Source organism: Papio anubis, chromosome 16 (assembly GCF_008728515.1).
Source record: "Papio anubis isolate 15944 chromosome 16, Panubis1.0, whole genome shotgun sequence".
Taxonomy (NCBI): Eukaryota; Metazoa; Chordata; class Mammalia; order Primates; family Cercopithecidae; genus Papio; species Papio anubis.
In genome coordinates this window covers 79,695,244-79,836,383 of record NC_044991.1, presented here as the reverse complement: position 1 = coordinate 79,836,383, position 141,140 = coordinate 79,695,244, and the positions used below count along the sequence as shown (strand labels likewise).

Here is a 141,140-nt window from a genome sequence, read left to right as displayed (position 1 = left end):
ATAATTTCAGATTGTGTTATTTATTTATTTTCTTCCTCTCACCTCAATTAAGCACATTCTGGGAGGTTAGGCCATTCCCCTCTCATAATTTCAAAGCCTAAAACAGATGATGGCATTTAGTAGGTTCTCAGTCAATATTTGTCAAGTGAATGAATGCACATCTCATTCTCTATCCTTTGAGGAGGGACTCATATGTTCAACACACTTACAGGTAACCCATCATAGATAGTCCAAAACGGCAGCCTTAAACCTTGAGTCTATGAAGTGAAGTTTGAGCTTCACTCCAGTTAATTAATCCAGTCTCAGTATCACTCTAAATTTGGAGGAAGAAACTGTCTTTTATAGTCAGTCTTGGCTGGGTGGCCATTCCTTGTTCAAGCAGCTGACATCAGAGATCAGGCTTCAAGGCTAAAGCTCTTAAGCCATAAATAGGGCAGATTCTCTAAGAAAAAGGAATAGAATGGGCTAAGATGCTCAAATATTAGGTATTGGGTATTTTAACCTCATCCTCCCCTCCCCTGTCAATACCCTAAGACTTTCCTGACTGCTAATTTTCAGGGAGCCAGGAAATAAAACCCCTTCACAGAGTGAAAACTCAAGAGTTATGTTGTCAAGAAAAAATGGCTAAGGTAATACATAAGCCAGAAACCATGGCAAGCAGATGCTAACCCCAACCTATAATTTGCTCATAACTAAGAGTTTTAATCTTGAGATCAAAGTCAAATGCCAAGATCAAAGTCAAAGGAATCCGACTGAGGAGAAGAATGTAAAGTAATCTCAAAGACCATGAAGGCAAGAAGAAAGTATGCCCCAATTAGAAATCAGATGCAGCCCAAGTTGCAGTATGGTTGGGTATACACATGGGAACGTGTATTAGGGGAGAGAAGGGAACATTGACACTCAAAAGATTTAAGACAGGCAGGAAGAAATAAGCATGTGGGCTCTATGCTTGGAATATGTCCCTCCTTCAGGCACTGTGGCTCATGCCTATAATCCCAGCACTTTGGGAGGCCAAGGTGGGCATACCACTTGAGATCAGGAGTTCAGGACCAGCCTGGCCAACATGGTGAAACCCCGTCTCTACTAAAAAAGTACAAAAACTAACTGGGCATGGTGGCACGTGCCTGTAATCCCAGCTACTTAGGAGGCTGAGGCACAAGAATTGCTTGAACCCAGGAGGCAGAGGTTGCAGTGAGCTGAGATCACGTCACTGCACTCCAACCTGGGTGACAAGAGCAAGACTCCATCTAAAAAATAAAAAGAAAAAGAATATGTCCCTCAAAGTTCATGTGCTGGAAATTTAATTCCTTATGTGATAGTTTTGAGAGGTGGGTTGGTTTTAAGAGCTGATTAGGTCATGAAGGCTCTTCCTTCATGAAGGGATTAATGTTATTTTCATGGGAGTGGGTTTAGAATCACAAGAGTGAGCTCGTTATAAAAGGAAGTTTGACCCCTTTTCCTCCCTCAAATGCTCTCTCTCACCCTTGTGGATACTTTCAACCATGTTATGATAGGGCAAGAAGGCTCTCATCAAATGCCAGCACCATGCTCTTGGACTTCAAAACCTCAACAACCATGAGCCACATCAATGTCTGTTCATTATAGATTATCCAGCTTGTGGTATTCTGTTATAGTAGCACAGAACAGACTAAGACATGGATTGAGCATGAGGAAATAGGTAAGAAATTGAATTCTTACCTACTATTTGATAAGAAAGTCTTTCACAAGAGGATAGACAGAGCAGTACCCTTTAGCAGCAGATCAACTAGGATGAGCTCTGATTGCTGGAAAGGATGTCCACATACTGCCTTAGGATTATAGGCCTTTCTGGTGTGAGATGTGTGCTCTGTACCGAACAAAAGGCTGAGCTCAGCAGCAGGCAGTGATTGCAATTGGGCGCTAGGCTCAGGAGATTTCTCATGGTCTTAATAACCAGCTTCCATCATGAGCCAATCCATCATGTACACTATTTCCATGTTAATGTTGTTAAAATGACACTAACAGCATGTCACTCCTTTGTTCAGAAGCCATCAGTGACTCATTGATGCCTAGTGGATGAAGTACAAATGTCTCAATCCTGCACTTACAACTTTCCATAATTTACACTAAAGAGTTCATTGTACAAGAACCAAAGAATGCAGGACTGGGCATGATGGGTTAAATTGTGTCCTCCAAAAAAAGATATGCTGAATTTCTAACCCCCAGAATCTCAGAATGTGACCTTATTTGGAAATAGGGTCTTCACAATTCATCTAAGTTGAGATGAGGTTATTAGAATGGGTTCCAATCCAATACTACTGGTGTCCTGATAAAAAAGGGGGAAATTTGGACATAGACAGCACAGAGAGAAGATTATGTGAAGACACATATAATCTTCATAGAGAGAAAATGGCTACGTGACAATGGAGGCAAAGAGGGGAGTGATGCATCTACCAAGCCAAGGAACACCAAGGGCTGCTGGCCTTGGTCTCAGAAGCTAGAAGACTCAAGGAAGGATTCTCTCCTAGAGCTGTCAGAGGGAACGTGATGCTGCTGATGCCTTGACTTCAGACTTCTAGCTTCCAGAACTGTGACAGAATTAATTGTTGTTGTTTTAAGCCATCTGGTTTATAATATTTTGTTAAAGCAGCCCTAGAAAACTAACATATCAAAAAAGGGCATACCAGGATCTTCTATTTAATTTCACATGGGAGTACAGTGACCAACGTCTCAGTTTGCCTGGGTTTTCTCAGGAGTTTTCAGCGGTAAAAGTGGGAAAGTCCCAAGCACACTGGGACAAGTTGGTCACCTTGTGTGGCAGCCTCCCCCCTTACTAGGCAGAGTTCCAGAGAGGAAGTAAAGTAGCTTTCACAAAGTTCCTCTTTCAAGAGTCAAGTTAGGGAAAACTGTTAGGTAGGATATGGCAGCCTTAACCACAGGGGCAAGGAAATGTCAAGAGAGCTAAATATAAATTTAACATGAAGGGCCTAGAAATTGATTGGTGAACTAGTCCCCACAGGACCTAAATCAGGAGAGAGATAAAACAAAGGGTAATTTCATCTTAGGGAGATGATGAGAAATAAAAATAGTTCATATTTGGCCCTCCTGGAGCAGATTCACCAAATCTTCCCCAGCACTGGTATTTTTTAAAATTTGTATTTGTTTATAGAATAGGTAGAAAGACACCTTTTTAGTATGAATTTATATCTTGTTAGGGTTGAGCACTTTCAAATATTTACTAACCACTTATATTTCCTCCTGTGTGAATGGAGTATTTGCCCATGTTTCTCCCATAGGTTTTAGTTATGAAAAATTGGTTCACATGAGTTCTTCAATAGTAAATATATTTACAATGCATGTGCCACATATATTGCACATATCTATCCATGTTTATAGTATGCCTTTTTTTTTTTTTTTTTTTTTTTTTGAGATGGAGTCTCGCTCTGCTGCCCAAACTGGAGTGCATTGACACAATCACGGCTCACCGCAAGCTCCATCTCCTGGGTTCACGCCATTCTCCTGCCTCAGCCTCCCGAGTAGCTGGGACTACAGGTGCCCACCACCACGCCCAGCTAATTTTTTGTATTTTTAGTAGAGACGGGGTTTCACCGTGTTAACCAGGATGTTCTCAATCTCCTGACCTCGTGATCTGCCCACCTCGGCCTCCCAAAGTCCTGGGATTACAGGTGTGAGCCACCGCGCCCGGCCTATATAGTATGCTTTTTAATGTGGTCTATGTTGCTTTCAAAGTATAGAAAATTTATTTAAATTGTTGATGCTTCCTTTGTGATTTTAAACCATTTATTTTTAATTTTGCTCTTAGGCAGTCCTTACCCACAATTTAAACTTGTTTTTAATTTTTAATAGATAATGGTAATATTTTATCCTTGGAAAGAGAGGAGCATAAGGTTAAAACACTCATCATTCCATTTCATTATAAAAAGTCATGTCATCTTTACTTACTGTGCTAAATGGCTCTTGTTCTTCCTTCCTATGGCTGGCACAGCATAAACCAGTGCCTGGACTAGGGTGAGGGGAATAAGGTGCGAGGGCACCAAATGGAAGGATTAAATACTAATTAGCTAATTAGTATGTTTGTAAATGTAAATACAACACTAAAAATCCAAAGAGTGACAGAGGGTAACAGGGGAAACAATGTTAGAAAAATAAGGAGGAGAGTAAGAAGAGAATGAAACAACTTTAAAAATTGGTATCAGACAAAATCAATGTGCAAAAATCACAAGCATTCTTATACACCAATAACAGACAAACAGAGAGCCCAACCATGTGAACTCCCATTCACAATTGCTTCAAAGAGAATAAAACACCTACGAATCCAACTTACAAGGGATGTAAAGAACTTCTTCAAGGAGAACTACAAACCACTACTCAACAAAATAAAAGAGGACACAAACAAATGGAAGAATCAATGTTGTGAAAATGGCCATACTGCCCAAGGTAACTTATAGATTCCATGCCATCCCCATCAAGCTACCAATGACTTTCTTCACAGAATTGGAAAAAAACTACTTTAAAGTTCATATGGAACCAAAAAAGAGCCCGCATTGCCAAGACACTCCTAGGCCAAAAGAACAAAGCTGGAGGCATCATGCTACCTGACTTCAAACTATACTACAAGTCTGCAGTAACCAAAACAGCATAGTACTGGTACCAAAACAGAGATATATACTAATGGAACAGAACAGAGCCCTCAAAAATAATACCACACATCTACAACCATCTGATCTTTGACAAACCTGACAAAAACAAGAAATGGGGAAAGGATTCCCTATTTAATAAATGGTGCTGGGAAAACTGGCTAGCGATATGAAGAAAGCTGAGACTGGATCCCTTCCTTATACCTTATACAAAAATTAATTCAAGATGGATCAAAGACTTAAACGTTAGACCTAAAACCATAAAAACCCTAGAAGAAAACCTAGGCAATACCATTCAGGACATAGGCATGAGCAAGGACTTCATGTCTAAAACACCAAAAGCAATGGCAACAAAAGCCAAAATTGACAAATGGGATCTCATTAAACTAAAGAGCTTCTGCACAGCAAAAGAAACTACCATCAGAGTGAACAGGCAACCTACAGAATGGGAGAAAAATTTTGCAATTTTCTCATCTGACAAAGGGCTAATACCAGAATCTACAAAGAACTCAAACAAATTTACAAGAAAAAAACAAACAACCCCATCAAAAAGTGGGCAAAGGATATGAACAGACACTTCTCAAAAGAAGACATTTATGCAGCCAACAGACACATGAAAAAATGCTCATCAACACTGGCCATCAGAGAAATGCAAATCAAAACCACAATGAGATACCATCTCACACCAGTTAGAATGGCAATCATTAAAAAGTCAGGAAACAACAGGTGCTGGAGAGGATGTGGAGAAATAGGAACACTTTTACACTGTTGGTGGGACTGTAAACTACTTCAATCATTGCGGAAGACAGTGTGGTGATTCCTCAAGGATCTAGAACTAGAAATACCATTTGACTCAGCCATCCCATTACTGGGTATATACCCAAAGGAGTATAAATCATGCTGCTATAAAGACACATGCACATGTATGTTTGTTGTGGCACTATTCACAATAGCAAAGACTTGGAACCAACACAAACGTCCATCAATGATAGACTGGATTAAGAAAATGTGGCACATATACACCATGGAATACTATGCAGCCATAAAAATGGATGCATTCATGTCCACTGTAGGGACATGGATGAAGCTGGAAACCATAATTCTCAGCAAACTATTGCAAGGACAGAAAACCAAACACCACATGTTCTCACTCATAGGTGGGAACTGAACAATAAGAACACTTGGACACAGGAAGGGGAACATGACACACTGAGGCCTGTCGTGGGGTGGGGGGAGGGGGGAGGGCTAGCATTAGGAGATATACCTAATGTAAATGACGAGTTAATGGGTGCAGCACACCAACATGGCATATGTATACATATGTAACAAACCTGCACATTGTGCACATGTACCCTAGAACTTAAAGTATAATAAAAAATAAAAATAAAAGTGGTATCAGGAACAAAATAGAGAGGAAATTTCATTGAGGTGGGGTTGTGAGGATGAATTGAAAATTATTTCCTCATTAATGAATGCAATAGATACTGGAGAACCATATTAATTATTGCTCATTTTTATGTTATTTTGTACTTATAGAACTTACCTGCCCGATCCCTATTTCACAGGTTTGCTATGTGATATCTTTGGCTGGAAGAAGTGAAAGAATGGTGCCTTGAAAAACTAAAAGTCAAGAGTCTTAATGGAATACAGTCCATATTCTATTCCTTCCTTATGCACTTGAAGAATTATCATTCTCAGTCCTCTGACAGACTGCAACTGCTCTCTGTCCTTCTGCACCTAGCATCCCAAATGTCAACATGGACTTGAGGGAACTGGCTGTGAGCTTGCCTTCCACTCTCTGTACCACTGGGGTACCACAGAAAGACAGTTGGTCTTTGTCCTGTCTTCTGACACATATTTCTTAAGTTCCTTGTAATTTCTTGTGTGATAAGGGTGACAGGAGCATCTTTTGCTCAAATGAGGTGACTCTTGGTGGGTCCCTAGATAGCTTCAGGATGGGACATAGTTGCCAGAAAGACCAAGCCTTGATTAAAAGCATGGAACTTTTAACTCCCAACCACAACCTCCAGGGAGGGGAAAAGGGCTAGAGATTGAGTCAGTCATCAATGGCCAATGATTTAATCAATCATGTCTACTTAATTAGACCTGCACTGCAAACTCAAAATGACCAGGTTCAGAGAGCTTTCCGGCTGACAACCACATCCATGTGCCAGGAGGGTGGGGCACCTGAACTCCATGAAGAGAGATGCTCCTGCACTCAGGACTCCTCTCAACTTTGCCCTATGTACCACTTTATCTGGCTACTCATCTTTATCCTTTATAATAAACCAGCAGAAGTAAGTTAAGTGGCTTCCTGAGTTCTGTGAGCCATCCTAGCAAACTGTCAAACCTGAGGAGAGAGCTGTGGGAACCCCCAGTCTATACAGCTGGTTGGTCAGAAGTATAGGTGACCTGGGATTTGCAACTGGTGTCTGAAGTCGGGGCAGTCTTGTGGGGCTGGGCCCTTTAACTTGTTGAATCTGTTGCTAATTCCAGGTAGATGGTGTCAGAGATCAATTGAATTATTGGACACCCAGCTGGTGTTCAGAGAATTGGATCATTTGTTAATGTGAAAAGAAACCTCTGATTTGGTGTCAGAAGCATTGTTAAGTAAAAACAGTTCACCTGCATAACTTCCCCCTTTTTGGGAATTCCGTTGCATAATTTCTGCCTTTGATAGCAGAGCTTAGTGGCTCTTTTGATCTCATCATCCAGAAGTACAAAGTTCACCTTTTAAAGGAGAATTAATTATATAAAATATTGTATTTTTAAATTATTTATGTAATTTCTCTTAAGTAAGATTTAACATGCATAGGGCAATATTAATTAATTTAATGTGGCTCATCTTTTGTTTTAAATTAAATTTCCCTAAAAATAATTTTTATGTATAATTTTTATGTATAAATTCCTTATAAGGTGTGTTTTCTCTTTATGTGCTCTCAACATTTATCGAAGACTAAATAATTCCCATTGACAAATGGTGTTTTTACTTTAAGCTGCACTTTCCTATAATGTGATTTCAACATATAGGAAAAACCAAATCATTCCATATATATTTTTCTATACACATAACCTTGATGTGTATAGAATCTAGGTGCTTGGAATTTAGGTTAACAAGAGGGACGTGGCCTTTTACATCAGGATGTTTAGTATAGAGAGTGTGTTAGGGAATGACTTCCCTCTTCTGGCCTAGAAGTTCTGCTTCTCTGTACTGCAGCACTTAGTTGGTGGACAGGAATGGTCCACAGGCTCTTGGAAAATTTGTTGGTGTGTAGCAAACAAGCTCACTTCTATTGGTTCCTGGCAGGAAGGAAGGATGCAGCAGCAACTCTGCAATTGTGAGCAATAATTTCCAAGACAGATGTAAGACTGTGCTAATATTGTCAACACCTTGTTGATTAACTTTCTTTGGAAGAGCATGTGTAGCAACTAATCAATAACAAGTCCAAGTCTTCTCTTCTCCTACTACTCACTCTTTGGTTGATGGAAGTTAAAAAAAAAAAAAAAGAAAAAACTTATGTTTATGTAATTTTTAACAACTACCGGAACAAATCCTGAGTCAATGTTTGACAATCTAAATCCCTTTAAAGTCCTCCTAGGGATTGCAAGTTGTTTATTGATCAAATCCTTGTGTTTAGAAAATGAATTCCTCTATGAAATTGGGGGAAGAAATTCCAGTCATATGAATGAGTTGGTCTTTTCTTCCAAGGCCAATAGTGAAATAATTTATAGAGAAGAATTACAAGCAAATTAGCAATTGAGACACTGGGACTTATCTTCAGAGGAGAAAATCTAAATATTTGTCCAGTTGAAAATAGTCACACTTCTGTCTGTTAAAGAAAAAAGTAAACAAGAGACACAGTATTTAAGTCCTAAGAAGAGTGGCTAGAAAATGAGGATTTAAAATTTTATCCAAGATAAAGAATGAAATAAGCACATTTTTACCTATTTCTCCTTTAAACTAGTTACATCTGTTGAAATTACACATTTATGGACATTAACAATTTGGATAGTTGAGCAATCCTTTATTGCATTTGGTTCCTTAACTATTACTTTTAGGCAGGAGTGATACTAAAAAAATCAGCAACATACATAGCACTGGCACAGCACTAACCAATCAGAACAGACATTCCCTTGTGCAGGCTTTTTTCTTTACTCTTTATTCTTTATTCTATAGCTGCTTGATCAATAAGGAGTCTTAGTGTAGGACCTTAGGTGACCAGGATGAGGTAGGAGATCTTCAGAGGAAACCAGAGAAGGAGCAACATATAAACTAGTAAGGCAATACCAATCATCCTTGCTGAATATAAACTCTTGCTTTAAGTCCAAAGTCAAACTCCATTATAAAAGACATCACAGTACCATCCCAGTATTTTTTTTTCTGGGATACTATTTTGTCTTAAGCAATTGTGTTATTAGCATAATCCCAATTATACGTTCTTGAGTTAAAGCTGAAAGAAAAAACCTGAGGCGTAGTCTTCAGGTTAAACGTCAACAAGGAAATGCAAGGTTCTTAACAAAATAGAAAGTTTTAATGTTATGTGCTTGTCATTCCAACCTCTTCTTTTTTCATGCTCTTAAATGTTTTGGTATGTTACATTTAGTTTGGATGGTGTATTAATCAAGGTACACCAGAGGAAAAAAAAAAAAAAAAGACCAATGAGGTGAGGAGAGAGAGAAATAAGATTTTTTTTAATTTGCTCATGCAATTGTGGGGACTGGCAAGTTCAACATCTGTAGGGCAGCAAGTTCAACATCTGTAGGGCAGACAGGCAGACTGGAAATTCAAGTACGAGTTGATGTTGCAGTCTAGTATCTGAATCTGCAGGGTAGGCCAGCAGGTAGAAAACTCAGGCAGGGTTTCCATGTTTCAGTCTTGAGACATAATGGTGTCTTCATCTGGAGACCTCAGTCTTTGCTCTTCAACGAATAGAATAAGTACCATCCACATTATGAAGAGAGCAATCTGCTATACTTAAAGGCAATTGCTTTGAATGCTAATCACATTCACAAATACCTTCACAGTAACATCTAGACCACTGTTTGACCAAATAATTGGGCATCATAGACTTGCCAAATTGATACATTAAATTAGCCATCACTGATAAGTATTTTTGAAACTTAGTAATAGGAAGGATGATGGAACTGCTAAGGTATGGCAAAATAAAATACCCATGACTAATCCAGTACCTTTAAATATGTACTTTATGCTGGGCCCACTGCCAAGTGCCTCTCTCTTCTACACCTTACAATAGCTTGAAGGGGTAAAGATTGTTATTATTCCACTTTGTACATGACCAAACAACGATTAGGAAAGATTGCATCACTGTGCTGTATTAATTTCCTATTGTTGCTATAACAAGTTAGCACACATGTTGTGGCTTTAAAACAACACAAATTCATAATCTTACAGTTCTGGAGGTCAACAGTCAAAACTGGGTCACACTGGGCTAAACTTAAGGTGTCAGCAGGGCTGTGTTCCTTCTGGAGGCTCTAGGTCTAGAGGAGAGTCCATTTTCTTACTTTTTCCAGCATTTAAAAGCTTCTTATATTCTTTGGCTTGTCATCTCTTCTTCCATTTTCAAAGTCAACAGTCTAGCAGTTTCTAACCTCTCTGATTCTGACCTCCTTTTTGGGATGACATTCGTTCCACTCAGATGATTCAGGATAATCTCCCACTTCAAGATTCTTAACATAATCATATCTGCAAAGTCCCTTTTGCCAGAAAAGGCAACATATTCACAGGTTTCAAGCACTGAGACACTAGCGTCTTCAGGGAGCCATTACTCTGCCTGTCACACTTGCTTAGTCTCACACAGCTGATAGTAGTGAAGCCAGGATTCAAACCCAGTCCCATCTAACCTAGAGTCAATGATCTTGACCATGGTGGCTTTTCACCTCCCACAAATACCATGCAAAAGGAATTTAAGTCATTAGGGTGACTATGTATTTGAGCATGAGCAGCGATCATCAAAAGCATTGGTCATAGAGAAGCAAGCAGGTTCACAAAGCACTGCTTAATAAATTATCCACTGGCACATGGAAATGCTTTGTTACAAAGAATGCTTAAACCTCTGGGATTTTACTTCCATGACCAACTGAAACAGTGAATTATTCAGGCTTCCAACACTAAAATAATGCTTCTCTGATCACATAGATTAGTAACAGCCAAATTTGGAGAAGACTGAATTTTTAAAGAGTATCTTGGAAGAAGAAAGAAAGGAGACAAACAAGGACACTTTAATGCCAAAGTTAGGGCTACTGTCCTCACACAGAACACCCCAAAATCTCAAGGATCAGTTCGCCGACTTGACCAGCTCCAAGAAGCCACATGGATAAAATAGGGTTGGAAGGATTCAGAAAATAAAGCTTGGAAACCCCCAGCTTGAGAGAGAAGGAAGAAGGATGTATTTACCTGGATAAAGAGAGTTCAAAACAAAACTCCAAAAAAATCACAAATAAAATCGCCCAAGGAAAATGAAAAATAATAAAACAGACAATCCCGTGTGAACACACTGTCTATTCTCCTTGAACGGTCTTTTTGCTAATTTCTCAGTTCGTCAAGTTGCAAGACAACATTTAAAAAATGACCATGGAAACAGCCTGTTTGAAGGGCTTGTAGCAGAGCACAGTGGGCAAGCATGCCCAGTTTACAAGGCAGATGCACACACACACACACACACACACACACACAAACTTACCTTGATTTTTCAGTAACTTGATTTCTACTTCCATTTTCTCCACCCTGGGAGATATTTGGCTGTTGATTTAGAGATATTATCAGCTCTGAAATACTACTATTCTCCTTATGTTTATAAGAAGGAAGATTAAACGAAAAGAAAAGAAATTTCCATCTGCCTTCTATAACACTTCCCTAGGAAAAACTGATTGCTTTATAATAGGCAGCAGTGGTTCTCAACTGGGGCTTTTTGTGCCCCAGTGGGCATTTGGCAATGTCTGGAGACATTTTTGCTTGTCAGAACAGGAGGTGGGGAGGCAGGTACTACTGGCTTCTAGTGGTAGAGGGGATGCTGCCAAGCATCCTACGATGCACAGGACAGCCCCCATAACAAAGAATGATTCAGCACAGAGTGGCAATAGTAATAAAGGTTGAGAAAGCCTGACCTATAGCCCAGTAGATAAGAACAGGGCTCTGGAAGTAGATAGCCTGTATTCAAATCCTGGCTTCACTACAGATTAGTCTAACACCTTAATGTTTCCATATCTCCACTTCCTTATCTCTAAAAGAGATAACAAATACACCCACTTTAGAGGGTTCTTGTGGGCATCAAATAAGTTAGTCAAGGTAAATGCTTAGAGTACAGCCTGACAAATAACATGCATATCACAAATGATGCACATATTGTTAAATATATCTCCACAGACTACTAACCTCACAGGCTAAAAATTGCTTACCTGTTTAGCTTCCTCGACTCACTCACTGAAGTGTGAGCATCCTAAGGACAACACTGAATCTTTATTGTTTGCTTCACCTCAGCACCAAGCACAGAGATTAAGGAGACTTAGAAGAAATGAGATGCCGAAGATTCAATCCACAGATGGTAGCTATTGTCATTGGCATTGCCCACATCCACTCAGCCCTTGGCACTCCAGGCCCCGTGGCTTGATGTTCTCTATGATCGAGGACTTTCTCTGACCTGAAGTGCCAGGGACTCAATACCACCAGTAAGCAGCCCTCAATCAATAACAGATGGAATTGGTGTATTAATACCCCAGTTCCCCCGGCCCTCACGAGCGTCACTGTGAGGCACATGTTCCCCACTATCTCAGGCTTCCCCAGCAGGTGTAAGCTCCAACTGCCCAGAACAGTGCCTTGCTTCATGACATGCCCTTTCCTGATTGCCTTCGCATCCTTGTCTTATTTTCCCCTTCTTCTGCCAGTGTTTTGTGGCTTAACCTCCCACATAAGCGACTGTACTCTGACCCTGGTCTTCGAGCTGGCACCGGAGCAACTACAACTAACACAGCACTCCAGGAGCAGGATGGACCAATTTCTCCAGGAAGATGATCTCCCTGACTAAATATTCCTGCACATTCGTGGGAGATAAAAAATCACAGTGCTTGGACTCAGGCTTCACTCCTGTCCATTTCTCATCTCTTGGGAAGCACGTCCCTTTCCACAAGACGGCAGGTACGGAAACGGGAAGTAGAAGGGAAAAAAATCCATTTTCATAGTGATGAACTAAGTAATTTGCCTCCAGGTCTGAGACGGGTATGAAATGAAACTTGAGGTAATCTTCCGAGCAGAGCTTGGGGGCACCTGTGACTTTTAAATGGAGTTACTCTGTTTCTAGGGAAATACATACTTTTAAAAATTATGCTTGAGGCTAAAAGCTTCCAACAATAAATCTCCCGGAGGCGCACTCCTCTAGGGACAAATATACCGGGAAATCTTCAAAGAGGGTGCTCGGTTTATCACTTGGTGTCTCTTTCCCACTGAGGAAGGAAATCCCTTTGTTTCCACTGAGAAATCAAGTCCACTGGGACCTCTTCGAAGGATCAAGAATTCTTCAGCTCCTCCCATCCCCACCACTTAAAGACCACAGATCATTTCATTCTGAAAATAATCCTTTGGGGGTTGAAAGCAGACAGCATATTAGCAATCGATGCTGTTCCTCTTGACCTGAAGAAAAAAAAAGAAAATCAAACATATGAATAACAACAAGTACCCATCCTGCTGTGAAATAAAAATATAATCTCACATCTGTTCTTTCATCTTTCATGGAAAACCGGGTGATACTATTACTAAGAATTTGTTGAGCACTTACTATGTGTCTTAGTCTGTTTTCTATTGCCTATAAACAGAATACATGAAACTGAGTAATTTATAAAGAAATTTATTTTTCACAGTTATGGAGGTTGAGAAATCCAAGGTCAGGGGTGTGCAGCTAGTGACAGTCTTCTTGCTGATGGGGACTACAGAGTCCTGAAATGGCCCAGGGCATAGCATGGGAAGGGGGCTGAATGTGTTAGCTCAGGTGTCTCTTGCTGTTCTTATAAAACCACCAGTCTCACTCCTATGTTAACCCATTATCCATTAATCTATGAATGGATTAATTCATTCATAAAGTCAGAGCCCTCATGACACAATCACCTCTCAAAGGACCCACCTCTCAGTACTGTCATACTGGAGATTAAGCTCCAACGATAGTTTCAGAGGAGACAAACACTTAAACTGTAGCACTCTGTATAAGGCACTTAAATTTATCTCACCTAAAAACTCCACAAGATAAGTAACAGTATGTCCATTTTACAGATAGAGAGTCTGAGAGGCAAAGCTTTAAAAAATTGATGAAGGTTATGCCATTAGCTCATAAACAGCAAAGCTGGGATTTTTTTTTTAACCCAGGAGAGCCTGACTTTAGAATTTTACACTCAGTGATTGCCTTACGTGAAACTTAAGTCAATTTAACTAATAAACATCATCTGAGGAAAGCTGATTAATTATCCCGCTAGATATCAGGCAAGAAAACAGGGAGGATATAAAAACTGACAGTCGTCAGAGGGAAAAGCCCAATGAATGGGGAATAATTGCTGCCGATGGCTAGTGAAGTCTTCCATCTGAGATTCCATAATCATCATAAACTTTATTTCTCATATGTACATGAAACGTGTGCAACTACAGTACAGTTGTTGAAGAATCTAATTTGCAGGAAAATGCAATTAAATCTAGGAGTAACAGAATTAATAGAAAAATGAGAGTTGGAGATGAATCTATCCTCACTAAGGAAAATGAGGAAAAGAGACCCACGTTCTACTGCACTGAGACCAACACTGTGACTGGAAAACCTCACAGTCTCCTGCGAAGTGAATGTGCTCAACTCTCTTCACATTCCCCATCTGTCTCACACTCAGAGGCGTGTGTCAGACTGCCCTAGCCCAATTCTGAGCTCCAACACTCACTAGCTATAGGGGCTTGAGAAGTTCCCTCATCTTTTGTGAGCCTCTGCTTCTCACTAAAATGCAGCCAGGGCTAACACCTTCATGAAAGGATTGTTGTGAAGATGAAATGAGAAATGCGTGCAAAGGCATGACTCCATGATCAGCAAGTAATAAGCACTCAGTAAATATTCCTGGGTCTCCTTAGGCCCTCACCTGAATCCTGAGAGTGCCAGGCAGTGCACACAGACACCACTGGCCCCAAGCTCTATCCAGTGGCCTTTGAGCTTGGCTTCCTTTGCAGACCAAAGGAAGGGGAGGGCCCTCTTTCATTCCCAGCCCCCTGGGATAAGATCTTACAGGGATGAGCCTAGAAGAAAATCCAGCTGTAAGTGCATGGATTCTCATGGTGCTTTGGTATGCACTGAGCAGAAAGAAAATGCTTATAACCAGGGGTAGATGCATAAACAGGTGGGTGTTAGGAAGACTGATGAGTGGCCCAGAATATGACCTCTTTCTTCAGAGGTTCATAAAAATAGCCCTTATTGACTGAAATTACTTTAAAGAAATTATTCCTAGTCCTCATCATATATCAATAAAATTGCCCCATTATCTCCAGTTTACAGGTTGGATTGATCTCAAAGTTCAAGTATTTTACCATAAAGCCCCAGCTGGGAAGAGGCTGATTTGGAATACAGACTCAGACATCCTGGTTCTGCACCCTGTAATCTTTTCACTCTCCCTTCTGTGTCCCTCTTGAGTGATTAGTGTTCCTACAGATACCTGGAAACAGTGGGCTGTAGACAGAGAGATGAGCTGCTCAGCTCAGACCTCCCTTCAGGAAAGGCCTTACCATCTAGCTGAGGGGTGTGGGTCAGCAGACTGTACTCCCCCCTTGCTATCTGTTCTTGAATGCAGGGACTGCCACAGCTGCAAAGTGCCAACTGAACCCAAGTCATGCTTTCAGAGCAGCTCCCATAGTGATAGAGCACGGTGGAGGCATAAAGGCCCAGTCATTTCTGTCCAAGGCAGGACACTCTGATGGGCAATACCAGCCCCAGAGCTCCCTAAAGGGTTGGCAGGGATCAGAGTTTCATGTCAGTTCAACATCTGCCTCTGCCCAATCTTGCTTTCTCCCCTTCTTTTTATAGGTGTTAATCCCAATAAATACCTTAAACTCCCAATTTTGCCTCCAAAGAACCCAACCTGCAGTACAAAATGAAGTACACAGTGTGGTCTACAGAGCCACCCTGATCCTAAAATCACAATCATTCCCATTCAGAGGGCCCAGGGAACTCAAGTCTTTTAAGCCACGGAAAGGTAGGCTCAGGTAGGGAAAAACAGAAGTTGAGTTTTGGAGTCAAAAGACCTCTATTGGACCCTTAGCTCATCCACTTTCTATCTCTGTGTTAAGCAATCCAAGTGACCTCACTCAACCTTATAGGAAAATTAGAACTAATATTACTTCATGGGATCAATCAAGACAATGCAAATAAAAATCATAGTGCATTTTATAATGCTTATCACTGTCATCCTGACATATCCCCCTCTTTCCGTTATAGATGAATGGGCATAGTTATTTGTGGCATGGGAGAAATGCTTCTCTCTTTCCCAATAACTCAATTCCCCTCTCACTGAAGGAGAGTAAATTCCATTCTTTTCCAAAAGTCTCCAAAATCAGCAGGCCCAGCAGCAAGAAAGCGAGGAACATTGTTATTCTTGTACAGCAAAGCTGTAGCATATAATTAAATCATTAAGAGGCAAATTAACTCCTCTAGCAATACTCTTCTAAGTATTTGTGGGCAAACCCATTAGCATTGTGCCAGTAAACTCTGAAATTTCTTTGCTTGCAGACTGAGTAACTACAGCCTCAAAGGCAAGGGGTGGGGTGGGTAGTGTGGTGTATGGTGATTTGACCTACCATGGAGATACAAGGGAGTGTTAGGTTGGGAAATAGATAGGATGCTAACGGTGTATTGTGACTGTATTTCATAAGCCCTTGAAAATATAGCTGCCAAATTTCTTCTACATAGAGCCAACAATAAATCTATTTGTTTCCCAGGAAAATCATTCAAGAGTTTTTGGTTTCCCATTCACTTAGTCTTCATCAGCTGCCCCCAATTTTGCTGAATTCACTCAGCTTGGATTATTTGGTTCTGGAGAGGACATAGCTAGGCAGGGTTACTGAGTCAGTAGAATGGGCATCTTCCAGTGGGACATTCTGGAGCTGTTTATTTAGCAGGGTTTTCAGAATAATGAATATAAAGTTGGCTTTGACTCTGTAGCCAAATATATATTTATGCTATTGACTCCAATTCAAGCTGACCAATCTGGTTGGCTGTCTGCAGCCTTCAATTCTTCAAGGCTTGAGTGTTTCAGTCAATATGTTGATCATTTATATGATGACCCTACTTAAACCATTTAATAAAATGTAAACAACATGAAAGTGTATTGGAAGTCAACATAGCTCATTATTGCTGCCTATACACTCATCGAAATCTTGAGCAGGGCGTCTGACTGGATTGGAGGTTTCCTCCAGAGTCATGCAAAAATTTCAGCTGTGAAAAAACATTTTTATGGCATGTAAGATTAGCCCACACTAATGCAAGGTCAAAAATAATAGAATCAATAGGCAAACTCAATACTGTTAACATTTTGAGAAAATTACTACCAGAAAACAATGTCAACAACAGATTGAAATGGGTCTCCAAAGTCGTCCCATTGATTTCCTTTCACTTTGGTGACAATCTAACTCTTTCTTTTATGCAATATGGAATGTTTTAGCCTTCTTTTCCCCCAGCTCTGCTTTAAACATGGAATATTTCTGTTGTACTCTTTTTGACTGATGTCAAACATTACATGTGTCAGAAAAACTTATATTGTTGTCCGTATCTAAGACAACTGAATATGAAAATTTATTCCATCATGTAGAGCCTTTCATGGGTCTTTAATTTAGGGCTCAGTTGATAAATTCAAGAGTTATTTTAATTATAGCAAGGCATCCAAATGCAAATGTAAACAGTGTCATTAATAAATTATCAACTAAGTAAAAACCTAATACAGGAAACAGACGGACTTGAACATAGTTTTATATCAACTATATCGCAAGCATTGTCATCACCCTTGATGTCTGAAGGAGAGCTTACTGTTTGGCAGATCCAGGTTCTTTAGTATTGAGAGATCAGACAGTAGCCATGCATTAGCAAAGGAGTTAGCAACCCCCACTCCACCCAAGACTTTTCTGTCCCAGTCTTTCCATTTTAGTCAAAGGCTCTATCATCCCCAACTCCAACCACTGATTTATTCAAACTAAAACCTTAGGAATTATCATTACTTTCTCTTCTCATAGTCAATCCTCTTTCTCATAGCCAATCCATCAGCAAGTTGTGGCAATTTTAACTCCAAATTATATTCTGAATCCATTTACTGAACTCCATCTCTGGTTATGCACTGCAGTAGCCTCTTTCTTGGTCTCCTTCTTCCGATTTTCTATTGAACAGGGCATTACAATCACTTAGAAACACAAATCAAGTCCTTAAAACTCTTTCATGGTGTCATTGCCCTTAGTATAAAACCCAGACCTCCATATCATTACCTACCGGGCCCTATATAACCTGTCCTTGTCCACTCTCCTTCCTCATCCTTGGTCACTCCATTCCCAACTTCCTGAGCTCCAGCCCCACTGTTCTTTCGTGACTCAGAACATGCCAAACTCAATAATATTTCAAGGCCTTTGCCTGGGCTGTTTCTTCTTCCTGGCACATTTTTCTCCCAACTTTATTCGTCACTGGTTTCTTCTCTTTGGCTAGGTCTCAGTTCTCCTGGAAGAACCTTCTCTGAACATGTCATCAAAGGGTGTCCTTAACCTCACCCTCATGCCACTTAGTTACTTTTATCATCTTCATCATTTCTAGTTAATATGAGATTCCTTAAAGAACGAAAAGTAGAACTACCATTTGATCCAATAATCCCACTAGTGGGTATCTACCCAGAGGAAAAGAAGTCATTACACGAAAAAGATACTTGCACATGCATGTTTATAGCAGCACAATTCACAATTGCAAAAATGTGGAACCAGCCCAAATGCCCATCAATCAATGAGTGGATAAAGAAACTGTGGTGTATATATATACGATAGAATACTACTCAGCCATAAAAAGGAATTAATTAATGGCATTTGCAGAGACCTGGATGAGATTGAAGACTATTATTCTAAGTGAAATAACTCAGGAATGGAAAACCGAACATTGTACGTTCTCACTCATAAGTAGGAGCTAAGCTATAAGGATGCAAAGGCATAAGAATAGCACAATGGACTTTGGAGACTCAGGGGGAAAGGGTGGGAAGGAGGTGAGGGATAAAAGACCACAAATTGAGTGCAGCATATACTGCTCAGGTGATGGGTGCACCAAAATCTCACAAATCACCACTAAAGGACTTACTCATATAACCAAACACCACATGTTCCCCAGTAACCTATGGAAATAAAAAAATTAATAACAAACAAATAAATGAAATAATAAAATACGGGGTCTTTTGTGACTTTTTTCACTTAGCACAATGTTTTCAGGTATCACCCATGTTATAACACATATCAATAATTCATTTTAAAAAAAGGTTAACATTTATAATTCTGACTGCAGTGTATAAAAGAAAAGGGAGGGGGAGAGCTGAATCATTTTCTCTAGCATAAATCCCTTTGTTCTCAAGCTTGATTCACACAGACAGCCAAAATCTCTTCATTTATCCATTAAGGGCATTAGTACTCATCTTGCTAAATTTTCTTTGGAGTAATTTTTCAACCTTTCAGAGTTTCTCCCTAATTTCAGGGTTCTTGTCTACTTCCCATAATGCACCTGGGTATCAGGGAAAGGTCGATTCCTCATGGTGCCAGGAAGGTACTTCTGGCCTGTGAGCTCCCCTTTCATGACGGTTCCTTCTGTTCATGGTCTTCCGGCATTGCCCTCCACACTTACTGCAATGACTGTTACAAAGTGTGGCCTCCTTGCTCAATGGGTATTCAAGATTGGTGTTCACCAAGATGCAATTGAGACCCACCAGTCCTTTGGGCTCTGTGTTGGCCTCTGGTGTTAATGAACCTGGATCTCACCATTGCTTCTGGGCATGAAGCCCAAGTCCTAAACTTCCTCTACCTGAACCCAGTCTTCTTCCAGGCAAAGAGTTCATACAACATTTCCATATCCCCATGAGTACAAATGGCTACTCCTTTGCACACCATGTCGGGGTATGTGTGGTCCTGTGATGCCGCCCAGGCCAGCCAATGTTACTCTCCTTTTTCCTACCTCAGCCTCCCGAGTAGCTGGGACTACAGGCACGAGTCACCACACCCGGCTAATTTTTTGTGTTTTCAGTAGAGATGGAGTTTCACTGTGTTAGCCAGGATGGTCTCGATGTCCTGACCTCATGATCCACCCACCTCAGCCTCCCAAAGTGCTGGGATTACAGGCGTGAGCCACCGCGCCTGGCCATCACTCTCTTATTTGAAACTATGTAAGAGGTGTCCTTGTAACTAACATGATGCTTCTCTATGAGGCCATTTGCCTCAGTCTTCAGACTAAAAATTGTGTTCCAGAGTTAAATTCAAGATGACCTGAAACCTAGAATCACCAGGATACTCCTCTGAGGATTTCCTGCCTCCTCTCTCCTCACTACATTTCTGGGCTCCTCCTTCTGGCCTCTAAAAACTTCTCCTGCACCTTGTGCACAGGTACCCTAGAACTTAAAGTATAATAAAAAAGAAAAAAAAAGCTATTTATCAACATACTCTTTTTCAGTATATAAAAAAACTTTTCCCTTTTTATGTGATCAGAAATATATTTTAATACATAACCTCACCTTCGCCACTCTAAGTTTCCTTCTGTGGTCCGCCTACCCAGCCTTGATGTGGGATGTAAAAACCCAGTTTGGAGAATACTCAGAATAATAGTACTTTCTTGTACTGGCTTATAAAACTCGTACAAGGCTTATAAAACTATCTTCTTACTACATCTCTATTTTGAAACTCAAAGCTAAGAGTTATAATTAAGATAATTATATTTCCGTAAGTGTTGCTTGAGGATTTTTAAATATTTTTTTAAATTCGAAGTCATCTTAAAATTGCAGAAAAGTTTCAAGTATAGAAAAATAAACATTTTTCCCCTGCACTGTAAGAGTAAGTTGCTAACCTGATGTCCGAACACCTTAGTGTGTATTTTCTATAGATAAGGACATTCTTTTACACAAGCAACCATCAAAATCAGACTAACATGAATCACAGGATATATTCCTATTGTCCCACTCATGTTTCTCTGATTGTCCTAGAATTGTCCTTCGTAGTCAAAGGAGCAAGTTCAAAATCAACTGTTGCTTCTATCCTCTTCAATCTGGAACACTACCTTGGTCTTCCCTTGACTTTCATAACCCGACACTTTAGAAGATCATAAGCCAGTCATTTCGTATATGTTCTCTGGCATTTCTGTGGCTGCCCACCCTTAGTGATTGTGAGATAACTGTAGCATAATCTGAAGCCATGGTTAAGAAGACAGATTCTAAAACATCCGGGGGTCACATTCTGTCTCTACCACTCCTTCATCTCTTTTGCTGCAAAAATGTGATTTCCTTGTCAGTCGAATGAAAGGAATGAAAGTGATCATTGTGTTTATTTCCTGGGGCTATTATGAGAATAGTCTTCTTCCCGCACACTCAGAGCCTGGGTTATGTGGAAATTGATGACCTCTGGCTGCAGCCCTTACAAATGACCGGCAGGTGCAAGAAATATAAATATCCCTTACTCCTAATTGGGACAATTTGATGATGGCTTACACTCGGAAGTTCCCCATGGGATAGAGGGCTAGAACCCAAGTTACCTTCCCTAGAACTTGTAGATACTGTATACTTGCTTGGCCTCCTTCTTCTCCTGGCTTTATTTCCTCATTTCCATTCTGGTATTTTCCGTAGATACTTCCTAATAAATTACTTCCACACAGATCCTTCTTTCAAGATCTGCTTCTGGGGAACACAACTTAGGACAATTTCCATCTTTTTAGAAAGCAGTTTGCCTGCCATATAGAGGACAGATAGAAAATAGATCGGTTCAGAAGCTGCTAGGGTCTATATATTTTTTTAAAAAGTAAATCATTCTACCCAAAAGTCAGATGTTTATCACAGCACTATTCACAAAAACAAAGACATAGAATCAACCCAGGTGGCCATCAATGGTGGATTGAATAAAGAAAAGGTGGTACATACAGACCATACTATGCAGCCATAAAAAAGAACAAAATCATTTTTTTGCAGCAACATGGAAGCAACTGGAGGCCATTATCCTACATGAATTAATGCAGGGACAGAAAAACAAATATTGCATGTTCTTACTTATAAGTGGGAACTAAACCCTGGGTACTTATGAACATGATGATGGCAACAATAGACACCAGGAACTACTAGAGGTGTGATGGAGAGATGGGGGCAAAAGCTGAAAAATTAAAAATCACGTACTATGCTCAGTATCTGGGTGATGGAATCAATGGTACCCCAAACCTCAGCGTCATGCAATATACCCACGTAAAAACCAGTCCATGTACCCCCTGAATCTAAAATTAAATTTGAAATTATTTTAAAAGATGGCTTAATTTTATTGTAATTGGAGAGATGTAAAATTGAAATGAAAAACCATTTTATATCCTACACATGAGCAATAATTTTTAAAAGTCTAAATACTATCAATAGGCAAGGATGTAACAGAGGAAAATTCTTATGTAACACAGGAAAATTATGATATACTGCCAGGAGCAGTGTAAATTGGTAGAATTACTTTGGAGATCAGCTTAGCACTATCTAGTAAAGTTGATGTGAATATCCACAACCATGTAACAAACCCATGCAACAAAACTGCACGTGTACCCCTGCACATGATTCTAAAATAAAGGTTGAAGTTATATTTTTTAAAGAATAGAAGCTGCCAGAGTTGCCCAGATGTGAACCATGTGGGCAGAGAAATGAACATACACAGAATATTTTTGGAGATGGAGTCTACAGGACTGGCTTCTAAATGGCACACAGGGAATAAGGAGGGAAAGAGGCATATCAAGGGCGAATCTGAGATATATGCAAATTGTTTCACATGAGGAACTGAACAGCACTCCAGCTATGGAGAGCTGATATTCTTAGAATCTCAGTTAATAATACTAAACATCGTTGGTAACAAGGACTGTAGACACACAATAGAATTTAATCGCTGGTACCACAGTCTCACAATGGGAAATTACAATGCCCTGAATTTAATAGGTTTCATTTTTCAAAGTGAATATTTCGCTTTTACAATCTCTCACTGCCAGCGATGCTCTTGGATTAGAACTCATTAGAGAGTTTTCTTTTATGTAGAAACAGGGCCCTTGGCTATTCATACAGACTGGTTAGCTTTGTCTGATGGCAACAAAGGCCACTTGCCTTCCTCTTCCTCCTTTGTGTTCCCATGTTTTTGATTACCGCAGACAGGCCTTCAATTGTTTCTTCCATTTTAGCACAGCAATGACAGCATAAGGAGAAAAAAGAAAAAAGGGGGGGGTCAGAAGACCTGAGTTCCAGTCCACCAACCCCAGCACTGGGACGAGTCATGCATCATCTGATCCCCAGGTTCCTCAGCCGAGTTAATCATTCCATTCTGCACATGTTTATTGAGTAGCTAGTGCTTCAGGCTCTGTTGTGTATTAGGGATATGGTGATAAAATCGTCCTTATCCTTGACCTCACAGAGTTGACAGGATTCCCCATCCCCACCCACAAACAAAATGTTTTGTTAAATTAATGGAACAGACAAATGTACACTTACTACAATTTTTGTAATTTTTTTACAGTCTTTTAAACGGCTCCACCTACCTTCTAATATGATCAATTATGTTTCAAATGCCTGTTTTGCAGATTCTGAAGAAACGATCACGTACAGTTGTGGAGGTCTATAATCCCCCATCTGGAATTTTCAGGCCAAATATATTTCAAAATTCAAGTTTTACTTAGATTTTAGGTTAATAGGTTCAGAAATATTAAATCATAATCTCAAAGGAAACTGAGGCAGATCCCTATAATCAAATCAAATATTTCTGCAGTGCAACCTAGCCTCAAAAGTCACTATATATGTGTGTATATATATACACATACACATATATATAGTCTTTATTCATCTTGCTGTGTGGGGATATCCCATATCCCTTAGTTCAATTTTGGCCATCAAATGAATCATGAAACAAATTTAAAATAACCAGCTTTGGTCTTCAGGTGGGTTTTTTTTTTTTTTTTTTTTTTTTGGATTTCAGAATTGCATGTAAGAAATTGCAGGCCTACAGCTCATAATTTTGAAATAAGCAGGACATGGGTTGAGGCTTAAAAACCAAATTTATCAAAGATATTCATTACAATTGCATTTGCTATAATGGTATTTGACCTACAGATGACCCAGCTTTATAAATAAACTTAAAGCACCTCCAGGTCCATTAATATTTCATTGATCCATAAAATACTTTCAAGTACTTATATTTATCTGCCTCATAGAAAGACCGTATCTGATGTAGAAACCACATGCACAAAGAAAAGCGGCCTCGCTTTGGTGTCCGGGATCATAATTCACATGAGCGTTAGGAGTCAGCTATAATATAATTTTTAAGGCCCCAGGAGGGACTAATGAAAGTTGGCATGACAGAATTGGACCATGCCATATGGTGGGTCAGCTTTTCCCATGCTCAAGATAGCAATATTAGAGTGATCTCTTTAAAATGCACATTGGAGCCAATGTCTTCCGCTTAAAACCCTCCAGTGGCTTCCCACAGCACCTGGAAGAAAGGCCAAATTCCTTAACTTGATCTGGCACCATATGACCTCATCTTTCTCCATCTCTCCTGATGTTCCAACCACCTGGCCTTCTAATTTACAAAGCTCCCACCCACCTCAACACCTTTGCCCAGCTATTCCTCCTGCCTAGAAGCACTTGAACTGGCCACATCCTTATTCCTAATGGCTTCTCTCCATCACTGAGGTTTCAACTTAAAGGTCACCCACATAAAAAGATCCCTGACCACAACTTTATCTGAAGGAAGGCACCCAGCACAGCCTTCATCAGGTTTTCTGCAGGAAAGTTGAGGCAGGACAGGTGAACAGCTTAGAACTGTCTAGTTTAAATAATTCTAGTGGGCTCTGAGACTTAAAGCTGTTCCTAGTTGACTGGTACCTGGCCCCAGGTTGATTTAGGGTAGGAGACATATTGGGCTGGTGTGTGAGAGTAAGCTACAGGAGAGGGCTCAGAGTATGAAATATGGAACACAGAATAAATGGAAACAACTTTGGTCATTAATTTGGCCTTGTGATTAATGGATGTCAAATAGCTATGGAAACTTCAAAAGCTATGGAAACACAGACTGGTGGCACACAACAGTAAACCAGATATAAGACTGTTTTAAATAAGATAGAAGTGTATTTCTTTCATGCATAAAAGAAGTCCAAAAGTAACAAATCTAAGGCCAACATGGTCGCCCAGTGGTGTCATCAGGGAACATACATCCTTGTCTTTCCACTTCCCCAACCCAGCACAAGAGTCCCTTCTCAAGATCACTTTGCACTCATTTCCCTTTGCTGTTGTAACAAATGATCACGAATTTAGTGGCTTAAAGCAACATACATTTAGTATTGTACCATTCTGAAAGTCATGATCCAAAATGAGTCTTACAGTGCTAAGAAAAAGATGTCTAGCAAGACTATGGTCCTTCTCAGGGCTTGAGGAAAAAATCAATTCCTCACCTTTTCCAGCTCCTATGGGCTGCCCACATTCCTTGACTCATGGCCTGTCCCTCCATCTTCAAGGTGCATCACTCCAACCTCTGCTTCCAAAGTCTTTGACCCACTTGCTTCCTTCATCTAAGAACCCTTCTGATGACAGTGGGCCCACCTGGATAATCACCCCTCTCAAGATCCTTGACTTAATCACATCTGTAATGTTCCTTTTGCCATCTAAGGTGAGGTACTCACAGGTTTTGAGAATCAGGACACGCATATCTTTGGGAGACCATTATTCTGTCTACCATGCACCGAATTCTCCAGGGTGGCAGCTAGAGCTCCAGGCATCAAATACACATTCCAGGCAGCAGAAAAAGAAAGGAGTGGAAACTGTCATTATCTTCACCTGCTTTAAGGAGCCTTCTCTGAAGTCCTCATAGCACTGTCTCTTATGTCTCTTTAGCTACATTTAGTCATAATGTATATGTTCCAAAGAGATGCAAGAGAGGCAAAGAAACGCAGACTTTTATGCCAGGGGTTGTGTCCAGTTCAAAATGAAGGTTTGCTACTAAGGAAGAGGTGGAAATAAATATATGGAAGCCCCTAGCAGTCAATACTACAATCTTCAACAGCAATATAGGTGCCATGATTGCAGAAACCTCTGTCTTCTGGCTATTCTCTCCCACAGAGCTTGCACAGCCATCTGGGACCCAGCTGGTCCAGCCATAGACTGTGGAAATGTGACATGAAGCCATTCCTGCTGGAAAATCTGAGTCCTTTGAAGACAGGGCCTTGTCTTTCATGCTCACTTATTATTCTCAGTGCCTAAAACAGTGCCTGGTGCCCAACGGGCTTGCAGTAACTGTTGGTTGCAGAATGAGTCTAATCTCTTTCATATCTAGTATAGAGGTTCTCCACTGGAGGTAACCGTGGCTCCCAGGGGACATTTGCCAATGTCTGGAGACATTTTTGGTTGTCACACTGAGATGAGAGGGTGACTGACGTCTAGTGGGTAGAAGCCAGCGATGCTGCTAAACACCCCATAATGCCCAGAACAGCCCTCGACAACAGATGATTACCCCTAGCCTCAAATGTCAATACTGCCAAGATCGAGAAACTCCACTGTATGATAGGGTGTCCAAATTCTTAGACCCAAAAATTCCAAATTTGTTTTAAAATGCCCACCATGAACGGCTGCTAGGACTCCGGGTGGAAACAGCCCCATTGTCCTATGACAGGGCCCCATTGCCCTCCTGTTCAAAGGTAAATTCCATGGGTGAAGGGTAAAGTGCCTCATGACTCCACCCACACTCGCCCATCCTGTGTCATACCTTGGGGAACCTCCACAGCCATTCGTGCTAGAGCAACAGCCCCCTCCTCGCAGGTCACCAAACACATTTCCATATCCACAAGCACCTTTGCTCAAGACACTCCTCTCTCCCTTTTCACCCGTTCAATGTTTATATGTCGTCCAAGTACCCGTGCAAGAGCCATTTTCCTTTCGAAAACTTTTTCTGAAATCTTTTTCATCTTCCCATCAGGTTGTGTCATGTTCTTGCCTAAACTCCCATAATACCCTCATCATGGCAGATCACTTTTCATTTTTATTGATGTGTGCGTTTTTTTGTTTTTGTTTTTGTTGTTTTTGTTTCAGACAGAGTCTCGCACCGTCACCCGGGCTGGAGTGCAATGGCACGATCTCGGCTCACTGCAACCTCTGCCTCCCGAGTAGCTGGGATTACAGGCACACAGCACCACACCCAGCTAATTTTTTGTATTTTTAGTAGAGACAGGGTATCACTATGTTGGCCAGACTGGTCTTGAACTCCTGACCTCATAATCTGCCTGCCTCAGCCTCCCAAAGTGCTGGGATTATAGGCATGAGCCACCATGCCCTGCTGATGTGTTAATTTCTTTTTTTTTTTTTTTTTTTTTTTGAGACAGAGTCTCGCTCTGTTGCCCAGACTGGAGTGCAGTAAGCCATCTATGCTCACTGCAAGCTCCGCCTCTCAGAGTTCCGCCATTCTCCTGCCTCAGCCTCCCTGAGTAGCTGGGACTACAGTGCCAACCACCACGCCTGGCTAATTTTTTGTATTTTTAGTAGAGATGGGATTTCACCGTGTTAGCCAGGATGGCCTCAATCTTCTGACCTCGTGATCCACCCGCCTCGGCCTCTCAAAGTGCTGGGATTACAGGCATGAGCCACCGTGTCCGGCCCTGATGTGTTAATTTCTTAGGGCTACTATTGCAAAGGACCACAAACTGGGTGGCTTAAAAGCACAGAAACAGCTGGGCGCAGTGACTCATGCGTGTAATCCCAACCCTTTAGGAGGCCCAGGCGGGTGGATCACCTGAGGTCGGGAGTTCAAGACCAGCCTGGCCAACATGGTGAAACCCCGTCTCTACTAAAAATACAAAAAGTAGCCAGGCATGGTAGCAGGTGCCTGTAATCCCAGCTACTCAGGAGGCAGGAGAATCGCTTGAACCCAGGAGGTGGAAGTTGCAGTAAGCCAAGATCGCGCTATTGCACTCCAGCCTGGGCAACAAGAGCGAAACTCCTTCTAAACAAACAAACAAACAAACAAAACAAAACAAAACAAAACAAATAGAAACATTGCCTCAGCTCTGGAGGCTAAAAGCCCCAAATTGAGTTGCCATCCAGGTAATGCCTCCTCTGAAGGCTCTAGGGGAGGATCCTTCCTCACGTCTTGTAGCTTTTGGTAGCTCCAGGGGTTCCTCGGCTTGTGGCAACATAACTTCAGTCTCTGCCTCTACTTCACGTGGTCATCTTATCCCTGGGTCTTTCTTCTTATAAGAACACCAGTCATGTGGCATTAAGGGCCTACCTTAATTAGTTACCTCATCTTCACTAATTACATCTACAATTATCCTACTTCCAAATAAATTTACATTCTAAGTTATTGGGTGTTAGGACTTCAGCATATCTTTTTGGGGGACAAAATTCAACCCATAACAACTAGCATAATAATAACTAAATATGTTGGCCTTTGAAAAGGATATGAGAAAAAGTCAAACAAATAGGTTTAAGTTAAAGAGGAGAAAGTATTGGACATACCGAGGAGGTAAATGTAGCTTCAGGCATAGCTGGATCCAGGAACTCAAATACCAATCAAAGGGCTTGATATCTGCCAGTCTCTAAATTCCACTTTGCACTGTGCTCAGCTTCATGTTCAGTAAGATTTCTCCACCTGGTAACTCCCAGAAATTGTGGGTTTACATACTCTTACACTTAGAGTCCCTATCAAGTGCAAGTACAGCAGATAAGAACTTTTCTCCTGGTTTTTGCCAAGTGTAGGATTGAATATTATAGCAATACTTGGGGTCAGGTAGCTTGCTGAACCTATTGCTGTGCTAATTGGCTCAGCCTGGTCCCATGTCCACACCTGGGGTTGGGAATAGACATAGGGTCAGCCCTCTCTGTAACTCAAAGCCTGGGAACAAGGAAGAATTATACGAGGAAAATCAGAGAGAGGAATGGCTATATGGCTGGAAAATCAGCAAATACTTAACACAGACAGTTTTTTGTCCCCTTTTTCCTGGGAGATGCAAGCAGGCTAATGTCAAAAGTGACATCCATCTTGTTTGATCCTGTGAGAAATAACACCAGACAGAGTATTTGGCACATAGCAGTTGGTCAATAAATGTTTCTCAAATTGAACTGGGATTTTCTTTTATCTGATATTTTTCTGGCCCTCTCTGGGCATCTCTTCCTTTCTTTTGATCTAAGTGTCATGCATTTCTCCTCAAGTGCCTCCCTTTTGTCTCATCAGTGAAAGTTGTAAACTATTCTAAATATAACTTGTCTTTTCTCCTTCTTTCCCAAAAGTATGATCTTACCATTGGTGGACAAAGAATTACTATGTAAAGCTACATGACTGTTATGACTGTGATGACAATGTGTTTGAATGCCACCTTTCTCCCCAGGTTCCCACCAGAGTCCTCAGAAGATGTGTGATTTATAAGAAAGAATATTATGCACAGAAAAATCCCAACCATTCATTTTCTGCCATTCTCATGTCATGCGGTGAACAGATGTTGGTCAAAGAATAAGTCAACAGCAGTTGGGTTCACCAGCTTTCACCAACGGATCATAAAAGAGTTCATGATTTTAATCAAAGTTTGTCATCCACCCAGAACTTAATAAATGAATTTCCACCAAAAGGAAATTTAAGCTTCTGAAAGTTACCCAGCCCAAGAGTAACAGGGTGAACTGTGGGTCCAGGAAGAAAATAAAAATCAATCATGACAATTATCCTACTAAATTATCTTAAACTGCAGTGTATCAAAAAGGCTCAGGTAAATGTCGACTGTCATACCAACAAGCAGTGCTGTTCCCATCACTAACCTTTTTCTTGTTAAAATGCATGTCAATATGCAAAATAGAAGTGTTCCATATCAGAACTGAATGCACTATCCATTTCGAGAATTTCTCAAAATAATCTGCAGGAAATGGAATTCAAGAGACAATTCGGTTTATCTAAAGACATGTACAAACAACCTTTAAAAATTGTCTTGCCTGAAGAGTCACATCTTCAGTTTGTCAGCTCCTGTTTCAATGGATTCAGACCTGAGCTTGCTTCAAAATAAGATGCAGTGGAGTGGGATGTCCTGATGGCAAAACATCCTGAAATATCTCATTTATACACAGGTCATTTCTCTGCCAACTTCCATCATCTAGAATATACCTGAAAACCCAGTGAAAAGCAAGAGAAATGGTCCTTTGAACAGCCCATATAGATGTGGTCAAACTCAAGCACTGCTAATGAAAGAGCTACAGTCAGAACCTATGGACTCTGAACTCTTCTTAAAAATCTAACGATCTCGGTGTAACAGTGAAGGGCCTATCAGAAATCACATGGCTCATTTAGACTGGGATAATTCAAAGGCAGTTCAGTAAAGGCACTATTTACAGAGGGGTTTGGTGTATAAAATTCGAAGGAGCTGTTACCATCCTGAGGTCTGAAGGGAAAGAGGAGGGTGTTGTTCCCAGAATGAGGAACAAGGAAGAGCTCTGTGAAAAAAAGGCTACCTGAAGAGGAATGATGACCATGGAGGAAACGACCAGCCAAGGCAACCCCAGAAAAAGTGAGTCTAGAAAACATATATCCCAGCATCCTCTCTTCCCTCTTATTTCTTGCCAGCTTGCCCAGCTGAAAGGCAGTGAGCTAGGGAGCCAGTTGATGCAGCCCCTAAAGTTCAGCTTTGCAGCCAGAGAGCAGGGTAGGACAGGGTGGCAAGTGGCCCTGCTGGGGCAAATAGACCATGACATATATACTTGGTTGATCGCTGTGGGTTTTTCAGCTCACAGTACATGTGGGGAAACTAGAAGCAACTGTTGCTAAACACGGTACGTGGTCATGCCCAGAAGGGAACATCTAACAATAGCAAAGAAGAAATCAATGTTTCCTGCAGATACTGATATTCTAATATGTGAACAGGAACTTTTGAAAGTTTCATTCAAAGATACAGATTCTCTCCCCAAAGGAATTCAAATAGAAATCATACGGAATGGGACGATTTAGGATCGGGCCCCAATTCTCCATGGTGCCAGAGGACATCCCTGTAGTACAGATACCTTAGTAATTTAATAGCAAGTAGTCCAGAAAAGCTTTTAAAAATCCTTAAACTTATCTTAAGCAGGTAGAGACATTTGGGGATTTTTTTATAGGCTTTTTCCCCATAGTAGTTAAGATTTATTTGCTAATTTATGAAACACACAGTAATAATAACTAACATGTTATTGAGTTCTTACTATGTACTAGGCACTTTACACACAAAGGTCATCTCATCCTCACCCCAGCCTTATGAGCAAGCATGATTATCTCATTCCTATTTTACACATGGCAGTTAAGAAATTTGCCCAGGGTCCCACAGCTGGTAAGACACAGTGCCAGGATTAAATCCAGGCAGTCTGGCTCCAGAGTCTGTCCTCCTTACTGGACACACAGCCTCTCTAGCTCACATTTACAGCATCTGCTATGTGGGCACAATAAACCAAAAAGAAGAAAGAAGAAGGAAACCAAAGAAAAGAAAAGAAAGAGAAAAAGAAAAAAAGAAAAAAAAAAAGAAAGAAAGAAAGAAAGAAAGAAAGAAAGAAAGAAAGAAAGAAAGAAAGAAAGAAAGAAAGAAAGAAAGAAAGAAAGAGGAAAGGAAAGGAAAGGAAAGGAAAGGAAAGGAAAGGAAAGGAAAGGAAAGGAAGGAAAGGAAAGGGAAGGAAAGGAAGGAGGAAGGAAAGGAAAGAAAGGAATGAATGGATGGAATTGCCATGTAACAAATTACCACCAATTTAGCATCCTAACATAATGAGCTCTTCCCATTCATGAGCTCTCAGTTCAGTTGATCAGAAGCCCAAGCATAGCATGCCTGGGTTCCCTTCTCAGGATCTAACAAGACTGAAATCAAGGTGTCAGTTAAGCAGCATTCATATCTGGAGGGTCTGGGGAAGGATCCATTTCCAAGCTCATAGAAGTTATCAACAGAATTCAGTTGCTTACAGTTGTAGGACTGAAGTCCCCATTTTCTTGCTGGCTCACAACTCACAGAGGCCACCCACACTCCTTGCCATGTGACCCCATCCATCTTTACAGCCAGCATTGGAGAATCTCCCTCATGCCAAACCCCACTCATTCTTTGACTCTCTCTACAGGAAGAGCATGATCTCCTGCAAGGGCTCACCTGATTAGGCCAGGTCCACCCAGAATAATCCCCTTATCCCAATGTCAACTAATTATGCATCATGATTACAATGGCAAAATCTCTTTTTCCATGGGCCTGATATCTCGTCATAGTCACAGGTTCCTCCCACACTTAAGGGAAGGGGATTACACAAGGGTGAGGGTCAGTGAAAGTCATCTTAGAATTCTGCCTCCAACACCTGGCAATGGTCGCATGAGGCATTGATGTGAGATGGTCACAGAGCAGTGTGGAGCTGACCCAAATGACCTTCTAATAAATTATATATATATAACATATTATAGTGATATGTAATTATAATAATACATATTACATATTATATGACATTTATATTATACTATATAATAATATTTATATAATATATAAAAAATTTATATGTATATATTATATATAATATATACTTATGTGTTGTATTAGTCCATTCTCATGCTGCTATAAGGACATACCTGAGACTGGGTAATTTATAAAGAAAAAGAGGTTTAATGGACTCACAGTCTCACATGGCTGGGGAGGCCTCACAATCATGGCAGAAGGTGAAGAAGGTGCAAAGTCACGTCTTACATGGTGGCAGGAAAGACAGCGTGTGCAGGGGAACTGCCCTTTATAAAACCATAGATCTCATGAGGCTTATTCAACATCACTAGAACAGCATGGGAAAAACCCACCCCCATGATTCAATTACTCCCCACTGGGTCCCTCCCACTACAGATGGGGATTATGGGAGCTACAATTCAAGATGAGATTTGGGTGGGGACACAGCCAAACCTGGAGAAACTTGAGTTGCAAGTTTTCCATAGTGGTTAAAATTTATTTGTCAAAACTTATATATAAGTTTTATATTATATATAATATAAATGCCCATTTTATTATATACAATATAAATATCTATATAACATATAGATATATGTATTAGAGAGATAGAAAGTCATTAATTAACCTTGCAAACCTGGAGTCAGACTATGGGGATACTCCTTGGGCTCCGTCTCTATTGTTCAAGTTGTTTAATTCCTCCAAACCTTGGAGAAGTTTCCTGCTCTGACGTCCAATAAGTGACAGTATATTTCTCATAAGGTTGCTGTGAGGAGTAACAATTAAATCCATGTGGCTTCCTAGCACAGCACCTGGCAAGGAGTAGGCACTGGGTACTGTTAGCTATTAGAATTAATATTAGCATTGCTGTTAATATCTTTATTGCTATTCATATTTGAGTGAAATAAGCCTAGACTGAGTTCACAGCACAGCTGAGAAAATTTCCATTGCTTGTGTGGTTTAACATGGATTCTGGGAGCAATAACCCTGGTCACTGATGCATCAACTCTGGAATAAATGCCAGTGGCCGCTGGCAAGAAAGGAACAAGAGCATCCCATATTCCAGCTCCATTTACAAGATGGCTTATTGCTTTTATAGATCCTTCAGACAAGGGCACAAAGGCTTCCAGAGAGAAAAGCCTGAGATACTCTAATATGTATATGAACAGGAACATTTGTAAGATTCTTCAAAGCATATGGTCTCCAACCAAAGCAGACAAGCAATTGGAAACAGAGAAAGTTCTCCTCGCCTATCTATTTACGCTATAACAAGCTTCTCTTTTGCATTCACTTTAATTTAAACAACGTTGTATGTCAGGCTACTTCCTGCAAGTTGCAACTCATTTCAGCTCCTTTTGCATCATCACTCAAGAGAAGGCACTCACGGAGGCAAGGAGTAGGGGTTGTTTCATTATTGGGGACTGTGTCCTTTCCAGAAGCATCACCCTCTTTAACTGGTGAGGAGTGTTTTCTGATCTTTTCTAGAGCAGTGTCCTCCAAAGTGGAAAATAAGCAAAAAAAGCCATTAGACCTTCTATTTATACTTACTTCAAACTAAAAATAAAAAAGAAATTAAAGTGTGTTATATTTTAATAAGCAGCTTGACACTTGCCTCACTCCCTCTGCGTCGGTTACATATGGTATTGCAGAAATTCTGAGAGAAGGTGGGAATTCCACAACTCAGAGGAACTGGGGATGGGGGACACAATGGCATTCTTTTTTTTTTTTTTTTTAATTATACTTTTAGTTCTGGGATACGTGTGCAGAACACGCAGGTTTGTTACATAGGTGTACACGTGCCATGGTGGTTTGCTGCACCCATCAACCCGTCATCTACATTAGGTATTTCTCCTAACGCTATGCTCCCCTAGCCCCCCACTGCTCCCCCCAACAGGCCCTGGTGTGTGATGTTACCCTCCTGTGTTCATGTGTTCTCATTGTTCAGCTCCCACTTATGAGTGAGAATGTGCAGTGTTTGGTTTTCTGTTCTTGTGTTACTTTGCTGAGAATGATGGTTTCCAGTTTCATCCACATCCCTGCAAAGGACATGAACTCATCCTTTTTATGGCTGCATAGTATTCCATGGTGTATATGCGCCACATTTTCTTTTTCCAGTCTATCATAGATGGGCATTTGGTTTGGTTCCAAGTCTTTGCTATTGTGAATAGTGCTGCAATAAACGTACGTGTGCATGTGTCTTTATAGTAGAATGCAAATCAATAAACGTAATCCAAACAGAACCAATGACAGAAACCACATGATTATCTCAATAGATGCAGAGAAGACCTTCAATAAAATTCAACACCCCTTCATGCTAAAAACGCTCAATATTGATAGAACATATCTCAAAACAATGGGAGTTATTTTTGACAAACCCACAGCCAATATCATACTGAATGGGCAAAAGCTGGAAGCATTCTTTTTGAAAACCAGCACAAGACAAGGATGCCCTCTCTCTCCACTCCAATTTAACGTAGTATTGGAAGTTCTGGCCAGGGCAATCAGACAAGAGAAAGAAATAAAGGGTATTCACATAGGAAGAGGGGAAGTCAGATTGTCTCTGCGTATGTCAATGGCGTTCTTACTGCCTCTAGCCTATAACCTATTGAGGTTTCTTGCAATTTACACATGCCTGGTAGTGGGGATTCACAGACTGCATTATCTCCTCTTAACTATAGCAGCTCTCACAAAAAGGACTAGTGGCTTAAAGATTCCTACAAAGTAATCTGAATTAAAGGAAATATTAACAATGCAAGCATCTGCATGCAAGGAGAAAATGGCTGTAACTTCTCCCACCACTAATAGGAGCTTTTTATCAGTTATATTGTGATGTTAAAAAAAAGATGATGAGTAACTCGGATCTGTCAAAACAAACAAACAAAAAAGGAAGTTATCAAGCAGATTATGTAACATATAGATTTACATTTAAAACCGTGATCCGATATTTTCTGTACTAGAATATAGGTTCCAGAACATCAAGGATCTTGTGTTTTTTCAAGCTTTTTACTCATATTCTTAGCTTGGCACAAAGGAGGCACTGCATAAATATCTATTAATAAATAACTTAATCTGTAATGATGAGGCTTACATTTTTCAGAGATAGCCTCAATCATCTCTCTCCTTCCATAGGCTGGCTTACAACGTGATCTTGCTATTCCCTCATCAAGAAGTATAGTCTAGGCCTGGCGCGGTGGCTCATGCCTGTAATCCCAGCACTTTGGGAGGCTGAGGTGGGCAGATCACCAGGCCAACACAGTGAAACTCCATCTCTACTAAAAATACAAAAATTAGCTGGGCGTGGTGGCAGGCGCCTGTAATTCCAGCTACTTGAGAGGCTGAGGCAGGAGAATTTCTTGAACCTGGGAGTCAGAGGTTGCAGTGAGCCAAGATCGCACCACTGCACTCCAGCCTGGCGACAGAGTGAGACTCCATCAAAAAAAAAAAAAAAAAGAAGAAGAAGAAGAAGAAGAAGGAGAAGTATAGTCTAATTCCCAGCCCTTGAGCCAAGGCAGGCTTATGACAGCTTTGATGGATAGATTATGGCAGAGGGAATGCTATGTGACTTCCAAGGCTGTCAGGAAAAGCCACACAGCTTTCCTCTCTGATTTCTCCTGAGATGCTTATTCTGGAGGGAGCAACATCTGCTATTCAGGAAGTCCAGCTACACTGAGACCATCGTGGTGAAAGGGGCACATGAACACTCTGACCAACAGCCCCAGTTAAGGTCCCAAAGCTGCCAGTCATGGCAATGGCACAACTTGGACATCCTTCAAATGACTGTAGCCTCAGCTTCATCCAGTATCAGACTGTACTACACAAGGACCTGCAAGTGAGAACCAGTCAGCTGAGCCCTTTTCTAATTCCTGACCCAGAAATCATGAGCAAAACAAACTTGTGAGTTTAAATCATTAAATTTGGGGATCATTTATTACGTGTTACTAGATAACTAAAACAATAAACCTCCTCCCAAATATATGTTATGGCTTAATATTTTTTATTTCTTTTCTTTTTTTATTTTTTTGAGACAGAGTCTCACTCTGTTGCCAGGCTGAAGTGCAATGGCACCATCTTGGCTCACTGCAACCTCCTCCTCCCAGGTTCAAGCAATTCTCACGCCTCAGCTTCCAAGTAGCTGATATTACAGGCACCCACTACCAACTCTGGCTAATTTTTTGTATTTTTAGTAGAGACAGGGTTTCACCATGTTGACCAGGCTGTTCTCGAACTCCCAACCTCAGGTGATCCACCCGCCTCGGCCTCCCAAAGTGCTGGGATTACAGGTGTGAGCCACCATGCCCGGCCATGGCTTAAGATATTTTTTAATAATACTATAAGGCCATCGCAAGTCATGAAACATGTAAAACTAAGCATGCAGTTCATTTCTAATACTAATTTTATTTAGTGAGAGCAATGATATTTTGGTACTATTCACAAATAGAGTAATTAGACTACAAGTAATTTCAGTTTTATCAATTTGTAATAGACCTAATGTTTGTGTCCACCCAAAATCCACATATTGAAATTCTAATCCCCAAAGTGATAATAGGTTGGTGCTTGCGGCTTTTGCCATTACTTTTAATGGTAATGCCGATGGCACAACTAGCACATCCTTCAGATGACTGCAGTCTCAGCTACAGCCCATTGGTTTTAATGGCAAAACCACAAATACTTTTGCACCAACCTAATATTAGGAGGTGGGGCCTTTAGTGGGTAATCGGGTCATGAGAGTGGGATCCTCATGAATCCTATTCCCTCATCAAGAATTGTAGTCTGGCTGGGCGCAGTGGCTCATGCCTGTAATCCCAGCACTTTGGGAGGCCGAGGCAGACGGATCACCTGAGGTCAGGAGTTCAAGACCAGCCTGACCAACATGATGAAACTGTCTCTACTAAAAATACAAAAAGTAGCCAGGCATGGTGGCAGGCACCTGTAATCCCAGCTACTTGAGAGGCTGAGGCAGGAGAATCACTTGAACCCGGGAGGCGGAGGTTGCAGTGAGCTGAGATCATGCCACTGCACTCCAGCCTGGGCAAGAAGAGCAAAACTCTGTCTTAAAAAAAAAAAAAGAAAAAAAAAAAGTGTAGTCTAATTCCCCAGCCCTTAAGGCAAGGCAGGCTTATAACTGCTTTGATGGATTGATCCTATTCATGAGGATTCCACTCTCATGACCCAGTTACCCACTAAAGGCCCCTTTTGTCATGTGAGGATACAATGGAAAGTCAGTAACCTGCAGCCTGGAAGAGGACCATCACCAGAACCTAACAATGCTGGCACCCTGATTTTGGACTGCCAGCCTCCAGAACAATGAGAAATACATGTTTGTCGTGTAAACCATCCAGTCCATGGTATTTTTGCTACAATGGCTCAAACTGAGACACCATTTAAAATTATAACTGCTTATGTATGCTTTCTGGTGGACATAAGATATCAATACTTCAGTGCAAGTATATAATTTATAAATAAGTACACAAATATTGGGAATGCATGTTTAAAATATTTCAAACTGAAGTGTAAGATTAAATTGTTAGATTGGAAAATGAAGAAAATAAATCAAACCTCTCCCAGCATCCTGCACAACATTTCAGGAGGTTCTTGGACTCTTGTCATCCAGACCTGGCCTCACTTTAATGAATCCCATCTTGGGTATGTATCTAGCAGATAATGTGCACAGTGCTTGTGTGCCATCTGTGCTGTAGTTGCCGGACCTCTTGGATTCATCCCTGTTCTGCTTCTTACTCCCTCTGCACATTTAGGCAAATTACTCTAACCTTCCCCTCCACCCTTTTTCTTGAGACAAGATGGAGTACAGTGATGTCATCACAGCTCATTGCAGACTCGACTTCCCAAGCTCCAGTGATTCTCACACCTCAGCCTCACAAGTAGCTGAGACTACAGGTGTGCACCATCACACTCAGCTAAGTTATTTTATTTTATTGCTATTATTATTAGAGAGAGGGGTCTCACTAGGTTTCCCAGGCTGGCCTCAAACTCCTGGGCTTAAGTGATCCTCCCACCTCAGCCCCACAAAGTGCTGGGATTAGAGGCATGAGCCACCACACCTATCCTCTAACTTTTTTCTGAGCCTCAGTTTCCTAATCTGTAAAAGCCGACTTATAAGACTAGATAGGTCATAGGGTTATTGTGAAGATCAAAGGAAAAACTTTCAGTAAAGAACCTGTTCAGTATTGTATGTGTATAGCAGACTCAGCACAGGTAGTCAACACTCAATAAACATCAGCTGCATCTTCATCCTCATTATTACAAGGGGAAACCTCCGAAAGAACACAGGAAAGGCAGGAAAGGCATGTAAAATGGGGCCATAGAGCAGATTCTGAGTGATGGTCCTAAGGACTCAAATGAGGAAGATGCTCAGTCTTATAAAGAGAAAAAAGAATAAAAATCATGAAACTACCACAGTATCATGTGCCAAAAAATTCTGAGATAGCAGTGATTTGGAGAAATATACTGGTGAGAATGTGAAGTTCTGGAAAGTAATCATCTGTGTTCATTTAAATTAAAATTATACATACCCTTTGACCCAGCAATCACACCTTTGTAAATATATCCCAAAGCAACAGTGTATAAGAATATGCTAAAAAATGATGTGTGTATGTGTGTTTATGTATATAGGCATAGACACATACATGTGTATATATGCATTTGTGTCTGGTTATAATACCATAGAAAAAAGCCTACAAGGTTATGCACTAAGCTGTTAAAATTAGTTACTTTAAGAGAGATGGAGATGGAGAGGAATAGACCAAAAAAATTCCTTATGCACTAAATTGCTACCCTTGCTATAAATCACTGGTATTTATTTATTTTTAAATAAAGAAACTAGAGAACTTGGAACTTCACTGTTTATCTTAGATAAAGCCACATGTAAAACACATCCTTCCTTCTCCTGAAGAGGAGTTTCTGGTCTTTAAAAGATGAAGTTCTAAATGGCGGATCCTCGTACTTTTGACCACTGGGGATGGATGGTGCAAGTGTAGGAGAAAAGGAGATGGGAGAGAGAGGAAAATCAGGCAAAAAGTCAAAATCTTGGAATTTTGCATTTCACAGTCACGTAAAATAAACCAAACAGGCAAAAAGCAATGATGAGAACTTTTCTTACTTAAAGTATCTCCTATTACACTTCCCAAATTATAAACATATTTGTGATTGGCCAAGTACATATATTCTAGTAGGTAAAAAAAGAAAATACACCATTTAGATAGACTCAGGATATTTTTTAAGTACCTACCAACTGTCAGTCACCCTCCAGTTGCTTTCAAATATCAATTTCATCTCCAGAACATTCCAATGGTTGAGTCAGCAAGCACTCCCAATCATTGGCACTTTAGTTTGAAATACCATCATGAGCCACTCCAGTTTCTGAGGGAGATTGTTCTGGAGTACAGGGGATTTGGCCTAAAGGAGATGTTTTATTTGGGATTGTTTTGGCAGCAGGTGTCAACATCGAATTTAATCTGATTTTAGCAAAAAGAGGGCCTTTATTGTCTTACTTATCGTGGAATTGTTTGCAATAAGCCTACTCCCAGGGCCAGATCTGGCCATTCCAAGATTTCATCAGGATTCTTTCTCTAATTTTCATCTCTGCTTACCTCAATGCGGGCTTTATTATCTGGGTGACTCTCCCTTCACAGTAACAGCATCCAACATGCATTCTATGCACTTTGTAGCCCTAGTGAAAAGATGTCTTCTTGTTCCCCATAAAGTCCATTCAATTACCTTGTCACATCTGGAACCAAGGGGGAGGAGTCAAATCTATTCAAACTCTTTGGACTGGGATGAGGGAGGCATGGTTCCTCAAAAGGAAATTTAAGACGTTACTATCAGAAGAAGGTCTGGACTTGGGGTAAGCAAAGCAACATATGTCCGTTTCAGGGAATAACAAGAAGTGATTTGGGTCATGGTGTCCTGCAGACTCCCAGGAACCCTTCTGTAGCACAAAGCCTGCCATGTGGTGAATATGGCTATGAGTGAGAAATCAGGGAGGCCCAGAAGGTCACACGAGGATAATGGAAACAGCTGGCCTGCTGATTCAAAGTCTGTGTTTGGAATTCCCTGATGAATCCTACACTCTTTAGAGTTTGAGAACCTTGGGATCTGAGCTCTGTTAAAAAAAAAAAAAAAAAAAAGATACCCCTGCTATACCTGCCCACAAACCTATAGACTCGAGAAGGACAAAAAGGTGGGGCTTATGAACATGGGCTCTGACAACAAACCAGGGCCATCTCCCTCCTTCCCTACCTGCCACCCATTAGCTTGTGATGTGTGGAAGTGATTTAACTTTCCTGCGTTTCATTTTCTCATCAGGAAAATGCAGCTTATTGCCAACTACATGGACTTCTGGCCAGCATTAGTGTTTTCTTCAAGAGTTCCATAAAGGAGCAGCCAAGAGGGTGGGGAAGGGAACCCCATGTTTAGGAGGAGTTTGCTCTCCTGCTTACCAGTGAGGTGAACTTGCTCTGAAATTGTTTCCTCGCCTGGGAAGAAGTAAAGTTAATGATAGCACCTGCCTTCTACAATTTTCTGTAGGATTAACATCACAGGTGTTCTGCACTGTGCCGGCAGAGAGCAAGCACTCAACATATGGCAGGTGCTGGGGCTCTCACTCAGACACAAGTCTCGTGAGCTCAAGGCTTTGTGTCTGTCTTAGCTGAGCTGTAACTTAGAACAGTGCCTGGCATATAATGGATGTCCAACAGATATTTGTCAGAGAAACTGTTGAATGCTTGTCATCAGTTCAGTATTACCTCAACTCGGCCTTCTCTTCTACAACTTCTCCTACTTCCCAAATTTTCTGATTCAGATGTATAGTTATCAAGCACCTGTTTTGTTGCAGGCACTCATCCACACTCTGGGAACGGAGCTGTGAATAAGACATGCAAAGCAGTTACTCTTGGGAGTTCATATTCTTCTAGAGAGAGGGAGGGGGGTTGTATATTCGGTGGGGATAAGGTCTAAGAAAGAAATAAAGTGCAGTGATGACAAGGAGTTGAGGGGTGGGAAGTCAAAAATATGTGATCTGGGAAGCTTCGGACAAGATGGCTTTTGAGCTCACTCCCAAAAGATGCAAGGAGCCAGCCATGAAAAGGGCTAGTAGGAGGGAATTCGAGGTGGAAGTCCTGAGGTGGCATTATGGATTGAATTGTGTCCCCAAAGAGATATGCTGAAGTGATAACTAGTACCTGTAAATACGGCCTTATTTGGAAAGAGAGCCTTAGCAAATATAGTGAAGTTGAGTTCTACTCAATTCAGGTGGGCCCTAATCCAATGACTAATGTCTTCATAAGAAGAGGAGAAGAGATGTAGAAACACACAGGGAGGCAGAGATGGAGACAAAGCACCCACAAGCCAAGGAATGCCAGGAATTGCCAACAACGTCGGGAACTCAGAGAAGGAAATGGAATACTCCCCTAGAGCCTTCAGAGGGGATATGGCCATGCAGACACCTTGATTCGGACTCCAAGCCTCCAGAGCTATGGGAGAATAGAGTTCTGTTGTTTTTCACCACCCGGTTTGTGGGGCTTTGTTACGGCAACTCCCAGAAACTAATGCAAGTGGAAATAAGCTTGACATGTTCAAGGGACAGAAAGGAAGATTGTTGACAATGGACTGCAGGGGAGAGAGTCAAGAAATAAGGGCAGAGAGTTAGGAAGAGGCGAACTCAGCAGGACTTGGTAGGCCATGGTGTAAACCACCCGCTGCTCAGTCTGCAAGGGAAGCCAGGGGAGGAGCTCACTGGGGGAAGGACATGATTTACGTTTTTCAGAATCACTTGGGCACCTATACTATGGGGGCACATAGCAAAACAGAGGGACCGGTTAGCCTGGAGACAGTCATTGCTAAGGGCAGGGGGTGGCTTTTATTACCCTGGGAGTAGCATCCTTTAGATACTGAAAGGAAGGACCATCGACTGAGTTAGGTGAGTCTGGAAGCACCTTTCAACCCAGGAGTTGCCCAAGGAAGAAGGGTGGATGCTCATTTTTTGTGTGTGTGCCTCCAGATCTTTCACCTCAAACCACAATCTGCCATCTTTCCCCCATTCTAAATTCATTAATGTTCCAGAAGTGAAGCACATATTTTCTGCAAAAGTGGATAGGTGCATACATCTGCACACAGGCACTTGCACATGGCTGTAAATTAATGGCTCATACTTAAGGAAGAAGGAAGTACCAATCCCTGCTATGTATGGTCAGCCTGTGTTTTCTCTTTCTTTTTCTAAGCATGAAAATGCTGTATTTTGTATTTTTCCCTCACTGTGATCATTCTGGTTTTGTGACTGTGTATTAGTTACCCTGGCAACGTGGTAGACTTGAATTTGATTGGCCAGGTTGTCAGGTTCATTGTAAGAGCCAGGGGCCCGTTTTTGAGCGCTAGACCTGTGCATGTTTACCGCAGCTACACAGACAAGCTTGGTCAGGAAAACCTGATTGAGCAGAACTTCTGCATCCCCTCTGTCTGCCAGAGGGACCCTTCCAGCACCTGCTGTGTGAATGTCCCTTGCATTGCTTTTGAAAAGATGCAAGAGCTCATCTCTATCTTTGAAATGTCTGTCAGAAAATGTGCTTAGCATTGGTATGTTCAGACCATGGTGCAGAATATATTTATTTATAATGAGAAATTAATTCTCAAAGAAGCTTAGGGAGAATGGTCTAATTGCTGGACCATGGGATTAGAACCTGTTACACAGATTTAATTCAGACTTGCTGTGCATTATTGAGTAAGTCACAAACTCAGCCAAATGCTTCGTTTTCTGTAAATAAATTCCATTCATAAAGAAAGAGCCTCATCTTAAGAATGAAGTTCTAAGAGCACTGAAGATTTAAACTGGGATAAAGTTGTAGTCTTGTTCTTCCAACAATATTGAATCACTTATTTAATCAATGTATCAGATACCTGGTTTACTGATTAAAGTCGGCTTCTATTCATTTACCAATTACCTAGGAAAAAAGCAATCTCCCATCTATGGCTGAAAATCTTTATTAGCCAATGAATAAATAACTCCAAAAAAAACGTAAAGTTAGATACAGACCAATGCCTTAAAAAGTAATAACTGTGTTTTTCTTATTTGCTCAGATTCCTAAGTAGCCATACCTGGCTCACTTCTTGCAATCCTTTTGTTTTCAAAGAAAGCATATCATCGATGCCTGGATCTATCACACTCTCTGTATTTGAACGTATTATATCTAACTGTGCTATATAATCAGAATAGTCTTAATATAGATGTAAAAGTCATTGGCAAGCAGTCATTTTTCACCTGGGTTAAGTGTTACAGTATGTTCAGCTCCAGTAAAGCTAACATTTAGGATGTCCAATTCAAAGAAGAAGAAGAAAAAAAGTCTGAAGGGAAAAGAGACAAGAAGCACATTCCAAATATCCTTCCAAAAAAGATGATTGCACAGTAATAATTAATTCCTCTGCTAAAGTTACTAGGGAAAAACGTGAACCATCTAAAACTCAGACCTCCCCCAATCCCCCCATTCAGGAAAAAAAAAAATGCCTTGTTAATTGTGCACAGGGTGACAAGAGAATCAGAAAATAATAGGAAACTAACTCCTTCAGGGTTGAGCCGATAAACCAAATTAATGTTAGCTTTTGAACATCACATGCTTTCTGAAAGACCTGGCGTGGTTGGATTTTGTTAGTGAAACTTGTTTGCAAGACTATCAGTAGTGCATTCAGATTAAGCGTTGTTTCTAAATCTGCTAATTTGCTTGCACATGGCACAATGACACAGCCTTAGATTTGTGTAAGAAGTGTTAATTTGTTAAGCATAAATATTTTAAATATACCACAATTTTTATAACTCTTTTTTTTTTAGTCCGCCTTTATTGTCTAACACTTTGGGAATCCCCCAAAATGGAAGTGGCAGGACTCTTGACCCTTGAGAGGCCTGCTTGCTCTCAGATTTGTGTGCAAGGAAGATTCTTCTAGAAATAACCCTCTTTTTTTTTTTTTGAGATGGAGTCTTGCTCTGTCGCCCAGGCTAAAGTGCAGTGGCGCAATCTCGGCTCACTGCAAGCTCCGCCTCCTGAGTTCACGCCATTCTCCTGCTTCAGCCTCCCAAGTAGCTGGGACTACAGGTGCCCGCCACCACCCCGGGTTAATTTTTGTATTTTTAGTTTCATCGTGTTAGCCAGGATGGTCTCGATCTCCTGACCTCATGATCCGCCCGCCTCGGCCTCCCAAAGTGCGGGGATTACAGGCATGACCCCCTGCACCCAGCTCTGGAAATAACCCTCTCTTGACCAGGAGGCACTTGGTCAGAGGCTTCCGCGGTGAGCCCTGGCTTGAGGCTGCTCCTTCCTGCTGGTCTTGTGCCCTGCTTGCTTGGAAGCCACCCTCCCCAGCCTCTCCCTTCCTAGAACTCCGAGCCACAGACAAGTGCCCAGAACATTACCCTGAGATTTTCAAAGAAGACAGAGAAGAATAAGAAAATGAAAAAACTCAAATAAAAGTCTGTGGAGATGGAATTAATTAACAGGAAAAAATAATACGAAGGCCAAGGAGGGGAGAGAGGGTGAGAAACAACAAAAACTCATTTAGAGCCAACAGAGATCAGCTGAGGGAAAGCAAAGAATGGAACCCAAATGAAAGATTCTGTGAAGTCTAGGGAGAAGACTTGGGGATGTGCACGGAGATAAAAGGACGCAGTGATTAATAAAACAGAGGGGAAAATGAAAATGCAACACAAAGCCCTCCGGTTCTACATACAAGCCAAGGTACATATGCCAGTAAAAGCAGGGAAATGGGGAACAAAGGATGTCATAGCAACCTCAATGAGCCCTGTTGTGCTAGCGACTGCAGCACTCATGGACATCCATCAGGAAGCCTCCAATACCCAAATCAGGTACTCACGAGGGGAGGGCTGTGGCCCCCAGCCAGGGGGATCTGAGCCCCTGCAAAGCACTCTTGTCTCACTTTCTTCCTTCCTCCCTCCCAAAAATTCAAACCAGTTCTGCACCAAGCCTCTCCCTTCTTTTCCCGCAGCTGTTTTCCTGAAATGCAGGAAAACAAACCTGGACCAAGCATCCTGATGCTTTCACACCCCCCAAATTATGCTTCCCAAGTTGTTTCAACCCTGAGTAATGTCGTAGCATGTCGTAGCATTCCCTTGTGCTCTCGAAAAACTCCCTGCTCCTTTAAAACAAAGACAATGATAATAACAAAAGAAAAACGCATAAATGTGTTTTGCTTGCTGTTGCAAAATCAGGCATCCCACCGTTCAAATTCATTTGGGGATGTGGACATCCAATGGGATATATAGCTCATTTACCTGTGCCTAATTCAAAGAGAAATGCTCATTTCCTTCCACCTCTATCTTCTACTTAAATTGTAGGTCTCTTCTTTATTAATAGACCATCACTTCTTTCTACTTTCTTGTGGTTTGAGTGGGGGAAATACTGGGACATTTGGAACGAAACAGGAAAGATGAATGTTTCACCATCAAGACTTGGAACGCAGTGGAAAATAAAAGAACTTTTACAGGAACCTAATGGAGATATTGACATGTGTGTCTGGAAATCTAAACTTAGTAAAGTGTAAGGCAAGAACAGGCTTTCCCACTTTATTTCTGTATCTGGAAAGTTTCAGCGGCTGGTACCATATGAATATTTATTAATGCATTGTGAATCAGAACCTGTGATTATTACTCAAACTATCTTTTTACCTTGCAAGCTTCAACTCAGAAGAATAAAAACACATCTGCTTTTGCTCTTCCCATATTTTATTCAATGTTTTAACAGCTTTGCTGTAAATATCTCATCCATTACGATTTAGTTGTGACTATATCGGCTTCACGTCTCCTGTTTTATTACTGTCATCACAGTGAAACAACACACTGTTAATTCTGTTAACTAACAAGTTCATTGTTCGAGCTAGTCAGCCATCTCTCGTTTGTTGGGTCCACATGTTAAAAGAGAATTGGTTATAAATCAAAGAAGGGCCTGAGTGGGGCGTGTTCCCTTTGTTCAGATGAGCGAGTCTTTATTTGAGATTGTCATTTAATACGCCGTCATGGAAGAAATGACTAAATCTGAAGATAGGGCCAAATTCAATCGTATTAGATAAAGAGGCTGCACAACCCTCCGGGAATTCAGCTCTAAAATATGCAAGCGTACATACAGCTTCAGATTCTCTGCATGAAACCTGTACTTCTTTTACAGCTCCCATTCAATTTAGACCTTGTAAACCTACCTTCTTCCAGATCTTTCCAGAGCAAACTTGGTAGTATTTTTCCCTCTCATTGTGAAAACTGAGTCAGTCAGTGTGGTCTGATGGTTAAGAATGTGGACTTTCAAATTCAGCATCCTGGTTTGCTTTCCACTCTGCCACTTCGGAGTTGTATGGACTTGAATGATTTAGTTAGCATCCTGATCTGTAAAATGGGAGAGCAACAACACCTACCATGTTAGGTAGTTGTGACAATTAAATGAGAAAATGTCTATAATCTTCTGTATCAGTCAGGACTCACTATAGGAAATCAGAATCATTCCAGATATTTCAACCATATAATGAGTTATTCAGGTATTAGGTGTGTACCAGTTACCTATTACCATGATAGTGTTGGGAAACACATGCCTGGACACACGCACACACAAACAGTGGCCGACAACAACGAGCATGTATTTAAATCACAGATCTGCAGGTCAGAGACTTGGGCTGGGCTGGGCTGGGCTGTGCTGGGCAGTTCTTCTGGCGATACTAGGTTCACTCTATGCCTCACTGGCTGTCGGCTGGTACACCGAGCAAATGTCTAATTCTCCATCAGGATAGCCTGAGCATTTATTTATTTATTTATTTATTTATGGCAGAGACAGAGGAGCAAAAGGACCTCTCCTTGTGTGATGTTGGTTAACATCCCACTGGCCAAAACAGGTTACATGTCAGGTCCATAGGCAAAGGTTGGTATAGATAGAATGCCCACTCTTATGAAATAAACAAACAAACAAAAAAGAATGAGTTCTGAGGGCATTTGAAATGGGTACCATAGATCTTGGTCTATATCAGAAATAGAAGGGAAAGGAAAGGTAGGGAAGGGAAGGGAAGGGAAGGGAAGGGAAGGGAAAGGAAGAAAGGAGGAAACCTCATTTTAAGAAGGTCATTTGAGTCTACTAATTTCAAAACACAAATGAGCTGAATTTATTAGGAACAAATTCTGGTTCATTAGAACTAATTTTTCTAAGACACATTCCTTAAGGAAAACATACCTTAGTTGTGATTCTAAATCTGTCTCCTGAGAAATCTTGGATGCCTGCTGATCATTTTGAATTCCTTGCTACCCTCAACTTTCTGGCTGCATGTAAGAAATCATTTTAAATGAATTGAATAAAATTCACAAGTGTTATATGCCAGCAAATGATGAACTCACAGGAAATATGACTCAAATCCACTTTTTTCATTTTGTTTTTTTCTCATAATAAATAGAAATGAACAAATGTGGCTTTAATGACATCTTGGAGTGAGAGCTTTTATTGATATATTATCAGTTGGAAATGTGTAACACTTTGGTAAATAAACTCCATTCTGCATATTTATAACCAGATTGAAAAAGGTGTATTTGTTATTTCCTGTGACATTTTCTAATGATAGTGAAGTTTTATATGTGAAGATATACATGTACCGTCATAAAAATGAACAATATTTCAGCTTACAAAATGTTTCTTTGATTGAAGATGTTTTTGTACTTACTTAGTTTCCAATTACTTTTTTAACCTGTGCTCACACACTTAAAAATACCTTCTCCTCCTTCTTGTAAAGCTGTAAACAGATGCTCCAAATTGTGTCAGTTGAGACAAAATTTGGAGCATCTGTTTTAGGGTGAGAAGTCCTTCTTTGGGCAGCTGAAGTTTTGATCATTAGCTAATTACAGTTTGTATCAGGTCAAAGTCTGGGTTACAAAAAAAGTAGAAACTGGCTTAAGAAAAAAAGGGAATTCAGTGACTCACATCCACTGGCTTCAGACACAGTGTGATGAAGGTATTTAAATGATGCCCTAGAACCTGGTATCTCCCTGTCTCTCAGCTATGCTTTCTGATTTGTGTTAGCTTTCTTTTAAGACAGGTTACCTCCACAAAGTCACAAGATGACAACAACTATAGAACAGCTTCTTTGTTTCATAGATGGAAGAAAATACTCTCTCTCTCTCTCTCTCTCTCTCTCTCTCTCCCCTCCCTCTCTCTCTCTCTCTCTCTTCCCCCTCACCGGCCCTCCACCTCCTCTCTTGCTTTCTTTTTTTCCTTCCCAACCCTCTCCCCCTACCAGCTGAAAAGTCAAGGATATCAGCCTACCTACCATTGGCTCAATTGCTCACATGCACATACCTGGACAAACTTTTGTAACCAGGAGTGTATCAGTTATCTATTGCTATATAACCAATTACACCCCCCTCCTTCCTCTGCCAAACTTAGCAGCTTAAAATAACATGCACTTATTACCTCACAGTTTCTATGGGCCAGAGATCCAAATATGGCTTCATTAGGTCCTCCAGCTCAGAGTCTTTTGTAAGTTCCAATTGTGGTGTCAACCAGCACTCCAGTCATTTCAAGGTTCAACAGGATCCTCTCCCAAACCCACTCAGTGGTTACTGGCAGGATTCAATTCATTGTGGACTGTTGGACTGAGAGCCTCAGGTCCTCACTGGCTGTTCGGCAGAGACCATGCTTAGCTTTTTGCCATGTGGCCTCTCTGTAGGGAAGTTCACAACAAGGCAGCTGGCTTCATCACAGCAAGCAAACGAGACAGATGGACGTCACAGTCTCTGATAACCTAATCCTGGAAGGGATATCCCATCATTTCTGTCATATTTTAGTCATTATTAGTGTATTAGTCCATTTTCATGCTGCTGATAAAGACATACCTGAGACCGAGCAATTTACAAAGAAAGAGGTTTAATTGGACTTACAGTTCCATGTGGCTGGGGAAGCCTCACCATCAAGGCAGAAGGCAAGGAAGAGCAAGCCACGTCTTCCATGGATGGCAGCAGGCAAAGAGAGAGAGCTTGGGCAGGGGAATTTCTCTTTTTAAAATCATCAGATCTCAGGAGACTTATTCACTATCATGAGAATACCACGGGAAAGACTTGCCCCATGATTCAGTTACCTCCCACTGGGTCCCTCCCACAACATGTGGGAATTCAAGATGAGAATTGGGTGGGGACACAGCCAAACCATATCAATTAGCAAGTCCATCCACACTCAAAAAGTAGGGATTACACAACAGCGTGAATACCAGGAGGTGGGGAGCCCATGGGAGCCATTTCCAAAGCTGCTTACTACCATGGATAGTGACATACGCTGGTTGGTTTAACTTAATCTCAGCCCGCCACTAGAGCTGGGTGAGAATCAACCACAACATTTTCTAAACTATGAGTGAAAGTGATCGTCACAAATGGGAATCTGCATATGGTTAGAAAGTTTGCATGTGGTTTGAACATGGTTGAGTGGACAACATTTATGATCATTACTCACAACAGTCCGATGATACGGTATCATCGTAAGTGTTGAGAATAATACATTAAGTCACGTTCCTGATTTTGACACTGTTTCATGAGTGACCAAGACAACATATTCAGAGGCAGTAAGTTAAAACTACAGAAACGATGGTCGCATGATAAAATTGACCTTAACATACTTGAATGTAGATTTAAACAGCACAGATTCATGTCCCACTGACTCTATATTTTCTGCATAGAGTGTCCGATGTCGAGATTTCTCAACATTTGAGACTGAAAACATGTGTAGTACTTTTCAGAACTTGAAAATAATAAGTGTTTATTATCATTTGTGGTGAGGAGAAAGGAAAAAGAGTATTTCAACCAACAGACTGCAGTCATTTTTCTATTCTAGGGGTAATTGACTAATCCATATCCATGTTGATAGCTCTTTGCTTAGGAAACCTTGATGGCTTATTTGGATGAGAAAGGTGAGTTCAGAGACTGATGTTGCAAAGATAGTTGAATGGGTCTGTATAAGAAAGAAGGAGCTGGGGACCATGGCTCATTTCTGTAATCTCAGCATTTTGGGAGGCTGAGACAGGAGGATTGCTCGAGCCCAGGAATTCAAGAGCAGCCTGGGCAACATAGGGAGACCCCCATCTCTATAAAAATAAATTAGCCAGGTGTAGTGTTGTGCACCTGTAGTCCCAGCTACCAAGGAAGCTGAGTCAGGAGGAGCCCTTGAGCCTGGGAGGTTGAAGTTGCAATGAGCAGTGATCCCACCACTGCACTGCAGTCTGGGAGACAGAGTGAGACACTGTCTCAAAAAAGAAAGAAAAGAAAAGAGAAGAGAAGCAAAGAAAAAAAGAAAGAGGGAAAGAAAAAGAAGAGAGAAAGAAGGAAAGAGAGAGAGAGAAGGGAAGAGAAATAGAGGAATAAAGGGAGGGAGGAAAGGAGGAAAGGAGGGAGGGAGGGAGGGAAGAAGGAAGGAAGGAAGGAAGAAAGAAAGGAAAAGGAAGGAGAAGGAAGGAAGGGAGGGAGGGAGGAAGGAAGGAAGGAGAGGAAGGAAGGAAGGAAGAAAGAAAGATGAAGGAAGGAAGGAAGAAAGATGAAGGAAGGAAGGAAGGCAGGGAGGGAGGGAGGGAGGGAGGGGAGGGGAGAGGAGAGGAGAGGAGAGGAAGGAAGGAAAGGAGGGGAGAGGAAGGAAGGAAAGGAGGGGAGAGGAAGGAAGAAAAGGAGGGGAGAGGAAGGAAGGATGGAAGGAATAAAGATGGAAGGAAGGAAGGAAAGAAGAAAGGAAGGAAGGAAGACAAGGGAGGAAGGAAGGAAGGAGAGGAAGGAAGGAAGGAAAGAGAGGAAGGATGGATGGAAGGAAGAAAGACGGAAGGAAGAAAGATGGAAGGAAGGAAGGAAAGACGGAAGGAGGGAAGGAAAAGAAGGAAGTTTTCAGATGCTCAACATGGAGGGAGAAAAAGAACCCTTAGCTTGAATGAGGGTCCAGAGAATATTTTTGAGCTTTAAAAGAAAAGATAATCCCAGAATACTGAAGTTAGGGACCCCTGACGTTGGAGTTAAATGGCAGTGACCGATTCTGTCTGTTATCTGTTTAATAACCATTCTCTTTTATCTCATATATAATAAACAATGACTTTATTTTCAGAGTATAGAAACATTCCGTGAAATATTCCCTTTCAAAGGTTCCCTTTTGGCAATACGTAACCATGTGAGACAACACGGCCATGAAACAAACTGATTCTGCCAGTGGCTCCTAGGAACACATTTGCTTTCCTGATAAAAGAGCACAGATGCAGTTGCAGAAGTACCTGTGCCTTTTTTTTTTTAATTTCTTAAATGCAGATGTAAGAACTGGTACTGAAGCAGTCATCTTGTGACCATAAGGAAAAAGCCAAGAGTATCAGAACCAGTGGCCTAGCCATTGCACAGTCATCTAAACACACTTCTAGACTTGTTATTATATTTAAAAAAAAAAAAACCTGATCTTGTTATTTGCAATTCAACATAATCCTAACTTACATAATATTGATCAAATTGATACAAATAAGAAATAAATTACTTGGAACTAAAACTTCCAGTAGTTTGTCAAGCTTCTCCAATCTTCTGATTTCTTTATGTACTTTATTTTCCCATTGCATTTTTCCCCAATAAATATTCATCTTCAGTACTCAAGAGTCTTTGTTATGTAAGAGGGAAGTTTCTCTGAAGCTAAAATCACAATAGAAAAATATATCCAGAGGTGCAGCCCTTAGCCCCCAGCAGTTTCTTTCCTCGGTTATGCCATCTATTGTCAGGACATATCAACAAAACACAACAAATGGTCGGATGTGGCTGTCCTTGGTCATGATCTCTTTCATTCTTGAATACCTACTCATCACTTACAGTTCTGCCTTAGTTTACTGTGCAGAAGCCACTTGTCATGTAACATCCAAATCTGGTCATTTAGAACTTAACTTCCCTCCATCTCTTCATACTGAGATGCAGCGATGGGAGATTTCCATTTCTTCTCTGAAATGTTGTTTATACACACATTTCAGGCATAAACTTTGTGGGAAACAAAAATGAATGAGGAATCAAATTGCTCTCAACAGCATCTTGTAGACATAAACTTTCAAGAAAAAAAAAAAAAAGAAAATCTCAAAGGTCTTGTAGAAGAGATAAGTCATCCACCCAACCGCCTAAAATATAAAGTGAAAAAGTAGCAACAGCCATACCAGAGGCAGAAATTAAGGCAATGGGCATTCACAAGGAGAAAAGTCGTATTTCTGCAGTATGAGAGAGAAGATCACATTTTAAATGGACCTTTAGAGAGGGAAACGATTACATGGGTGAAGTCAGGGTGGGAGGAGCTAATAAATGGCTAATGAATGGAGAGAGCATTGCAGAGGCTGCAGGGAGCCATCGCAAGTGGTGGAGCAGAGCAATGGTCATCTGTATGTAAGCTTCTAGAGTAATTTTAGAAAGTAAACTTTTTTTTTTTTTTTGAGACGGAGTCTCACTCTGTCACCCAGGCTGGAGTGCAATGGTCAGATCTCAGCTCACTGCAAGCTCTGCCTCCCGGGTTTAGGCCATTCTCCTGCCTCAGCCTCCCAAGTAGCTGGGACTACAGGCACCCACCACCACACCCAGCTAGTTTTTTGTATTTTTTAGTAGAGATGGGGTTTCACCATGTTAGCCAGGATGGTCTCGACCTCCTGACCTCGTGATCCGCCCGTCTCGGCCTCCCAAAGTGCTGGGATTACAGGCTTGAGCCACCGCGCCCGGCCTAGAAAGTAAACTTTTTAAAATTTATACTTGCTACTCTCCAGTGTGAAGATCAAACAAGATGCAAAACGACGAAACACCATACCTTTTGTAGATACTAAACTTCTCACTACGTAATGGTTCAGGGAAGAACCCACCTTTTGAAAAGGTGGAATAGAATAGCTCAAACCAAAGCACTTTTTAATGCTCCACAAACTCAGGGTGGTTCATTATTACAGAAGTGTTTCCCACACATCCATATGCCAGTTCGTTGAGACATCCTCAATTCCTTTGAAATACATGTGGACTATAAATCAAAATATAACACAGCAAATAAACTATGGTTCTTTTGGCTTTAAAAACCATTTAGTGAAAATAAATGGTTTCACATTTAGTGAAAATAAAACTCTACTGCTCACGGAGGATGTGACTGCTTTCTCTCTGAAGGGGTAGTAGCTTCACAGGTCCAGCTTCTTGCTGACATGTGGAAACTTCCGGAGTCAACAGATCTCCTGATTTTTTTTCAAGGAAATAGGAAATTCAGATTTGTATGTAAACTGTGCTAACTACTGGCTCCATTTATATATGTGTATATGTGTATATATATATACACACACACACACACATAAAAATATGCCGGCCAGGCCAAATTTGCCTGCAGGCTAGATTTATTCGATCCATTGGCTGAGACTTTGGACCTAATGGCTAAACTTCTGAAGTCGACCCTATGAAAAGAAAGCAAAATACAAAAGGAAAAACCGTAAAAAAGTGAAAACCTGTAACGACTCAGTTTAATTCACTTAAAAAGTTAAGTTATTATGTATCCACTCAATGAATTATTATGCAGATTAATAAAACCTATATATTAACATCAAAATATATATATAAAACAGCAAAACTATGAAGATAGTAAAAAGATCAGTGGTTACCAGGAGTTGGGGTGAGAGAGAGATTAACAAATTCAAAGAGCACAGAGGCTTATTAGGGCAGTATGATTCTATGTGACAGGATAATGGTGGATACATGTTATGATACATTTGTTAGAAACCCATAGAATGTACATCACTAAAAGTAAACCCTAATGTAAACTATGGACTTTGGGTGATGATGTGTCAATGTAGATTCATTGACTGTAACAAAAGTATCACTCTGGTGCATGATGTTGCTGGTAGGGGAGTCTGTGCTTATGTGGGGATACGAGGTATAATAGGAGCTCTCTGTACTTACCACTCCATTTTGCTGTGAAGTTAAAACTCCTCTAAAAAGTAAAGTCTATTTTTAAAAAGGAAATAAAATTCTTTAAGCAGCATGATCACAAGTATGTAAAACCAATCGATATAAAATTATACCAATCAAAATGACTATTGGAAAGATATACATTTTTATACTCACAAGTGCCTTTGCGATGGAGTTATACGTAAATTTTTTTCTCTTCCTCTATTTTCCAAGCGTTCTTCAATGAGAAAATTACATCACTGTCCTCACTTTGCAGAGTAGTGTGGGACCATAAAAACGATTGTGCAGGCTGCAACTGTGCAAAACCATCTGATTATTAATAATCAGTGGTAAAAATTGCAGTTGTTCTGTGACCTTTAAAAATGTTTGTCAAAACATTAAAAACTCACTTATTCTCACTTATAAGTAGCGAAATATAAAAAATAGTAAAACTAATAATTTTGTGCATCACAATTTTAAAATTAGAAACATTGAAAATTGAAGTTTTTTTCATTAAAAACTTATCAAGAGTAGTTCGAACAGCGCTTGCCTACTTCTCATTGTAGAACTTATGAGACAAAACATCTTCTCGACACCTTCGTGAATTGTTATGCTTAATTCAAAGTTTGAATCAGCTTCCAAACCTTGAGTGTGAAGCTTTCAATGTTGTCAGTTATCTCTGAGAATCCCTTTAACGTGAATTTTTTGCCAGCATCCTTTCCTCTGGGACATCTTCATCCTTTTTGTCACAACCACTTTCCTTACTTATTTTGATAAGCTCGCTTCCATGAAGTTCCTCCAGCTGCACAGCAGAGCCTCCAACCACAGCAGCATCAATATTCCTACGATCAACTATTTCTTTAATAACTCCATTTAGGTTCAATGTAAGTTTCACTTCCAGCACTACCACTTTTTATTTCTTTAATGCACTTTTATCTTTGTTGCTAATCCTCTCTTAGGATTACTCACTTTTATTTTATTGTTTTGTTTTGTTTTGTTTTTGAGACAGAGTCTTGCTCTGTCGCCAGGCTGGAGTGCAGTGGCACAATCTCAGCTCACCGCAACCTCCGCCTCCCAAGTTCAAGCAATTCTCTTGCCTCAACCTCCTGAGTAGCTGGAACTATAGGCGTGCGCCATCACGCCCAGCTAATTTTTGTATTTTTGGTAGAGACGGGGTTTCACAATGTTGGCCAGGATGGTCTCAGTCTCTTGACCTCGTGATCCGCCCACCTCGGCCTCCTAAAGTGCTGGGATTACAGGCGTGAACCACCGCGCCCGGCCAGGATTACTCACTTTTATAAAATGTCACATGGTTTAATAACTGGGAGACAAGGAGACAACACAACTTCACGCTTTGCTGTCTGTGTATGAACTGAATACGGATGCGTAGTGACCAGTCATTGACTTCAAAGAAGTGACATGATCAGTCACAGATCATGATGTGCATATGTTATTTAGGTAGTGATTTATGAACTGAAGAGCTAGCAGGGAAATTCATGCTTCATGCAATTACAGGTAATATACCATAGTAACTAAAAATTGACCCATATTGTTGGGGAACTGGAGTTATTTAATTAAACCATGGTAACTGAAATTTGTGCCTATTGGAAGTAAGGACCTCTGGTATTTCAATATTGGAAAAATAAACTTCATCATAAAATATTCTTGTTCCTTTTATTAGTCATGGGCGGTCTCAAAGACTAAAGATAGACTTCTGAAGACGACATGCTGCTGGCTGAGTTCAGTTGATTTATGGCCCTGGAGACCTCACGGAGCATTTCATAATGCTGTTTTGTTCTGACTCCCTGTGAATAGGTACATCTGGAGACATATATATTTATGGAAAATGCTAAATATTCTTTCTCCCCTACCTTATGTCTAAGTAGGTCATGATAGCAATATTTTGAGTAGTCATTACATTGTAGCCAATGTATTTCCAAGAACATATTGAATGTAGCTGTAGGACGCCCATGGGTGGTGACAGTGAATGCCTCCTACTTCAAAGTCCTTTAAATATGATTGTTCTCTGGGAAACCACAGCATCATGGATAAAAGCGGAAAAATGCAAAGTCAACTTAGAAATAAAAGTTTAAAAGTCAATTGATGTCCTTGGTAGATGCAAAATGGATAAAATTTAATAATTTTAATTTTTTTTTTACCATAATAGGGAATTAGCAACATAGCAGTGGAAAGAAAACATTTTAGTAGGAAAATCACCTATAAGAAACATCATTTTAAGTGGTGATCTTAGTGTGCTCAGGCTGCTATAACGACCTATCGTAGATTGGGTGACTGATAAACTACAAATGTTTATTTCTTACAGTTCTAGAGGCTGGAAAGTCCCAGATCAAGGTTCAGACAGATTTGGTGCCTGGTGAGGGCTTGCATTTCTTTTGTAGATGATCATCTCCTCACATGTCCTTATATGGTGAAAGGGGAAAGGAAGCTCTGGAATTTTTTATTTATTTATTTATTTATTTTGAGACAGGGTCTCCTCTGTTGCCCCAAGCTGAAGTGCAGTGGTGCAGCTTCAGCTCACGACAACCTCCACCTCCCGGGTTCAAGCAATTCTCCCATTTCAGCCTCTAGTAGCTGGAATCACAGGCACACACAACTACACCTGGCTAATTTTTTTCTATTTTTGTATTTTTGGTAGAAATGGGGCTTCACCATGTTGGCCAGGCTGGTCTCAAATTGCTGGGCTCCGGTGATCTGCCCACCTCAGCCTCCCAAAGTACTGGCATTACAGGCATGAGCCACCATGCCCAGCCTGGATCTCTTTTTCAAAGGCACTAGTGTCATTCAGGAAAGCTATGCTCTCATGACCTAATCACCTACCAAGTCTCCACCTCCTAATCTCATCACTTGGGGCTTAGGATGTCAACATATGAACCTTGGAGAGACATAAATATTCAGTTTATAGCAACTGTGAAAATTTAGAAGATGTGCTGTCAAAAAATCCCATCACTGTTACTTTACAATACTGTTCTGAAGATTCCAGCCAATACATTAAAAAAAGAAAAGCTAATTAGAGGGCTAAGGATTTGAAAGGAAACAAATATATCATCATTTGCAGCTGAAAAGATTATCAATAAGGAAAATAGAGTCAACAAATGACTGCAATCAAAGGGAATGTTTACCAAAGTTGATACACATGAGATGGGTGTTTAACAAATGTCCTAGATGCTAGACATCATCAATTATAATATGTAAAGAAGCATCAATGTGATTCCTAAACCATCAAAGCTGGAGGTAACCAGATTGAAGGTATTAACACAGATAAGCAAATATGTAAATTTGTAGGGGACTAGGTGAGCCACGAATTCAGGGACAGTGAGAATCACAGAGGACAATATCAGCAACACCCAGGCAAACAGTCCTGTGACATGGATAGGTCAACACTGAAACCATTAGTATCTGAAGCCATTCTACTTCCTAATCTTATATAAATAAATCACCTAAGGTCACCCCATTTCTTAAGATTTTTATTAAATTTGCTTTGTGCCCTTTAACAGTCCTTGGAAGTTCAAGGTTGCCAAATGATTTATCAAGTTTAATCAATGATGGTTCATAGTCTGCTCAGAATTTTTGAGCCCACTAGCAGAGAATCCCACCTTTGCAGAAAGGCAGCCTAATCCAGGGCACAAAACCTCTCCTTTCCTGAAAGTCAAGAGCAAGCTGTTCATGGATTCCCAATGTATTCCTGGTTGCAAATCTTTTTGAGATAATTTGACTGTTTGAACCATATCCCCCTTCCCCTCTAAAAAAGAAATGCACATTGATGGAAATATTGCATTTATTTCCAGGGGGCTCAAAGACCTCCTGAATCCTATCCAAGAGACCTCAGTTAGAGAATCCTCGCTCTGAAGTATACGGCACACCTGTTTCTAGATGCATCAGGGCTCACCATAGTGGTTGAAAATAAAGAAGCCCTTCCCATTTGGCTGCCTGGGATTGGATCTCAGCTTAGTCCTTAATCAGCTGTGACTTTAGTTACATAATTTAACTTATTTGGGCCACGGTTTTATCATTTGCGATGGGGATCATAATAGTTCCTACCTTATAGGGTAATTATGAGGAGCAAATAAGGCAAAGAAGGGAAAACTGTTGGCACGGTGCCTGCCACATGACAAATGCCAAATACATTTGAGTTATTATGGTTTTATTATTAACTATCCCTATGACTGCATTGTGTTTGAGTTCTATTTTAGCTTTTTAAGATAAATAGACTTTCTAATATATACCAGAGTTTTTCAACATTGGCATTATTGGCATTTGAATATTTCTTTGTTGTGGGGCTGTCGTGGGTTTGGAGTATTGCTCCGCAGCATCCCTGGCCTCTCCCCACCAGATGCCAGAAGGACCCTCACCGGTTGTGACAACTACAAATGTCCCCAGACATTTACAAATGTCCCTTAGTGGGCATAATCACCCCTCCCTGACTGAGAATCAGTGCTCTAGACTGATCATACGGATGTCTTGAAGGATTTTTATGGCAGAGAGAAAAGTAATCAAAATATTTAAAATATTAGCATTGCTGATGAAAGCTCCTTGAGGCCAAGAATGTTTACTCAACACGGAGAATGAAGGGCTCAGAGTGAGGAAGAGGAAGTGGTCAGGAGTGCAGATGGAGAATCGCAAGGCTCAGGACACATATAAAGGTGACAGATGTGGAACATAGGGGTTGTGAAAGACACAGAGGGAAAAAGATATTTTGGCAGTGGAAGAAATAAATTGGAAACTCAGAGGGGGAAATGACTCAGTCTACAGAATACATAACATGAGTAACACCTGGGAAGGGTCAACAGAGGTTGAATGTGAAAAACGGGGAGAGGAAATGAGGGGAACAGTCCTGTGATTCCATGTGAGGTCAATACCACTGATTCAGGGTAAGACTGCCGGAGAGAACGATTTGATGTGGAATTAAAGGGTAGAGCCAGGGGATAAGAAAGAGAGGCTTAGAAACATTGGATTCAGATCAAGGCTGAGGTTAGGCTGAAACCAGAGTACCAACCTTTTAAGAGACTCACACAGTATACTCATTCCTGCAACAAATAAAATTGATACCTGATGTATATTTAGTCAATATACTATAGCAAATTTGTTTTACATTCTGAGTAAATAAGCTTGTTGGGGCAGGCTTAAAGTCTTAAAACACACACACACACACACACACAGAGAGAGAGAGAGAGAGAGAGAGAGAGAGAGAAAGAGGCTCAGAGAAGTTAAAAAAGGCAGCCCTGGTCATAAAGTGCATGGTATGCAGATGAGCCACATGGCCTTCCCCTGAGTAATTTTGAACACTTCCCATATGTCTGGTTAAATTATTCACCTGTCTTATCTCACTTCATCTCACAAAATCTTCTGGGGTAGTAACAATAACGATCCCCATTTTGCAGATGAGAAAACCAGAGATTTGAAAGGTTAAATGCTTGCCCCAAGACTGCACAGCTACAGAGTAAGGATTAAAACCCAGGGGGCAGTCCTGAAGACTCGCTCTCTTGACTCCTCTGCTGCCTTCTCTCCAGGCTTCTGCTGCCTGGGAGGGTTAGCGTGCTGAACTCACCTCATCTCACTGTGCTCAAGCCAGGACCAAACAGACTAAAAACACTTGAATAATGTGGCTCTCCTCTGCCTTGCATTTATTTTTATTGCATAAATATAATCACTTTGCAAGTGAATGATGTGTTAGCATGTTAGTTGTGTCGCTGAAGGTGACAGAAGGTGGAAAGAGAGGGGGGATAATCTAAGTGCGGGAGAAGTGTTGTGGTTTTCTGCATCATCGGTTTACCTCACAAGGATTTAAACCAAACTATAAAAGAATATTTATTGAATAACTATTTTGTGTTGCATTATATGCTAGGTATTCCCATGTAAATTATTTTACTTACACTGACATTAAAAAAAAAATCTTCCAAAATTGGCCTCATTATCCTCATTGTTCAAAGAGAAAACCATGGTAACTCAGTCATCAGGAGAGGGAGCTAATACTCAAACCAAGCTAGATCTGACCCCAAATCTAAGGATTTTTTTTTTTTCAGACAAAAACAAACATGTTAAAACCAAGGATCCTATGTTCTGACATGTTTTGTCAGAACAACAACAAAAAAAATTTGTCTCCAAAATTTTTGCCATGTGTGACCAATTAGCACAGTTGGCTAGAACATGGTGCTAATAAGGCCACGGTCAGGGGTTCAATTCCTTTATGGGCTGAAACTTGATGCTTCCTTCCCACAGACACAGACCATCTAGACCACATCTGGGCCCCTCCCAAGAGCATCATATTGGTCATAAGTGCAGTTGAGAAAGTCTTGCTAAATCACAGTAACTCCATCTGCCCTATTGGAACAATTCAAACATGTGCCATACTGATGGTGTGACTATAGACATAAATAAAAACCAATATTGTTATTAGTTAAATAAATTAGTAATTTTTGCTGACTCTGTAAATTTTAAATGTATTCTTTGTGGCCCAGTAGAGCCATGACTTTCTTTTTAAAAGTTCGTGCATGTAGGGATCCTAAGATTTCAATATGTTGAATGATATGTGCAATAATACCTCAATTACTGAAACTTATCAGGAAATGAGTTATTTTGTGTATGCAAGTTATGTTTGGATAATGGAAGCGTCTGCTTAGCACCAAGACATGTTCATATTAGAAATTCTGATGAAAATATTTGTAAACAAAATTCACATTTTTATGCCTCTCAAATGGGGGAGATGACACATGATTTACCTTAGGATATTTGTCATTTTGTTACTTACCAAAAAACACAATTTAAACAAACTGATTTTTTGAAAACATTGGGAAGGTATGGGCAAAGATACACAAAACGGGAAATCAATGTTAACATCAGACGAGACAGAATTTAGAGTTAAAGTAATAAAAGGATAAGGAGGAATATAATGTAACAGTAAAAAACATACTTTCCATAGAAGACATTATAATCATAAACCTATATGCACCAAACAATATAACACTTTCATTGAATTCCAACTATTTTGGCCTTTTTACATTCCTTAAATGAGCCAAAATAGTTCCAGACTCAGGCCTTTGTGGCTACAGTCTCCTCTGCCTGAGACGCACGTCCTCTAAGTTTGCTTTCTCATCTCATTTGGTTCTCTGCCTAAACATCTCTTCCCCACTCACCGTAATGAAGACTGAATATTCTATCTGATTTGTCACCTATGATCCTAAAACCTGGAGTTGTTCAATAACTGACTACATACAGGAGATCTCATTGATATGGGAAACATTAAAGATACCCAGGGCCCTGAATCCACCTACCCTAAATTTTATTAGGTTCTCAATAATAGCATCAGAATCCTCTAAGCAAATGTACTCTTTATTCAAGAGTTTAGACCCAAAACCCCACAGGAAAATCAGCCCACAGCTTCTCTCAATCCCTTTCCTCAACAGCCAATCCTAATCTAGACCATTAATTTCTTACCATCGTAAAAGTGAGAAGAATCACAGAGAAATACATGCAATGGAAAAGATACTAATTATTTCTGTATTTGTCGCCTGTGGCGCTGTAACGATTTCCCACATACTTTTGTGTCTTAAACTAAAATAAATTTGTTCTCCCATAGTTCTGGAGAAAAAGGCTGCCATGAAGGTGCTGGCAGCGCCGCACTCCCTCCAGTGGCCTCAGGTGAGCACATATTCCCTACCTGCTGCAGTTCCAGAGTTTGTGACCAGATAACAAATCTCTGCCTCCATCTTCACATTGCCTTCTTGTGTGTGTGTGTGTGTGTGTGTGTGTGTGTGTGAAATTCCCTCTATCACTCTCTCATAAAGACACTTACGATGGCATTTAGGGCACACCTGGGTAATTGAGGGTTATCTCCCCATCTCATGATTCTTAATCACATCTACAAAGACTCTTTTTCCAAATAAGGTAACATTTACAGGTCCCACATATTAGGATCTGGTATCTTTGGGTCAACCGCCTTAGTCTTCTCAGGCTGCCACAAAAAAAAAAATATAATAATAACCATCACTGTGAAGCTTACACAACAGAAATGTTTTCTCTGAAGGCTGGAAAGCTGAAGATCAAGGCTCCAAAAGGAGTCTGTTTCTGGTGAGGGTTCCCTTCCAGATGGTCACCTTCTTGCTCTGTCTTCACAGGGTGGAGAGGGGTGGATCTTTGGTGTCTCCTTCTCTTCTCATATGGGCACCAGCCCTATCACATTAGAGACCTATACTTACAACCTTTGTTAAACTTTATTATCTCCTGGATGAGGCAGGGGGAGTTATGACAAGGCTGACTTTGGACATACTGAGTTTGGGGATGTCTCTGAGGTTTCCCAGAGCTGATGTCAAGGTGATTTAATATGAGTCTAACACTCAAAGGAGCTTGTCGGAAAGGTCTACTCTAGTGATCAAAGTGTGTGAGTCATCCAGAGGATACTGGTCTGCAGCTCCTGGAGCTTACACAATTTGGAAACTCTAATTAAGCACAATAACACAAGAACATAAAATTCAGTACAGAAGTGTACATTTATTTAGAGTTAAAATAAAATCTCAACAAATTACAAGTACTAAAAACTGAAAATACCACTAGCATCACAAGATTCAGAAAAATAACATAACAGTTTGTATGATTTAACTGCCTGATGTAACTCCATAATAGGTCTCTCTTCCACATTTTAGGCCATCTACAATTTGATAATCTTTTCTTACGATAATTCTTTTTTATATTTTTCATAAGAAATAGTAATGAAATTCAGACCTTCCTCTAACATGGTTAATTAAAATTGGTTTCATATTATTGATAATTGGTATACATAGAACATGTAACTTCATAGACAGATGTACTTGCCTTCCTACTGCTGCCACAGGTTCATGCCCTACATTCAGGAATTCTGATACATTTACTCTGGCTTATTTTTTTAAAAACAGAAAAATATGTGATGCTTTTATAATGGTATACACTGTGCTATCAAATGTATTTCAGACAGGAAAGAAATCCTTTTTTAACTTTTAAGTTCAGAGGTACATGTGCAGCTTTCTTATGTAGGTAAATTCATGTCACGGGGGTTTATTGTACAGATTATTTCATCACTTAGGTATTAAGTCTTGTATCCATTAGTTATTTTTCCCGATCCTCTCCCTCCTCCCACTCTTCATGCTCTGGTAGGCCCCGGTGTCTGCTGTTCCCTTGCAAGTGTCCATGTGTTCTCACAGGAAAGATACTCTATTTTGCCATGGCATCAATGGGAAATTCATCCGTCACTTCAGTTTACACATTTGGTGGATGGAAAAAACTTCCCACAAACTAGCTTCTGGCTCCATATATTTTATTTGTTATTTATTTATTTATTTTGAGACTGAGTCTCCCTCTGTTGCCCAGGCTGGAGTGCAGTGACATAATCTCAGCTCACTGCAACTTCCCCATTCTGGGTTCAAGCGATTCGCCTGCATCAGCCTCCCGAGCAGCTGGGATTACAGGTGCCCACCACCACACCCAGTTAATTTTTGTATGTATGTTAGAAATAGGGTTTCACCATATTGGCCAGGCTGGTCTCAAACTCCTGACCTCAGGTGATCCACCCACCTTGGCCTTCCCAAAGTGCTGGGATTACAGGTGTGAGCCACCATGCCCAGCCTGGCTCCCTATATTTTTAAATTTGTGTCTCCTCCACTACCCACTTACACTGAGTGTTAAGTGCCTAGAAAACACACGTAGCCCTACAAGAGCTTCTAGCCTTCACCTTTGTATCACCATCTGCTGGGAGAGGTGGGAAAGTGAGCATTAAGAATATTCTGGAAGTCATTCCTACACCAGTAAAGTGAGCAGTAACTTTACTGTACACAAAGGCACCTAAAACCACATGTGTGTGTTCCACTCGAGACAAACCAAATAAATTCTAGGGCATCCCCTTAGATATGTCCAAAAGCTTCCTGTAGCCACCTACATTTGCAAATTGGGCAAGATTATATGACCCTGTGAATATATTGCTATGACCCCTCCCAGAGCTTTAGAAGGGCTGATGCCAGTGGGTGGGACCCTAATGTTTTATGAGCATCACAGGAAATTCATCTCCCATTTTGGGTGTGTATTAGATACCTCTAGAGCAGGCCTTCTCTTCTGGCACATTGACATTTGGATTTGGGGTGGATAATTCTTTGCATGAAGGACTGTCTTGTGATGTTTAGCATCATCCCTGGCCTCCACCCACTGGATGCCACTAGTACCCCATCCTTACCTCAGTCAAAGGTCTTCGGACATTGCCAGATATCCCCTGAGCACGACACCACTGCTGTTGAAAACTACTGATCTAGAAACAGAGTTCAGAGAGAGAACAACACATTTACTTAGTGAAGGTTTATCGAATGCCTATGTTTAAAGCCCTAAGGAAGGTCACTTTGCACTTCATACAAGGAAGGTCACTTTGCAGAAGGTCACAGTGCTGTTGGGAAAGCACACGATAAATAATGAATTTCGGTACAATGCAGTAGGTACCATAACAAAGCTATCCAAGACAAATCCAAGACACAACTCTTTCCTACTTCACAAGGCTATTGTGGGGATCAAAACAACAGAGACTGTAAAGTGTGAGATGACTGCATCTAGACCAAGTTTCTTTATGTTGGTTCGTATAAGCTAACATGAGAAAATTGCAGGGAATACTCCAATTAGCCACAACAGTCACTATTTGCAAATGTTGGCCAAGAATGACTGAGAAAGCGTGTTAATTATGACAAGGTAGAAAATCCATCTCCTTTTCTCTTTATTCTGACAGCTATTTCTTTCCACCATGGTAGTCACACTTATATTTGAAATCCACAAATACATAGATAGACTCATTCCTAGGAGAGATGGACAATTTCATTCATAGAAGATTGGCCACAAGGGTTCATTCCAGCTAAATGGAACAGAGAAGAGAGAGGTTAAATCAGTGAGAATTCAGCTTGTGAATGGCACTGTATATAATTGAAGAAAAAAAAAACAAAAACTACCCACCTAATTTGACACAAATCATTCCTCCAGAACTCTTGAGATAACCCTGGTATTTTTCTTACCCTATTGTGTTTTCCCCACAATCAATTATTAAACCTATTGACAACAAAATAAAAGAATTCGAGGGTATATTGAAAATCAGGGCCCATTTCACACAGGGTGTTGTCTCAAATATCACATGTATTTGTTCACGGAAAGCCTTGGAACAGACAATGTGTTCCCTTTGCTGAGCTGTTTGCGTTTCTGTAAAATTAGTAATTGGAGAGGGAATGCCACTAATTCCCATTTCTCCATTTGAAAAGCTACTGCAGGGTCCTTTATGAAATTGAACACTATGTAACTGTGCTCCACAGAAATGAGTTAACCCATTAGTTCTCCTCTGATTGCATTTAATCACGGGAGCTCCTTACAAGCATTTTCCTTTAATCTTTTTTCTTTATCATCACTCTTTATTTTGCTGATCTTACCTTAATTTGGCCACTCAGAACTTCTTCTAGAGAGTACTTTGTGGCCCTCACGTGGATTAACTAATCAATTATTACAATAATTTCCACTTATATAGCGCTTGATCATTAAAAACTCATTTTGGAATAGGCGAGGGGTGGCTTAACATTGTGGTGTTAAAGCAGTGATTCCTCCAAATGTATTAGTAATAAAATGTGTGCTGGGGCACTGCACCCAGGATTGCAGGCCGTTGCTGTTAAGAGTAAGGTTAAATTACTTAAATTTTTAAAAATCAGAAAAATAATAATGCAGGTATCTCATGGATGTAGCAAAAATCAATGAAGAAGGCGTGGAATAAGTGATATTTCAGAGATCCTAGCTAAGAGGATGGGCTTCAGGGCTGAGACAGCCTAGACTGAGATATGTCTTTCTCACCTACCAGGGCTCATGTTATCTTTGACAAGTTACTGATCTTTAAACCACAGGTTATCATCTTTGAGTGGGGTTAATCCCACTTACAGTGTTGTCGTGAGATTAAGCCAGATCATCCATTTACAGTCGGTCCAACCTTATGCCTGATATATAAACATGCAGGACATTTCAGGATAAGGAAAAGAAGCAATTACTCTGCCATACGCTATCACTGTACACATGCACACATACACACACAGGCATGCACGCTTCATGCATAAACAAACTGAACAAAGAAGCCAACTTTATAAAATATGGTTATTTTACTCATCAATTGGCTAGTTATTAATTGGGAAAAAACTTGACTCAATTCAGTCAAAAGAGATCCATATCATTAATTAGTTAGTTAGTTAACTGATTAGTTGTTTATGTAACTGGCTAATTAGTTACTTAGTGTAAGGCTTGTTTCTGTGAGTTCTCTGGTTCAGGATCTAAAATCCTCAACATTATTGATGTTTGGGGCCAGCTAATTCTCTGTCATGGGCCTTTCCTGAGCATTGTAGGATGTTTAGCAGCAACTCTGACCTCAACACACCTAGTGCCAGTAGCACCCTCCTTCCCTAGTTTCGACAACAAAAAATGTGTCCAAACATTGCCATGAGTCCTCTGGGTTGAGAATCACTACTTGGGTCCAACATGCCAAACGTTTATACTAACAGTTATGTAATTTTCTCCCATCTGCTAATTATTTTTAAATCTCATTTCCCTCCAACCCTGAATTTAATGACCAAACTGAGTATGAAATTTTGAGCCTGGCTAATAATTTTTTAAAATAGAATTGCCAGTTGTTCCTCATTATAATTGTTATTTTAAAATTACTACCTTGATTTCAAAATATTTGGCCTGGGAGGGGTCCCAATTGTGCTGACAATTGAAAAATTATAAATTAGTCTCTGCCATCAAATCTCTTATGCTTTAGTTTGGAAAATGATACACAAAACTGAAAAATTTTTAATGGGGGTAATCAGTAGAGAATGTAATTCTCCAGAATTCTGCACGTCTATGTGAAGGAGGTTGTGGTGAATTCTAGTAGTGTCTACAAAAACATTTGTAGTAGAAACTAGCCCACACCAGTTTAGGGTGCACACACACTCGGGAGTAGGGTTTCCAGGGTTTAAAGAGTATTAGGCCAGGGACAGAATGGAAAACAGAGCAGCAGGATGGTGAGGGTAATGGGACGTTCAGGGTGAGAGACAGCGACATTTTGGGGAAAATGACTTTTAGGAATATTTGGGTATGGCACACCATGTCATTTTGGCTGCTAGATTAGCTCCCTCAGGGAAATCTGCAATAAAGATTTTCATAATCCCTCATGGTTTGTAGTCACATTTATGCTCTGTTTTGTTTTGACTTGATCTGTGAATGGTGATCAGGGCCGCAGGGCCTCCCTGTTATATCGGGGTCACAGCAGAATCTAGAATTCTAAGATCCGTAACAGTGGGGACCTGTAGTGGATTTACCATGAAGCTAATGAAGCTTAGGTTTCAGAACCCCTCATTTGGAAGACCTCCTCCCTGGCCCTGAATCTAACTGCAAGTATGTAATTTAATGTTCTTTTCCTAAAGAGGACTCCCCAAGTAAAGGTCTAAGTTGCCTTGAAGTTTGGCTCTTCCCTTAGTGAATACCAAGTCTCTTTGGTTCTCCTCTGTATCCTCAGAATCTCCCACAGTGCCTGGAACATAATAGACACAAAATTATGTTTGCTGAGTGACTGAGTGATCAAATCAATGAATAAAGAAAGGCAATAGTGATTTAACCACTTCAGGAAAGCATGGGAGGCCATAATGAACTAGAGGCCATAATTTATTACCTACTGATTTAGATCAACAGTAAAAGTCATTGAAGTTCGAAAGAGAGAGTGATCACTCCAGGTGTGATGAAATGGAAAGACATTATAAGCCAATCGTAGATTCAGAGTTTAATGACAACATGATGAGCCACGGCAGCTGGCAAAACCACTGACTCAGAGCTTGGATTCTGAGCTTGAACTCCAACTCCATTGCTTACCAGATGGAAACCACCCAGTTACTCTCTCCAAAATGAGGGCAGACATGGCACCCTCAGCACAGGACACTGGTGGGGATTAGAGAGATGCCACCTGCAGAGCATGCAATGTGGAGCCAAGCACATTGTAGGCACCAGTAAACGTTAGCTAATATTATTACTGAGTGGTATCTCTGTGCCACATATTGTGCTAAATGCTTTCCAAGCCTTAGAAAGAAAAGTGTCCATAAGTAATGGAGAAAAGTCAATATTTATTGAGCATCACTGTAATTCATCAGTGTTCAAGGTACTTCACTATGTTCCCCATTTAATAGTCACTGCAACTCAGTAAGTTTGGTGTTATTATTTCAGTTTTCTAAGTGTAAACTCGAACTGAGAGAAGTTACATGCAAAGATATTAAGTGAGAGAGCAGAGATGAACCACAGACTATTGGATGTCAACACCAATATTTCTATTGATTGGCTTGTTTTGATTCCATCTTGAGGGCTAAGAGCTCAGGTGTAAGAGTTCAAATCTTGAGTCAGCCCTTCTTTGGCCTCTGCAATGTATTTGAGTTGCAGTTGCAGTTTCTGTATCTGCGGAACAAAGAAGACAGCAGCACTTATAGGGCCATAGAGAGGATTAAATGAGATGACACATGTGAACGACCTGACTCAGGGTCTGGTACATGATACATGTTCAATGCATCTTGAGGTTACTATTGGCCAAAATTACAGACAAGTAGAAAGTTCTATATTGACTCACCTTCAAACCCCAACTTAATGAGTGTGATGTTTTCAAGGAGTGCCCTAAGAAAAATGTATATATTTCAAATTCAAATTATGCCCACCCAATTAACTGAAAATGTCTGCTTCTATCACACATTAGCATGATTTACAGAGAACATTCTCATGGAGAAATTGGGAAAAGTAAGAGAAGTGGATCTCAGGAAAGAAGTGAATTTCATGAAGGTTAGAGGGAGATGCAATTCCCATGCCACAGAGTCACGTGACCCTAGATCTCTGAGGAGAAAATTGTGGTTTTTGGCATAGGCAGTTCAGGATCATGTGGAGGACAGGGAGCTCTCTGGGATAGCAACAGTAACCTCTAAGATGGCAGCCAAATCTTTGGTTTTAATAGTTATTAATCTTCACATGAAATTCCTAGTCAGTGGCAGGGGGAATATTAGTATTATTTAATTTCATTCAAATTACACTACAGAAAAACAATTAAGGTGAATAATTATGAAAGTGAGGTCAACTCAATTTTCTATAATAATGTTTTTTTGTTCCCAGGCTCATTATTGCTAATTCCTTTCATAATCTTTGCCATCTAACCTCATTTGTTTCATTTATAAGTGGCAAGAAACGCACATCACAAAACAGCAATGAAATCAAGACAGCAGCATGTCACTTTGGTGATCTCTGGAGAAAGTAATTATTGTCTCTAGTTAACCTTTTAGGGAAAAACTCATCTGCATATTCCCAATGTAGGTATTATATTTGTCAAAGTAAAATTTTCCTTTTTTGATTTTTTTTAGTCATACAATCTACCTGGAGAAAGTAGAGGCTTGCCTGAATCTGAGGCTTTATTCTGATGCTCTGAATACTTAAAAACCAAATGAAGCACTCAAGTAGGTTTTAAATGGGCTTTTAGTGGAACACAAAACACATACACACACTCGTTTTTAAACATTCAAAATCATCTTGCTTTTGCAGCTTCAAAAAAAAAAAAAAGATTTTTCATGTTCATTACCAAGGCTCTCATATTTGAGATCCTCAGAATTTAATTTGATGCCATTCCTGCACTTTAAACCTGTACTGTTTAGGTTTATGAAGATTCTCGAAAATGTAACTAACAAAGGCATGCCCTACTTTAAAAGCATTGTGTCTTAGACACAGCAATTTTACTTCTAGAAACTTACCACAAAGCAGGATGGGTGAACTTTTGGATGACTGACAACCCTGCCCTTCAGGTGCTTAAATACTTTGATTATCACCCTTTTGCTGATCACTAAAGAAACACTCAAGAACACTCAAAGAAACACTCAAGAACATTCAAACATAGCTCTGTGCCCTCAGACCCTACAAATAGGTATGTATTAATTTAGCAAACACATAAATACATAGTGGCTCATGCCTATAATCCCAGCACTTTGGGAGGCTGAGGAAGAAGAATTGCTTGAGCCTGGGAGTTCCAGACCAGCCTGCACAACATAATGAGACCTTGTCTCTACAAAAAACTTAAAAAATCAGCCAGGTGTAGTGGGGTATACCTGTAGTCCCAGCTACTTGGGAGGCTGATGTGGGAGGATCACCTGAGCCCAAGAGGTTGAGGCTGCAGTAAGCTATGATTACACCACTGCACTCCAGCCTGAGGAACAGAGTAAGACCCTGTCTCAAAAAGCAAGCAAACAAACAAAAACAGCAACAACAAAACAAAAAAAGAAATACACAAACCAAGAAGGGTATGATTCACAGTTGCAGTAAGTCCTTTCAAGGCTGTGGACAGGATGAAGGAACAGAGATCAATGGAGGATTCTAAAGGAGTCAGCTCCCTGCACACATTCCCTTGTCACACCCATGGAGTCACTTGCACCCTGCTGGGCAGTTCCCTCACTCTCCAGGAGCTTCCTACCCCTAGCACCTGCATCTCTCTGCCATAGAGCCTTCTGTAATACGCAAGCATCATGCTCAATCTGTACAAGCAGAAGCTGGAAGTGCCAAATAATGAGCCCCTCCATACGTGGAGAATGAGAATTGGTGGAAACCCATCACGGCTTCCCAGCCCCTTATAGCACAACTTGGAGGAGGTTTCACACTGTGTCCCAGAAACTCCCTGCAGGATTGAGTTCCACTTGCCTGCAGTGATCAATTTCTCATCAATATCACCTTGACTTAACTCTCCTTCCTTCTCTATTCCTCTGATTCCCAGGATCACCATCTAAATAAACTACTCAAGTCTGCCTTTGGGAAACCATGTGAGAAAGTCCAATTCAAACTGGTTCATAAATGAAGAGAAGGAGCCCACCCTTGAGCATCTGGGGAGAAGCATTTCATAGAAGAGGAAGTAACATCATGGCCAAAGGCCTTGAGGTGGGAAGCCGCTGTTGTTACACTGCAGAGTTGGAAAGGAGACCAAAGTGGTGGAAGCCCAGGGTTCCAGGAAAGCCAGGAAGGCACTGGAGGCCTGAGACCAAGGTGGGACCAGATCGTGGGAACCTGGTAGGCCATGGTATGGACTTAAGGTTGTGTTCTAAATGTACCTCCACCTTACAAATAAAGAAACTGAAGAAGAGAGAGGCTGCAAAACAAGGGCAGGTGGCTAGCGGGTATTTGAGTGAGAATCTAAAAATAGTGTGTATTAGTCAGGGTTCTCTAGAAGGACAGGACTAATAGGACAGCTGTACATTTACAGTCACAAGGTAAAGTCCCACAATAGGCTGCCTGAAAGCAGAGGAGCAAGGAAGCCAGTCCCAGTCCCAAAACCTCCAAAGTAGAGAAGCTGACAATACAGCCTTCAGTCTGTGGCCAAAGGTCCGAGAGTGCCTGGCAAACCACTGGTGTAGATCCAAAAGTCCAAAGCTGAAGAACCTGGAGTCTGATGTCGAGGGCAGGAAGCATTCAGCACAGGAGGAAGATGGAGGTCAGAAGCCTCAGCCAGTCTAGTCCTTCCATGTTCCTCTGCCTGCTTTTATCCTAGCCATGCTGGCAGCTGATTAGATGGTGCCCACCCAGACTGAGGGTGGGTCTGCCTTTCCCAGTTCACTGACTCAAATGTTAATCTCTTTTGGCAACACCCTCACAGACACACCCAGGAACAATACTTTGCATCCTTCAATCCAATCAAGCTGACACTCAATATTAATCGTCGCACAGGGCAATATGAATACTGATCCCACCTTTTTAGCCACTCTTCTATTAAACCTGCTCTAAAGTAGCTTAAACCTGTATTTCCCCTCCTGATTTACACCGGGCTGGCTACTCAGTCCCTTTTCACACCTTCCTGCCAAAGGTCTCGGTTCTGTCCTACTACCAATATGACAGATAATGAACTCCGTTCCTTACATCAGCTGGAAGAGCTGAGCACCTGCATTCCTAGCCAATCTCTGGCACATCCTTTTGCAAACATCAAGATATATGGCCTCTGTAAATTTTCTGAGACATATTAATGTTCACCTCCATAATGCCTTAATTGTACAGAAACCATTAGACAATAATGTGAAGGTGACAAAGGGATGCATGCAAATGGTAAAGAAAGAGAGCAAGATGCCTAAATTAAAAGGGGTGAAGGGTCCAGGACAGTCTTTCATGGGGGAAAAGATTCATGGAGATTTGCTGTCTTAACAAGAATGGACTGCCTCATAAATTATCTCAATATGATGCCCGTAAGTCAAGGGGAACTTCTGTAAAGTAGGAATTTACAAAAGGTTAAATTAAAATGAAGGCAGAACAATTATTTTTGTCCTCCCGCCTAGCAGGGCTTCTGCTAATGTTTGTGTACAGAAGTGATAACGGCGGGATACTTCAAAGCCTTTTCAGGGAAAATCATATCGCTGGTGAGAAAGGATTTGATTTTGTAAAAAGCTTACATTGTCAGTGATATTTAAAATAAAAAGACAAGATTGCATGAGCTAAGTACTTTATTTTCGTTAGTGTTCATGGGGTTCCATGGATCCTCATTGTGCCCATAATTGGGGTTTTAAAAATGGGAATAAAGCAGAGTATGTTTTCCTTTGTCTGTGAAGATGGCATTCCTGACCCACCAGTGCAGGGCCACACACTTTGAATTTTGTTTCTGGGGAAGAAGACACATTTGCTTCAAGGGCTCCTGATTCTCTTGGCAAGGCCAGAACATTTGATCAGGGACCACTTTGAGAGCAACATGTTGAGTTTGCCCTCATGTTTTCCTTGATCCAGTCCCCTTGGGTACTTTGGTTAACTTCACAGAGAGAAAGAAGTAGAATAAACTGGGAAAAAATAACAATTTCCGGCCAATTAAAATGGAAGCATCATATGAGCAGAGGGCATACATCCTACGATTTCTTAACCTCAATGCCGGTCCCTGGACCTGTCATTTATAGGAAGTGCATTTGTTGCAAATAACCCAAAGCCCAATGTAACTCAAAATATAGAAAGCAATTTTCTTATACAACTAGAAATCTAGAGGTGAGGTCATGTCTAGAGTCATTAATTTCCTCAACAACATTATCCAAGAACCCATGCTGTTTCAACATTTATCTCATGTAGATTAGGTCCACAAGTCTGCTCCCTTTGAGGACCCCTAACTGTATTTTTTTAAGAGCAAGAACAACCTTCCTGGAAGCTTTCTGGTGACTTCACATGTCATTGCCCCAAATTCTACTTATGTTTATGCCTTAAACAGATCAACAGCAAAGGAAATGGCACTAAGAGGGTTGGCTTAGATAATCAAGACTTGCCCTTGGGTTTGGAAATGGAGCAGCCTTCTCTCAAACACAGCCACTTCAAGGGGGGATAGTTGAACAAAGTCAATGGTTCTGATTTAAAAAAAGTAATAATAAAACAGGAATGGAAGGTGGGAGTAGATATTGGCAATCAACAGCCTCCACTAGAACAACAAATTTTGGTAAATGTTTATTGAAGAAAACATTGAATGAAACAAATGAGTCTGTCCGGTGTCATTCATGATTTCCTTCTTTGGAGATGTTGATTTTGGTTTGTTTCTAGGGAGTGTCTGTTGTTTTTTGCCTTTCCAGCATTTATTCCTCCTTCTTCTCATAATAACGTTCCTATTTTTCCTTAAAAACCCCAAAGACTCCATCATCAATGCATGTGGATTGACTGGTGCTAACCTCCTCCCACATACATGAGACACATATCCAAAATCTGACCCATTAGTGTCTTCCATTCCTCTTGCCACAGCAATTGATCCGCCTGAAAGATTAATCTAATGAGAGTTAATTCAGAGGAGCTATGGAAAAGGTTGATGTCTCTTCCCAACAGAATTAGAAGGTGTTTAGAGCTACAATAATATAATCATGAAAGGTTTTTGTTTAAAATGGGGAGAAAGGGAGAGCATGAAAATGAATCCAACACTGAGAAAAGAAAAACCAGGAAATGAAGAGAGACTAAATCTTGAAGACACTGTTTAGACTCTAGATCTAGGCATGCCTGAATGAGCGAAGAATGTGCTTAATTCTGAACTTTTTTTTTGAGACAGAGTCTCACTCTGTCACCCAGGTTGGAGTGCAGTGGCACAATCTTGGCTCACTGCAACCTCTGCCATCCAGGTTCAAGCGATTCTCCTGTCTCAGCCTCCTGAGTAGCTGGGATTACAGGCACCTGCCACCACACCCAGCTAATTTTTGTAATTTTAGTAGAGACGGGGTTTCACCATCTTGGTCAGTCTGGTCTTGAACTCCTGACCTCATGATCACCTGTCTTGGCCTCCCAAAGTGCTGGGATTTCACACGTGAGCCACTGTGCCCAGCCCAATTCTGAACCTTTAGCCAAATAATTCAGTATATTCTTTGTTTTCCCTTAAGTCAGTTTAAATTGAGTTTCTATCACTTGCAACCAAAAGAGTCCTACCTAATTCATATTTTTTATCCGTACTGTGCTGTGAGTTTTCTAAGAACTGAGGCTCTGACATATCCATCTCACCATTTCCATAGCCCCCAGTACGTAGCAAATTTTTTCCTAACCTTTTTGTAATATGAGAATTTGTTTAATATAAAAAATATTAAGACTTTCACGCAATAGTGCTTTTGCTTTTGAATATCTGTTGAGTGAGAAAATATATAACAGAAAGCTACTCCGAAACTAAGAGTACTTTTGTTAAATTTCTATTTTATGACTCACAAAGGCCTCCACCTACATTTTAAAACAGTCGTATATAATGTCCAAACACATTACCTATTTAGCCTAAACAAATTTTGATTCGCATGTTGATTTGTGGTTCTGAATTTAATTATCGCACAAGGAGAGCCACAGACCACAATCTGGAACACCAGAAGAAAGTGAGTGGTAAATGAATATTTGTAGAATGCTATAGAATAAATGAATCAATGGCTGACCCCTTGAAATACACTTTTCAGATGACTAGCTCATGTGACAAGCATCATCCAAAGAGGATGTCAAAAGCTTAAGGTCCATAAATGATTGTTCTAGGAAATTTTGAAGTTGAATACTTGTAGGTAGGGTGTGTACTCTCAACTTCATCATAATTCCTACCAGTCTCTGGTGTCTCCAATGACACAAAGCACCCATTTAAATCTCCTGCCATCCTGGTAGGCATTTGGATTTGTGAGTCCCTGGTGTGGAAGATGTTTGTAGTTACCTACTTATTATCCATTTTCACCTTCTTATTTAACTTAAAAGAGCAATGTGGGGTCCAGGCACAGTGGCTCATGCTTGTAATCCCAGCATTTTGGGAGACCGACGCGGGAGGATTACTTGAGCTCAGGAGTTTGAGACCAGCCTGCGCAACATAGTGAAACCTCATCTCTACAAAACACCAAAAAATTAGCTGGGTGTGGTGGTGCATGCCTGTGGTCCCAGCTACTCTGGAGGCTGAGGTGAGGGGGTTCCTTGAGCCCAAGATTTCGAGGCTACAGTGAGCTGTGATCATGCTACTGCGCTCCAGCCTGGGCAACAGAGCAAGACCCCATCTCAAAACAAAAACAAAACAATGAACAATGAACAAAAGAACAATGTGGAAACCCAAAAAGATCAGTTCCGCAGGCTCCAGTATAGCTAGTTCTAGCCGTGTGACATAGTTTTGCCCAAGGAAATGTAATTGGAAGTCCGCTGGGTGGGGATTTCTGGGAATCTCTAAAAAAGTATTTTTTTATAAAAATAAGCCAAATCAACTGACATATAACTTCTGCTCACTGTCCTTTCCCTATCTGCCTCCCTGGAATGTAGGCACAGTGTCTAGAGGTGGAGCCACCATGTTGCCAAAAGCCTGAAGACAGAAGCCATACACCAAGGATGGTGAAAGGAACCCAGGGTCCTTGATGGACTCAGGAAACCTTTGTACTATGCCTGGAATACACAACCCCAGTCTTCTTGTGATAAGAGAAACATATAAACCCTAACTTGTTGTGTTGTCAGGTTTCTGTTACCAAATTCTGCCATTGTAGCAATTGCAGCATGAAAGCATTCATACACAATACATCATGGATGGGTGTGGCTGTGTGCCAATAAAACTTTATTTACAAAAGCACAGTGGGCTGGATTTGGTCTGAGGACCATAGTTTGCTGATCTGTGTTCTACATATTCTCATGGTGATAGCTGTAGAATTGTTGCTTATACTTCTTTTTTAGTTCTTCCAATTTACCTTACACACTGCTACAAGTCTGTAAGAAACTACTGGAGACAAGAGAAAAAGCAGAACCCTTCCATGTGCTTTCCATTTCATTAAGGCACTAGGATGGGCATAGATAGAAGAAAATAAGGCTTATACCCTAAACGATGGAAAAGGATTCATGGCTCAATCATTCTGTTAAGGATGTTGAATATGTCTTCTCAAGGATCCCTTTTGAGAAGGAAGAGAATAAGGGGACAATACAGGATTTGGGTTAAGAGCTAGAGGTTGCAGGACTGGCAGACTATCACTCAGGATAAGACTTGTTCATGGGAAGTTAATATAAGTGATAAGACTGTAGGTTCTGAAGACAGGGCCTCTGTAAAATACCACTAAAGTGGTGTTTGACAATTCCTACCATTTGTTTTGAGAAAAATGCGCCTGATACAGATATTCCAGAGTAGCAAGATCTCCTATAGAGACATCAAGATAAGGGTGGAGCACATTCACTTTGTAAGAATTGCCCATCCACTCCCTCTTTTCTGTTTTATTCTTCAGAGTTTACTTACAATGGACGTTCCCTCTCTTCTCCCTCCACTCTATGCCCCTTCCACTGCATAACACCTTTGAAATCTGTACCCAAGCCACTTCCCTGAATTGTCCTAGTGCCTTGGCACAATGCTTGGCTCAACTTTTCTCCTATCAGAGTGAAGTTCAGGACCTTTGCTCAGAGAAGTGACTCTCTCTCCCTTCCTGGATGTGAATAATGAAATATACAGTTTAGTTCCTAAGGCATCCTTGAAGGAACCCAGTCTCAGGATAAAGCCAACCTAGGAAGGAGGGCAGAACAAAGGTCATCTCAAAGAAATGAAACTGGAGTTCTGAATTAGCTCTGTTGGAAAACTGTTCACCTCTATTTTTTTAACTCTATGAGTCAGTAAGTTCCCTTTCTGATTAAACCAAAGGCCAGCAAACTACAGCCTGTGGGTAAAATTCAGCCTACTATATTTTTTATGGCCCTCAAGCTAATGGTGGTTTTTATAGGTGAATGTTCGCAATTGATTTGATGATAGGAAATACTAACTTTGAGCCTCAATTAAGAAAAATTATTTATCTCTCTCAAATTAAGATTTTTTTTTTCAGAGATGAGCTCTCATTATGTTCCTCGGGATGGAATGCAATGGCTGTTCATAGGTGCAATTATAGTACACTATAGCCTCTAACTCCTGGCCTCAGCCAATCCTCCTGCATCAGCCTCCTGAGTAGCTGGGATTACAGGACCTTGCCACTGTGCCTGGTTTTCTCAAAATTAAGAATTCTATTTTTTTTCTCATTAGTAGGCCTGTATTACAAAAACTTGAACTCAATTATTATTTTTTGAATTTTATCATTGAAAAGTGTATGAAAATTTGTCTTCCTTCTTGTTGCATAAGTGCCCACTTAATATTCTCTATTTTCCCTCTTGATGCTTGAGGCTTAAAATATGTATTCTCTGTCCCTTTACTGAAACAGTTTGTGCACTGCTATGTTAAGCTATTATATTTCACTTATCTGCAGTATGCCAATAAAACTGTGGTAAGTAATACACTATTGTTTTAAGGGAAGAAATGAAATGTGACGACTTCTGCTTCTTAAGTTTCTGCCATATGAAAACTCAACCATACTCATCGAATCAACTGCCTGAAACGGCCTCCCCTCCAGCCATTACCACCCACTCCAGCTTTCCCTGTCCTTCAACAAGTAAATAGTGTCCTCTTAGATGTGGTTTTTCCATCCTTTGAATCTTTGATGGTGTGCTTCCCTGTCATATCCTATAATCCTATTACAAAACAATAAAAATTTGGCCTGGAGTGGTGGCTCATGCCTGTAATCCCAGTGGTTTGGGAGGCTGAGGCAGGCAGATCACCTGAGCTCAGGAGTTGGAGACAAGCCTGGGCAACATAACAACACCCCATCTCTACCAAAAATACGAAAAAATTAGCTGGGCATGGTGGCGTGAGCCTGTAGTCCCAACTACTTGGAAGGCTGAGGTGAGAGGATCGCTTGAGCCCAGGAGGTCAAGGCTGCAGTGAGCTGAGATGATTCCACTGCACTCCAGCCTGGGTGACAGAGGAAGATTCTGTCTCAAAAAAAAACAACAAAAAGAAAACAATTAAAATTTAATATGGGATGATTTATACACTATAAAACAATTATTTTATGGTTCTTAGGGTTTTTACTTCTTTTCTATATCTAAGCATATCCAGTAATAGTGAGGCATGTATGACTTATATTTTTGTTGAAATTAACTGGAACTAAAATATTATTTTTTTCTCAGAAGACAGCACTTTTTTTTCCTCAGAGGAAAGTATGAAAAGTCAGATGGTGCGGGTGAGAATCTGAACAGTGCTGGTTCTCCTTTTTCTGTAAAAAAAACCCAGCATCTTCCCTCAAGAATGACTGCCATCCAGTTTTACTCCTTGCGACTGGGTGCAGCCAACCGGACCACCAGCTTCCTGGGTGGTCTTTATGGCCCAAATCTGGCCATTTATACCTCACTGAGCACAGTGATTGGTTCAAAGGTCTCTGATGCAGTCAGAGCCAATCAGATCCAATCTCAGGATTACCTGAAGTTTCCTGGAGGGAGACGCTTTCTTTTCCACGTGACTTGAATTGGAGATCATGTGAGCTGCTGGAAAGATAGCCTGCCTGAGAAGAAGTCAACACAGAGGAAATCAGAGCAGAGAGGTGGAAAGAGAGAAATCAAGCACCTGGTAACATCGTTTAAAGAAATAGATTCAATCGTGCCTGAAGCTAGAGCTATTAGACTGGACTGTTCAATTAGATGAACAATAAATTCTTTTTCTGCTGGAGCCAGCTTAAGTTGGGGTTTCTGTCACTTACAGTGGAAATATACAACCACTATGTGATGCTGTGGCTGTCTTAAGTTGGGTTCTCCCAAAAATAAGCCCGAAGACAAAGATCTGAGTGCAAGTCATTTATTTGGGAGCTGCTCCCAGGAAGTGCTGGTAGTGGGACAAGGAATTATAAGACAGGGAAGGAGAGACACCTGAAAGGGTGCCTGATCAAGCATGCGGACACTGAGAACAGCTAAGGAACTGAGAGACACAGGCTAGAGCACACGCCTCAGAAATGTTATTCTTTCTTTGCTCCGGGAGCAAGGAAGCTGGGGTATTTAATCTCCAATTCACGTTCATCATTGGTCCAGAGACTGTTTTTAGGGACCTTAATGGTTCAGCATTTCTAGCCTGCCCCTGGCATGAGAAGGCACACGGAAGGAGAGTTACACGGGGAGAGAATTCAGACACATGTACTGGAATGCAGACTGGGAAGTAAGCAAGGCTCTCATGGAATCAAACGATCGACTGAATATTTCTGAGTTTCACTTGCTTCACTTGTAAAATGGGGGGACATTCACATCTGTGATGCTTATTTTACAGAATCATTGCAAGAATCAATGAGACTGAATGTGTAAAAGGACTTCTATAATATGCAAAGTGCTTCTATAATATGCAAGGATGCAGTATTATTATTAGATTGTGTTGTTTTCTTTTACTTATCTAATGCAAAGAAGAAAGAAGAGGCTCAGATGACATATACAAAGCCTAACTCATATACATACAATATAGAAAGAATAGGCTCAGATGACATATGCAAAGCCTAACTCATATACATACAATATGTCCTCTACGCATTAAAGATCCCCAGCAAAGTGGCCCAGGAGTCACAGAAACCCTCAACTTCTTGCTGTCACCCCTTGGATTTCACACCTGTAGTGGCCATATGTTGTTCTGTCCTATCTGGCATCGGTGGCTCCTCCTAGGACAGCACCTTGATTTCCCTTCGGAAACCACCCTCTTCCGCTGCCATCCCTGTGAGCAAGGTGGGTTGACCCCAGCTCCTGCCTCTGGAGGTGAAAGTATGACTCAAACCTGGGCGATGAGCAAGAGGCTGAGGCTGACAGGGACATGAGAGCAAAGCCACCACACGCTCTGTCCAACACCTCATGAGCCAGCTCTCACCTTGGACATCTATGTCTCTGTCCCTATGTCCATAGTCATATCAGGTTAAGAAATAATGCTGCATTGAGGACAGCAGACCTGACACCAAGTCAATAAGCTGACCCTGATTCGCTGGGTCTTTAACTTCCTTTGGCCTCATTTTCCTCCGGGGTAGAAGCTAAATGGGTTGAACCAGAGCCAGTACTTCACGTCACCCACAGTTGCTGGGTCAGATGCTCCAAGAGAGCCAGCATCTGGACACCTGCCTTGTAGAGGCACAGGGGCCAGGCAGTGTTAGCAGAGATGCAATGTCCAGAGAGAAGACAAGCACATTAAGTAAAAGATGTTTGTCTACATCCAACAAGCAGAGTATGAAAAGGGAAAAAGAGAAATGTTCCAGTGGAGAAACCTGCAAACACCACCTCAGCCAACAGATCAAGTCGAACATCCCAGTGATGTCACGTGGACGTCACGTGCCCCACGAGGACATGATGAGAAGGCACTTCACCTCTGTCGTTTTCCTCCCCAAAACCCAAAATCTCACTCTAACTGCACAAAAGAAGATAACCCCCAGCTGAGTGATGTTCTGCAAAATATCCAACTAACACTCTTCAAAATTGCCAGGGTCATAAAAAAAAAAACTAGGAAAGACAAACTATCACAGACCAGGGGAGATTAGAGAGACATGGTTAAATGAAAAGTGGTATCTGGGCTAATTCCTGGAACAGAAGTGAGACATTAAAGAAAAACTGTGAAACCCAAATACAGCCTGAAGTTTAGTTGACAGGCTAGTTGTACCAATGTTGGTTTCTTAATTTTGACAAATGTATCCCGTTAATGTGAGATGAAAGCCTTACAGGAACTGGGTGAGGGTTATAGAAACTCTGTACCATTTTTGCAACTTTTCTGTAAATCTAAAAATTTGTTTAATAACAGTTTATTTTTTTAAAATTATCCCTTTTATTTTTAGCATTTCTTCCATAAAGCAATCTGAGGAGATGGAGCCAGACAAGAGGCACAAGCAGCTCATGGTGGGTTGGGTTCCTGAGAAACAGACGGAGACAGAGATGAGTATCTCGAGAAACAGCTATGGACTGACTAGTGTCCCCATCAAAATTTCTGTGTTTAAACCCTAACCACCAATATGGCAGTATTTGGAGACAGAGCCTTTAAGAAGGCAGTTAAGGTTAAATGACCTTAACTATGAGGCTGAGGCCCTGAGCCAATTTAAAACTGGTGTCCTTGTAAGAATAGGAAGAAACACCAGAGCTCCCTCTCTCTTCTCCCTTGCATACTGGAAACACATGTGTGATGGTTAATGTTGAGTGTCAACTTTACTGGATCGAAGGATGCAAAGTATTGTTCCTGGGTGTGTCTGTGAGGGTCTTGCCAAAGGAGATTAACATTTGAGTCAGTGGACTGGGAGAGGCAGACCCACCCTCAATCTGGGTGGACACCATCTAATCAGCTGCCAGCACAGCTGGGATAAAAGCAGGCAGAGGAAAGTGGAAGGACAAGACTGGCCAAGTCTTCTAGCCTCCATCTTTCTCCCATGCTGGATGCTTCCTGCCCTCGAACATCAGACTTCAAGTTCTTCAGCTTTGGGACTCTTGGATCTACACCAGTGGTGTAGGCCACAGAATGAAGGCTGCACTGTCAGCCTCCCTACTTTTGAGCCTTTGAGATTTGGACTGGCTTTGTTGCTCCTCAACTTGCAGATGGCCTATTGTGGGACTTCACCTTGTGATCGTGTGAGTCAATAATCCACAATAAACTTCCTTTCATATATACATCTATCCTATTAGTCTTGTCCCTCTAGAGAACCTTGACTAACACACCATGTAAGGACACAGCTGGAAGGCAGCTATCTGCAAACCAGGAAGGGAGGCCCCACCAAAAGCCACCCTTACTGGCGCCTTGGTCTTGGGCTTCTAGCCTCCAGGATTGTAAGAAAATAAATTTCTGTTTTTTAAGCCACCTAGCCTGTGGCATTTTATTATAGCAGCTCAAGAAGACTAAGAGAGGAGCCAGGCCAGTAGAAGGGAAGCAAGGGAGGGAGAATGAGCAGAGGGAGAAGCTGAGCTATGATGCTGTGACAGTGCAAGCCTCAGCCAACTATGCAGGGAGTTCTGAAGCTGGGGTGACCTTCAGAGCTATCGGGAATTGGGGTTAGAGGATCAATTGGTCAATGGATGCAGACCGCCCCAGGAAATAGGTGGAGTGTCTCTCTTCAGCTACAGGACCCCTGAAAGTGGGATGACCACGGAGGACCACCTGCCTGCTTCACTCTCAGCAAGTCCTTTGTCCAGAAGGGGATCCGGGAGGTGTCCTATGGCATCCACCACACAGCCTGTGGTCCAGTCCATTCCAAGTGGTTAAGAAAGTGAGAGAACTAAGTACATGGATCATAACTTGGTCCCCAGCTTTACATTTCTCTAGCCACAAGCCTGCCTGTCCATAACCGAAGGGAATGTTCACCGTGAACAAATGATTAAAATTTTAAACCAGATAGGATTTTAGCAGCTAAAAGGGAATGAAAAGTTACGCAATCCGTCCAAGACATCATGAAGGGATGTGCTACCCAAAGGGGAAAGAGAAGATTCACCTGAACATACGCAGGGGCAGTAATCAGAGAAAAACAGAATAACCTCATGGATGAACACCCCTGAGGGGAAATTTGGTTTGCTGAGCCAGTCACAGGAGTCTCATGTACACTTGACCTTTGAACAACATTGGTTTAAACTGTGCAGGTCCACTATATACAGATTCTTTTCAACCAAACAAGCAAAACCTGCTTCTATGGAGGGTCAACTTTTCCTATAAACAGGTTCCACACGGCAGACAGCGGGATTTGAGTGTGTCCTGGAACCCCACGTATATGGAGGGTTGACTGTACTAGGATTCTACAATAAAATGCTCTTAGAATAAATTTCAAAATCCTCATTCTACAAAGCCCTGTATTATCTGGTCCCCTCACCAGCTACTTCTTCATCTCAACACCAAATGTATCTCAACCTCAGACAGGGCCTTTGCAGGTCCCAGTCCCTCTACTTGGGATTCCTTTGCCCTCTGTCTTCACCCAACCAATTCGTGCTCAGTTTTTGGGTCTTAGCTTGAAAGCCACTTGCTTGGGGAGACCTTCTTGGTGTCTCAGAAGCCTCATTCCATGTGCTGCTCTGTGTCTCAACATACTCTATGTCTGTACCATGCTCCAGTGATTACAGGTTTATTTTTTGCAACTATGTGTGTAGTGCGGGAGTTCTCCCCACCTCTATCATTTAACTGTTGCCATAAACATGCTATGCAATGGCAAAACTCAGTGACTTAGAAAGACGAGGATATATATTCTCTCTTAGGGTTCCGTGGGTTGGCTGGGGCAGCGATAATGCTGTAGGTCCTTGGAGCAGCTGGGGTGTGGGGGGCACATATGTGAATTCTGGGCTCAGGGTAAAGGGCATAAACACCTGCAGGAAGCACTCCTCACAGCCACGGCAGAGGGCAAGCTCAACTGCTCAGGGACTTGGCAAAATCTAGCTTGCAGCATCTGCTAACACCTCATTGGCCAAAAGCAAGCCACATAGTCAACCCCACAGCCAGGGAAAGGGGAAGTATGTTCAGTCTGTATACAAGGAAATGAAAGTCAGGGGGCTAAGGGCAGGGATGTCCAAAGAGGAGTGAAGAGCTGAGACTTGCAATTCAATCCACCACATTGATCCCGTTTAAACTCTCGAAAAACAAGGACCCTATTGGTTTGTTTGTTTGTTTTTTAATTGTTTTATCTACACAGCCAAGCGCAAGATAGTCACCTAATAGGTACTTTATAAGGATGTGCAAAACATTCTCAATATCAAAGAATATAGTTCAGATGAACTTTTGTAACCCAATCCATTTTGAAGTCAGCAACTGCTTGTAATGTGAGGATGCATGAAATATATCTCCCAAGAAAGGTAATGGCACATGTGCTAGGCTCTAAATCAGCCATCAACGAGCTACTATCATAGTATCTTCAATGGATTACACAAACGATGGCTTTGAAGAATGTCTTTGCCTTGCCAGAATTATGATTTGTTATTCATCTTGTGGATTTTTAAACAGAATCTTGTACTTAGTATTCAAATTAATGACTCCAATGTATTTGCCTAGATTTTAAAAAAAGAATCATTTTGCACAATACACATAATAGTTACATTTCTGTGATAAACTTACTCTGTAAAAGCTTTCTCTATTTTATCATTTAGACAAGTAGATATCAGTAAATCAAATTTGAAAGCCACAATGGTGGAAAGAGCGAGAGGCTTGCAAGCCAGGGTATGAGGCAAGCCTTCAGTTCAATAAGGATGGTGGCAGGAAAAGCGAGGAAGGAAAAGCCTAAATGAATATAAAGGAGGCTAAGATAAGCCTCCAATCAGAATCTCATTCTCTATTTCCTGATCTGATTCATGAAAACCTCGGGAAGCCTGAGAACAATTTGATAGAAAGAGCAAGAACTTTGAGGATAGTCTAGATTTAAATTCTGAATCCATCATTTCCTAACTGTGGCAACCCTGGAAAAACTGACTTACATTTCCTATGTCTCAATTTCATCACCTGCAAAATGGGACAGTAAGTCTTGGGCATGAACTTCATAAAGTTGTGAAGATTTTTAAAATCACACATGTCATTCATCCCAAATGCCTGTCCGTTGGCCCATGCTAGTTTCTAAAACTGTTTTCATATGTCCATTATAGAATGAGAAAAATGCAGTGTTACAGGCTGAATTATGTTTCCCAAAAAGATATGTTGAAGTTCCAGCCACTGATATTGATGAATGTGACCTTATTTGAAAATAAGGTCTTTGCAGATGTAGTCAAGTTAAGATGATGTCATAGGCAGGGTGGGGGATGAGAGAAGATCTAATCCAACATGATGATGTCCTTATAGGAGGAGGGAAACGCCACCTGAAAACCAAGATGCACAGGGAGAACACTGTGTGAAGATGGAGACAAACTGGAGTGATGTGGCTGCAAGCCAAGGAATGCCAGAGGTAAAGCATCACCACCAGGAGCTGGAAAGAGGTAAGGAAGATTCCATCCAGAACTTCAGAGGGTGCATGGCTCTACACTTTGATTTTGAACTTCTGAGCTCCAGAACCGTGAGACAATAAAATGCTATTGTTTTAGGTCAACCCATTTGTGGTCCTTTATTATTCAAAACCTAAGAAACTCATACATATGGTAGCAGTGAATTTTTAATTAAACAAAATATATTTGACTTAAAAGAATGGTCATTTTTAAATTTTTCTTTTATTTTCTTATTCTCACGTAACAAGAAGTGTGAAGACAGCGGGACAGGGCAGGAAGCAGGAGTCTGCCTCTGCCTCCCACTCACTATCCTTGATGTACATCCTCGTCCTCAAGGCTCCTCCTGCAAGCTCTGAGTTACATACAAGGAGGAAAGAAGAGGGGAAAGACAAAGCACAAAAGGCACATGCAGCTGCTCCTCTCTTTAAATCAACTTTATTAATTATAGAGTAGTTTAGATTTACAGAAAAAATGTAAGATATCATAGAAAATTCCCATATACCCTCCATCCAGTATTCCCTCTTACTAACATCTTACATTAGTATGCAACATTGGTTACATTTAATGAAATAATATTAATACATTGTTAGAAACTAAAATTGTAATATACTTAGACTTCCTTATTTTTTACCTAATGTCCTTTTTGTGTTCTAGGGTTCCATTGATGACGCCACATTAAATCTAGGAGTCATGTCTCCTTAGGATCTTCTTGATTGTGACAGTTTCTCAGTCTTTCCTTATTTTGGATAATCTTGTTCATTTTGAGGACTGGTCAGCTATTTTGCAGGATGCTCCTCTATTGGTTCGTTTTTGAGATAAAACGTATATAACAGAAAATTACCATTTTAAAGTGTATAATTTAGGGGCATTCAACATATTGAAAAAATTATGCAACCACCACCTTTATCTGGTTTCAAACATTTTCATCATCCCAAAAAGAAACCAATACCCATTATTGGGTGCCCGGGCGTCCTAGCTGCTGTCCTGGGTGATCTCACGTCGGCCATGGGTGTCTCCAGGCAGTCCAGCGTCTGCTGATCATCACACAGGTCATAGGATATGTTCCTTTCGGTGTTGACCGCCAGGAGATCGGCGCTACTGGCAATGAGCAGCTCCACCAAGTGCAGGTGGCCACAGGTGGCCGCAAAATGCAGAGGCGTCCAGCACTCACTGTCGCAGACATTGACATTGGTCCCAGCCCCCAGGAGCTGCTGCACCACCTCTTGGAAGTCATCGATGCAGCACTGGTGTGGCGCCGTCAGGCCGTCCGCGGCCAGGTCAGGGCTGACCCCACTCCTGAGGAGCTGGCAGACTTCCTCTAGGTCATTTCAGGCAGCGGCCTCCAGAAGGACAACATTGGGAGGGAAGAGGACCTGCTTCAGGGGCTCTCGGCTGGCGGCCTCCTTCTGGGGGCGCTCCCCAGGACCCTTCTTGCCCTGGGCCTCCTTCTCAGCCTGAGCCCACATCTTCACCTGCTGAGCGCGCCACTTCTGGGTGTGCTTCAGCCACTCTTGCGTGCTCATCCTGCCCACCATGGGCATCTCTGCCAGCAGCTCCAGGTGCTCGGCCATGCCGGGGGCTGCTTGCCCACAGGGCTGCTCAGGGCTCCAGAGTGCGGAGCTCGGGGGCCAGGCTGGGCCTGAGGGGTGGGGCAGCTGGCTGGACTGGCACCCTTAGGGGCATCCCCTTCCCAAAGTTCCATGCCCTTGACTGGGTCAGGAGGCCCCACACGATAACCAGGCCCAGCAGCCCTGGGGGCGCGGCCCAGGCAGGGAGGGCAGAGGGAGAGGATACTCCAAACCTGCTCCCCAGGTCTGGCCTCTAGCTGTCATCAGCAGCACCTCGCCTCCCTCTTGGGGTCAGGGTGCACAGCCTGTGGGAAGCAGCCCCGAAACCTGGCTGGCCTCAGTCCAAGGCCTGAAGCTAATTACCCAGATAACAAAGTTCCAGCTTCCTGGCCCATTGCTGAGGCGGAAGGGAAGGCAGGGTCAATTAGCAGCAAGCCCCTGTGAGTCCCTGAGAGCCCTCTTTTCACCTTCTAGGCTCAGGAGCCTGAGTGGGGCCTGGGGAAAGCCATGGCCCAGTCCCTCAGCGCCTCCCAGCTGTGTCCCATGGTCGGTGCATCAGTACTAATGAGAAGGTGCAGCTGCTGAGGCTGGGGGAGGGCAGGTGGTCAGAGTCCTGGCATCCTGGCCCCCAGGGCCCAGGGTTGAGGCTCTTCAGGCAGCCAGGGCACTACGGGCACAGGCAGGCTGGCCGATAGTGTCTTCAGGAGAGCCTCCCCTTCCGGCAGCTGCACACGCCTTTGAAGACTCCACCATTCACATGCCTGATGGCACCCTCTCCACACCTGCCACCAGCCCACAGCTGTGTCCACACGTGGGCTATTTGTCCCAGCCGGTCTCTTCCACTAGATGACAGGCTTGCTGATAGCACAATCTGCGTGCTACTTTTCTAGGACTCCTCACCCGTGTGCCAGCACCTCATGCCCTGCACTGGCCACCGTGCAAGTGGGTCCAACAGCTTCCGTGGGTCAGTGGGACCCGCCTCCCCCAGGTGCTGCGGTCGGGGTCGGGGGGACACTCATGCCCCTATTCTGAGTATTTCCATAAATGGAATCATATAACATGTGACTCTTTGTGTCTGGCTTCTTTAATTAACATGTTTTCAGAGTTCAACCATATTGTAGCATGTATCAAAACTTCATTCTTTTTTATGGCTGAATAAAAAATTAAAAAATAGTATTTTTTTGACTGTGTGTGTGCCCATATATGTGTGTCTAAGGAACTTACATAGCAACCCAAGTCAATACCTTGTTTTTGCTCTTAGAGTGTATGAAATAATAAAAAATTAAAAATCAAGGGCAACTATGTGAGGTGATAGGTGTGTTAATTAGCTTGATTGTGGCCATTGTCTCACAATATATATGTATATCAGAACATGTTGAACACTTTGATTTATACAATTTGTAGTCATCAATTAATATGGTTAGGCTTTGTGTCCTCACCCATATCTCATGTTGAACTGTAATCCCCATAATCTCCAGGTGTTGAGGGAGAAACCTGGTGGGAGGTGATGGGATCATGGGCGCGGTTTCCCCCGTGCTGGTCTCATGATAGTGAGTGAGTTCTAACAAGATCTGATGGTTTTGTGTTTGGCAGTTTCCTCCTTCACTCATTCTCTCTCTCCTGCCACCATGTGAAAAGGTCCTTGCTTCCCCTTCACCGTCCGCCATGTTTCCTGAGGCCTCCCCCGCCGTGTGGAACTGTGAATCAATTCAACCTCTTTTCTTATAAGTTACACAGTTTTGGGTATTTCTTTATAGCAGTGTGAAAGCAGACTAATAAATCAATTATAACTCACTAAAACTGAAAAAGAAATACATGAATAAAAATCAGGGAATCAAGGACAGAGATAAAACATCTAGACTCAAAGCCTAACACACAGGACCCGTAAGTGCTGATACTGGCTTCCGTGGGACCCAGGCACGGTTACGGCAGAGAAGTCAGCATCTTTATTTGCTAAGGTCCCTGGACTTTGGGATGTACTGGAGACCACATGCCTTCCAGCATCTTCCCTGTTCTAGCTACAAGTCATCAGCATGTGCTAGCACTAATGATATATCTCCAGAATTCCTCCATTCCAGTGATTTTTCTGCACAAGACATGTGGTGAAGTAGAAGACAAAATGGAACTTTGAGATATATTTGGCTTAAGTTTGATAAAAGTAAGGGAAAGTCAATCAAGGCTTATCTTTCTCATGGGGAATAGAGAAAGCCCCATATTTTAAAATGTGCTGCCTCCAGCTTATTAATATGCTCAGAGGACATAAGAAATGCAAAAAGAGAAGCGGGATGACCTCCTAGAATCTGCTTTTTTTTTTTTTTTTGAGATGGAGTCTTGCTCTGTCATCCTCGAGTCTGGAGTGCAGTGCGCGATCTCTGCTCACTGTAACCTCCGCCTCCTGGTTCAAGTGATTCACCTGCCTCAGCCTCCTAAGTAGCTGGGATTACAGGCGCGTGCCACCAGGCCCAGCTAATTTTGGTATTCTTAGTAGAGACAGGGTTTCACTATGTTGGTTAGGCTGGTCTCAAACTCCTGACCTCATGATTCGCTCACCTCGGCCTCCCAAAGTGCTGGGATTACAGGCGTGAGCCACCGTGCCTGGCCTGTTCGCACTTTTTATAGAGGATCGAAAGTGCTTCATACCAGTACACCTGCATTATCATTTTTAAGCACAACTCTTGGCATTAACGTTTTTCTAATCCTTTAGTGTCAGAGGTTCATTTGGACATTTCCCCTGCTTTTTAAAGTTCAAGAACCAGAACGATGGCCCAACTAACTCTTAATAGTGCTCTAGGAGGAATAAACTTTTGTGTTCAAATAACCACTTTTCACAATGCAGCCTATCTTTGTGTTTCACTCAACTTTAACAGAATAACAGAGATTGGGTTACTCATAAGAAAATAAACTTATTTCTTTATTTCTCACAGCTATTAAGGCTGGAAAGTCCAATATCAAGTCACCAGCGTCTGGCAAGGGCCTGCTTGCTGAGTCATCCCATGGCAGAAGGCAAGAGGGTGAGAGAGGGATGGCAGGGAGTAGGGGAGCAGTGAACTCACTTTTTTATAATGAACCAACTTTGAAAATAAAAAACCTATTCCCATGACAACGACATTAATCCATTCATGAGGGCAGAACCCTCCTGTCCTAATCACCTCCTGTTAGGCCCCACCTCCCGACACTATTGCATTGGAGATTAAGTTTCTAACACATGCTTTTGGTGAGGACACATTCGAATCCTAACACAGCCTTAGTCCTTCAACAACTTAATCCAGACAAGTCACTAAACAGTGAAAACAGAAAGGCATATTTAAATAGCATCTGGTTGGATTTATATTCTCTTAAAAAGACCCTTCCCTATAACTCATTTCCTTATCAATTCTTTACTTTTGATTACTATTTCTGATTTAGTATAATCCCCATCAAAACTCAACAACTAGTTAGCCATTTTAGAAATATCTTTTGGCCTGGCATGGTGGCTCACGCCTGTAAATCCCAGCACTTTGGGAGGCCGAGGCGGGAGGATCACCTGTCAGGAGTTTGAGACCAGCTTGGCCAACATGGTGAAACCCTGTCTCTACTATAAATACAAAAGTTAGCCAGGCGTGGTGATGGCACGCCTGTAATCCCAGCTACTAGGGAAGCTGAGGCAGGAGAATCACTTGAACCCTGGAGGCGGAGGTTGCAGTGAGCCAAGATCATGCCACTGCACTCCAGCCTGGGTAACAGAATGAGAATGTGTCTCAAAAATAAATAAATAAAATGTTTTAAAAATAGAAATATCTTTAAACTCTTTTTGTTTCATTTTGTTTGTAAAGCCTAAGTTTCCAAGCAGGTTGAGTTCCTTTTTCAGATAAAGGCAGTGGACATCTAAGAAGCCAGAACTACAGAAATTACCTTCTCCCTTTCATTTTATTATTCTCCCCTCAAGTTTTTATTTCCTTCTGCTACATAATATCATAGTTTTAAAATGCTGTACAATGATAGAATTACCTAGGATAGGCCATTCTTCCCTTTTTTATTCAAATATTCCACCTGACAATTTTCTCTTTTTCTTCCTTTCTGTTGAAACACATATGCACCCCTTCTGAGGAGCAGATACATAGAGGCAAATAACCACTCATGTACACCCACATGTAGAGAACACGCATCAGACAAGTTATTTTTTGTTTGTTTGATAGGGGCCTTTTTGTTTGCTGTTCCTGACTCTTTTAAAAGTATGCTAAACAACCTTTTGGTTACCTTGAAATCCACTGCTATGGATGTTTAACTGAGTGTAGAAGAGAGAAAATTAAAATAATCAATGAATGTAGTTTGCTGCCTGGTCAATGTCATCAGCATTTAATTTACTTGTTCCCTCAAGCGATTGGTGTTAGCTTCACTCTTTCCACTACTCGTTAGCTATAATGCAATTATCTTCATACCCATTTCTACTGGAGGCTGCGATGGCTAAGCCATAGAAGAACTGTTACGTGTTCATTTCATTTAAAAAAAAAAAAGAAGAAGAAGAAGTTTGACCCTTCATTGATCATATTTTCTTAAACAACAAATATCTAATTTTTCAAATGCTTCTCTAATTCCATTAAACCTGGTTCCAAATGGCAGGAATGGAAAATGTAGAAGCTGAAGGTGCTCCGTCTCTATCCCTAGACAAGCATCATGCCCGTGCAGCCTGACATGGCAGGTTCCAGCTACAAGCGCTGGGAGCCCTTGCAAGAGGGATTTTGCAGGCTGCCAGAGACCATTAGCCCCTCGCGTGAGGCAGACTGGATATGCTGGGGCCTTAGGACTGTTGGGAGCAGGCTTTTACCAACAACCGGTGGGACTGGGTGGATAAATACACTAGCTTCCTGGACCCTCTGTTGGAATAACTCCATAGAACTCTGTTCTTCACTCTTTCCATGAGTTACCCAGTGGGGGTGAGCCCCATTTGTCCACAGTCATGACTTATTAGATAATTCACCCTTTATTTGTTTCTACCTTTTCCTGTCTCGCATCTTGACTCTCCTACCAGTGCTTCCTGGGCTTACCTTCCACACACACCACTGGCATTGACATCCTTGCCTCAGTATCCACGGTGTCCTCAGTTTGAATCCGAAGGACATCTTCAGATTCTAGTAAAAGGACTAGTTTTGATAAGGAGAAAAATCTGTTTATTCTCGTCAATGTGTCGGAGTTGCTAGAATTTCAAAGGTGATTGTGACAATTATTATAAATAACACCACAATTCACCCAATGATACCCAAGTAATAGAAAGATTTTTTTAAACATTCTCCTAAGCCTCTAATTTTCAATTAGAAAATTCAACTCTCAGATGAGTTAGGTTTAAAATACTTTTATTCTTAGGTGATACGGAAACTACTTTTAAATCTTTTTTTTTCTAGGTTTGGTTGTTTAATGTTATACTATTTACATATAATTTCATTACATTAATATTACATAACTAATTACATTACATTAATTACATTAAACATATAATGCTTAATGTTATAATGTTAATATTTGTTCAGTGTTAAATAAACATTTAACAAGTATTGCCTGTACACCAAGTGTACTGCCAGTCTTCTGAGAATCCCAACAAGAAATTCTTCTCTGCCTGACCCAACAGAAAGAGTTGTAGGTTTCAGCCTGACATGCCCAGGGAAGGCCATTTTAAAATGGGTTCTCTGTGACTTTGCAAATACAACTACGAGTTTATATGTCTATCAACCCATTTGTCAGGTACAGTAACAGAACTGAGCCTATAAAGACATCAGTTTTACATTTGATCTTAGATTTCATTTTACTATAAAGAAACACGTGGTCTTAGATTTTATTTTACTATTAAGGACATTATTGTGAAAATTATAAAAATTTGAATGAAGTCTGTATATTAGATACTAACATTATATTAACTTTAATTTTCTACTTATGATACTTGTGTTTTCATTATGTTAAAAAATTTGAGAATTTGTTTTTAGTAAATAAACATCATATTTAGGGATAAAGGGACGTCCTGTCTGCAGCCTACTCTTAAATGGTTCTGAAAAATCATCATTATATCTGATGCAAACACATATCTATCAGTATATATTTCTCTTCCTAGACATACAGATATAGATGTAGACTATATGTTCATGATACAGAGGAACAGGCAGAGGTAGAGACAGAGATAAAGACAGAGACAGAGACAGAGATACAGATAGAGATAGATTAAAGAGAAAGAGGCCAGGCCTGGTGACTCATGCCAGTAATCTCAGCACTTTGGGAAGCCAAGGTGGGAAGATCACTTGAGACCAGGAGTTTGAGACCAGCCTAGGCAACATAGTGATACCTTGTCTACAAAAAATTTAAAAATTAGCCCTGTGTGATGGTGTGTGCCCATGATCTCAGCTAAAATGAACTGTGGGGAGAACCGCGAGCCGGAGGTCGACTGCAGTGAGTCATGATTGTCCGCACACTCAGCCTGGGGAGAACAGACAAAACATCTCAAAACGAAAAGGAGAAGAAGGGGAAGGAAGGGGAAATGGAAGAGGAAGGAAGAAAAGGGGAGCAGGGGAGGAGGGGAGGGAGGGAGGAGGAGGGGAAAGTGGGCGTCGAGGCAGGCAGATCCGCCAAGGTCAGGGACTGAACCAGCCGATCCAGCAGTTGGCTCGTCTAAAAATAAAGTGTAACTGTGGTGGCATGCACCTGTAATCCTGGGCACTTGAGGTAGGCTGAGGTGAAAGTGCTTGAACCTGGGGAGGCCAGAGGTTGCAGTGAAGCCGAGGATCATTTTGCACTCCAGCCTGAACAGCAGAGTGAGGTCTGTCTCAAAAAGGACAAGGAGGGAAGGAAGGAGGAAGGAAGAGGAGGGAAGGAAGGAGGGAGGGAGGAGGGAGGAAGAGGGGACATGAGGGAGGGAGGGACGGGGGAGGAGGGAGGTGGGGAATAATTGTAAATGTTAACATCTGAGTAATCTGGGTAAATAGTTCTCCATTTCTGCGACTTTTCTTTAAGTCAGAAATTATGTCAAAATAATATCTGTAAAAAGACACACAACCTCACCTTGGTCCCTTTTTAGCTAACAGAACTGTGTGAACCACATATAACTGGTTGTATATTCTGGGTGCTTTTCATAAAATAAACGATCCCTTCTAGGGGTTTAACTCATGCCCATTTAAGCTTCTTTAACTAACCAAAGAAAACTACCTATACTTTGGTTGGAAAAGAATCCCTTTATCTCAGAGTCTCTGCATCTATGCAACCTTTGGTCTCTTCCCATTTGAAAAAAAAAAAAAAAAAAGTATTTAAACGTTCTGCAGCTAGAACTTCATCCCTGCCTAATGTGAGTGCTATGTTTGCTTCTGACACACTTCATTTGGATTCTGATGTGAGCAACTTGTCTTTCCCCATTCTGGGGGAGATGGCATGGGGCACCCTGACTGTCTCTCTACTCCAGGTAATTGCGGAGTATGTGGCCACGGAGTTTCACAATGATTTGGAGCGCTTCTTCTGCGAATGTATTATGGTAATGACCTTTCAATACTTCCACTGGCTGTCTCGATTAAGCTTTTCATAATGCAACACTTCCACTGTTTCACATACCTACAGTCTATTGAAAAATGATCCAAAGTATCATTAACTCCATTTAGACATTTCTGTTAGTGAAAACAACATATTTGCCTCTTCATCTCATTTGACCCCCATTTCTCAATTCTTACCACTTGTCATTCTGGACTAGTCGTGGAATATGACCTGCTGATTTCCTGCACAAAACACGTGACACCAGGGCCATGCAGTGCTTTGGGAAGCGTTCTCTTCCTTTCCAGCTGAGACAGATTATAATTTCTAAAAAGGGTCACAATAGTACTTCCTGTCCTACATGCTCATCCAGAACTTCACACTCCCCCATCAAGATGTGGAGTCGCTTGAACCTGGATGGGGTTTTTGTCTGCATCAGCATAAGAAATGCTACGTGCCTTCTAAAGCTAAGTCATACAAGGCAACATGGCTTCCAGCTAGTTTAGAACATTTGCCCCTGGAATCCAACCATCACGCTGTAAGGAAGCCCAGGTCATGTAAAGAGGAGCCGAAGTCCCCCGGACGCCTAGCTGATTGTCCATATCAATTCACCAGCCATGGGAGAGAGCATATTGGATTTAGATCCTCCAACCCTAAGTCAATCCCCATAACCAATGCTACAAGGAGTGGGTTCAAGTCTTCTCCACGGAGCCCTATTCAAATTACAGACTTGTGCACAGGATAAATGCTTGTCACTGTTTTGAGTCATTAAGTCTTTAAGTGGTTTGTTATGCAGAAATAGATGACAAGGACACCATCACAGGACATGCCAAGAAACCTAAGCCTTAATATGGTGTTCATAGCTGTCATCCTTTTCTCTCATGTTTGAAGACCCAGGCAGTGCCTCTGTTGATGCATTTCTTACTATCCCCATGTGGACAATCAGTAGAAAGAAAAGAAGCCATGTATTTTATAGATTTTGTTGTTGTTGCAGTAGGTTTCCTATGTGTTTAGAAATAATATCTAGCCACAGAGTGATTTGAGGATTGAGTGACTTCCAGGCACAGCTGAAATCTATTAATAATAATAAAAAAACAGCTAATTATGTCATATATCTTCTGTTTGCCCCTCCAGATCCCTCCCAGTCTTCTCCAAGAGGTGTGGAAGGCTAACGTGTAAAGACTATAACAAAGGGCTTTCCTCTGCCTTCTGGAAGAACAGCCTTATCAGGAATATGGAGAAAAGAGAGTGAGTCAGGGGATAAAGATCTTTTGAAGAAAGGTATGGAGGTAGGTGGTAGCATGATGGTCTAAGTTTAACAATTGGCTCTCCAGGAAAAACAAAAAAAAAGATGTATATATACACGTAGACGTTTGCTACAAATTTTACTGACATAAAGGATATGTTGCACACAATTTGCAAATAATAATAAGATATTCAGTGTTTCTTTATTATAAATTCCATAGAGTTAATTGATTCTCACATAATACTTTCATTGATTTCCTTCCCAGCCCTTGTACCCACAGTCAACCTATGGTTACAATTGACAAATGAGTACAGTTGAGACATGATTATTGGTTAATATTTTTGTTTACAGTAAAGAGTAAAATTAAAGTGAAAATACAAAAATACGGAAATTATACTTATTCACTGATGATATGAGCTGCTTTATTGCTGAATTGTTTCATAGCTTTCAAATACTGGAAGAATATGACCTCAGTTTTTTATGCTCTTCACAACAGCTATAGACATGAAACATATTCAAGTTTAATGTGCATTATTAACAGGACTTCTATCATTTTCTCAAGTCTAGACAATCAGCAAATGTCTATGGTGTAAATACTCCCACCATGAACTATTTTAAGCTACAAACATGATGTCACTGAACGTGGCAGTGGGAAATGATTCACCATAGTACCTGATTATGTAATATTGTCATACTATGTAACAGAGATGCAATAGATGTAAATAACCTAAAGAGTGTAGGTAACAGTAAAATATAAAATAATTAGGAAGTACTTAGTTTTGAGACTTTATTATCTTTGCTGTTAATATAATTTATTTAATTGGAAGTTTACAGAATTTATTTTTTTAATAATGACCATTCTTAATAACTGGTTTGTAAAGTTCCTGAAATTTCAATAATGGGCCCTCAAAAACCAGTATAGACCAGCTAGCTCCAGCTCATCCAGGAGATAGAAAATGACATGATACTGATTTGCAGTGAGAACAAGCAACGGCTGTCATGCCTAGCTGCATGTTAGAATCACCTGGGTAGCTTAAAAAAATTCCAACGCCTAGGACACACCCCAAGCCAATTAAATCAGGATCTCCAGGCGTAGGGTTTGGGCATCATTATCTTTTTATGTTCTGCTAAATGATTCCACTACGCAGCCAAGGTTGAGAACCACTGGGATAGAGGGAGAGGGAGAGGTTCACTAGCCTGCTGATGAAAGTCACCTGGGCTAGGAGTGCGCAGTGACTCAATGGAGCTCAGAGGAGGTTGGAACAGTGTCCGGAACTGATTTGTAGGCAAGGCCACCTGGAAGGGGCAGTTAGCCCTGAGAGAGTTCAAAGCACCATCCCTTGCCCACAGCAGGCAGCCCTGTGCAAGGTGAGCCCTCATCTCCTTTCCCTGGCTATTCGCTTCTCAGGCAGGTAGGGGCTGTCCCTTGCCAGCCACCTCACCCTTGTATTGTCCTGCAGAAGAGTCTCCCACACATGTCCAAAGAATTTTCTGATCCCCATCAGGGCTGCTCCTAAATGGCTAGTCCTCTTTTTCGACAGCTCAGGACACTCATAAGCCTCTCAAAAGAGAAAAGGTGACAGTGTGGAAGTCTTGTAGTCCTATAGTCCTATAGTGCCTATGCTGAAATCTTAATCCCCAAGGTGATGGTACTAGGATGTGGGGCCTTTGGAAGGTATTAGGCCATGAAGATGGAGCCCTCATGAATGGGATTAATGCCCTTGTCAAAGAGACCCCAGAGAGCTCATGTCACCATGTAAGGACACACAGCAAGATGGCTGTCTATGAACCAAAAAGTGGGTCCTCATCAGACACCGAATATGTTGCAGCCTTGATCATGGACTTCCCAGTCTCAAGAACTGACATAGAAAGTTCTGTTGTTGATAAGCCATCCAGTCTATAGCATTATGGGTAGAGCAGCTCCAGTGGACTAAGACAGGAAGGAAGGGTCCTACTGTCAGCACTTGGTGCTGCACAGTGGTGAAACTTCCCCAATAATGATTTCAAGTACTTCAAATCCTCACCACCACCCAAGATGTGCAACTGTTATTCACCTTCATCTACAGGTTCAGAGAGGTTGACCAATGTGCTCAAAGACACAGAGCTAGAAAAAGGCAGAGATGGGCATAGGCCGCAGGCCAGTGTAGCAGAAGCACACCAAACAGTTCCAGATGCCTTCTCTCACAGAGGCTCCACACGACCTTCATTTCAGTTCCAGACTCTCAGCATATTTACCATGAAATGTCGATCCTTATCCTTCCGTCTGCTTTGGGTGAAGACAAGAGAGGCTGTGGCTAAGAGAAAGAAAGCCTATCCCTGGGGCCATTAATAGCCATTTTTAAATACTCTTTAGTAAAGACTATTTCTCAGTCTGGATAATCATGTTAATCATGTAGACAGCAGGAATTTGTTTCTTGCTTTGGCAGTCAGTGCAGCACTGGCTTTGGAACCAGATGGACCTGGATTCAAATCCCGATGCTGCTACCCACAAGTCACTGGCCTGCTTTGAAACCTCATTAATCTTTGTGGTTCTTGCCGGTTAGTCTGTGAAAGGTGATAACAGTAATTGCTTCATATGGTTGTTATGTATTCACAGAAAATGTGTTTACAATGTCATGTGCCTTACCCATAGTAGTTTCTTAAAAGTGCTTATTCTTATGTACATGGCGTCCTAACTCAGATATTCTCATTGTTTGTTTGTGTAAACAAAAGATCCTGGTTTGCTGAAAAATGTGAGTATATTTGGGTTTTTTTTTTTTTTTTTTGGATGGAGTCTCACTCTGTAACTCAGGCTGGAGTGCAATGTCACAATCTCGGCTCACTACAACCTCTGCCTCATGGGTTCAAGTGATTCTCCTGCCACAGCCTCCCGAGTAGCTGGGATTACAGGCATGTGCCACCATGCCCAGCTAATTTTTGTATTTTTAGTAGAGACAGGGTTTCGCCATGTTGGCCAGGCTGGTCTCGAACTCCTGACCTCAGGTGATCTGCCTGCTTTGGCCACCCAAAGTGCTCAGATTACAGGCATGAGCCTGTAAGCACACAAAGACCCGTCCTCCTGGAGGATATTATGTTAAGCGCCCAGCCTGGGATTTATACTAAATGAGAATATACTCAAAAAGAGCAGGACAATTGCTGATAGAAATGTAAAATGGTAAAGACACTTTGGAAAGCAGTTTGAAAACTGTTTTAAAGTTAAATGCAGAAATGACCAGCAAATAAATGAAAAAATGCTCAGCGTCACTAATCATCAGAGAAATGCAAATCAAAGCCACAATAAGATATCACCTCACCCCAGCTATGATAGCTATTATTGGAAAGACAAAAACTAACGAACGCTAGCAAGGATTCAGAGAAAAGGCAATTCTTATACACTGCTGGTGGGAATGTAAACTAGTACAACCACTATGGAGAACAGTAGGGAGATTCCTCAAAAAAACTACAAATAGGACTACCATATGATCGAGCACTCGCACTACTAGGCATTTATCAAAAGGCAGGAAAATCATATTGAAGAGACATCAGCATTCCCAAAATAGCCAAGATATAGAATCAACCTAAGTATTCAACAACAGATGAATGGATAAAGAATATGTGGTACACATACACAACGGAATACGATTCTTTCATAAAAAATAATGAAATCTTATCACTTGAGGCAACATGATTGGAACTGGAGGACATTATGTTAAGTGAAATAAGCCAGAAAGTTAAACACCGCATGTTTTTATTCACGTGTGGAAGCTAAAAACAGTTGATCTCATAGAAGTAAAAAGTAGAATGGATGATACTAGAAGCTGGGAAGAGTAGGCGGATGAGAGGGTAGGGAGAAAATTGTTAAAGATTACAAAATTACAACTAGATAGGAGGAATAACTTCTACAATTCTACATCACTGTAGGATGTCTATAGTTAACAATGCTATGTAGTTTCAAATAGCTAGAAGGAGGATATTGAATGTCCTCAACATAAAGAAATGATAAATGTTTATGATAGATATGCTAATTACCCTGATCTGATCATGATACATTATATGTAATGCAACATCACTATGCATCCCATAAATAGGTACAATTTTAAAACTATCTGTTAATTTTTAAAACTTTTTTTAAGGTTCTTAAATAAATTTTTAAATAAATAGATAAAGTTAAATATAAATTACCATACAATCCAGTAATTCCACTCCTAGGTATATATCCTAGAGAACTGAAAATTTATATCCACACAAAGACCTATACATGAATATGTATAGCAACATTACTCATAATAGCCAAAAATTGGGAACAATACAAATGTCCATCAACAGATGACTGAGTAAACTAAATACAGTATGTCCACACAGTGGAATACTACTTGGCAATCAAAAGGAAAAAGTACTGATACGTGGTAGGACATAGATGAATCTCAAGAACACTACATTAAGTGAAAAAAAACTAGATGAAAATGATCACATATTGTATGATTCCATCTACATGAAATATATGGAAAAGGCAAATCTTTAGAGGCAGAAAGTAGATTACTGGTTGCCTAGAGTTGAAAGTAGGAACATGGAGTAACTTCAAATGGGTCTGAGAGAACTTTTTTGGTGTGATGGAATGGCTCACAAATTGAACTGTGGTGATAACTGCACATCTCTATAAATTTACTAAAAATCACTTAATTTTACATGTAAACAGGTGAATTTTATGGTATGTAAATTACATGTCAATAAAGCTGTGCAAAATAAAAAGAAAAGCCAGGTATAGGATTATTCAAAAAGAATTACATTTTTAACTGCTTGGTCAAATAATTCAAGGCCTCTGTCACTTCTTCTGCCTCATTTCCAGAAAAGACATCTAACATTTACTGCTTTAAGACAGAATCTAGAATAAATAATAACAACAATGTCTATTGTGCATGGGTACTCCCAGTATATTGTACTCCATGATACACAACTGATATTCTTTGTCCATATAATCCTAACATCTAATCTGCAAAATCTTACATAATATTATCTCCCACAAAGTTACAAATGAGAAAGTTGAGGTCTCTATAAGTCTTACAACTCAAAAAAAGATGTCCAAGGTTACTGATCAAACAAATGCCAAAGCTGGGTTTTAACCTAGCAAGAGTTAAGCCATCCTTTTATTCTCTCTTTTAAGGAAATTTTCATACCCATTCTGTACATATCTGTAGCCTCTTTTAATCCAAAATGAAGACTTGTACATCAACTCACAACAAATCAGCAAACAGGAAAGATACAAGCATACTCATTTAATTGACAGAATTTAATCTATATTATAAAAGTGAACATATATATTCACTAACATTCATTTAAGAGAATCAAAAAGCTTCCTGTAGGTTGAATCTTTGTGAGTTATTTCTTTAAAAGCCCATTTACCTATCTCTGACATTCTAATAAAAAGACAAGATTATGATTCTTGAGCACTATATAGATGATAAACACAGAACAGCTAAAAGACAGAGAAAATGCAATAAATAAAATACAACATTGCAAAAAAAAACAGAACAATCATTATGTCTAACCATACATAAATAATGGTATATCAATAAAATCAAATATAATTTAACCTTTAAAATATCATGTTTCAAAGACTGACATCAGCAACGTGACTGACTAGAGAGGCCTAGTGTTCATCCCCCAAGAACAGACAATGTCAATGAATGGCTAAGATTTTCTGGAGTGCTGAAGAGAGAGTACTGGAGTGCAGTGGGTGAGTGGAGACACATCTGTGGTGATTGGAAATCCAGGAGGGCAGCATGGAGGAATCTGGCCTCTGCAGCCTCTTTTTCCCCACTTGGATCAGATCTGCCCAGATTCAGAAGGGATTTCCCCTTGCAGGAAAAAGGCAAGCAAAAGATCCCCACCAGTCCCTATCACCGCCACAAACACCTACAGTTCTTACTGCAGAGGAACCCCACAGTCCTGAGTCTGGCTTGGAGAGCTGCTGGGAATTCACACAGCTGCATTGCCCCAGAGTAGGAGCACAGTGTGTATGCACTTCCACACTTCCCACCCCCACCCCACCCCCGTGAACCAAACAGCTGCAGCATGGTGGCACCTTGAGACCAGAGCTGCCTCTGGAGTGCACACTGCTCTGGGGTCCAGTAGCCTCTCCAGCAGTGGGGATCCATCTTCATTCCACCAACACTGCAGTGGTTGCTGGACACCACAACTCCAGCAGCATGGAGCATAGGCCAAAGACTGGCTATGAGTCTGGTCCTCCACATCAGGGAAACCAACCCTCTGCTGTTATACTACCAGCCAGAGAAACAGTCTGGCCGTTCCACCCAGGGCTACCCACTCTTGAGGTAGCCAAGCTGCTGTGTGCCCTCTCCTGAGCAGGAGAGATCCCTCAGCCACCAAGCAGCTAACATGTCCCTAAGCCAGTCAAGAAGCTATGTGCCCCCACCTTGGACCTGAGAAACAGCCCTGTTGGCTGCCCCTGACAGGCATAACCCCATGTCAGTCATGCAACTGTGTGCCTACATCCTGAACTGCTAAAACATCCCTCTGAGCTTCCCCAAACAGACACTCCCCAGGCTGGTCAGGTAGCCTTGCATCTGCATCCCAGACCCGAGAAACAACCCTGGGGAGGAAGACACACTGACAGACAAGCCAAGCAGCCTTGCAACTGTGTCCAGAGCCTAAGAAAAAGCACTATGGTCTGCCCCTAGCAGGCATGCTCCCATGCTGGCCAAGCAACTGTGCATCTATGCCCATAGCTACAGTAACAGTCCCATGACTGCAACCCTAGCAAGGCAGATCCTAGGTTGGCCAATCCACCATGAACACTCACATGCCCCTGACCTGAGAAACCACCCAGCAATCCCACCCCCAGCAAAGCCACACAATCACACTACATATTTTCTCAGCACACATCACCGAGACTCTCACAAACATCACTAGCATGGATTACAGCTGAAGAAACTACATGGAGACTGCACTACTGCATTCACATAAAACAAAAGCCAACAAACCCTACCAAACTGACCCTCCAAGACCCATGATTATGAATAAATCTTTCTCTTCAAAATCTCCTCTATAAAATTGAAAGAAGTGACTTTTCCCCTGATACATGGAAATTAACATGACACATCAAACATAAAAAATGCAAGGAAATGACACCTGCGAAGGAACACAACAATTCTCCAGTAACAGACTCCAATCATAAGAAATACGTGAAATGCCAGAAAAAATAATTCAAAATAATAATCAAGAAAACTCAGTAAGATATAAGAAAATACAGACAATTCAGTGAAATCAGGAAAACAACTCATGATATGAATGAGAAATTCAGCAGAGATTGCTATCACGAAAAAAGAGCCAAACAGAAATCCTAGAGCTAAGAATTCAATGAATGAAATTAAAAATATAATCAAGAGTTTCAATAACAGACTAGATCAAGCAGAGGAGTGAATTTCTGAACTTGAAGACAGGTCTTTTGAAATAACACAGGCAGACGCAAGAAAAAAAAATTAAGAAGGCCTACAGGATTTATGGGACATCATTAAGTAATGACTATCACATTATGGGTGTTCCAGGAGAAGAGAAGAAACAGAGTATAGAAAACATATTTTATGAAATAATAGCTAACATTTTCCCAAGTATTAGGAGAGAGCTAGATTTCCAGGTCCAGGAAGCTCAAAGATCCCTAAATAGAATCAATCTAAAAAGGTCTACCCTGAGCCATATTATAGTCAAATTGTCAAAAGTCAAAGACAAAAATAGAATTCTAGAAACAAAAATGGAAAAGCATCAGGTCACGTATAAAGGAATCCCTATTAGACTAATAATGCATTTCTCTACAGAAACTTTACAGGCCAGGAGAAAACAGGATGATATTTCCAAAGTACTGGAGGAAAAATATTGCTAGCCAAGAATTATACTCAGCAAAGCTATCCTTCAGAAATGAAAGAGAAATAAAATCTTTCACAGACAAGCAAAAACTAAGGGGATTCTTCACCACCATACCAGCCATACAAGAAATGCTCAACAGAGTCTTACATTAAAGAGTGAAAAGATGCTAACCACCATGAAAACATGCAAAACTATAAAACTCACTGGGAGAACCAGTACACAAAAGACAAAGAGGAAAAAAATCAAACATTATCACTATAAAAAACCACCCAACCACAAAAATAAACACTAAGAGAGGAAGTAATGAAGGATATACAAAACAACTAAAAAACAATCAGTAAAATGACAGGAGTAGATTGTCTTTTTATATATCAATAATAATCTTGAATGTAAACAGATTAGATACCCCACTTAAAAGATAAAGACTGACTGAATGGATAAAAGACATGACCCAACTATATGCTGCCTAGAAGAAACTCACCTCACATGTAAAGACATACATAGACTGAAAATAAAGGAATGAAAAAATATATTCCACACAAATGGAAACCAAAAGTAAGCAGAGGTAGCTATATTTATATCAGACAGAACAGACTCCATGTCAAAAACTGTAAAAAGAAACAAAGAAGCATATTAAATAATAATAAAGGGATCAATTTAGCAAGAGAATGCAACAATTATAAATATATATGCACCCAACACTGGAGCACCCAGATATATAAAGCAAATATTATTAGATCTAAAGGGAGAAATAGATCCCAATACAATAATATTTGGTGACTACAACACCCCATTCTTCATGATTGACCATATCTTAGGATACAAAACAAGTTTCAAAAAAAAATTTTAAACTTAAAATCATATCAAATATTTTATCTGATTACAATGTAATAAAACCAGGAACTAATAACAACATGACAATTCAAAACTATATGAATACATGGAAATTAAACAACATGCTCCTGAATGACCAATTGGTGAAGGAAGCAATAAAGAATGAAATTTTAAAAATGTATGAAACAAATAAAAATAGAATGCAATATCCCCAAACTCATGAGACACAGCAAAAGCAGTATTAAGAGGCAAATTTATAGCAAAAAAAATGCCTACATAAAAAACTAAAAATATTTCAAATAAACCACTTGATGCATCTCAAGGAACTAAAAATGCAAGAACAAACCTAACCTAAAATTAGCAGAAGAAAAAAAAAATATTTAAAATATCAGAACAAAAATAAACAAAACTGAAACTAAAAAACTTACAAAAGATTAACAAAACAAGAAGTCAGTTTTTTAAAAAGATAAATAAAATCAACAATCTGCTAGACTTTGAAAAAAGAGAATACCAAAATAAAATCAAAAACAAAAAAAGATGTCACAACAGATATAACAGAAATATAAAGGATCCCTACAGACTACTATAAACAACTATACACTAACATATTTGAAAACTTAAAGGAAACAGATAAATTCCTGGACACATACAACCTACCAAGATTGAACTAAGAAGAAACAGAAAACCTGGACACACCAATAACAAGTAATGAGATTGAACCAGCAATAATAAGTCTTCCAACAAAAAAGTCTAGGACCAGATGGCTTAACCACTGAATTCTACTGAACCTTTAAAGAATAATTAACACCAGTTCTCAAACTATTCTATAAAATGAAGCAGAAGAAATTCTTCCTAACTCATCCTACGAGGCCGGCATAACCCTGATATCAAAACCAGACAAGACCACAAACTTAAAAGAGCAAACTACAGTCTAATATTCCTGATAAACATAGATAAACAAGCCCTCAAAAAAATACTAGCAAACCGAATCTAACAGTACATCAAAAAGATAATGCAACATGATTAAGTGGGATTTATCCTAGGAAGCAAGGATGGTTCAACATATACAAGTCAATAAACATCATACATCACATCAGTAGAAAAAAGAACTAAAACCATATGATCATCTCGATAGATGAAGAAAAATCTTTTGATAAAATTCAAACATCCCTTAATGATAAAAATGTTTAATAAATTAAGTATAAATGGATATATGACAAACCTATAGCTAATACATTTCTGAATTAGAAAATGCTGAAAGCTTATTTTTTAAGCTGATATATATGTCAGCTTCTTTTTTAAGAACTACAAGACAAGATGCCCGCCCTCACCACTCTTTCAACATAGTATGGAAGTCATAACCAAGGCAATTAGGCAAGTGAAAAAAAGAAAGGACATCCAAATTAGGAAAAAAGAAACCAAATATTCTTGTTTGAAGATATGATCTTATATTTGAGAAAACTAAAAACTCCACCAAAAAAACTATTAGAACTGATAAACAAATTCAGTAAAGTTGCAGTATACAAAGTTATTGTACAAAATGTAGATGATGGGTTGATCGGCACAGCAAACCACCATGGCATGTGTATACTTATGTAACAAACCTGCATGTTCTGCGCATGTATCCCAGAACTTAAAGTATAATTTAAAAAAAGTAGCATTTCTATATACAAACAACAAACTAGTTGAAAAAGAAATCAAGAAAGTAATCCTATTTAAAATGGCTACTAAAAAATTAAATACCTAGGAAATTAAATTCCAATGAGGTAAAAGACCTCTACAATGAAAACTGTAAAATACCAATGAAAGAACCTATAGATGATACAAATAGAAAAATACTCCATGCTCATTTATCAAAAGAGTTAATATTGTTAAAATGACCCAAAGCAATCTATAGATTCAATGTAATCTCTATCAGAATACCAATGACATTCTTTACCGAAATAGAAAAACAAATCTAAAATTTAGATTTAACGACAAAATATCCTGAATATCCAAAGGAATCCTGAGCAAAAAGAACAAAGCTGGAAGTATCACACAACCAGACTTAAAGATATACTACAAAATAGCATGGTACTGACATAAAAACAGATACATAGGCTAATGGGACAGAACAGAGAACCCAGAAATTAATCCACATACCCACAGCCAACTGACTTTTTACAAAAGTACCAAAACACTCATTTGGGGGAAAGGATAGTCTCTTCAAAAAGTGGTGCTGGGAAAACTAGAGATCCATGTGCAGAAGAATAAAACTAGACCCCCATCTCACACTCTACAAAAAATAAACCCAAAATGGATCAAAGTCCTAAATATAAAGTTCAAAACAATAAAACTACTGAAAGAAAACAACAGGGGAAACACTTCAAGGCATTGGTCAGAAAAAACATTTTATGAATTAAGACCTCAAAAGCACAGAGAGCGAAAGCAAAAATAAACAAATGGGATTATATCAAGCTAAAAAGCTTCCACGAGAAAAGAAAACAACATAGTGTGCAACCTATAAAATGGGAGAAAATATTTGCAAACTACTCATCTCACAGGGAATTAATATCCAGAATTTACAAGCGACCCAGACATCTCAACAGCAAAAAAAAAAAAAAAACCAAACAATCCAATTTAAAAATGGGCAAATGATCTGAACAGACATTTCTCAAAAGAAAATACACAGATGACCAACAAATGTATTTTAAAATGCTCAATATCGTTAATTATCAGGGAAATGCAAACCAAAACCACAATGAGGTATTATCTCACCCCTGGTAGGATAGCTATTATCAAATAGACAAAAAAAATAAATAAATAAATAACAAATACTGGCAAAGATTCAGAGTAAAAAAGAACTCTTATACACTGCTGGTGGGAATGTAAACTAGTACAGCCATTATGGAAAACAGTATGGAGCTTCCTCAAAAATCACAAATAGAACTACCATATGATCCAGCAATCCCACTACTGGGAATCAATCCAAAGGAAAGAAAATCATTAAATCAAAGAGATAGCTGCACTCCAATGTTTATGGCAGCACTGCTCACAATAGCTAAGATAGGGAATCAACCTGTGTCTAACAACAGATGAATGGATAAAGAAAATGTGGTATATATACACAATGGAATACTATTCATTCATAAAAAAGAACGAAATCCTGTCATTTGCAGCAACATTGATAGAACTGGAGGACATTATGTTAAGTGAAATAAGCCAGAAATGGAAAGTTAAACACCACATGTTCTCACTCTTATGTGGAAGCTAAAAAAAGAAGTTGATCTTACAGAAGTAAAAAGTGGAACAGAAGATACAAGAGGCTGTGAAGGGTAGGGGGATGAGGGAATAGGGAGAGAATTGTTAAAGGGTACAAAATTATAGCTAGATGAGAGGAATACATTTTAGAGTTCTATAGCACTATAGGATGACTATAGGTAACAATAATATATTATAGTTTCAAATAGCTGGAAGGACGATATTGAACATCCCCAATGCAAAGAAGTGATAAATGTTTAAGATGATGGATATGCCAATTACCCAGATCTGATCACTATCAATTACACATAACAAAACATCACTATGTCCCTATGAATATGTATAATTATTACTTGTCAACTAAAAAAATAATATTCAAAAAATCAAAAAGAATGTGAACATTTCGAGTAAAAAAAAAAAATCATGTTTCCCAGAATACTTAATGGCATAAAAAATAATTTAGGATATAATTTAGTGAGAAAAGCAGGATATGAAATTCCATAAAGAATACAATACCAAAATTGTAAATAATACTACAGTTTATGCACATATATATACACACAAACATATATATATATACTCAAATAGGCCAGGTGTGGTGGCTCACACCTGTAATCCCAACACTTTGGGAGGCCAACATGGGTGGATCGCCTGAGGTCAGGAGTTCGAGATCAGCCTGATCAACATAGTGAAACCCCATCTCTATTAAAAATACAAAATTAGCCAGGTGTGGTGGCACGCACCTGTAATCCCAGTTACTCAGGAGGCTGAGGCAGGATAATCACTTGAACGGGGGAGGTGGAGGTTGCAGTGAGCCGAGATCATGCCATTGCAATCCAGCCTGGGCAAAAAGAGCAAAACTCTGTCTCAAAAAATATATATATAAATATTATATATTATATAAATATAAAAATATATATTATTATAGATTATAATGTTATATATAATTATATATTATATTTTATTATATATAAAATCTCTGCCTCAAAATATATAAATATGTATATATACATTGTGTGTGTGCACAAACGTGGGTGTGACTAGAAGAAATATGCACCAAAAATGACACTATTAATGGTTATTTCTGTGCAGTGCAATAATATGTGATTTTTTACTTTCCACCTTATACTTTTCTGTATTTGGCAAATAAATATGATTCACTCTTAAAATTAAAATTAGAAAAAAACTACATACATAACTATGTGTATGAAAACATAATCATTAGAAAAATGAACTTTATTTTTACAGAAACACTTGCTTTAAATAAACTCTTACCTAATTATGGTACTGATAGGTGCATGTGTAACATATAATGTGAAGGACTGAGGTCTAGTTTCTCAAATGAATTTTTTTTCTTTGTTCCATTTGAAACCAATTTGAAAGGCACTCCCAGGGTGCCATCTGTCCTTTCCCAGTCATATCCTCACCACCAGCCTTGGACAACTTTGTTCAGATGAAATGGGGACCTTTTTTGTGTCCACTCCTTGACAGCTTTGAAAATTATTTAGCTTCTATCATGATGGATACTCTCTGCCTGAAATGACAGATGGGCAGCCTCGGAAAATGGACGACATGAAATTTGAAAAATGATACAACTGCTGGTGGACAGACTTTTTTTAAAAAGAAAACTTGACATAAGTTTGAAATATAGCATGGAGGCCTGTTCTATCATTTTTCTCCCTCTGAAGCAATCAGTAGCTGTCCCTTATCCATATGCTCTTCAGGAAAGAAAACCTATACTCAAGTTAAAATGGATTCTTTTTCTCTCCTTAAAAAGTACATGAGGTAAACTGTAAGAGTGAATTTGCTCATTCACTTACTCAACAATTTATTGAGGGCCTATTATATGGAAAACATTGGTTAGTGGCTGGAGATATCAAGATGTATTAAACATAGTCCCTGCCTCCAGGGATCCCATAGCCCAGTGGAGAGAGATGAGTAAATAGATGATTACCATCCAATGCAGTATGATCAAAGAGAGAAGTGCAGTGGGGTGTTAGGGGGTCCTGGAGGAATGGAATGACACTAGGTCTTGCACAGGGAACAAGGGTGTTAGAAGAGTCTTCCCCTGAGAAGGTAATGCCTGAGATGAGTCCTTTGCAATGCTCAAATATTTCTCTTACTGTCTTGGCTAAATCTTGATGAATCATCTGCCTATTGACACAGAGGCAAACCTTTTCCTATGAACCATTTTACTTATTCACACAATTCCAGACCACGTCTCAGCTGCAGGTTGGCATGTGCCCAGAGAATTCCAGTTCCTTTAACAAATTAACTTTTAAATGTTTTATCCACCTCAGCAAAGCTAGGATTTTTCCCCAAAAGTGAGCTAATTTCTCTCCTTTTTCCCTTCTCTTCTTCCCCACAATTACATAATACAAGTTATCGAGGTATTTATTTTCTTAGTAGAATGCCCAGGTATGTGCTTGTGTTACCTGAGGTATTCGAGTTTATTGTAAGAATACAAAGGGAAGGAAGGAAACAGAAGTTGCCTCACACACCCGATCAAAGGAGATGCAACTTATCCAACAGGAGCCCTGTGGATGCCGTAACGGCTCTGGGATCTGTGTCTCTGAAGCTGGCACGCTCTGTGCTCTCCCCTGTGCTCCTGGCTTTGTGATGACTCAGTTACTCTCAGCCTCTACTGAATTACTGCACTTCTTACCATGCTTGCGGCTAATTTCAGGCTTTCAATGCCTCATTGCACCTGCTCTTTCTGTTCTCTCTGCATTCATATATTAGCATAATTTAAGTTCAGAGCACCTTCTCTCCAGAGTGGAAGAAGGAAGGCCAAATAGAACTCTCCAGCGACCATCCCACCTCTCCCCAGAGGAAAATCAAATTGAACAACTATCCACATAAGAAAACACATTCATAAGGACTAAAACTCAGGTGAGTAATTGCAGTACCCAATTTTAATATCGTATCAAGGAAAGAGGCACTGAAGATGGTAGGAAAGACAGTTTTGAATTGCTTACACCACCCCTCCCATATCCCCCAGCAGTGGCCACATGGCATGGAGAGAGAATGTGTGTGCTCGAGGAGGGAGTGTGCAGTGATGACAGGACTTTGCATTGGAACTCAGTGCAGCCCTGTCACAGTGGAAAGCAACACTGGACAGAAACTCAGCCAGCACAGATGAAGGGGGCATTTAGATGAACCCTAGCCAGAGGCAAACTGTTCATCCCAGGGGTCAGAACTTAAATTGTGGCTAGCCTCACCACCACGGGCTAAAGTGCTCTGGGTCCTAAATAAACTTGAAAGGCAGTCTAGGCTACAAGAGTTGCAATTCCTGGGCAACTCCTGGTACTGTTCTGGGCTTGGAGCCAGTGGACTTGGGGTGCTTATGACCTAGTAGTTTTACTCCCAGAGGATATTTGACAACATCTGAAGACATTTTTGCTCTTCAGGACCAGGGAAATGCTACTGACGTCTACTAAGTAGAGGCCAGGGATGCTGTTAAATATTGTACAATTCCCAGAACAGTCCCCACAACAAAAAAATTATTCTACCCTAAATGTTAATTGTGCACAAACTGAGAACCACTGCTCTATTACACAGGGCTTGATACTATTTGTGCTTCAGTCTGCTGTGCCAGGACGTGAAATTTCAGAAAGTTGGAGTCATTTCTTACTTATCCCTCCACCCCATCCCACAAGCACAGAACAGGCCCTAATACACATTTTCACAGGAGAATCGTTAGATACTATGAAATAAAGAGATTCCTGATGCCTTCACTGGAGGATGCCACATAGAGTTGCCCATGAAGAAGGATCTCAATTGCAGATGAGCTCCTGGCCTTCCCGGATCCGCCCTTTTGACTGCTGAATCAGAGCTTGCACTGAAAGACTGTTTGCTACTCTGACCGTGTCACCCTGATATGAACCATCCCTACTCTGACTGACAGTCACACAGGCTTCCTCTTGATCCTGTTTTAGCCACACTGGAGTTATCACAATCCATCTCTCTGAGGTCCCTGCCACCACCGAAAAATTCAGTTTATTTCTACAGATTAAGTGATTTTGGAAAGAGGCAGGAAACCACTGGAAAAGAAAAAATTAAAGATGGGGAAGAAAGGATACAGAAAGAGAAGGAAAAGGGACATGCAAGGAAGAAGCAGGCAGGGAGGAACACCACAGACTTCTTCAGTCATGATCTCAGGGGTGTTTGAGCTTCAGGGTTACCGGGGCAATTCTGAGTGGTCTTGGGACATATTTGGGTCTCACTATTAAATAGATCTTACTATAGCTCCGATGCTTACTTCATGGAGGATCAAATGAGGGAATACGAAGTGCTTTGAAGGTTGCTAACATGTAATGAATGCTCAGAGAATACGTACTAGGGCTGTTGTTCTGACTTCCGTCTAAGAACATCACGGGACTTGTTCTTGACATTTTTTTCATAGTCACAAATAGGAAACCTTCATCTTGAGATGCCCGCAAAACGTTTTAAATCCTCCTAGTGGTTCTCAGCCAAAGTGAATTGGGTCCCCCAAAGCTTACATTCAGAACTCGGGGAGGTGTACTTTTACTTGTCACAGTGACTGGTAGGCATCTACTGGCATGTAATGTCAGGGGTCTAGGCACAACCAACATCTTGCCTCGGATGGGACATAATAAAGAACTGGCCTGCTCCACGTGCCAACCGTGTTCCCCAACATGAGAAACCTGGAGCCAAATGTCCCTGGGAATCCATCTGGAATCTTCCATATGCTTTTGGAGTTGCCAGCCTCTTAAATGGTGTCAAATCAAGTGTTAGCTGTTGAGTGTACCAGACTTCTCTGTGGGTGGCAATGTAGTTAGTTAGGAGTGCCAGGGTAAAACGAAATTTGCAGGGAGAGAAATGGGTTTGGAAGTGAGTACATACAATTAAAAATAGCCTCACATTTTTATAGGACCCTGATCTGATTTCTCCCTTGTAGAACAGCACGCACTATAAATTAGGATTGCAAAGGCTGGCCCAAGCTTGGAGGCACTCCTATTTTCCCAGTGCATTTTCGGCTTGGTGTAGTACCATTTAGAAATAAAAGCAACAAGATCTATGTCTCATTGCATTTTGTAAAGACAAAAAATAGTTCCCAGCATGAAGAGGCAAAGGGATGCCAAATTTCAGTCTCAAATGAAATTTTGTTCCTTGCTAAAATTTGCTGAAAATGGCCATTTTTATTGGAAACTATAATTTACACTTCATATGGATGTGACAGAGGAAACCTAGAAAGATTTTTGGAAAAGACAGGAGATGAGGGGGCAAAAAAAAAAAAAAAAAGAGAGAACTACACTGATTCCATTTTCCTCCTGGTTCCTATTTTTCTTCTCTTTTTCTTTTTTAACCAAGATGCTCATATATTTCTTTCAATGAATTTATTGGATCATAGAAACTGTTGTCCTAACTTGTCTTATGATCCATTTCCCCTTTTTACACCCCCCATGGCCAGTCTCCAATGCCCAATCCAATGCAATGCACTGTCTTAATCCTCGGAGCCAAGGTTTTGTGAGGACTACTATAATTCAGTCAACAACTATGTACCAGATTAACATCCACTTTGTTCCTACCATGCGAATGCTCTTGCTATAACATATTTAACAGAAACAGATGACGCATGGCTGTCCTTTTAGCCCTTGCGATCCAGTTTAGACATGGAGATATAACCTGCAATTCAATCTGCACCCACTCAACAAATATCTCCCAAGCTGTTGTGCTGGGCCCTGTGATGAATGCTAGGAATGGGGCTATGGACGTGATAGGCATGCTCCTGTCCCCATGGAGCTTACAATCTAGACAGGGAAACAGATCATCAATACATAAACAAATCACTCCTCAGTATATATGGGCAGATCTAGGAAGGAAAGAGTTGCAGTGGTAGAGAATTGAAGAAAGAGAGGGAAAGCCTGATGCACGAACAATGATGAGCAAATTGACTGTGTAAAGACAAGAATGGGGACAGGAAAGTTAAGGGCTGGGAATTCTAGGCAGAGAGCAAAGTTTATGGTGTGAAGTTGGAAAATAATTCACCTGGTTCGGGGGAGGCCAGTGAGGCAGAGACGACAGCACGACAAAATGTCATGAGGGAGGCAGGAGTCAGAGAAAGCACAAAAGGAAGCGAACCATAGGGATAAATGAGGGCTGTCAATGACAGTCCCAGCTCATGCTTCTGAGTGCTTCTGCTCCTGCATAGAGCCCAGAGGACAGGTGGCTGGGAGCATCCGCACAGCCTGATCTCTAGCAGTGCAGGAGAGAGATGGCAGTGGCTTATAGTACCCACCTTCTGGAAGGGAAAAAGAAATGCAGATGGGTGTAAGATGCCTCTTTGAGGTGACACAGGCAGGACTTGCTAGTTAGAAAGAGAAGGAATCAAAGGTGACTCTCAGGCTTCTGGCTCAAAGACGTGCCAGCACAGCTGAGATTCCAAAGGACAAGGTCAGAAGTGAGCTGGGTGAATCAGGAAAGAAACAACTCTGCAGATACCTTGTGGTCTAGAGGGCATGGTAAGGTAACAAAGGCAGGCAGTGCTGCCAGGGTAGCAGGGTGTGTCAGAAGGGTCTGCGAACTGGGAGGGGGAGGAGAGCACAAAAGGCCTGAAGGTGACAAGAGCTCCTCAGTCCTCTGTCATGAAAACTGTCTACCAAATGCTAAACCCACATTTCAATCCACTCAACCCCTTATGTGCACACATCGCGAGCTGCAGCACCTAAACCCACAATAGTTAAGAGCATGAGCTCTTAAGACACAGTAAGACTGTGGACTGTACTGAGTACTGGCCATGCTGAACCTCTCCCTGTCTCAGTTTCCTCATCTATACAATGGTGATAATCCTAGTTTTTGGCATAGAGGGAGGTAACAAGGATTCCATGCCATAATGTATGAAACAACCCAGTGATTGGCACATAAAGAGTTCAGCAAACTTAAACTTATTTTTAACTATCATTATTATGATTATTATTACAAATGCTGCACCTTTCAAATGGCCAGATCTGTTTTTCTATGGCTGGTACCTGTCAGGGCTTATTCTGAAGAACCTTGAGTAGCAGGGACTCACTAATGTTTTATGATATTTTACCTCACTTTATGGTAGTCATTTATGACAAGACCAGGATGACATAAACTGCCATAAAGCAAAGCAGTGCAATCACACAAATGACCATAAATCAAGGGGTGCAACTGAAAAGGGTCATAAAGGGAAGGAAATGGAGGGAAACAGGGGAGAGGCAGAGAGTGAAGTTGGGAGCCCACAGCACAAACTTCGAGAGAGTGGAATTTCAATTGAGGAGAAAACTAAAAAAAAATCAGATGGATGTCTTCAAGGGTTGTTTAAATTTCACGTACACATTTCCAGACAAATATGGTGCATTTTCATGGTTTCAAAGAGAAATACCTTATTTCATGTCCTACTCTGGTATGCATTTTTTATTGGAAATGCTATTTCTAATCCTATCAGTATATTTGGGATCTATATTGGACTTCAGAGATGTTTCGAGTTCACAAGACTAGGAAATACTTATGCAGTTCAGGAACTATTGATGTCCCTGAATTCTTCCGGCGCCCTGCTGGCTAAAAGGGATTTCTTAATCAGCAGAACTTTTTTCTTTTCCCTTCCTTTCTTTCTTTAATATTTATTTTATAGTATTGTTTCTGGAGCTTACTATAATGAACAGAGACTAAGAGAGGGTATAGAGATTCAATGCGCTTGGAATCATTCTGCTCAGGTATATGCCGATGAACAGGAGTGATGGATGGAAAACACAAGTAACAATGCTTCCAAGACCCTTGTTGAGCAGATTTTGCTCAGCTTTTAGACAAAGTCACCAAAACAAACTAGGACGACAAATTTGGACCTCGTTCTGATTATAACTTTCTTAGTAGTTTTAAGATGATTCAAGTAAGAAATAGAAACTAGATGGGAAAAAGACACCAACATATAACATTTTATCCTCCATTTTTCTTGCTGAAAGAATATTTGTGGCTGAATATTACTCCCAAAGTGATGTATTTGAAAATATATGCAATAGGCCTATTTCAAGGGACTTTAAAATCAAATACTCTTTTAGACAGGTTAAGGATCTGCCTGGCTAAAAGAACACTTCTGTTTATATACCCCAACGGCGAACAATCCTTTTATAACAAACACTCTCCTTCCAAACATGTACATTTTATACAAGTTAGACGTTATATGCTTGGAGTTTTCACAAAGCAGAGCCCATCTGTTTTTCAAAGTACCTTCTTGAGAGTGATCTGTCCCATGTGCCAGTGTAGACCTAACACAAGATGCCAGGATTTTCCCAGGAACACACTTCTACCAGCATACAGGCCGGCAGCACGAGGCAATGAGTAAGTATTGGGCAGTCAAAACTGCAGGGAAGTGAATGTGGTGCCTCCCTCACAGATGTTTTCAAAACCTGGTGAAAGCTGAGGCCACTGCCATTAGCATTTCACCTCCACATTTTCAGATCCTCCTTTTTAAAAAAAAAAAAAAGTTTTGGGTTACATTTTTAAAATTTTGTTTTTATCATTTTCTGGCACTGCCTCTTACATTTTTTTTTTTATCCAAGGCATGATTTCACTGTGTCACCCAGGCTGGAGTGCAGTGACATGTTTGTAGCTTATTGCAGCCCCAAACTGCTGGGCTCACATTATCCTCCTGCCTCAGCCACCCAGGAAGCTGAGGCCATAGGTGCACATCACCACACCCAGATAATTTGTTAAACGTTCTGTAGAGATCTTTAAATTTTTTGTAAAGACAGGATCTCACTGTGTTGCCCAGGCTGGTCTTGAACTGGCTGCAAGTGATCCTCCCACCACCTCAGTCTCCCAAAGTGCTGGGATTACAGGAATGAGCTACTGTGCCCATTTTTTATTCTAATTCTCCCACAGAACTTCCAGATATTGAGGGTCTTGATTTTTTGTTGGCTGTTTTGTTTTATTTTTATATATATCTTGGATACTTAATTACTCAATATGGTCTCCCTCCTACTTGGCTAGAAATGACAACTTTTGGCCCACACATAGCAGTATATCTTAAGGAAATATTTGGACAGCTATGCAAAATTGATTTATAATTATAAAGAAAAAACTGGAAACTCCCTGAATGTCCACTGAAAGAGAATTTTAATTGCATTATAATACATGCATTCAATACAATACTATGCTGAAGCTATAAAAGAGATGAAGGAGTATTGATATTTGTATGGAAAAGTATATACTCACACATACCTATCTTAAAAATCTGGAAGGATTTATGCCAAATTGTAATCAATGACTGTCTCTGAAGAGGGGAAATTTCTGAGAAAATTTTCATTTTCTGCTTCTTACATTTCTTTATTGGGTGAACTCACATATGAGTATTAAAGTAAAGATACTTGTATTTTGAGAATATTGAGTAAGGTTCCATTTTTGTTGCGCACACAAGTGTGCGCATACATTTTTTTTTTCTTTTTTTCTGAGACAGAGTCTCACTCTGTCGCCCAGGCTGGAGTGCAGAGGCACAATCTCGGCTCACTGCAACCTCCGCCTCCCGGATTCAAGTGATTCTCCTGCCTCAGCCTCCCGAACAGCTGGGACTAGAGACATGTGCCACCACGCTTAGCTAATTTTTGTATTTTTGTTGTTGTTTTTTTTTGTTTTTTAGCAAAAATGGGGTTTCACCACATTGTCCAGGCTGATCTTGAACTCGTGATCTCATGATCCACCCGCCTTGGCCTCCCAAAGTGCTGGGATTACAGGTGTGAGCCACAGTGCCCGGCCTGGGCATACAGTATTAATGGCAGTTATCTTTGAGAAGTGAGAATGTGAGAGAGTGTTCTTTCCTTCTTCATTATTTTTTCTATTTTCCAGGTTTCCCACAATGAATACATAATACTTTTGTAATATGAGGAAGTTAATATTTTTTAGAAATGCCCCCCTTAAAATGAAATGTAATAAAATGCAAGAGAGAAGGAAAGGTCAACTTCCCTTATGTCTCCTCACTCCTGGAAACCACGGGGCCAGAAGCTCAGCACATCTGTTTTCCACAACATACCATAATGTAAACAACTGTGACAAAAAGGGGAAGAGGGAGCCCATGCCTGTACAATGCATTTGAAGTTGCAGATGAACAGTCCTCCGGTTGTAGGTGCACTTGGGAGTGCTTCTCAGGCCGCCTTCCCTGCAAACATCCTCCCACCTTGGTCTCTGGCAGCCATGTTTGTGGTGTGTGACTCAACTTCACAGATGCAGCACGTGGCACCAATAACAAACAGCTAGCACAGGACGGAGGGGTCCACTGACTCAACAGCAACCCGTTTGATTCTCCCTCAAGAAGGGAGTCACATAGTCTTCTAAGAGTCACATGGCACTGAGCTCAAGAACTACACAGTCACGTCAAGTCAAGGCTGGACAGGATATTTTCTGCCAAGTATACACTTGATAGAAGAATCAAAAAAAAAAAAAATGCTGATCTTCAGAAAGAAGGAAAATACTGCAGCAGACACACATTAAAAGGAGAAGTCCAAAAACAACATGGCCCCAGAGAAGACTAAAGAGTGGGTTTGTACCTAACAGAATAGCAGTTTCTGGCCCAAATATCATGAGGAATTACCATGTCCAATGATGGCTTCCTATCACTTCTCAATACAATACCTTTTACTTGTATGGGCTTTGGAGAGCTTCTTCTCCTGGCAACTCTCACTAAAATGCCAGGTTCATGGCATCTTGTCAGTCTTGGACATTGTGTCCCCAGATCCTAGAACAGTGCTTTGGATATTGCAAGTATTCAATATGTATTTACTGAATGAAGTGATGAGCCAAGGGACTAGATGAAAATAGTCCGGAAGCTCCTAAATGGGTCAGATCCTTGGGCAGAAAGATAAGGGATTTTATTATTTAAAATCCACCAGATGACATGACAGGAATGTCCAGGACTTCTTAGACTAGAGTGTGTGTGATTGGAATGCAAAGCATTCTTGAAAATTTTAAATAGACTTGGAAATCTTCATGACTGACATCACTCGTACCTAAATCACATCCTTACATTTGGGTGGCTGATTGATGATGAACTTGAATTTTGAATGAAAATGTGAATGAAATTGCTCTGCCCGGTGCAGAAAGTCAAAGGGAGCCCTTGAATTGTGTGTGACATACAAACACATAAGCAGCCCAGAAGCCCATGTATAAGCAACAAAACTGAGAGTCACTCTTTTTTTCAATGAAGTAGGCTACATTACCCAAGAAGCAGAGCCACAGATGATTTCTTGAAGGAGCAGGAAAACAGAAAGTGCTCAAAGAGTACTGCAATTTAACCCACTCCAACAGATAAAACATCATATTTTTTAAAAATCTAAACTTATCTTTCTTTCTACATCTCGGTAGGTATGTTTGAGATGATCCAATTTTATGTTGAATAACCTTAATTGAGAGGAAATAAAGGCTCAATAGTAGCACGCAATATTATAGAGATGGTTTTACATCTGTTTTGCATAATGTTCTTTTGGTCCTTTCTTCCCATCAATGAAGTTTTGGTTTTTTTTTTTTTGGTCCTTCAAAATAAATTCTAGAGAAGGAACAGCAGGTATGGAGAAAAATAATAACAAACGCTATATGCTATACTGTTTCTTGGCTCAACTAGTAAGGATCATTTTCTAAGGTGAAAGGGCCTTAGGAAACTTTTAAAAATGTTAGCAGTGGTACAGCTTTAAGGGTAACAAAGTTGTTTACTAATCATCGTCTTTAAATTTGGTTAATTATTGGAGCATTAATTTTCTGGGTTCATTTCAGAAGGGACCACCTTTGGAGGAGGTCGGGGAGAAATGTACTGTCTACTTAGAAAGGCAACTTTCATCATTTGGTTGTATTTCCCCATTGGTTAACCTTTCAAAGGAAGGGAAAGATTATAAATTAAAACACTCTGCACTAGCAGACCTTAAGGTGAGTCATTCTATTTTGTTTTGTATTTAGATGAGAAATTGTGGTTCATGTTTACACTTTTTTGTTTTGTTTTTTTTTTAAGTGCGTATTGCTCATTATCTTAAGGGAGAGACCAAGAATGTACAATGATTATTAGTGAGGGTGGTGATGAGATTACTGAAACACTTGGAGTTGGCTTCTCGTGTGATGTATAATTATAGGGGTCTATTTACAGTCTTATTTATTTATTTGTTTTGCTTTTTAATTATTCACATTTTAATTTTTGTTCTCGCCCCACGAAGGGTCTGATTTCTCCATCTTGAGCATGCGTTATTTTTTGGAGTGCTACTTTATTCCCTGGAACGCTAGAATTAAAGAAAATTTTTCAAAACTAAATAAATAAAGAGCCAACCTCAGTAGAGTAATGTCAGAGATCTGGATAAAGCATACCGCAAAAGGAAAGCACGGAGCCATAATTCAACTAACACGTTTCCCACTTGTATGGCAATCCTGGGGCATATTATGTTGTAAAACATCTTATTCCCCTTCTAACTTCTTAAATTGTTCCAGATGCTCTTTAGCCATAAAGAAATGTAATGATAATTTTTTTTAAAGCTGCATCATCTGTTTCCATATCTGACTTCCCTGCGATGTGCCAGTTAGTTTAGGAAGTTCGAATCAGAAACAAGTTTATATATATGGTTCATTTGCACATAAATAGGGAAAGACCAGAGTTGAACAGCACAGTAGTAGAGACTTACTAACCAATCTCACTTTAACAGAGAATCATCTAAGTGCTCTGTGACATAATTTCCTCATCCTCAAAATCATGATAATACTGCCTACCTGATGGATTTTTGTAAAGATTAAATTAGCTCATGCATATAATGTTAGAATCCAGTAATTGGCACATAAGTATTTAGTAAAAGTAAACCATTATTTCCCAAAATCTGTTAATCATCCCTTTTATGGATATAAGATAGCTAGGGGTGATCCATAGAGAAATTTTTTAATGTTTAATGTGTGTCAATTATGATGACCTGGCTATGAATAGTAGATATTATTTGGGAACAGTAATTTTCTCAACCAATAAAAAGTTTAAAATAAAAATTACTTTAAAACAGGGAGTGGCAAACGATAGCCTACAAGTCAATTCTGGCCCATTGCCTGTTTCTGTATTGTCTGCCAATCAAGAATAGTTTTTACACGAGTATTGTCAGTTTGGTGATAGTGACCACTAAAAAGAAAATAATCCCTTTTTAAATAAACCTTTATTACAAAAATTATACTCTCATTAAATTTTGAATTTCATCAATAAAAAATTGGTCAAAATTTGTTTTCCCTGTTGTTATATAAATACCAACATAATACCCTTGATTTTGCCTCTTGGGCTGTAAAGCCTAAAATATTTACTATCTGGCCCTATTCTTTCTTTCATACAGTAAGAAGTCCACAGGCAGAGCAACTCTCTACAGTCGTTTAAGGGAATAAGTCTGTGATTCATCAACATCAAGATTCTTTCCACGTGTCCACTCTGCCATCCTTAATGTACTAGCATCCCCTGCAAACTAGCTCTTTTCCTGGTGAGATGAGCTACTGCAGCTACAGAATGCAGAAAAGTCCTCTCTGGTGTCTCCTTAAAAAGAAAACCTTCCCCAGAAATCCCTGGGCAGATCTTTCTTTACTTCTTACTGGCCAGAGCTGGATCATATGACCCCTCGTGAGCCAATCACTGGAAAGGGAAACAAGATTTTGATACCTGGCTTAGGTAATAAGTTATATTTTCTTGAGGTGGGAATGGGGTCAACTTTCCTTGAAGCACAAGATTGCATGGAGGAAGGGTGGGTAACCTAACACATTGGGGTTCTGTTAGAAAAATGGAAGGGGGAAAACGGACATTGGATAGGCAAACATAGGATGTTCATTTCTTTAAATGTGCATTAGAAACAAACCTTTAAAAAAAACTTAGCCTTAAGCAACAAAGCTATGAAAACATGGGTTCAGTGTGCTAATTTTAGTTTGTTTTCTAATACACATTTAAAGAAACGAACATGCAGTCATAGCTCTTGTTGCTTAGGTAAAGGCTAAGTTTTAAATCTACTGAAATACACGATTAAACATGGGTTACTATAATCTTAAATCGCACAGTAACTAAACTTTGAGCAGTTAGGCATGTTGGCCATTGTTTATGTTATACTCTTTGCTCAGAAACTCCTGTTTATTCTTCAAAGCCCAAATCAAATGTTCCTTCTCTGATCTCTCATTCTTTTTATGCCCAAAAAGGATTGGTTTCTTCCAGAGCTCTTTCTTTTTTTTATACCTCTTCTAACACCGGCCAGGTTGTGATATTTACATATCCACTCCTGACTGGGAACACCCTGTCTGTCATTCAGCCATTCATGAAACACTTGGTTGAGCAGCATTTATACGGCTTATGGAGAATACATCTACATCACTTCTAGCCCTGGCAACTAAGGCGTAATGCATAGGAGGTACTCGTGGTATGTTTGTTGTGCAAATGAAGGAAGACTGGATCAATCAAATAATTTCTTCAGTTGCCAGTAACTATCCGTGCAAACTTAGCAAAGGGGAAAAACACATTTTGAACAACTGGCACTTTAGCAATTTCTTATTCAATTCAAAACAAAACCAATCAATCTCATAAAATCTCTGAGGATTGCAGACAAAAATGTCCCTGGAGTAGGACTGGATTAACACATGGATAATTGGAGGTAAGCCCTTTTGCCTCCAACCACAAGCTCATTACTAATTTACGTCACTTTAGGAATATGAGTCAATTTCCTTCTTGTAAAAGAATCCAAGAAAAGCTAAAGACGTACTCTTCTCACTGTGTAAACATAATTTTATTTCTAATTAACTTGAATAAAATTTTAAAAATTAAAATTTGATGACTTTCCTACCTTATTTGGAACACATCAATGACACCTCCTTCTTTCAGGATAAGGGCAGAAACTGGCCTTCACAGATATAGTAATTTGACTGGAAACTTTTCTTTTTCTTTTCTTTATTATTTTTCATTATACTTTAAGTTCTAGGGTACATGTGCACAATGTGCAGGTTTGTTACATAGGTATACATGTGCCACGGTGGTTTGCTGCACCCATCAACTCATCATTTACATTAGGTATTTCTCCTAATGCTATCCCTCCCCCGGCCCCCCACCCCCGACAGGCCCTGGTGTGTGATGTTCCCTGCCCTGTGTCCAAGTGTTCTCATTGTTCAACTCCCACCTATGAGTGAGAACATGCGGTGTTTGGTTTTCTGTCCTTGTGATAGGTTACTCAGAATGATGGTTTCCAGCTTCATCCATGCCCCTGCAAAGGACATGAACTCCTCTTTTTCATGGCTACATAGTATTCCATGGTGTATATGTGCCACATTTTCTTAATCCAGTCTATCATTGATGGACATTTGGGTTGGTTCCAAGTCTTTGCTATTGTGAATAGTGCCGTAATAAACATACGTGTGCATGTGTCTTTATAGTAGCATGATTTATAATCCTTTATATACCCAGTAATGGGATTGCTGTGACCTGAAACTTTTCTTTGCATCTTGCTTCTCACTGTCCTCCCCACTCTCTTTTCTGCAGCCATACTGGTTGCTTGCTGTGTATCAAACATGAAGCTGCTTCTTCCTCAGGACTTTGCACATGCTTTCCCTCTGCTCCAGATACTCTCCTATTAATCCCTGAGGTCTCAGGTTCAGTGTGACTTTCCCTGGGAAGGCGTCCTAGTCTCTCAAGCCAGATGAGGCTCCCATATCACATATTCTCATGGCTGTATATTCTTTTTCTTCAAGAGAGTAACCAAACTTTTAATGAAATTGATCCTTTGTGTAAGCATGTGTTTGATTTCTGCTTTCCTGATAAGAAAGTAAGTTCTGTGAGGTTAGGGAACTATGCATTGTTAACTGCTGCATCTGCAGTGCTTAGGACAGGGCCTGGCACATAGTAGGTCTTCAATAAAGATTGGCTGAATAAACCAATAAATGAGCCTGTCCAAGAGCAGTAAGGTCACAGCCTGGACCCGTTAATATTCCCCCAGGACAACACAGAATCCCAAAGCCATTTTCTCTTGACAACAACAACTCATTTCTGCATTCACTCAGCAAATATTTATTGAGCACCTGCTGTGTGCCAGGATCTTACAGTCAGTAGGGGTAGAGCCATAAACTAAATGACCAAGTTTCTGGTCTCCTGGAGCTTACATTGTGGTGGGGAGATGGAAATGAACATATAGGTAAATAAATACAGAACAATATAGCCGGTAACAACACACACTACGGAGGAAGCACCAGGATTTTATTTGAAAATTATTTTGTGTATGTGTGATGGTAGTATCCTTTTCCAAAAACTGATTTTCTTTGTTACGAAAATAACAGCCAACATAAATTTACCAAGTTTCTGGGCTTAGCTCACCTCAGAATGACTCTTCGCGTCAGCCAATCAGGGGGACTCTGTTTACACGAAGATCTCTTTCCTGAGTGGAAAACAGACAAGAAATAATATATTTCAGGGTTAATTTAACTTTCCAAATTACAAATTCATCTGAAGCACCATCCACTGCCAGGCAATAACTCACTGTGCTGCCAGATTTTAACTACTGTAGTGACGGGTTGGTGTTAAACTCCTTACACACACTTCTTAAAAGATGGCTGCCCTGGGGTTTATATCAAGCCTACATAATCATATACTGAAGGTCGGCTTATTTATTTCCATGTTTCTGAAGTACTATTAATCATTTTTCTAAGACGGTCAATGTGTTACATAATTAATAAAACACAAGAGCTTAGGAAAAAAGCCCACAGAGAGAGATTTGGGCATACATTGAGAAATAGTGTCACTTTTTGGTACCGACGGAAATCCCAGCTTTCCGAAGATCAGGTCTTAACTGTAGGAATATGAAACCATATTGTCTTTTTCCTTTCAGCTTTCTCCTTCCTTGCCATGTTTGGCGAACCTAGATGCTGGTCAATGCTAATGTTTTACAGAGAAACAAAGTGTGTGGAGGGAGGGGTGAGAAGCAGTAAATAAAATCATTAATTCATTTCCTCACCTTTTTGCCTCTGGTGATTGCCGTCCCTGTGGGTGATAGCTTTGACCCAATTCTTAACACCTTTCTTATGATACTCTGCCAATTAATCTAATGGTTCATTAATTGCAAACATCTGAAATCATTACACTGTTATTGGGCACAGAAGCATCAAACCTTGAGAAGCTGTAACTGCTTAACCAGCAAATGGGCTCATTGCAAAGGAATGTCGATGTTTATAGTAGATGTAACCCAAACTCGGGTGTTCATTGACACATTGTTCCATTTGTATACAACCACCCTGGCATCTATCTGTTCAAGAGAGCATGATTTATCCAGTGCTATATCCTGCAACTGACAGGCCAAAGATTAGCGCTTAACCCAGATGAAAGTGGAGGCTGTGTGTATTCCTAAAACAAATATTTAGTGTCTGCCAAGCTCTGCTTAATATTAATTCATGATAGAGAGCAGTTAATTTAAGCTTAGTTCATGCCAAAATCTATTTGGGTTTTGTAAATCATTTTTCAGGATTACAGTGTAGAAAATCAGACAAAAAAGAGATTTCCCTAAAATTACAAAACTGCAGATCCGGTCAGGGCTTTCAGAAAATATCTAGTCCAAAGTTCTAAATGAGCAGCCCACAAATTTGAAGTCTTCCAGGAGACAGGAGTTTCTCGAATAGCACAGTTTTTTAAATAATTGTTTTTAATTGTTTTCAACATCCGAATTTCTGACTTTTCTTACATATCTAGCAACACTGGGTCCAGGGTCCAGCAAGGCAAGAGCCAGGTGAAACTGAGGAGAGGATGTCCCTATAGAAAGAAAGAATATATACTCTCCATTTGGCCATAGCCCCCACCTCTCCCTAGTATTTACTTGTGTCCACTTAGACCTGCCCACTGTTCATCTGACAGATGGGGAAACTGATGTCTGGAGAGGAAGAAGGGCTATTGAAGGACACGTGTTCCACTAGAGTCAGAGCTGGGATAAGAACCCAATTCTTCTGACTCTACCATATTTATTTATTTATTTAGCATCACTCAATTTCACATTGATATGCACATGGTTTTAGTAGGAAAATTTTTAATCCAGTGTTTAGGGAGTTTCAAAGGGCATAGGGCATGCCTGGGTCATTAGTATTATGATTGATCACTCTTCATTATAGTATGTGCACGTTATTGCTTCTTGAAGAACTAAGTAAGAGTGGTTTTACAAAACTTCAAAAAGGCATTAAGGCCTTCCCATCTATATGCACCTCTAAGCTGCTTTTGTTTATTGACACCCTTACCTAACCCCTGTAATCATAAGTACAGCTACCACTTACTGGACACCTCCTATGTTCCAAGCTTGCCTAAACACTTTTCTCCTAAGTACCCAAAGCAGTCCTCAAAGATCAGTTTATTGTTCTCATGTTATAGATGAAGAATTTAAGGCTCAGGAGGACTAGGCTAGCCCAGAGTTACGCAGCTAGTTAATGACAGCTTGAATTTGAACCTGGATATGTTGGCTTCAAGTCCTTCGTCCTGCTACCGTACACCACGCTGGCTGGCTCCTGCCGAGTTAAGCTTTTGCCCTATTGACATACTTTAAAATGTTGTTTGTACATCATACATGGCTCGGTGTAAGGAGGCAAAGAAATACAGGAGAGACATGCAGTTGAGAACGGGTTAAATTTTCTGATAGCATCAGTTTTAAAAATGAATTCTTTGCACTTTTAAAATGTGTGTGGAAGCATATTTCTCAGTGTGCAACAAAAACATTTAGGCTCCCCTGTCATTTTGGTGAATTTTGTTTGCATGCTGTCTTCATGGAAAACTGATGTTAATTTTTGGTTAAGTTTAATCGTATGAAGCATAAAGCAATTTGATAGAATAAGTAACCTTTCATTAAAGTTCAATACAGTACTTAAGGAAAATGGGACTGTGTGCATTAATTGATAGTTGACAGCTATTATTTCCATGAAAACCTTTTATAGTAAAATTTCTATTTGATAGATTGGAATTTATAAAATTTGCATTTCACTAAGCTGGATTCAACTGGAAGTACTGGGGATGTTTTTCTTCTTCAAACAATATTCCATCTTTACAGTTTTATTAAACATTTATTAATGGATGGAATCTTAATTTAAAGAGTATGGCACAGATTTCATTTAATAACTCAGGCTTAGTAGTGCATGAACATAAGCGTTTGCCCTGTATTTGACTTTGATAAAACATGACTATTTATGAATATATTTATCCATGGAGACTTAATTAGTACAGTTGGGTTTGGGGCAAATTGCTTAATAAAAGAATTTTATTTCATTTTATCTGTTTTTATTTTTAACTCACAATAAATCACATAAATATCACTGGGAATTTTTCTTCCAGTTGGCAGGTTAGAAGAAAGTGATATTATTTCAGATTTGTCATATTTGACTGACATTACAAAAACGTGAAATGGAATTCAAATTCTAATTCTATTCAGATTCTGCTTCATCCTACCCCTTTACAAATACTTCTTTATGAAATGCTTGAGTGACCACTAAGATTTCGTCTGGCATCTATATCCAAGATTTTAACAAATGAGCTGATGTTAACATGAAAGCTATTTTCTCCGATCAATTCTAATCAAAATATTAGCAAGGTTCTCCACGGTTTTTTTTATAAAACACTCATGTAGAAGTTGTTCTTGCCATTTAAGAGATGGAAAGTTTAGAGCCAAGAATGGCCCTAAACTAATTTAAGAATGTATCAAGGTCTGAATCCAGGGACTGAGGTCTTTTTCCAAATGTAGCCACCAGATTAAAAGGCGGCTCCTCTACCTGGAAAGCTTCCTCTTCTTCCAGGTAGACCTGGCTCCATCACACTTTTTAGGATTCAGGTGATATCCTCAGACACAACACCCCAAGTCCTCCTCTCTATCTAAATGATGTCTCCTGTCACCCCTGCATCTTTTCATTCTTGCAGAGGATGTATCACAGGTTATGGTTGTCTAGCTATCTGAGTACTTTTTGATCACATCTCTCTCCAGTTAGACTTTCCATCTCCATGAGGGCAAGGATCTTATCTAATTTGCTCACTCTGCTGCACAGTTAGTGCGTGGCATAAAGTATGAACAGGTTTTCAGTACGTTGTTGAACGAATGAGTGAATGGAGACTAAAACTCAGAGCTCAAAATGAATTTCTGCCACCACAAGTAAATCTGCTGGGAGACCAAAGGCTCCTAGTTTGTATGAAAAGGCACAGTTTATTCCTGTCTTCCAAAAATTGAAAGAGAGAAATTTTAGCCAGGTAGTTATATGGTCCGCTTTATGATGATACAAATAAAAAACTTGGTGTCTCTTTTCAGAAGTCTCGTTCATTTTCCTGAGGGCCACTGATGTGATAACAGCCACGGATCCAAACCCATGGAGCCTAAAGGAGGCTGTTTTTAATCACTTCAGCGAAGAAACTTTGTTTATTGTCCCCCTCGGTGGCACTGCTACCCCAAAAGTAACTCAACAGGAATTACCGTGAAACTTACGAGACATCGTGGAGGATATAGTAGTATCTTATAACAATGTCGTTTATTCCACAGGACAACTCAGTACTATATGGCGTCAATGTGGTAAAGCCTCCTAGGGAAGTGAGCAACCATGCAGTTCCTATGAAAACTTCTACGTGTTCAGATTTAAGGGCAAAGTCACTGAAGAGCAATTCAGTCCCCATGAGCTATAAATTCCTATCTTTTCAGGGAGTTTCTCTCTTCTTCTACTCCCTTTGAGTAAAATAGTTATTGGGTTCTTTTGATATTTTTTCTGAAGTCAGGATTACTAATATAAGGAGATAGCATCTCACTTTATGAGCTGGAAAAACAAGAACTTACTGAGACAGACCAAAAAGAAATCTACTTTGAGTTCATGCAGTTCTTATAGATGCAACCTTGTCATTAGGCCAGGGACCAACAAACGTTTTCTGAAAAGGGCCAGATAGTAAATATTTTAGGCTCTGCAGGCCATACAGTCTCTGCCACAACCGCTCAACTCTGCTCTTGTAGCATTAAAGCAGCAGAATTAAAGACAATGCATAAATGAATGCACATAACTGTTCTAATAAAGCTTTATTTACAAAAGCAAATGGTTAGCCCATAAGCCAGATAATGCATAAATGAATGTACATACGTGTTTTAACAAAGCTTTACTCACAAAAACAAGTGGCTAGCCCACAAGCCAGAGTTTGCCAATGGCTAATCTAGGCTAAATTTTGGATAAAGCCTGATTTTCTAGTAGGAGCTTACAGGAGCTCATATCTGAGACTTGAACTCCCCCCAAAAATCCTCCCTTTGACTGCTTCAACCCAACTGATGGATGCCTAAAATCACCCCTTAAGGGTTTTAACTATTTTTGTTAATATATGTTAATAGGTATACATCTATGAAGGAAAAAAGCACTGTGTAGTCAAATATATTTTGGATGCTGGATCAACAGCTTTAAGTATATTTATTTATTAAAGAATTTTTAGGGCCTTTAATATGTTAATATATCTTGAAAATAGGGGAAGATTAAACATAAGCATTTCCTAAATGTATTTGACTCCAAAATCCTTTTATGAGGGCATTTTGCAGGACACACCAAACATTTTGCAGGCATTTTCCACCAAACACACCTTTGGAAATCCTTTTTTAATATAAGGATGTCACTGCAAAGGAGTAATAAATGATGATAGCTATCATATATTGAGTGCTTACCACATATGATTCCATATACATGATGTCATTGAATCCTTGCAACCACCCTATGAATTATGTCCCCTTTATAATTAGGAATATTGAAATGTAAATAGATTAAGAAATTTACTTTTGGTTATATAACTGGTAAGTGACAGAGTCAGCTTTCAAATGTATGTGTCTGTAACTTCAAAACTCAAGCTCTTAGATTCTATTAAATCTTAGAGTCATTCACATTTTAGTCTGAAATAAGGATTTCCTAAAACCAGGTAATTTTACACTAAGAAGGGTAATTAGAGATATAATACAATCCACTTATATGGAAATGAATACATTACTCAAAAAGGAAAACCAAACCTTAGAAAGAGATCAGGACTGACCCAAGGACACTTAGTCCTCAAGCTGTGGGATAAAAGAATCAAAGAATATTACATTAATTTTAGTATAATTCCCTTTCCAAAGAAGACTTTGCTGAGATGTGCTCAATGGAGGAACAAAAAAGGTCATATCAGTCAGGACCATTTCAGTTATAAAAGGCAGACAACCCTACTGATACTGACTTAAGCAAAACAGAATTTATTGACTCATGTAACTAAAAAGTGCAAATGAATCTTGCTTCAGGGATCTGTTAATTCAGGAGTTAAACTATTTCACCCAGACCTGACTCTTTCTTTCTCTGTGCTCTCAGCCATGATTTCTTCCTCAAATTTCATGTGATGGTAAGATAACTGTCAGCAGCCACATGGTAATATCCTCACAATTCAAATGCAGTAGGAAAATAAACTTCTTTCAACTCTTCTTTCAAAAATTGGGACAAATGTTCTGGGTCATTACTGAACAAAATTGTGGTCAGAGGAATAATAGACAACTAGGGTTCAAATCATGAGATAACCCTCTATATTGCCGATCACAACCTAGCTAAGAAGCCAAAATCAGTTGAATAAAAAATAGAAAAAAAGTTTTAACTTCTCCAAGAATAGTATCGAGGGTAAGTTGGGTGTATTAATACCTACCTTGAAGAATTGTTGTAAGGATTACACAAGAAGCAAAGTATGCAAAGTGTCTACCATGCCACAGGACATATGGTAGGTTCTCAATCAGTATTAGTTGTTTTTTTTTATGCCTTACCTACCATCAGAGCTTGAATACTAATAGAATTATCTTGCTATCCAACTTGATTCCCACCAAAATGTTCCCAAGATGCTGCCCCTCATGTCTCTAGGGATTAGGGGATCCGATACAGATAGAGACATTTTACACAACAAGAAAATCACAACAATGGGTTTGAATTGGCAACAAAATTATTCCCAAAGTTACAGTGTTTTCTTTCTTCATAGGACACTTTCTACACAATGGTGAAGGCTTTTGTAATGTCAAGGTTACAACGGCTTATAAGAAACCAGAAACCAGACACTGAAGTGAAAGATCAAGCAAACTTCTACAAAAAGCTAACAGAATTACTCAGCAAGTGAAGGGAGAAGGAATGGATCCTGGAGGTGTGAGAACTCAGAACTGCCATTCTTCTATTTTTCTCCTACTTTTCTTTAACAGAAATTTTTTCTATTATTCTGTTCTAAAGAACTCAACCAAATTATTGAGTGATCCAATTAAAACCACAGCATCACTTAGCAGCTGTTAGTACTTAACACTTGTCTGGTTGATACTTCTAAATGTGACTGAGGGATTATATCATATTGATTGTTATTATCATTACTCCTTACTGCTAGTGGGACAGGAACACCTACTTCCTGAAGCAAGAAAACACTTTCTCTACTTTAAAAAGTTCACCAAAACCTACAAAATAAATTTTTTGAAAACAGCAAGAGAAAAAACACGTTACATAGAGGAACAAAGATGAGGTTAACTACTAACTTCCCATCAGAAACAATGGAGGTCAGAAGACATTGAAATGACATGTTCGAAGTGCTGATGGGTTGAGGGAACTGGCGGGGGGAAATCTGTTAACCAAGAATTCTATACCAGAAAAACTAGCTCCCCATTCCTTGGGTGTGGGCTCTGCATAGTGACTTATTTCCAAAGAGTATGAAATAGGGACAAAAGAAGACATTTACAGTGGAAAAACCTGACAAACATTACCTCAGCTAGGTGAGCAGGGTCAACATCATGTGGATGAATCAAGATTTAAGTCATAAATTCTGTTGATATCATATACCTTTGATATAATGCGAAAATAATACTTTATCACTGTCATCTTCTTCCCAGTAACCATCACCCCAGTCTTATCATGAGAAAAACATCAGACAACTCCTAATATAGGGGCATTCTACAAAATACCCGACCAGTACTCCTCAAAACTTTTAAGTCATCAGGCCAGACACGGTAGCTCATGCCTGTAATCCCAGCACTTTGGGAGGACAAGGCAGGTGAATCATTTGAGGCCAGAAGTGCTAGACCAGCCTGGTCAACATGGTAAAACCCTGTCTCTACTAAACATACAAAAATTACCTGGGCACAGTGGCAGGCACCTGTAATCCCAGCTACTCAGGAGGCTGAGGCATGAGAATCGCTTGAACCCAGGAGGCAGAGGTCGCAGTGATCTGAGATCACATCAGTGCACTCTAGCCTGGGTGACAGAATGAGACTCTGTCCAAAAAAAAAAAAAAAAAAAAACACACACACACAAAACTTCCAAGTCATCAAAATAGGAAAGCCTCAGAAACTGGTGTAGCCAAGAGGAGTCTGGTAGACCTAGTGACTCCTAGGCTAGCACATGATGTAATATAACATCCTGGATGGGATCTTGGAACAGAAAAAAAGGGCATTAGGTAAAAACTAATGTTCTGAATAAACTGCAGACTTAGTTAATAATAATAGATCAATATTCATTTACTAACTGTAACAATTATATCATACTAATGTACAATGTTAATAAAGAGAGGAAACTAGCTACAGGGTATATGAGAACTCTATATTATCATCTCAATTTTTCTGTAAATCTAAAACCATTCTAAAAGACACAGTCTATTTTGTTAAAGTCTCAATAAATTTAAAAGAACTGTAATCATGCAAAATATGCCCTCTGATCATAGTAGAGTTAAATTACAAATTAATAATAACAGTACAACATATCAAAATTTGTGAGATTCTGCTAAAACAGAATTTAGAGGGGAATTTACAGCCATCCATGCTTACCTTCAAAAAGAAGAAAGGTCTAAGATCAATTATCTAAAATGTCATCATAAGAAGTGAGAACAAGAAGGAAAAAAAAACCAAACCCTAAGAAAGTAAATAACAAACTATGAAAGAAAACTACTCGAAAATTATACAGCTTTCAAAGGACTTCTATCCAGAATATATAAACAATACCTTGATAATAAGGCAAACAAACCAACAAAAAAGTAGGTGAAACATTTTAAGAGACCCTTTGCAAAAGTAAATATATACGTATACTTATGCATACCTTGTTTTATCATGCTTTATTTTATTGTACCTTGCAGATACTGCAATTTTACAAATTAAAGGTTTGTGGCAACCCTGCACCCTTGGAGCAAATCTGTCAGCACCATTTTTCCAACAGTACATGCTCACTTTGTGTCTCTATGTCGCATTTTGGTAATGCTTGCAATATTTCAAACTTTTTATTATTATTATTTCTATTAAGATGCTCTGTGATCAGTGATCTTGATGTTACTATTGTAATTGTTTTGGGTTGCCACAAACCATGTCCATATAAGAATGCAAACTTAATAAATAAATGTGTGTTCTAACCAGCTCACCAACAGGCCATTCCCCCATCTTTCTCCCTCTCTTCGGGCCTCCCTACTTCTTGAGACACAACATGACATTAAGCCAATTAATCACCCACAATGGTCTCTAAGTGTTCAAATGAAAGTAAGAGTTACATGTCTCTCACTTTAAATCAAAAGCTAGAAATGATGATGCTCAGTGAGGAAGGCATGTCAAAAGCCAAGATAGGCTGAAAGCTTGACCTCTTGTGCAAAACAGCCAAATTGTGAATCCAAAGGAAAAGTTCTTGAAGGAAATTAAAAGTGTTACTCCAATGAACACACAAATAAAAAGCAGCACAGCCTTATTGCTAATACGAAGAAAGTTTTCGTTCTTTGAATAGAAGATCCAATGAGCCACCACGTCCCCTTAAGCTGCAGCCTAATCCAAATCAAGAACCTCTAACTCTCTTCAATTCTAGGAAGGCTGAGAGAGGTGAAGCTGCAGAAGAAAAGTTGGAAGCTAGCAAAGGTTGGTTGATGAGGTTTAAAGAAAGAAATTGTCTCTATAACATACAAGTGCAAGATGAAGCAGCAAGTGCTGATGTAGAAACTGCAACTGGTTATCCAGAAAATATTGCTAAGTTAATTGATGAAGGTACTTACACTAAACAACAGATTTTCAATGAGAACAAAACAGCCTTATAGCGAAAGAAGATGCCATAGAGGACTTTCATAGCTAGAGAGGAGAACTCAATGCCTGACTTCAAAGTTTCAAAAGCACAGGCTGGCTCTCTTGTTAGGAGTAATCCAGCTGATGACTTGAAGTTAAAGCCGATGCTCATTTACCATAGTGAAAATCATAGAGTCCTTAAGAATTATGCTACATCTACTCTGTCTATGATCTATAAATGGACAAAGCCTGAATGACAAGTCCATCTGCTTACAACATGGTTTACTGAATATTTTAAGCCCACTATTGAGACCTACTGCTCAGGAAAAAAAAAAAAAAAAATTCTTTTCAAAATATTACTGCTCATTGACAATGCATCTGATCACCCAAGCGCTCTAATGAAGATGTACAAGGAAAGTAATGTTGTTTTCATGGCTAACACAACACCCATTCTGTAGCCCATGGATTAATTTTGACTTTCAAGTCTTATTATTTAAGAAATACATTTTGGAAGGCTACAGTTGCTACAGTGATTTCCCTGAAGGACCTGGACAAAGTAAATTGAAAAGGTGAAAATCAGAAAAGTTTATTTCGACCTTCATGGATGACTTTTAGGGGTTCAAGACCTCAGTGGGGGAAATAATTGCAGATGTGGTAGCAAGAGCAAGAGAATTAGATTAGAACTGGAGCCTGAAGATGAGACTGAACTGCTGCAATCTCATGGTCAAACTTGAATGGATGAAGAGTTGCTCCTTATGGATGAACAAAGAAAGTAGTTTCTTAAGATGGAATCTGCTCCTGGTGAAAATACTGTGAAATGTTGAAATGGCAATAAAAGAATTTAGAATATTATGTAAACTCAGTTTATAAAGCAGCAGCATAGCTTGAGAGGATCAAGTCCAATTTTGAAAGAAGTTCTACTGTGGGTAAAATGCTATCAAATAGCATTGCATGCTACAGAGAATCCTGTCGTGAAAGGAAGAGTCAATTGATGCAGCAAAATTCACTGTTGTCCAATCAGTCAACAATCATCAATATCAAGGCAAAACCCTTCATCGGCAAAAAGGTTACTACTCACTGAAGGCTCATATGATCACTAGCATTTTTAGCAATAAAGTATTTTAATTAAGTTATATACATTCCTTTTTTAGACATAATGCTATTGCACACTTATTCGACTACAGTATGGTATAAACATAACCTTTATATGCACTAAGAAACCAAAAAAATTGTGTGACTTGCTTTATTGCAATATCCACTTTATTGAAGTTGTCTGGAACTAAACTAACTATATCTCCAAAGTATGCCTGTGTGCAAATGGCCAACAAACACATTAACAATTTTAATAAAATTGGAGATAAGTGAAATGCAAATTTAAAAAAACAAGAGCTACTCCTACAAAGCCAGCAAATAGGTAAAATTTTAAAATAGCCAAAAATAGCAAGTGTTGGTGAGGATGGAGAGCACCTGGAGCCCTCATACACAGCTGGCATAAATTTAAAATAATACAATCACTTTGGGAAACATATTGGCAGTTTCCTAAAAAGCTAAAAATATATACACTTATAATATAATCAAGTAATTCCATTCTAAGGGGAAATGAAAATATATGGCTATATTATTTATTACAGCCAAAAAATTAAAACACTCAAATAGACATCAACTGGTGAATAGATTTTAAAAAGATGGTAGTCTCTTATCAAATGTAACATCACTCAGTAATAAAAAGGAATGAACTATTCATTGATTTATGCGCCTTTTTTGGAAAAAATATCTTGGCTCAGAGAATTCAAATTAAAATAAATGTTGACAGAAAGATAAGAAATATTATTGAAAATAAGCACTCACTGCAGCCACTTTTGCTTTCAAGAGCTGTAACACAATTCATCCTAAGAAATGTTCAAATCCTTTTTTTTTTAACCTTGGAAACCACCTGATAGAGTTCTTTGAGTGTGAAAACTGAGGTCTTTAGGTCATAGTAGGGAAGTCAAAGTAAAACACTGGAAGAGCTAAATACTTTTACATAAAGGGAAAAGAGGACTTTGATGGCTCTTTGACGGCAACTCTAGAGGCTATGAGATGAGGAGTCTGAAGAAGAAAAGAAACAACATGATTTAAAGGGAAGGGAAATGGAAAAGGAAGTGCAGGAATATGCTAGGAGTTTACAGAGTAGAAGTTCAGAGACAGTACAGACAGTAGGAAATTCTATGTGGCAGGAAAGGATTTTTAGAAAACACAAAATAACCAGCAAACATACGAAAAATTCTCAACATCACTACTCATCAGAGAAATGCAAATTAAAGCCACAATGAAATACCGTCTCAGACCAGTCTAAATGGCTATTGTTAAAAAGTCCACAAACAACAGATGCTGGTGAGGCCGTGCAGAAAAGGAAATGCTTGTACACTGCTGATAGGAATGTAAATTAGTTCAGCCACTGTGGAAAGTACTTTGGAGATTTTTTCAAAGAACTGAAAACAGTACTTCCATTCAACTCATTACTGGGTATATACCCAAAGGACTATATATTGTTCCCCCATACAGACACATGCTTGTGTATGTTCATCATAGCACTATTAACAACAGCAAACACAATAACTCAATCTAAATACTCATCAATAGTAGACTGGATAAAGAAAATGTGGTACATATACACCATGGAATACTATGCAGCCATTAAAAAGAAACAAATCATGTACTTTGCAGCAACATGGACGCAGCTGGAGGTCATTATTAAGCGAATTAATGTGGGATTAGAAAACATGTTCTCACTTATAAGTGGGAGCTAAACATTGGGTACTCATGGATATAAAGATGGTAACAATAGACACTGGGAATTACTAGAGGGCAGAGGGATAATGGGTTGAAAAACTAACTGTTGAAAAACTATGCTTACTAACTGGGTGATGGAATCAATGGTACTCCAAACCTCACCATCATGTAATGTAGCCATGTAACAAACCTGTACATGTACCCTCTGAATCTAAAATGAAAACTGACATTCTAAAAAAACTGTCTAGGATCAGTGGTGATATATGGAAGTGCTTTCATTCACTAAGTATTAATTGAGCTCCTACTATGTGTCATGTTCTATTCTAGGCATCAAGGATAGAATAGCTGGTTAATAAAACATCAAATTACCCAAGGATACTCTCAACAATGTAAGGTTCTTTTCTGCCCTGAGTTATCATTGCTATTATTGCTCTTCACTCCATCCCAAACAGGCAACAAAATTATACTACAAACAACAGCATTATTTTAATAGTTCATTCGGGAAATAAAGGACAATAGATGTTGTCCAATATGAGTTAAAACGAGACCAGCAACATTGGATGACAGTCACAGGAAGGAAGAGTAATGGCCCAAAACAGATGATCTCAGACAGCAAACTGTAGCAAAGGCTGACTCAGAAAGCCTCAGAGATATCAAGGAGATCTTCCTTGACCTCCCACAATATGAGGTATGACAATGCAGTAGCATTTGGGGCTATTCACCAATGTTGCAGATCCCCTCCTTTCAGGAAAATGCTGAAATCGTGCATTCCCACCTCCTCCAAGTTCAGCATGGACAGAAGGTGTGCTTCAGCCAATGTAATGTGAGCAAAAGTAAGATATGTTACTTCTATGGTGAAACCTATGGAAGAAAATGAATAAACCACCATGTTCTTTTGTTGCCTTGCCATAGCAACAAACCGCTATCCAGGGGGTAAGGACTCTATCCACCAGCTTCCCTCAATGAGGATATTTAAAGAGTCCACCAGCTAACTTGAAATAGACATAGAGCATGAGCAAGAAATCAACCTTTGCTGTTTATGAGTCAGGACAACATGGCGGTCATTTAGTACCATAGCACAAGCTAGCTTATCCTAGCTGATACAGATAGCTTCAGCTAGTCTCTGTGGATATTGTAGGAAAGCTGAAGGACCAAGGGATATCTGAAATTTTTAAAGATCTTTTTAAATAACAGAGTACTCTGAAGGAACCAGGAAGACTATGTGCTTTCAAGTGCCAGATTGGAATAGATGGGAAGATAAAAGCAGTAAATTCAGCCCTAAGGATTCTGGAAGGTAAGGCAAGCATCATGACAGGTCTACTTGTCTTTTTCTGACAGGAAGAAGTATACACCTTTGTGCAGAGACAATACTTTTTATCCCCCTAGAACTAAATTCAAGTTGGATTTGTCCTCTGGGGATTTGTTTAAAGGCTGAGGAACAGAGTGAACAACATCTTTGCCACGAAATCACAGACACACTATAAAACCGGACAGTCCTTTCAGTGACCCTGTCCAGAAGGAAAAGGCATAACTTAAAATAGTGCAGCAGTAAAGGCATTTTTCTGTGAAAACTTGAGACAACACGGACCTACCATGTTACTTTCAGATGACCTAGGTCAGAGTTACCCAGACACTCATTTGTAAAACATTTTCACATTTTCCCATGGCCACTTGCTCTCTGTTTGTTAGCTACTTACTATTTTTGTTAAATTGATTCCCATGTGTGGACATCATTCAATTTATTTTAAAAGAAAAAAATGATTTGAGTAGTATGAATTGAAAAACAGTGTCATCCACCACAAATAGATATAAATGTAAAATACATATTATCATAAATACACATGAAAATAAGACAAGGTTATTCCATTTTATCTGGATATCGTAGCCTGCCAAAGTTTATATGCCTGAGGTGTGCCTGTTGTTCAAAGGGGGATTACAAAATGATAGCACCAACCTGAGTCATTCTCCTTCGCTAACAGATGAAAGAGAATGATAAAGTAATTTTCATACTAAACAATTCAATGTGCTACTACTCAAATCATCTCAAGCACTCTCTGTGGTATGTGTCGTACATTTGGGGAATAAGGATTGGAGTGGCCATGGATGTAAATTCATCTCTCAGGTCACAGACAGTGGGGAGAATGATGGACCGACAAACCCAAAGGCTGCATTCTGAAACCCATCATGGTGTTCCCAAAGAGGCCACGCTGCACACAGATAAGCTGCTCCCACCAGTGCCAAGGGCAACAGGACATGAAAGCAGGCCCATTCCTCGAAGGCATGGCGCTTCTCTGCCTGGCAACCGTTGTTCATCAACTTTGACAAATCTCAGAGCAGCCGTGCAGTCTAAGAGGCTTCCACTTGACCTTCCTTCCTTCCTTCCTTCCTTCCTTCCTTCCTTCCTTCCTTCCTTCCTTCCTTCCTTCCTTCCTCCCTTCCTGCCTCTCTCCTTCCCTCCTTCCCTCCCTCCCTCCTTCCCTCACTCCCTTCCCTCCTTTCTCCCTTCCTTCTTTCCCTACTTTACAAGGATCACAACTACTCCACAGTCTGATGGCTCACCCAGCTTCTCTCTCAGATTCCTTTGTAAGCATTTCTCCTAATCTGCCTTGTGTATGCCTAGCCCTGCTTTCGCATCTGCTCCTCAGAGAACCCAGACTCGCACATTGACATTACCTAATGCATCTTGTGGAGACTAAATGAACAGGCAGGAAGAAGTCCCACTAAATTGTTTTGTCCAAATATCAGATGTCTCAAATAAGCATTAGATAGAGTAAATCTCAGTCTAATCTTCCCCAAAGCTTACATAGTGCAGATAGTCTATACTGTTGATTAAAGTAAAAGCCACAGGATCTGTGTACTAAGATTAAGAAAGGCAAAGCTGACGTTTTTGTGGTAGAATTTTAAGAGCTCCCTTTATTTCCTTCCCCCAAATATTAGGCAGATATCTACTTATCTTTAAAAACCCAACTCAAGCATTACCTGCTCTGAGAACTCTTCCCTGATCTGACCAGCCAGCATTGATCTTGTCTCTGTGTCCCCACAATATCCCATTAGCATATGCATTCGAGAAAGCACTTACCACATTGCATTGTAATGAGAGTACAGTCCTATCTTATGAGGTCAGGTTGAATAGCCAGAGCCTGGAGCAAACATTATGTAGGGGAAAAATATATTTTAAAATCTCTTTAGAAAGTCCCATGGTGCAGATGGACAGACTGTTTCTCAATGAGTCCATCACAACTAGTTTTCCTTCCTGTGTTGGAAAAATCACGATGCCATTAGTTAAGCACATTATAAAGTAGTTGGTTTGTATTTCAGGACCACATTGCATGAAAAACACAACAATGGTGGATGTTTAAATGCGAGGATGACACTCAGCCACTCAACACGAGAAGATGTTCTATGAGAGGTACAGGCAACCTGAGGTTCACTGAGAAAATTCCAACTTCCTTTCTCCTCTCACGCTCCAGCTGGGGTCTGCATTTATTGAAAGAATGGCAGTGTTGGCCACTTAAATAACTCTTTCTCTCACTTTTTAAAACCTTGCATATAGTTACATTCTCAAAAGTTAAACTCGGTATTTACTGTAACTTCTGTCTCCTTCAGTAGAGTCTACTTGACTGAAAGCTTCTAATACTTCACAGTGTCTATACACAGCTAGTATTAAAAATATGAGTGAAGGCTGGGCACAGTAGCTCATGCCTGTAATCCCAGCACTTTGGGAGGCCAAGGTGGGCAGATCACTTGAGGCCAGGAGTTCGAGACCAGCCTGGCCAACATGGTGAAACCCCATCTCTACTAAAAATACAAAAATTGGCTGAACGTGGTGGTTCACAACTGTAATCCCAGCTACTCAGGAGGCTGAGGCAGGAGAATCACTTGAACATGGGAGGCAGAGGTTGCAGTGAGTCGAGATTGTGCCACAGCACTCAAGCCTGGATGACAGAGCGAGACTCTGTCTCAAAAAAATAAATAAATAAATAAAAATAAAATATATAGAGATATATATGTATGTATATATATGTGTGTATATATGTACATATACGACTGAAGAAGTGAGGGAGAAGAGAGGGATAGAGGCAAAAAATGGACCCCAAACAAGTTCACTCCTGAAAGGTGTCTTGGGTTGAATTTCCTCAGGAGCAGAACCCAAGACAAGGATTTGAATGAAAGGTGATCCCAGGAATCATATTGAAAGGAGTAAAGAAGGGAGACAGGGGACAAAGAACGGAACACTTCCCTAAAGGGCGCATAGATAGGAGCAAGTGACTGCTGTTGGCAGCTGGGATTGAATCCTACGAGGACTCTGGGGGCAGTACAGAACAAAGCCTCCTATATACGGGCAAGTAAGCTGAAATATTTATCCACCAACCCCACTCACACGCAAAGGCCAATATTCTTATGGCAAGAGAAAGCCCTGCTGCTGACAGTCACAGCTTTATAGTAAGAAGCCATAGGCATGTTATCAGAAGTGTGAGATTGGGGGAATGTGGGTAAAACGCAGATATCCATTGCCATAGAAGGAAGGGTAGAGAACCTGAATATATTGGGATTCTGATTGTTTTCTTCGTAAAATAATCTTTTTTTAAACGATTATAGTTTAACAGTGAGCCTAAACTGTCACCTATGTCTTCTTCACAAGCCACCTCTTGTAATCTTTGGTTTTAAAGCCATTTTTGAAATTTAAAAAATCTATTTGTAACATACTAATTTCACC

At 40.3% G+C, this 141,140-nt stretch overlaps 1 long non-coding RNA gene across 1 annotated transcript; it reads right to left on the bottom strand.

The window, feature by feature from the left end:
* Positions 1 to 21,864: 21,864 nt before the first annotated feature.
* Positions 21,865 to 124,666, bottom strand: LOC103887948. The gene is made up of 6 exons (XR_004179114.1): positions 123,994 to 124,666; positions 64,453 to 64,524; positions 48,769 to 49,105; positions 46,529 to 46,709; positions 25,550 to 25,635; positions 21,865 to 23,047 (listed from the first exon to the last, which is right to left on the bottom strand). It is a non-coding gene; the product is annotated as an uncharacterized LOC103887948 (long non-coding RNA).
* Positions 124,667 to 141,140: the final 16,474 nt, after the last annotated feature.